Source organism: Diadema antillarum, unplaced genomic scaffold, assembly GCF_040938485.1.
Source record: "Diadema antillarum isolate AM-2024a unplaced genomic scaffold, OU_Dant_1.0 seq00000647_RagTag, whole genome shotgun sequence".
In the NCBI taxonomy this organism is placed as follows: domain Eukaryota; kingdom Metazoa; phylum Echinodermata; class Echinoidea; order Diadematoida; family Diadematidae; genus Diadema; species Diadema antillarum.
The window spans coordinates 67,975-212,153 of record NW_027271561.1 but is presented as its reverse complement, the minus strand read 5'-3'; the positions used below and the strand labels follow the sequence as shown (position 1 = coordinate 212,153).

Genomic DNA, 144,179 nt, shown 5'->3' with positions numbered 1-144,179 from the left:
CTTTAGTTTGTAATTTAACCCTTCCTGTGCTACTGAGTCAAATGTGTACAAATTTCACAGACAGACCAATGAACAGATAATCATTGTGGCACACAAACGGTTAAGACTTTGATAGTGAATGTGTATGTCGATATCTGATACGACTGAATGACTAAATGGTTGTATATAACTATAATCTGATCTTCAATCTTGCTTTTACATGACCGACACAGGTATTTTTGAAGTTGTTATGATTATCGCTATATATGTCAAATTATAAATATGCACGGAAACTGCCGAAAATATCTTATGCAACATACGTCACGTTTCACAAGTCTGAGGTATCAATATCACCAATTAGTTTTACTTCAAACAACAAACCTCTTGTGGGGTAACTTCAATAGTTCAATATCTTAAAACAAGAGTGCGGAATAGACACTTTATAGACAACGCTCGTCACCAAGATGAATCATAATGCACAAAAAATGATGTCCTATAGCTCAGAATCAGTTATTGACAGCGAGCACGTTACATTAAAGCTCCTGATTATTAGATATTTGGCTGTTTGCATTTGTACGAACGTTTAACATTCCATTTTTGAACGGTCACATCCACCACTGCATAGCGGTGAGCACCACAATGTTTTCCACGAACTGGACGAGCATGCCGCCGTTGTAGAGCTTATCGACCTCGATGCAAATTCCTCCACGTCGCGCCTTCGCTACGGATTCGAAGAACGACTTCAGCTTTGGGTCTTCGCCGAAGAGGACCCCTCTCCTCTCCAACTCGTGTTCGCGTCTCTTTGCGTCATGAGACTTGGCTTTCCTCCCGCGCTTTTCCCTCTTCTTCGACTTCCTACCGACGCCGGCGCCCGACGCGATCGGCGGTAAGACCGGTCGAATCGGTGGCACGCGGAAGGGCATATGAGTCGGCCTTGTCGGGTGGCGGAATACGACATCGTGTTCGTGCTCCTCCGCGGCGTGATCGTATATGCAGACGTTGACCTCGTAATCTGCGTGTTCGCTGTCAGCGTCTGCCAGGCGATTATCCGGCACAAATACCTGATATTTGAAGTCTGTGTGGCTTGACATGGGTCGTCTGCTTGGTGGTACTTGCGGCCCTCTGATTCCTTGCCTCCTGTGGCCTTTATTTGATGATGCATGGGGTTTACCTTTAGAAGTTCCAGGACTATGCTCCAAGTTTTTCGGATGCAGGAGATCAATGGATGGATGTTGGACTCTGTGAGAACCACCGTCCTTCGCTACTCCAGAAATTACGGTGGAAGGCATAACTCTGCAAAACACGGTTTTTCTCTGTCTGCCGTTCGAGAGGACATTGGTGGGTGTCGAGATCGCGATGTCGCCGCGCTGCGAATTCGAAGGATCTACGATCGGCGGTAGATGAGAACACGGCGATGACCTGCCGTCGGACTTCCCATGCTGAGACAGAGGGGACAAGACTCGCTGTTGATTGCAATCAGTCTGCGAGCATATATTGTTCTTGCTGTATCGATTCCCTCCCCCAGTGGCGCCCCTTCTCTCCTTGGTTTTTCCGGGCGATTCAACCTCATGCGATCGCGAAATTCCCTGATACACATTCCCGCGCCTGTACATAGTGTCATGCATAACAAAATGATTTTCTGTTGAACTTTCTTGTTGTTTTCTTTTTATTTATCCACCAAGATCTATTTTCAAAGAGATCATACAGAGACCGCAGCGGGCAGGCAACAAGGGGAAGTAATAGTAATATACAGATTAACCTTTCTGCACCAAGATGCGACGTGTCATGGTTTAGTTCGACGGTTTGACATGAACTTTACTTTCCGAAAGATTACACTTAAACAAAGAAGGTAATCAGCGGTGTATGCATCTCTCGTGCTGAATTCCTACAGCTCCTTCCGATTTCTATTGCTTTGCGCTCACAGGCAAGGCGAAGGTTGGCACATTGTATCGGGTATTGTGTGCTCGTACTTGCACAGACTCCATCTGCTCAAAATCGCAAGCCGCCAATCGCAGACGTAGCATCCACTGACGAGGATACGCGTGTGAGTTTGTTGGTGCGTGCGTCCGTGCGTTTGTGGTCAGATGGAAGTATCACTTTAAAATAACATTGAAGCCACATTTTATAACATTACCAACGTCTAAGTACCCCAGAAGTAAGTGTCACAAGAAATCGCTTCTTTAAAACGAACCGGAAATGACGGGTTATTTGAAAATTGTTATTGTGCGGCGGTAATAATTTCCCCTTGTCAAGTGACAAATCATTATGCCAATGGAAAGGGAGACATTATATCGTATTTCCCTTCAACGCTCAAAAACTCACACTGACTTGCCAATTAGCACAGCGGGAAAACAGCTCCAGCGAAAGACGTTTAGCGACTACAAATTATCAATATCAGCGGAATTCACGCAGAGTCGACAGAACATGACAGTGTGCCGCATGTGACTTTCCCCGCTCGCTGATGCTGTACTAGTATTTTACATTCACGTCTGGCCTAGAAGTATATCGGAAAGTATAATGCATGTACATGTACTAGAAATAGATCACGCACACTCCGTGCACGCCATGCAATCAAGCTCCAATCTAGTCCACCACCAGTGATCTCTAACAAATATGCTATTGTTCGGAGCCGTCGATGTTCGTAATTACTAGTATACAATGAATACCTGGTCGTGTGTTCGAGGAGTATCGAAGAATCCCAAGTGCTTTGTTTGCTTGCATAGTAATCATGGCATTACACCGCCACAGCAGATTCAAAAGGGGGAGAGAGAGCGAGAGACAAGTGTCAAGAAAGGAATATATTTTGTTCATTCATTTCATCACGGCCTGACTAGACATGGACATTCATCATTTCGTTAATTAATGCAATATGTCTCTGTCTATGTCAAAAGTGTCACAAGTGTCATAAAAAAACGCACAAGAGGACATAGTAAAAAGTTATAAATTTTTCGATCACATACCACTTCAAGAAGAAACTCATTTTTCATGCGTATCAGGAAACCTTGGAAAAATTTACCAAGAAATTTAATAGATGCACCCAGTGTCTTCAGTTTTGAAGTTGGTTTGGATAAATTCTGATGGGACAATGAACCCATCAAATTTAAGTTTGACACCACTCCACCTGGTTATGACCCAGCTCATCTCAAGGACCAAACCTGGATCTGAATATAGAGGCTCAGCCTGCGTTCAGAATCATCCATAGGTATCCATAGGTAAAAACATTTTAAACATATTTCCCTGATTTGATCTAATGATCTCCGCCGCCGGTAAGCCTGAGCAAACACAACGCAGCTTTGAAAACTATTTTAAACCAACCAATGCGCAGAAGACAATAACTGTCTTAAATCAAAGAAAATGCATGTGCAGATGTGGTATGTATCAATATATCACCGCTCAGATATTTACATAAGCGAAATGCAGATACTTTTAAAGAGGAAGCTTACTTATTTAGCTAATTGATTTTGATTTGTAATACCATTTTCCATCTTTTCCGCACACTTTCCAGAGTAAAAAGAGACAGTAATGGCAGCGGATTGTCTCACTTACCACTTGCTTTTACTATTAGGCAAGGTCGTATGTGTGAGCGATAGGGAGCGAGTCTGTAATTTCCAATCCAATGACACGAAATCAGTTATGCTAATCTGACGTTCGCTACTTCTCATCATTTGCATTTATCTAAAGACAGATGAAAGACGTTAGTCTGAAAAGGCGCATCAGCCAAATAAGACCGGAATTAGAGAAGCAGTTACTTTGTCTGTGATGATACATGACTATGCATCATCATTTTCATGACACCTGTATGTACTCGTAGAGATGCGCATACCTGTATCACTAAAAGCTGTGTTCAGACGAGGGCAGTTTTGGTCGGAGTAACTTCGGAAGAAAGGTCGGAGTAGTGCCCGTCTGAACAAGGCAGGGCTGCCAACTCTCACTCATTGAGAGTGAGACTCACTCATTTTGGTCCTTTCTCACTCTGAAACTTTATTTCATTTGCATGCATTTCTATTGATCTCACTCATTTTGACTCCTAAATTACAGCATTGGCCTATGGGAGTCTCACTCTCAACTAGTTTCCTATGTTGGCAGCCCTGACAAGGTCGTGGTAACTTCCTCCGGTCGGAGGAACTTGCCACAACCTCTTCCTCCGACCAAGATACTCCTGAGTTTTCTCAGGAGTATCTCGCTACCACGACTAGCCGGTCGGAGTAAATTGTCCATGTGGACAAGCCCTCGGAGTATCTATGAACTTACATACCTTACGACCTAGGTAAAACTTCCGGGGTCAAATCGCAATGTTGACATTTTGCGAGTACACGTGCGCGTGTAGTGCAATTCTAACCTAGTCGATCGCGACGAAGAAGTTAGCACTCAGAAATTTCCATCAACAAGAATGGAGAAGACAAATGCCGCTGGTAAAAAAAAACAAACAAATAAAAAAACAATCGCATGGTCGCCGTGCGCGACGCTACCACTTCCGGAAATTACACCGACCCTCCACGGTGATCCCCACGAAGGCCGTGGAAAATCAGTCGGAGTTTCTTCCCACGACAGTCGTGTGGACACAGGGTCGTGGTATAAGATAAGCATAAATTTGAATTCTAATTGCTGCGCCATAAAATTTTACTCCGACTAGAAATACGTCTGAACATGGCTAATAAGATGCAGTTTTGATTTTGTAGAGAAATTTATTAGGTCATTAGCAATATTCAGACGTATTTCTAGTCGGAGTAAAATTTTTTGGCGTGGCAATTAAAATTCAAATTTGTACTTATCTTACCACGACCCTGTGTCCACACGACGGTCGTTGGAAGAAACTCCGACCAATTTAATAGATTTACCACGGCCTTCGCGGGGATCACCGTGGAGGATCGGTGTAACTTCCGGAAGTGGTAGCGCCGCGCACGTCGACCATACAATTGTTTTATACTAGCGGCATTTGTCTTCTCCAAACTTGTTGATGAGAATTTCTGAGCGCTATGATATTCCATAGCTTCTTCGTTCCGATCGGCTAGGCACTGCACGCGCACATGTACTCGCAAAATGTCAACATTGCGATTTGACCCCGGAAGTTTTACCTAGTGTCGCATGGTATGTAAGTCCATAGATACTCCGAGGGCAGGAATTGTCCGCACGGGCAAGTTACTCCGACCGGCTAGTCGTGGTAGCGAGATACTCCTGAACAAACTCAGTAGTATCTTGGTCGGAGGAAGAGGTCGTGGTAAGTTCCCCCGACCGGAGGAAGTTACCACGACCTTGTTCAGACGGGCACTAACTACTCCAACCTTTCCTCCGAAGTTACTCCGACCAAGCTTCCTCCGACCCTTCCTCCGAAGTTCCGACCAAAACTGCCCTCGTCTGAACACAGCAATGCCGTCTCCATCGGGCGGGATACCATCTAGACAAGAAGTATATAAAAGAAACTTAGCTTAAATAGACTCAGTTATGCCGTGTTACATCATTGCGTTATGTACAGGCAAGCTTATCGGACCGCAGTCGCCATGTTCAGACGTATTTCTAATCGGAGTAAAATTTTATGGCGCAACAATTAAAATTCGAATTTATACTTATCTTACCACGACCCTGTGTCCACACGAAGGTCGTGGGAAGAAACTCCGACCAATTTACCATGGCCTTCGCGGGGATCACTGCGGAGGGTCCGGTCGGTGTAACTTCCGGAAGTGGTAGTGCCGCGCACGTCGATTATACGATTGTTTTAATTTTTTTTTTACCAGCGACATTAAACTTTGTCTTCTCCATTCTTGTTGATGGAAATTTCTGAGCGCTAGCTTCTTCGTCGCGATCGACTAGGTTAGAATTGCACTACACGCACACGTGTACTCGCAAAATGTCAACATTGCGATTTGACCCCGAATGTTTTACCTAGTAGGTCCTAAAATGATATGGTACCAAGTTCATAGATACTCCGAGGGCTCAACTGTCCGCACGGGCAATTTACTCCGACCAGCTAGTCGTGGTAGCGAGATACTCCTGAGAAAACTCAGGAGTATCTTGATCGGAACAAGAGGTCGTGGTAAGTTCCTCCGACCGGAGGAAGTTACTACGACCTTGTTCAGACGGGCACTGCTCCGACCTTTCCTCCGAAGTTACTCCGACAAGCTTCCTCCGACCCTTCCTCCGAAGTTACTCCGACCAAAACTGCCCCCGTCTGAACACAGCTACTGAGGCTAGGTTTTGCTAGGTTAATGAGATTCAGAGACATAGTTAGGATGGGCGCCTGGACAAGGCGAGTCTTAATATCGAAAATAGAAAGTTTGTTTTTGTGTGAATTTCTATTTCACACCTTTGTCTGGGTCTTATATTGACTTTGGCAGTGTTGAGCATAATAAGTATTGGCAGTGGGGAGCAAAAAGTTGAGAAACATTCTAACCAGCACGTCGTCTATAGGCTCCTACATCGATATCCATCGAAGCTCGATCGATACGCGTTCCATAACAGTCATCCATTACCCACGACGCTTCACTCGACGTCGGCGAGCAGGACTGTTTTGAAGGCCAAGGGAGCTGGGGCGACTGCCGGTATGGTGAACAACTAGCTAGGGCTAAGTCTGCCGACTATGGGGTCTACCAAACAACAAGCCGAGCAATCAGGGGTACGGCTACTGCCATGACTGCCAAGGCATTGGACGACGACGACACCCGCGCTGTGTCATCAGCTGCTCCTGAGGGGAACCCGAACCCGGAACTCGAACATCCGCGAAGCTAAAGTTATGAATGTTTATATTTTGTAAATGTTGTTTAATTAATTGTTTACATCATATTTCAAATCAACATTGTAAACAAAACCAAAACTTGATCATTTAATGTTTATTCAACTTTATTTGACCTGCCTCGATCTGAATGATTTTCTGAGTTAATGTTGCAGAGTAAATAACCCCCCCCCCCCCAAAAAAAAAGTAAATAATAAATAGATAAATAAATAGATAAAAATCGCTCATATATTTTGACAACAAGCCGGCATGGATTTCGGTCCGAAGTTCTCGTTGAAATAACTTGATTCCATTCCACAAGTACAGTAATCACGATTTGCAAAATTAGATAGACACTTTCTGCAGCGCAGACTCCATTATCATTTGCTTTGCGTGCTCTTTTGATAATATAATGACCAGTTGCAGTGCTTACCGCACGTTACTCGATGTATCGACAGGGCATTATTAATGAAATCTTATAGCGGCATTGCTTTCCATCAGGTACAGTACACAAACAAAAACACATAATGCAAAGTGCGCAACTCATGAGCTAGATATTATGACTTTAAAACATTAACTAATAGGCCTAGGAAAGTTGTATAAGGTGATGACATCCTTGTTTGCATGATGACTGTGGTTGTCATTATAACATATGCCAAGTCATGGCTGGCGTCCACTATATAGAGGGCCACTAAGATTAGGAACGGTTGCAAAGGAAGATTAAAATACAGCACCGTAATGTCATTCGGCATTCTCACCCCTCAGATGCGGGAAAAGTGTGCAAAATGATCATTTTTTGGGACATTACGACGAATCTCTGCGTATTGGCTGCTATTCATGGGAGAGTCAATAGGTCCGAATTCACTAAGGTGGTACAAATGAAACCATGGTTTAGGCTAAACCATGGACAAAAACCATGGAGCGCCAAGAGTCGCATGGAATATTTTTCGTTACGAAATTAGTCATTTTCGTCGACAAAACGACCGTTTCGTTAACGAAATTATCGTTTCGTTAACGAAATTATCGTTTCGTTAACGAAATTATCATTTCGTGGACGAAATATTCATTTAGTTACAAAATGTTGTCATTTTGTTGCAAAATAATCATTTCATCGACGAAATATTCCGTGCGACACTTGGCCCTCCATGGTTTTTGTCCATGGTTTCATTAATTTTGTACCACCTTCGTGAATTCCGGCCAAAGGGTTTAATCGGAAAGGTGGCGAAATGACTCGGAAAATATGCAAATAGTATACAACCTGACAGCACGGACACATATAGGATTTCACCAAAAGTGATAACATCGCGGACTAGGACAATTAGGATGGATTTGCAACGGCCACCTAGATAAACGGATATTATGAGAAGAGTACTCCTCTCCTATATATTCTGTTTGTTGTTGTTGTTCATGTCTAATTCATACACCTCCTCCTCCTCCTCCTCCTCCTCCTTCTGATCTCCTGGGCACTCTTGCTAATAGGCCTATTGGCGTTAGTCAATGTTAGTGGCGGGTCCAGGAGGGGGTGCACCGGGCAACCGCCCCCTTCGATTTTTTTCCCCCTTGAGATTAAAAGAAAAAGAATCTTGAAAGGGGTCGTGTGCGCCCCTCCCTTTAATCATTTTTGTTCTTTTTTTAAAAAAGAAACTATTGATCATTGTCAGTCGATTGCATTGCGATTAAAGCTTTTTTTATTTTTTCTTGTCAGCTGGTGAAACCAGGAAATGGTAAATAAACTAAATAATCTTACTGTGCTCCCTCATCCTTACGGAATTCCTGGACCCGCCCCTGGACTATAGCTTTTTGTCAAGGCCCTCGACACGTGGAGTCATGCACCTTTTCAAAAAATCGCGCTGAATACTAGTACCAGGGAGGTGGACCTCCCTGGTGGTACCTACACACCTGTGTAAGTGAGTTACCAGGGTGAGTTACCAAGGTGAGTTACCAAGGTGAGTTACCAGGGAGGTAGCGTTTCACCTCCCTGCATGCTAGTACCAATGCATAGGCGCCTGCCTCGCCTCCGGATCGGCTGGTTCCCACTTTACTGTCGCTTGCACATAATATGCACGTGGGCACGCACTCACTATTACGTATACACTACACACTCAATCACAGTCAAAGCTGGAGAGAAGAGTCAATGGCCTGGATTTGAAATGACACAGTCAATAGTTGTACAAGGTGAGTTTAATTTATGTTTCGGGTAGATTATGTGCCCAATATGATTGCCAAGGCTGGGGGGGGGGGGGGGGGCTAATTTTAGTAGACGATCTATTATACCTGGGACTGGACAAAAATTAGATCAACGCTACGTGTTGTTAGCTATGTTGGATTGTTGCGTGTCGTGTACCAAGCAAACGCCGCGCCGAGATCAACCGGCGTCTTGCTCCCGCGACTCGCTGGGCAGGCACCGTGCAGCGACTGCCTGGCTTGGTCTGCATGCATGGAGCTAATCCATGGTCTGTAACAACTATGTGCATGGAGCTACAATATTGTAGCTCCATGGCCTGTGCAGGGAGGTGGGAAGAGAAGAGAAGTCCTATTCAACCTCCCTGTACTATCGGGTCTGTAGGTCATGAAGGCCTACTAACGTTTGGTTTACGTGTGCTGCCTACATGTGATGTGGCCACAACCTAACCCCGGGACGCTCCGTATACACAGTTACACACTGTGGGAGCGTCCTGAGTCAATAGAGTGCTATATCGGTAAGCTTGAAAAACATACACAGTCTGTCACAGATTTTCGCACCTCCGTAAGTTTCGAATATCACGAGGAAAAAACGTACTTTTATAGTATACATAAGATTCTTATCTAATTAATACCCTTCGTTCACCTTGTTCTTGTTCACACTGGTCCAATGATCTTGAAAAAACGTTTTTTTCACGGCCATATACGGGTCCGTAGTCCTAGCTCCCCATCCCATTCACCATTTTCGAAATCAGTATGCAGTACACTGCGCACGTAAATATTCATGTGCCGGCGGAGTCGCAATGCGTTTAGCCTTCTGACAAGGCCTGCGCGCGCGCACCCACCCAGAAAGCAACTCAATATACAGCGAGAGGGTTTGCCAACAGTATGATAAAGCCTTGCCACAAAGCTACACGACTTGACGGCCAGCGCATGCGCACAAATCTCAAATCCATTGACCGTATAAGATGTAGTTCTCCCGAGTTCCTCTCGACCGAGTCGCATTTAACTCATCAAACCGAGCAGAAAGGGACTATTGCCAGAACCAAAAGTTGAACGCAGTCAGTCTTCAACATTACATCTTCACCTGTAAGTCTTCATATTGCAGAATTTTTGCGATTTCATATTGATTTTTAGGCGCTACACTTCGCCTGTCATGATCATGTCTGCTACAATGCGCAGCCCCAACACTGCGTGTTGGGGCTGGTCGCAGTTAGCCACAACCCAGCTACCACACAGCTGCCGCAGTAGGTGGGACTGAAGAAATTTCGGCGCTTATCGATCCCGGGGTCGAGTCTAGATCCCTACCGGTGCCATGTTTTTTGTTTTTGTTTTTCGCAAAGAAACGACCATAGACATGGCCCTTCAGTTGATTACCTTACTTGTCCAGTTAATTATAAAGCAAGATCATAAATTCAACTTTAAACTGTACATGGCAGAGCAGCTGATTCGTCTTCAACAAAGTTCAAACTCCAAAACTAAAAGATGTTTAACAGGATGTCAACTCTTTCACATTTCCCGTAGCAACAGCCAGTCAGGAAGCTGGATTCTTGTTGTTACTAATGACAATTGCCATTCCAGCAAGAGTTGTTGTCATATCAACTTTTTATGAAGTGGGGCCCAGCTAAATGCAGAGGCAGAAGTGTCTCCTTCATGTTAGCAGAACTGAGTAGTGAGGTGGAAACACCTTTTGAGGACTGCCAGGCTATTTTCAGACTTGCACTTAAAGGGGCATAGTCCTGGTAGTGTAGAGCTGTTGATGATACTGCCGATCACCGTCGGCATTGATACAAAGATTGCCGAAATTGAGCTGTCATCAAGAGTATTAGCGCGTAGGTGTTGCTAATAAGTAACGTTGCCTTCGTTGTCTTCTCTGCGCATCACACAGTCTGTAGTAATGCCAGGGTGTGTGCATATGTGCTTCTTATTATGACATCACAAAAGAAATTTGCTAAAGCTGTCATCCCCCTGAGCTGAATCATGAGCCGAACTGTGATCGGACCACTGACACAGTGGATCGGACTTCTTCAGACTCGGGAGAGTGGGCCAAAGCGGAAGCGCCCAAGAGAAGTCGATAGCATAGGTCTCTATAGGAAACTTGCGCCGTGCGCCCGCGTACGCATTTGACTAAAATACTGGGACCATGCACTTTTAAAAACTGTACCACTACCAGTACCAGTAATACTTAATAGATAGACTCTAAATCCATTCATCATACGTTGCTGCTATATTTTTTGACAAGTATCACTATCAATCACTATCAATCAAAAGTATCTTTTGATGGAATCCAAGCTAGAAAATCTTCAATTTCCTTCCTTCACTTGCTGACTGGGTATAAGAAGGAAGGACTGATAGGCCTACAATCAAATACAAATATTCTTTCCTCCTGAGGAAATGGCAGAATGGAATCTTCCACCATTGAATGTTTGAGATGGTTCTGGTTAACTGCTGGTCATGTGGCAAGGTTAGATGATGTGGATAATTCAACTTGCATTCAGGAGGGTCATTTTTTATACACTGCTAGTACTAGCCACCTTTTGCCTGCAACCAAATATCCCAGCTGTGGAGTCTTTGTTAGCAGTAGTTAGAAGAAGAAGAAGAAGAAGATCAGAGAAGGATTTTAAAACGTCCATATTGTACCTGTGGCTTTTCAACAGAGTAGATCTACAGCCAGAACAGTGCAATTGTTACATGCCTGGTCCCATGGTAAAATCATGAATGTTTTGACTAGACACTAGACAAAGGCCTACATAAGGCACATATACGTAGTGCCTGGCCCTCATTTTTTTATTTTTTTATTTTTTATTTTTTGAGGGGGGGATGTCTGAAAAGATGCACTTAAATTTAGATGTACTGTGAATGTAAATTCATATGAATGATATTGGAAAACATTCCTGTGATAACAAATGGTATGAGTACGAGTGGCCAGGAACATGCATGAAGGGCCAGCCTTATGAAACTCGAGTCAAGCTCAGGTTGAACTCATTTCTTATAGTTTTAACATTAATTAACAAGTTTGAATGCATACCGCCACCGTATTTTGACTCTTTGTTTTGAGACATCTGAAAAATGCAAAGTCAGATGAGTACCTGGCTGAATAATTCAGTACAGGTATTAAATGTGCATCAGATTACAAGATGCTTGTTTGTTCCTATTCAACAGGATTGTATTTTGTGGTTGGTACACCTGTAAGCATGACAACCGTTTGTGTGATGACCTTTTTTTTTTAACAGTGTGATGACCTTTTTTCTTTTTTTTTTTTTAACAGAGACTACAATGCAAAATGTTCTTGGCATGTTCATCTTGTATTTCTTTCCCATGTACAACTGCAGTGGCTGATTAAATTTGCATCAATTTTCATTAATTGCTGTGTACCACTGCGTTCCAAATATCGATAAATGTCTGATGACTGATTTTCTCATATTTTTCCTCTCACTTTCAGTTGGGCAGTGCGGTAACCAGGTAAGTTTTGAATGACCTAGAGGCCAAAGCTTGATTGCAATCCAGTGTTTGATGAATGATGTTATTCGTCTAGGCCTAGTGTTAAAAGTCATTTCTCCCCCGATCTTTGTTCATATTCATAATGTATAGCCACTGAGATTATTTCCATGGAGTCAGTATATGTTGTTTTTATTGTCTCTGTAAAGTGTATAGAGTGGTGAATGATTAGCATTATTCTATGTCAATACTTGGCTCCCCCAGCACAGTGTGCTGCTCTTTACTGGCAGCCTGGCATTTCAGTATTTCAGCAATGTGTTGATGCTAGTCTAGATTTCTATACACAGGCATCCTGTCCAGGTGAAGACAACACCCTTTTGTTTGTCAGTGGTATATTATGCGATAGCTTTAAAAGAGTTTTGAGAAGGGTGTATAAAACAGTAGTAGTAGGAAAATTTTGTCACTTGAAGCTGAGATCTTGGAGAGGCAGGACCGTTATTTTAGGGTCTTTAGCAGAGACTGCTAGGCCTGAATTCACGAAAGGTGGTGCAATTGAAACCATGGTTTAAACCATGGACACTTTGTATGGAGCGCCAAGTGTCGCATGGCCTATTTCGTTACAAAATCAGTCATTTCGTTACGAAATCAGTCATTTCGCCGGGACAAAATGACTGATTTCGTAACGAATAGGCCATGGGACACTTGGCGCTCCATACAAATTGTCCATGGTTTAAACCATGGTTTCAATTGGACCACCTTTTGTGAATTTGGGCCCTATGGTCTGCTGGTGATGGCGTGGGTCGACGAGATGAAGTCGGATGACTGCAGCTAAATATAGAGTTTCATACACTTTAATCTTTCTCATTGTATTTAACCATCGTGGTTCTCTTCTCATCAGATTGGCTGCCGATTCTGGGACCTGGCATTGAGGGAGCATGCCACCTACAACAAGAAGGGAGTCTTTGACGAGTCGCTCAGCAGTTTCTTCAGGAATGTGGATGCCAGGTATTTCAAACCGGGAAGACTTCCTCTTGTCCCCTCCCCACTAAATTTTTGCCACACCACACTCTACATTACTCTACCCTTGTTAGCTTAATACACACAGATGCACGCACACTTGCTTACTGGTGAACTGCCTTTGTTCCTGCCCAAACTATCTTTACTAAAGCAGCTTTTTTAGCATTTCACACTACCAGAGACTATCGTGAAAATAGAAAAGCGAATATTTTAGCATGTTATGTGTACCACAAGTTGCTAGCATTGTCTCTATTCCACTGAATTGAAAATAGGTGAAATTCATCTTACTCAGCAGAGCGAGAACAATTAATTGCATGAATATCTATATTTACAGTAGCTAATTATGCAGTTAAGGCTATCCACAGCTCACTCTAGATGACTTTTCTTGTTTTCTCATGTTCCAATTTTATCTTATTTTATGTTATTGTAGGTATAGCAATCCTCTTGACCTTGGTGTTGGGGATGGAAAGCAGAAAATCTCATCTTTGAAAGCCAGGGTGAGGGCATTCTTACATTGTAGTAAAATAATATTCGGTGAACAAACCATTGCAATTTGGAACAGATTTCAGACATTTTGAAGTCCAGGGGGGCATTTCATGAAGCATTTTTGTCCGACAACTTGTCGGACAAATTTGCTCTCAGCCAATCAGATGCAAGGATTTCCGTAGCTTTTAACATTTTGTCAGACGAAATATCTGACAAAATGCTTCATGAAATGCCCCCCAGGTGCACAACCTTTTCCAGAAAGTATCTGGCATATAAATGTTCAATGAAAACCATATTATTGAGTAAAGACTTCTTGTAAGGCATAGAAATGATCAATTTCAACACTTTCATTGTTAGAGAAGATACATGGATGCTTGTCCATTTTTATTCCACCATTCTTGTCAGTGTTATGGTGTATGACATGTCATTGAGAAAAGCAGGGATTGCACATGACTATATCAATCATAAATCATTTGTTAGCAGAACATTGTGCTGTTATTTGTCTGTTATTATTATTTTTTTTTTGTAAGGGGGGGGGGGTGTGATATGCAGCGTCGGAGCACGTTATTGCATTCATTTTGTATGAAATCACCTCATGTATTATGTTCTGTAAGCTCAAGTGTTGTCCTGCGGTCAACCTTGCCTGAGTCAAATCAAAAGGACAGGACAAAATCCTTTTACTTGCATAAATTTTTAACTTGCACAGTAAATATTAATGCTTGTATCTGATCTGGGGTAAACCTTTGCTTTTACCTGGCCAATGTTAAGCATAGGTGAGATCGAGTAGTTAATTGTCACATGTCGATTGACCGGAGAGAATCTTTTGAGTGAAGAGTCTTGATGCGGTGTCCTCTGACAATGACATCACTTTCAGGCCGTTCTGGTGGACATGGAGGAGGGTGTGGTCAATGAGCTGCTGAAAGGGTCACTGAGGGACGTCTTTGACTATCGCCAGCTACTGACCGACGTGTCTGGGTGTGGCAATAACTGGTAGGCCTTCACAGATTCTCTCTTTAGAAAACAGTATATGTCCCTGTATCTCCTTGGAACTTACTAAAAGTTATCTTAAACTTGCCAACCTTATTTAACAGCATTCAGCAATCCACCCAACTTGACCTGGGGGTTGTTTCATAAAGCTGTTCTTAAAGTTACGAACAACTTAGGAACGACTGGTGATTAGTTCTGATGTGCTGTACTTATCAGAATTTAAATAATTCAGCACAAGAACTGATCACCAGTCATTCTTCAGTCGTTCGTAACTTTAAGAACAGCTTTATTAAACACCCCAGGCATAGTTGTAAGCTGATTCAGGTTATTGTGGTTGAGTTTTGCAGGAAGGCCATGATTGTGACATAATATAAATTGGATGGATTTACATAATATATTACATGATCTCTATTAAATGACTGTTTCCAGACATTTGTGCCCATCGGCAAAGAAAGCACAGGAAGATTTAACTGCAATTAATTGTGAAGGACAAAACTTTGTACCTGGTATTCCTCTCTATATTATGTTAAGTACTAAAAAAACAAAAAAAAAACCAACAACAACTACAGGAAGGAAAATTGAGCTAAGATTGAAATACAGGTCCAGGGCTCTGGTGCATGAAAAAGTTGCAATCAAACATAAGTCAGAAAATCAGACATAAGTCAGGTATCAGCCAATCAGAATTGTAGGCCGTATCTCGCCAACGGAGACGTCTCCGCTGTCACAAGGGCGTTGCCCACGGAAAACTACCATGACTACAACACAGTGCACGATGACTCGTGAAATACTTTCAACTAAATCAGTTTAATGTGTAGTTTATCTTGTCAAACCAGGAAACAAGTCAAATGAAAAAAAAAGACAAAATGAACAAAAGAATTATTTCCACATACGGGATGCTTCTTACACTACTGCGACCCACACACACTACAAAAATCAGTAATTAATTAGTAAAATACTTCAACCCGCGCGCGGAACGTTCCTGTAGTATAGATGAGTAAAGAGCGCGATGACGGCTGTGTGTGAGCTTGGCGAGGTCGACGAGGTCGTCGCGGGCGCGGTGTGTCCGGCGAAATGCAGTAGTCTGCAGAGTGCCCCTGTGAGGGTACCAGTCCAACCACGGCGTCTACCGGAGTGCGTCTGCTGGCCTTGTAGGGAGCGGAGTCAGTGACGTCCGAGACGGTGACATGGCTTTCGGTGGTTGTATACCAGAGGAGACATGGGGCTGCCGGTCCGGCGGAGTCACCTTTCACGACAGATGCGCCCGGGTCTGGCGTCTCCTATGCGGCTGTACAAATACAATTAATTCCATCAAAAATCTATCCCACTATCATAATATTTATGTGTGCCAGGTCATTACTACTCACCACAGAGCTTCTGAAAAGCGGCGGTCATTTCATACTGCTCACTTTACACAATTTACTGTGAGACAGTCGTCTACATATAACAATTATAATTATATTTCCTTACTCCTCACCTCTTTATCCACCTATAAACACAAAACAGGATTATTTTATCCATTCGTGTACAATAACCAAACGCCTCAAATTCAGGAACAATCACACACACAAAAAAAAATCATTACTACAAAATCCAATGCGAGTATCTTACTCAACATACTTCCTTATTATCCTCAGACACGTCTTGGAAACGTCTCGGAGATGTCGCGGAGACTTCGCGGAGACTGGAAAAAGTCTCGCAAAAAATTGAACATGTTTAAATTTCTTGCGACTCCTCAGAGACTCTGTAATTTTCAGGAGACATCTCTGCAACTAGCAAAATCTGGAGTCGCGAACTAGTCGTGAACTAGTTTCAAGCCCGGTGAGATACCCTTTTTAGTAATCAGAGACTTAAATATGTTTGATTTTCTGACTTATGTTTGATCTCAGCTTTTATGCAACAGAGCCCACAGCTGCCAAGTCTTCCTGAGTCTGCAGGAGACTTCCAGAAAATGTCAGTGTCTCTTATGTCTGGAACCAGGGAACTATGAAAATATTTTCGAATTTGGAATAATCTATGCCCACCAACATGCAGGTAACACACAAGTATACCCTTATTGCATTGGTCAATGGAATATCCACAATTTGGCTCTTTGAATGTTGGCAGCCATGACAGGTCAATGGAAGACTTGTGATGTGATCATTGACATCATCATTTCCTCTAGTCAGTCTACAGTGTATGTGGTTATAATGACAAATAACCCTGTTAAGCTGAAATGTGTGAAACTTTTGACACCCTGAAAAGTTAACTTTTTGGCATGGGAGAGCATTGCTCTGACCATGTTTTCTAGAAATGAGAGTGTGAAGCTCTTAATGGGCAGAAATGATGACAACAAGAATGTTTTAGCAAAGTGCTAAATTGCTGTTTTTTATGCATGTTTGTGTATTCTGTGTAGGGCTGTGGGTCACAAGCTCTATGGTGCACAGTACCGGGACCAGCTGGAGGAATGCATCCGGACAGCGGCCGAGGCTTGTGACTGTCTCCAGTGCTTCTTTGTCATGCACTCCATGGGCGGAGGTAAAGAGAAACAGACAGATGTAAACCCGTTGAGGACGAGTCCCGAGTATACTTGAGCAGGTGTCTATGGGAAGTGCTTGTTGTAGCAGTCCTCAACAGGTTAAGGTTTCATGACATTTTCTCGTGCAGTAATTGCTCCCGTGAAATATGTGCATGCTATGGAAAGCCAAACATAGAACCTACCCACAAACATAACCCTAACCCTAATCACAATCCTCACAACAAACTAAACTTAAAACCCTATCACAACCCTAACCCTATACATCTTAGAAGAAAATATTAATGGATTATTATCCATTATGGATTAAAGCAAGAGTTAATGTCGTGTTGCCAATTTTAGAGACTCTGTTGCATGGGGAATCACGGGTGGTCTGTTCTTCATTTGCTACCTAATGGGGTATGTTAAAAAAACACAAATAACACCAGTTGGCAAATCCATTCTGACGTGTTCATCACAGTATGCACTCATTGTTAACAGTCGACTCCAGGCAAGATTCTACAGCCTTGTGTGAAACCTACATAGAGATTAGTGATAAAGCTGCACACAATTTGTCACAGGGCTTCTTGAATATATCATAAAATTTACATCACAGCAAATTTTATGTTTTTTTTTCTACAACTGCATTTCAATCATATCATTAAAAAAAAAGTTAAGATTGCTTAAAAAGCAATGTTTTTCAAAAGTACTCAGTATTTGCAGTAGCAGAATGATGTGGGACAGGATGATCTACCATAAAGAGGGTTGATTGTGTGTAGGCTGCCATTACAAACCATTTGGTGAGCAAACATGATATTTTTTTATGTATTTTTTTTTCTATAATGATGCAAAAAATATTTTGTGCGCTGCATGTCTGTGGGAATTTATACCATCTCTACTAATGTTTTGGCAAATTCAAACACATGCAATATTCTTCCTGCTCTACTTACGTAGCAGAACTCTTCATACTTATTATTAGAAGGAAGCCGTAGAATCAAGTCTATTGATAGGACTCCCCTGCTGTTTACTCCAAACAAGATTTTAAGAGCATTGCTCCAGAAAAATACAAGTTCACAGTTCATCAGGATGTTGAAGCCATCAACAAATCTCTTTGCTGTAACATGTTTGTGCGCTTTCATTGCAAACTTCCCTTAGGCTGCATGATTGGTCAAAAATTTTCCAATTGATTTTTTTTTTTTTCTTAGGGGCAAGACCACCAATCTTTACTCAAGGCTTCCCTTAGTATGGCTGAATTTGAGCAACCTTTTATAAAGGCTTTGGAACGACATCAGTACCTTGAAATTGTCATCAATTTTCATCAAAAACATGAAACTTGACGATTCCGGAATCTCATTCTTTGTCCAATTTTGCAGAAACTTTTACCGTTCTTGTTCATCTTCTTTAACTCTGCATGCCTGTGAATTTGGTAAGGCATTACACTTATAACTTTTGACCTATGACCATCACATAAGTTCTTGTATCCCTTCAAAGGAACTGGTTCTGGTGTAGGAACAGCCATACTGAGTCAGCTGCAAGATCTTTATCCAGATGTATATAGGTAAGTCGTAAAATTGTTGTTGTTGTTGTTTTTTGGCCAGTAATGATATTACTGTCTTGGCTGGCCACTTCCTTGACCATGAGGCTTCACTGAACTTGTAGGACTTCAGACAAACAATTGAAAGCCAAAGCAAAGTCAGATTTTTGTTTGTTGTTGCTTTTCCATATATAGTTCATCCATGCAGAGCTTCTGACAACACGAGAACTCAGAGGCCTAAATTCAGAAAGATAGATTAAATTTAACCCATGGATTATGCAAATTTTGTCCGCGTAAATGTGAGAGACAGATCACATTGTGTGCTAATCGAAATCCGATAATGATTGTACGCTCATGAACGCATGTGAATGGTATTCTGTTTCACACTTGATTCTAATATCTAAATAGTCCATAGACTTAACTTTAACGATGGATTTGATTTAAAGTACCTTTGTGAATTCGGGCCAGAATGACTACCAGAAAGTTTTTATATGGTTTAATTTTGCAATGACTGCACTAATGACAATATAAATTTGACAGAGCAGCATTGTATAAGGAAGAAGTTAACGAGAGTCAAGTGACTGGCTGCATTTACTTTTTACTTACAATTTGTGAGGAAGTCGTTTGTGAAGAAAGTATGTACCGGAACAAGTCGAGCATCTGTTGGGATTAATAGCTCTCATAGTAGATATGATCACAAGGGTCTGCTTTGACCACAAAGACAAGTGCAAAAGTTTGAAACTATCATTTTTATGCCAAAGGAATGATAATGATGATGATTGTGATAATGACACAAATCTGAAAGAATGCAGCCATTTTATCTTTTGATGCAAATAATAACCATGAGAATTGCTGTTTCCTCGGGAATCCATAAAAGATCAGTGGTCAAAGGTCGAGTTGAATATTTTGGTATTTCCCTGGAATATTGTTAACATGGTGACATTTGCTTATTGCTAGTGATATTTATTCATCTATTTCTATAACCCGCAAGAATGTCTTTACGATTTTCTATATTCATTTTGAACGGGTTGCATTGTGCACTTCGTCAGTGACGCCTTTGTGGTACTAGTGTGTGTGTGTATGTGCATGCGCCCCAGTGTATGTGATGGCATGTTTGTATGCAGTAGTTTTTTGTGCAGGCTGTACGTCTGAATGAATCAGGCAGCACATCAATTTTCATGCAGAAAAATATCCAATCAAATTCTGTCCTTGCTCTGAATTGGATGAAAACACTTGAGCGAGCAATTCAAATTTAAGAACCTGCAAATTATATGTTTTTGAGCCACTCACAAATTAATCATGTGAAAACATTTTATGTTTATAATCGTGGGTAACTTCTGAATCACTTTGGAAAATTCAGCCACACTGAATAAATTGGCATTTATATCCTGTTAATGCTGCTGATGACATCTGCTTCTTGATGGCTTAATCTTCAGTTTCAGAGGAAAGTGGAGAGTACTAGAGAAGTCCTCTATGCCGATGATTCAGCAGAGGAAAATGCCAAGTGGGTAGTTAAGGTACTTGAAGCCCCACTCATCAACATGGTGATACGGGAATTATTTAGAATGATTTGCTTCTGTTTTTCCATCATTAGGTGCATCAGTCCTGAGACAGGCTGATGAAAGATTCCAAACTTTCTCTGTGTTTTTATTCTTTACCTGCAATGAAAGATTTGTGACGGCCGTGTATCCGAGCAGTGACGATGATGTCGTTACCTCGCCGTACAACAGTGTCCTGGCTATGAGGCAGCTGACAGAATGTGCAGACTGTGTCATGCCCATAGAGAATCAGGTATGGCTGTGTGTGTGTGTGTGTGTGTATGTGTGGGTGTGGGTGTGTCTGTGTCTGTGTTTTTGTACAAGGTCTTGTTTTTTCGAACCATTCAAAACTTTTCTGTGATCAATGTGACTGTCACGACTGACGTCAAGATCTGATAAGATCTGATAAGATCACAATTACTCCGTGCTTAAGACCACAACTTCAAACTTGGCACAAACAAACATTTCATGATCGGCTAGTAATGACCAATTGTCGCATGCATAGCGGATTGCACAACAGCAGAAAACCAGCATATAGAATCAGTTATGGAGTCAAGGGGGTTTTGAAAAGTCTGCGCCCAAGTCAAATTTCCAGACAGCAAAGAGCTGGAATGGAAGAATTGTTTTGTTTTACTTTACGATCACTCTATGAAACACTGACAAGAGAAAATAGATGTATAATAAGATAAATACAGCGCCAACCATAAATGTGTGGTTTTGTGTACTTAGACTTGACCAACTTCTGTCATGCAGTCCCACACTTGTAGTTATATTTTATGCAAAGGGCATTCAATATTGTCATTGATAGGGTCTGTGGAACAATTACTAACATCAAACAAAGCGTTGACTTGGAATCTGTGGAAGTGTTTATGTCTAATGATTCTAAAGTCTGAATCTGTCATGACTTTTTCACTGGAAATTTGAATTTGAAATGCCTTCATGATTGAATGGGATTTGCACTTGCATTTTTATGTCTCTCCCAAATACAGAAGCAATTTAAATTATTCAAATTCTTGAAATTCTTCCGTCGAGGTGTTTTCATTGCAATCAGTCGCAATTTGAATAAATGTTCCAACAAATACTGTTCCACTGCTGTGTGCAGTATACAGAACATGTCATGTAGAAGCTGAGAGAATGCAAATATTCATTTTGTCAAAATGCTGCAATAGATTTTTAACCCTCAATCGATAACTTTTATTGTGGTAATTATGATTCATTCCAAAGTAATATGATCATGAAGAGCATAAACATAAAATGAAATGATAATTTAGTATGTGCTGTTGCCTCTTGTATACCAGCCTATCATCCTTTTTATTTTTATCATTATTGTTCAATGTTGTTTTTAATCATCATCTTTTGATGTTCTTTACCAGGCCCTTTATGACATTTGCCAGAAGGTCTACCAGGCCCAACCTCGGGAACAGCCTGGAAAACGAGTCTACCCTGCTTCATCCGGCCAGGTCAAAGGTCAGGGAAGTGTGGTCACGGGAGCAGGGGGCACCACCAAGCCCGGCCAGGAGAAGCCATTTGACCACATGAACAACGTCGTGGCCAACCTTCTTCTCAATCTGACAAGGTACACATCACTGATTTCTAAGGAGGTATCTAGATATCTCATAGTCTAGTCGCTATAGAAGCCACTGCGCCGCCATTTTACCACGCACATCGTCCATACACTTGTGCGGAGCTCACGACATCACATGATCTGGGTGACAGTCTTTGCTGGAATATGCATGCAAATCTCCATAGAGTGTGCCTGGTAAGATGGTGGTGCGGTGGTTTCACTTGTATGTAATGTACAGTGTGAATGGGCCAAAGAGATATCCAGATGTATAGAGATCAGTGGTACACACTTTCTGTTAGGTTCACCTACTACCCTTGACTCTCCTTCATTTAATTCCTGTAGTCCCATGCATATTTGAACTATTTAATCCTAAATGTGCTCAGGTACTTAGCTCAACTTGCCAGGCTTTTTTCACTGACATTGGTTGGGCTGTCCAAACTGGACATTGTTGGACATTGTTGTAAAGTTTGCAAGCCCACTCAGGTGTAGCAATGTGCCTCAATCTGACAGGAAGGCCGTGGTGACACACTAGGGATTAGGGGAGTAAGAAAGTGTCTACTACTGTATACGCCGAATATTTCGCGAGGTTTTTATTTTCGCGAATTTCACGAGTCAGCTGCTGTTCGCGAAATTAAAAACACGCGAAAATATTGACTCCAATCCTGATATGAATGTGACGTACGCGTACACATTTCCCCGTTCAGTACGGGGACTCCACGATCGCGAATTTAACCACTCGTGAAATCGTCGGGAAGTCTCGATTCGCGAAAACTTAGACTCATGAAATATATGGCGTATACAGTAATTGACAGCTACTCTGCAGATGTTTGCCTTTGTACCACAGTGCAATGAGGTTTACTATACTACATTCTCTGATATATATTCCTCCACATCCCGCAGTTCATCGCGTTTTGAGGGTTCCCTCAATGTTGACCTCAATGAAATCAGCACCAACTTGGTCCCCTTCCCCCGCCTCCACTACCTCGTCACCAGCCAGACCCCGCTCTACACCTCCAGCAGTCTCAGAATACCAGCAAGAAGGTAAAGGGCTGAGCTGCTGAGGACAAGGTGGTTCAGTGGTAGGATGCTCCTTTAAGACTCTGAAGGTCCTCGGTTCAAACCTCCCAGAAACTGCAGTTGATGCTCTCTGTTGAAGAATCAGTATTTTTTTAAAATTATTTTGTCATGGCTGATGAGTTGTTCGATGCAAGATTGCTTACTCTGTAAGGTGATAGATCTCATCAGCAAGCTCATTTAACCTTTTAATAAACTGTAAGAGCAGGTAGCTTTTAGTTTTGATTTAGTGTGTTTAAGCTTAAAAGTGAAAATCAGCAACATTCCTATGTCTTCAAACATTTCTGCACCTCTTATCATGTTCCCTTCAGACAGAAGATTAAGACTTGTTTCCATTTAACTTCAGGAAAGTATTTTACCCGTTATCCACTCTGCACTTCAATGCAATCTGCTTCTTTAACAGCTGTGTACCTCATTGGTAGTCATTTGACTTCCAGAAATTATTAGTGAGGTCAAGACAATATCTGCTACTGTAAAAGTGGTTATTTTTGAGCGAGTAACTTTTTGCACTTGGCTAGATAAGATAAATTTCGTGTCTTTTTTAATCATGGGGAATCAAGACATTTATAAGTGGAGCATATGATTTGCAAAAATATTTGCATGTTTTTATTTTCACAGTGGCTTCTGGGCCCTGTTTTATCAAAAGATAAAATCAATTTTAAATTTCCTTAAAACCCAGGCTGCCATAGACTTATCATAGAAATCGACTTTACAATCAATTTTAACTCTTCATAAAACAGGGCCCTGGTCTCGCGAAATATGCAAAACTTTCCACATTGCAAAATTTCCAGTTTAACACTATTGCTTTACTCCTGTGGACTTGTCTTGTAAACTTCTGCAAAACCTTTCTTTAATAATATCATATCATAATCCTTTGTGTAGATTGGATCAAATGTTCACCGATGCATTCTCGCGGGAGAACCAACTTTTGAAAGCTGATCCCAAGAACAGTTTGTACCTGGCCTGTGCCCTCATGTGCCGGGGAGACGTCCAAGTGTCTGACATTAGGCGAAACATAGACAGGTTCTGTTTTTGACTTTTGCATAGTGCACAACCATCTTAAAGTCAGGGACTCCAACTCTCCCGCTTTCGACGGGAGATCTCCCACCTAAAGCCCATTTTTGCAAAATCTCCCGTTCTCCTGCTTGAGATTTGATTTCTCCCGCCCTGGCTCTGTGTCTCTCGCTTGAAATGATTTCTTTCTTTGTGCCATCGTATATTGAAAAATAAGCCTTAGATAGCATGAGAGAGCATCTAGAACCCAAGAGCTTCCAGGGCCCTTGAGCGGACCCTGGACCCCGGCCTCAAGGAACTTCGCGGTCGTGCAAGTTGGAGTCTCCCGTTTGCTAGGGGTTTCTGGTGGGAGAATCTCCAGATCAGAAGGTGCTTGGGGTTGGAGTCTCTGTAAAGTGCATAAACTTGTCCGAATATCTTTTTTTTTTCTTCTGTCAAGTGTGTGGTTTGTGAGATTGCGTCAAGATACTCCCAAACAGTTTTCTTTTTCTTGTGGAATTTTAGATGTATCCAGAGAGTGTTAGATAAGGTCAATAAGAGTATTGAGGCGAGTTATATTGACTTTATGATGACACAATACTCCGGCAACAATTGCTCTGGTCTTATTTTCTCCAAGGACTGAGGGTTGGGGTGAAAATTGTGATAGGGTTTTAGGTTTAGTTTGATGTAAGGATTTGGATCAGAGTTAGGGTTATATTTGTACATTTGCATCATTTCTTTTTTCCTTTGTAATCTGGCAGTTCTAGTGCACAGTATTCAAAGATTGGCTGAAAGTGGTGAAGAGTGTTGCCAGAACTCTTTGATATACCTGAAACATGCATTGATCTCGCCTTATTATCTAAGTAATGTATATGAATTACATGTGTTGAATTTTCAATTTTTTGATGCAAAAATCAACAACAAACTAAAAAAAAATATCTCCAGTTCTCCAACCAACTGTATTGAGTCATCTCTCACACGAAGGGTCCGTTTCATGAAAGTCCTATGAGAGACTTTTCGCTTAAATTGGATTTACTTCTCTTTGAAAGTCTCTCATAGCTACAAATCAGCAACTTCGGCCATTCTGAGATTTATGTAAAGAGTTTTATATACTGACTTCATGAAATGGACCCCATATCACTGACTCTACATCTCGCTTTCTTTGTGAAACATTGCCTCTATTCCCTCGTAGGCTACGCCCATCTTTGCAGTTCATCCACTGGAACACGGACGGCTGGAAGACGGGGCTCTGTTCGGTCCCCCCTGTTGGCCATCCCTACTCCCTCCTCACCATGGCCAACAACACGTGTCTGAGAAGCAACTTCTCCGACCTGCGGGACCGGTTCACACGCCTGTACAAGAGGAAGGTCAGTAGGTCGCAGGGGTCACATCTCTGGATAGGTCATGGCTCTGTTGTTACGTAGCTGGATCCATGTTGTCTTATGTGGTCCAAGGTAGAGGAAACGAGTAATATTCAGCTTCTGTATGCACTTAATTGGGATGTTTACCCTTCTCATATAGTCACTGTCTACTGTTGGTATAGGATGTTTTTGTAATGTATTCAAACTCATGAAACATAATGACAAGCTATTCCATTAAACTGCTCTTCTGAAATGATATTCAATAGCTGGAATCCCGTTTGCGTAAATTATTAGTTGCTATGTCCAACAAGCCTCGGAGAAGCTTTTAGGTTGTCAAGAACAACCTCTGTTTAGAAGGTATGCATAAAATTTGAATATGTTACGAAAACCACCTATTACAGTTTGACGGGAGGTTTTTTTTAAAATTTTTATAACTGCCCAAGGATTGACCTTTCACCCTCTCTTTACCAAAGATACATGTACAGTGCATTCTATCCATAGCATCAAATAGCAATATTATTACACTAAAACTTTGCTCAGTTTAGTCACAGAAAATTATGCGTAATGAAAGTTGGAAGACTGTTGACCTTGACCCTGAACTTTCACCTTTGGGTAGCAACTAATTTTTCAGTAATTTTCAACCATTATTACCAGGTAATGTTACCACTGCATATTCCTAGCTTTTGTGATGTATGCGTTTCTAGTGATTTGAACAAGGGACCTTCAGTTTTAAGAGTTGGAACCTCCTCCTGTGTACCAAGTAGCTCCCCAGCACTGAAGCATAACTATGGTGTCCACAGACAAGTTGAGTAATGTACCTCTGACGTTCTTGCTTACCCCCTTCCAGGCCCACATACACCATTACACCACTGTGGAAGGGATGGATAGCAGTGAGTTTGCAGAGAGCCTGGAGTCGCTGTCGTCGCTCATCGAGGAGTACCGCAAGCTGGAGACGACCAAGGCTGACCCCGTGCCCAGACTGAGCGTCGCAACGTGAGGTTCGACAAAACCTACCGTCGGAATCGTCGTGAGACAGTGCATCTCCTTTGCCATGTGGACGTCTCCAGGGTAGCATCTTTTGACAGGTTTGGTCACTCGATTTACATGTTTAGAAGCAGTGGTCTACCGGCTAAGGATGTGCCACATGCCGTGCTGTAAACGCATGGTTCATGCTCGTCCATATGGACCTCGGAGTAAAAATGCTGTTTGAAGAATATATACTTAACGTTAAGTCCAAGGGACATACGTTGGAGTCCATGCTGTACAATCTATTGTTCATATCGTATGGATCATAGCGCTTAGATGTTTGCGTTCATGTGCGCTCAGCATCTATTTGAGATGCACAGAATTTCATCAAACGCTATGTATGTGTTCCTGTTCTCTATTTTCTTAATCCAGTACTCTAGAGTGTACTTCTGCTATGGGCTCCTAGTGCCTTGATTGGTTTGTTTTCAAAGAGAAATGAAGGGTATATGATAATAAAGCTTGTACATCGTAGGCCAGCCTCCATTTCATCTTGTATGTTTATGTACACCTTGACAGATGACAGATTTTATGCAACTTTCACTCTATGCATCGCCCAAATGTCAAGTGCTGTGTAACTTTTATGACGTGCCTTGATCAAACCAAGTCATTCCAGTCTTGTATTCACTCTATTGCAATAGTGTCAAGTGCAGAATTACACATGTATAGTGTGTGCCTTACATTTAGAGGCCCTTCTGTGTGTGTGCATGTGAATTCTATTTTGTGGAGAAAGAAATGTACAATTTACTTATTCAAAATTACTGGACACGTAGTAAAATACAACATAAAAAGACAAAGATCACATCTCATATCTCCCCTGTTTACAATATCTTATTTAATTTTCGGTCAAGACTTTGCTCGATGTGTAATCCAGAATTCCAACGTCTGTTGAGAGAATATAGATCTAATTTAGGAGTAAGATTGAGACTAGAACTCAAAGACTGACAACATAGTGTAGATTTAATAGAAACGTATACAAAGTAAGAGAAGGCCATGTAAGTTATGGAGTCTCCAAATTTAAATCGATTTAGGGTCTCTACTACAGAGATGTCAACTGTTACTTTTTGTGTGCAGTATTTAATACTTATTTTTTTGCCCAAAATGCTGCAGGTTTCATGGAAAAAATGTTTTTTTTCAAAAATTCTTAACAACAAATGTCTATTGCAGGAAAGGTGAAAATACTGTTTTCCACCAAAAATACACCTTTCCAGCAATCAGAATACTGCATTGCAGTTTATATGGTTGGCATCTCTGCTACTAGTTTAGTCTACTTTTACTTTCTAAGTGAAAGATTAGATAAAGTAGCTATTTTAAACCTCTCTCAGTCCCAAACCTTCATTTTAGTGCAACAATCTGAGACAGAGGTGTCTTCTAGTTCAGATGTTGATTAGATAGACGATACAGAATCTAGAATGTTCCCAATTTGCAACCCTTCTTGCACCTCCCACAGTGTAAAGCGATGCTTGAGAATTATACTTCTTTGATTGTTATTGCTGTACAGGCAATTGCAAGTATGGGCATTTGTGAGAAGTCCTTAAACGTGGTACATTTTCCCACAAGGTCATTGTTGATTTTTCTTAAAATTGATGTGCTTGAACGTGTTGATTATGTCTCCAAACATCCACTCTACACTGACCCTGACTGAGCTCATGGGTCTGTTGTAGATTTCCTGCTCAGTTGTCAAGATTGGCTCCTTTGAAGGGGTACTGTAAGTGAGCTCTTATAGGGTATGCAGGGTCCCCATAGATGCACAAGACATTGCTCTGTGGGTCATACATGTAGCTGTGAAGCTCAAGTTGAAGCAATTCCGATTCGCGAAGCATGTAACAGTCGAGCCCACTCCTCTAAGTTGGGCTGCATAAATTTGCAATCATGCCATTTGCTGCAGCGACTGATTGATGCTTCAGGGCGTGGCTTCTTTTATGCCCTTTGAACTTTACTCTGACTCTTGTTTCTGATTGGCTGAGCGATGGGCCGGACTGTTCCATCCACAAAGCCCCTACAATTTTGAGGGGTGACTCCTTGTGCATGAAATGCATGATTGCATACTTCTGCAGGCAGTCTGAGGAAAACCATTCCTGGTTCATAGTGTGAAGAAGGAGGCTACACTGGTCATACGTTAGCCCCATCGTGTGTAGATTTACGAGGCATACTTGTGGAACACTCCACCCAAACATGCTGATGAGATCTCAATACCTGCATGGATAGGCAAAGCGGGCCACTATAACACACAATGTATCCAGGCCAATGACTCTTGTCCCATTCTTGCAACGAATCTGCTCAGGAATGTGTAATACATGCTTCATGCGTCCTTTTTTAATCATATGTTTGAATTCCTTTTGGCATGATTTTCTGTGATGTATACATAAAACAAATTCTTGAGTTAGACATATTTATGCAATATTCGCATTTCGCAATCTCACCTTCTCTCAACCATTCCCTTTTTTGGGTACTCATCTTGATGTTCACATCGTGGGAACGATGCACTGCGATGTGTGTGCACATTTTTGACATGGTTCAAGGCGGAAGTGATCTTTGCTGCCATGGTCTCTCCCTCCCCATCGGGTGTGGACGATGCCCACCAATAGACGTGGTTCACTATCGTTTACTATCGACCATTTCCAAAGGTCTACAGCCTCACAGCCTTTCTGTTTTGAAATGGCGTCAAGTTTCTTCTTCATCCCTGGAAAATATGCATGGAGAAAAAGGGGGGGGGGGGAATTGAATTTTGCAAATGCAGCAAAAAGCAAAAATGTGCACAATGGTGGTTTGCGGTTCAATCTAAATGACGGTTTATTACTCTTATCTTTTTTATTGTTTATGCTAATTTATGCACAAAATAAGATTTTTGCTATGAATCAGTCATTGAAGCTTCAGAATGACTTGATTATACCCTTTCTTGAACAGATTGTGCATAAGCCACTTCATGTGTATGTCAAAAACAACATTTTACTTTGCGTTGAATAGGTCGCGGCTTTCGACAGTTGTATCTTGTGTGGCCCATAGTTCTTCTTCACACTCATCAAACAGAGCTCTATTAAAGGCTCAACTGTGTCACACTCAGTTGTGTTTTCATTTGTTCCAGTTCTGCTTTCAACTTACGCTTTGAACGTTGATTGAAGAATTGAATGATTTTTACTGTTTTCTTGGCCTCTGTTTACCTTATCCAATCAGATATTTCACATCTTTGGAGTCATCGTATGTTTCAACCAACATCATACTTTATTATGATGCCTTACTCACCTGATATCCATTATTTTTCATTTTGTTGTTATTTGTGAATGTACTTTGTATGTATGCAAGCATGTATGTTTTTATTTTAGTAGCATTTATGTTGTATATTATATCATTATTTATGTTTATCATACAATTGCAATAGGGTGCACCTTACCCAACAAGTGTTCGCTTCATATAGGTGTTACCCAAAAGAATTCTTGTAATACTTGTCGTGCCGATGGTTCTACCCTTGTAGGGGAGGAATCAGAACATTCATGGATTGGCTGAGTTACTTGAGGGAGTCAGAGGGGGCTTATCCATAAACTCTTGATGATAGGCCTTCCCCTGGTCGAGGGTAGAGTACCAGTGGTTGCCTCCCAAGGTGTCAAGTGTGTCTTGAATCCAGGGGATTGGTTGCCGGTCACTCATCGTCCTTTGGTTGAGCTGACGGTAGTCTACACACAACCGTAGTGTCCTGTCCTTCTTGCGCACACATACAATTGGGGATGAATATGCGGACTTGGACGTGGCGATCCAATCTCGGCTGATAAGGTCACGCAAGTATTCCCGCACTTCTTTCATCAGGGGTGGGGGCACAGCCATGTATGTCTTTTGTACTGGCGTCTGGTCATCAAGAGTAAGTCGTAACTGAAGGGTAGGGATACATCCTATATCTTGTTCATCCTTGACAAAAGCATCACTCTCCTCCATCAACATGGCCTCTGCTTTTTGTCGCTGTTCCTCATCTAAATGGGACAGGTCTACTGGCGGAGCCCTGGTCGGAGGATTCTGAATCTTGGCTGACACTTCTTCCACTGTGCCACTCTGTGTCCTGGTTGTACTTTCTAGTAGTAACTCCCCTGGTAACACTGAGCAGACTGTTGCTAATCTCCCGGGCATGTGTACAGTGGGAGGGACACAGGGTAGTTTTTGTCATTGATGACAGGGACAGCTACTTTTGCTCTGCTTTCCGTGGTTAGGTCTTCTTCTAAGAAGCTTTTGCAGTCAGGCCATTGGGAAGTCCATGTGGAGGGACAGGTTCCAGGAGTAGGGTGGTCTGTTCATTCAGGTGGAGGCGTACATTGCACATTATCTCTCTCAATGTTCCAGGGGGTATCATTACCGAATGCCCTCCTGTGCTAACTCGACATAGCTCATCCTCTTCGTGCTTTCGAAGGAGGGCATTCAAGGCATTCACTGTACCCCACCTTGACTGTGGCAGCATTTTGTGCAGGCATTTCTTTACTTGTTTTGGGGAGTCATTCTTCAGGAATTCCTCTATGACATTGAATCCATTGATTGGGTGCTCGTTATCTTTTGTGATGACAAGGACAGGGATGGCAATGGCTGGTGTCTGGTCAGGCTTACAAAACGCAGAGTTGGAGCTCCACCCACCTTTTGAAAGAGATGGAGGTTCCATTTGTTGCTGAAACTTTTCTGTTTCCTGTTTCCTATAAGAACTCTATAGTCTTCTCTTTCCCGTATAGCCGTCCGTAGATATTCTCCCCTCTTTCTTTTTGAATCGTTCATGTACAGAAAAAGATAATCAACTTCTTTTTAGATTGAAGTAAAATGGCATTTTTGAGATTCTAATTTCAATCATACAATCACACTGACTTACACACACACGCACACACATACACACACATAATTAAACTCGCACACATGGAGACACAGTCAAGCAACACCACTTTTTCATCCTTCCCCTGTCTTTTCGAATTGTACATGTACAGAAAACGACAATCAACTATTTTTTGAGATCGAAGTATATTCGCAATCTTGACATTTTAAATTCTTTTACACACAAACACTGACAAACAAACAAAGAGGAAAACAAACAAACAGTGTTTGTTTTCTTGGTCATGTCCAGAAAACTCACCTAGTCTGTTCCTTGCCTTGAAATGGCAATATTTTTGTAAAACTGCAAGCTATACAGTGTAGCATAAACAAACATCATGGAAACATTTTATCGTCAGCCTTCATCTAATCTGTATTAAAAAAAATATCGCAATTTATAAATTGAAAGCTAAAAAAGAAATCATGAACAAACATGTATTTCGGCGTAAAATATGTTACCCTAATTTAACTTTTCCTGCATTTGAATTATATCAATAATCTCATTGATTCTGTATAAAACATTAAATATAAGTATCACACTTCTCATAAAAAAAGCAAATGCCATGTAACATCTCTGTAAGATTAAACACTAGTCACAGATGTCCTCCATCTAAACTGACAATGAATAGGGATTACATAATCCTAATCCCCATTGTACCATTTTAATCTTTGAGTATATATGGAGGGCTGCATCATCTTTACTTCTATATGATGAGTCTGCAATAGGCACCACTGCTGTCACAGAAAGATAAACCCTTCCAAAGACATTGAAATAAGACTGAAATCATGTTCTGTTACAATATTGTATATACCACACTTCGAGGAATTTTTCTCTAATGATAGGAGTAATGTATAAAAATGTGTGAGAGTAAGGATATGTAACATATAATTGGCGCGTCAAATTATTTGTTCGTCATTGTCTAGGTATTGTGCATACGTTAACATCTATTCTCCCCTACTTTGGCAAAAGGAAGCAATACCATCCGAATTTGAGTTATTGATGTTTTCATGATTCATGTAATGAGCCCTTCTTCCAGGCTAATTTTCATGCAGAAACACTCATCCTACTAAGAGAGATGTTAGATAAGAAGTCATGATACTCCATTGACGTCAGTGTAAATGACAGACATATTTTGCGAGAAATTTGACAAGAAATGTCGCTTTTGTCACTTGCTTCCTTTTGCCAAAGTAGGGCAGTATATTCCTTTATCGTCCAATATCACTTTTCTCTCTCTCTCCTCCTGCAAATTGTCTTTCTTCTTTCTATTCAATTTGGTTGTCACAAGTTCTGCCATCCAGGCAGAGTTAGATATCTTTTGATAACAAGACATTCAATGAATAAATGAAACAGGAGAAGATCAACAAAACAGCTAAGTAATGAAAAAAAAACAGCGGTTTTACTTGACAACTTTCAGACTGAAGACTGTCTTATTGTCTCCTACAGTGCCATACTCGATGGTTGTTGGCAGTTCACATTTTGTTAAATCTAATGACCTGGCGACTTCTTCGGGAATACTGAGACATTCTCCCGATTCCAATATGATGTCGACAGGAAACCGTAAAAAAGATAGAAATGGGGGACCAACCAGAGTAGAGACGAGTGAAGAAATCCATTCATATAATACATAGATGTACTCGATACAACAACAATATACTTGCAGCTTTTTAAAGTGTAAGAAAGAAATAAATCATGTATTGATTGATTTGACTGAAAAAATATTAGTATCTAAAGGGAAGATGGATAAATTTGTAATGTTTAAATGATGTTGAATGCGTCCCTGAAAAGGGATGTTAATTAGTGTAAAAATGTCCCAAAACAGGACTAAAATGAATGAAATGAATAAAAAGAAAAATCAAAATTTGGAATAAATTCTTAAAAGTAGCATCTCTGCCATGTATTGCAATCACAAATGATTGAGCCAAAATCACCTAATTATCAAAGCATCACTTATATGACAGCAAAAACAATAACTTTTTTTTAATGTATAGAGCTCTATATGTTGTAACGAAAAACTAAAAACTAAAAACTAACATAAGACTGAACTATTAGGTCCCTGTAAGGGAGGAATGAAGAAAGAACTGTAAAAGCTGCAAAACCAGTCAAGATAAATATGACAACTTTGCACACTTTTCAAAAACCCGTTGAAAGCTAGACATTCGATATTTATGTTGAATACCAAGCCGAGGATTAATGCGTGTACTAAGTGCCACTAGGCCTTAGTAAGGGTGGACATGGTCATTTCTGAAGAGAACAGGACCAGAGTCAACCTTGCTCAATAAGTAAGCTTTACTGTCAAGAGCATCAAGGAGTTTACTTTGTTTGGCAAGGTGCTTGCAGAAGGACCCGTATGGAATAATGTTCAAGGCTTATTTCTTGGCCTTCTTGGAACGAGTGGTAACGGAGGGAGCCTTGCGTTTGGCTGCTTGCCGGACAGGTGCAGAAGAGCCTGTAGAGGTCCCAGCCTCTTTTTCCGAGCTGGAGGTGTCGTCCAAGAGATCTCCCGCACTGTGCTCTGCAGCATCGGATGCCAAACTCAACTGCATGGCGGTGGCATCAACTCCGAAAGAACTGCAAATTCCCTTTATTCGGGCAGTTGACTACCGTATTCGCCGGCGCAAAGGCCGCACCCCCGATTCACGCAACGCAAAAAAAAAAAAAAAAGGAAATCACAGAAAAATAATACGGAAAAAAAAATCACGGGAAAAAAAAATCAAGGAAAAAAAAATCACGGAAAAAAATGCACTGGAAAAAAAAAAGAAATTACACCATAACTAGACATTGAATTTACGTATGCTGATAACCTTTCTCTCATTGATTTTACAGGTTTAAAATATATCAGTCCATGAGTTTCGAAGCTCCGAGGTGGGATGGAAGGAAGACCAAACAGAATAAAAGCACGCAAATGTGCGTGCGGAAATTCCACATTGTGTGGACGTGTGAATGTACAATGCCGATGTCTGGAGCGTCAAAGAATGTTGTGACTCGAGTGTGATTGAATCTGAAAGATGATAAAGATATTAAAGTGACGCATTATACGTTTGAGAATTCCGATGTCACGAGCGTTTGGGTATCCCGGGAATTGAACTGAGAAAAGTGGAAACGAGAAATGAGAGAAATGAGAAAGAGAAATGTTACGTTGTGAAACGGATGTGAATGAGTTCCATTAAAATGCGTAATTTTCTGAAGCGTCGGGCAGGCGTTCTGATTTAGCACTGTAAGTTAATAAAATCTCAAACCGAAAACAATACTTTCGTTGTCGACCCTGAAATGAAACTGAATTGGTATGATATTGATGAAGAAGCGTAATATTAAATTTTACATCTCCAAAACCTGTGAAGGAAAGAAAAATAATTAAAAAAAAAGGATTTGTAACGATTCTTTTTTTTTTTGTGTGTTGTTATCTGACTGAAAATAAAAACGAAAATAAATGTAAAGTGTAATGCTTTCTTTTGACTCGCAAACTTATTCTTTCTTGAATATGTGTGGCCTATGTGTGGGGTGTGATGGGCTTTTAAAAGCCCTCAAACTCTTCGTCGCTGCTTTCTTCGAAGACACACCGTAGCTCTTCGTCATCGTGGTAGGCCAAGTCGTCGTCGCTGTCCCCGCTGTCGCCTGACTCCCCCATCTCATCCTCCCAGAGACGGTCGTCCTGAGAGCCGTCGAGGTCGTTGCTGATGCTGCATTTCATGAATGCTCGCTGGATGATTGACGGAGGCAACTCATCCCACACCTTCTTGATCCAGCCGCAGATTGTTGGCAGATCGACCTTCTTCACTCTGCCGCCCTTGGTGAAGAACTTCTCCCCTTCGATCATCCAGTCTGACCAGCATTTCCGTAGCCCATCTTTGAACGGCTTGTTCACGCCGACGTCGAGTGGTTGTAGAACGGACGTCATGCCTCCGGGGATCATCACCAGATCTGTGTTGCTGTCTCTCAGCAGTTCCTTCGTCGGGGCCGTGTGGTGACATCGAAAAGCGTCCAACACGAGCATGCTGCGTCTTCGAGCGCCTGGTCCATCCACCCTTTCTCCTGAGCCCTTACGATGACGCCTGGAGGGAACTGTAGCTTGGGGATCGTCTTTCTCTTGAAGATGACGTAGGGCGGCAACTTGCCCCCACCAGCGGTGCAGGCAAGCATCACCGTGAATCGGTCTTTCTCATGCCCTGTGGTTGTCATGCTGACGGACTTCGCACCCTTCGCCGAGATGGTTGTGTTGCTGGGTACATCAAACGTCAGCGGCGTTTGGTCAGCGTTGCCAATCCGGCTGAGAGGGTAGTTGTGCTGACGGCGCTTCTGAATGACGTATCGCTGGAACTTGGTGGTCTTCTCTTCAAGATCTTCGGGGAGACGTTGGGCGATGTGGGTGCGCCGCCGAAATGACAGGTCGTGGCGCCTCATGACGCGGTAGGCCCAGGAGGTACCCGCTTTGAAGTCTTCGATGCCGCTCTGATCTGCGATCTGCTACTCCGCTTCAGCGCCAAAAAAAGAAAAGAAAAACGTACGTTCGAATCCACACGACTATCCATTTCAACGGTGCGACGACGAATGTATGTCAGCTCATCAAACTATTCTAAAACGCATGAATAGATATGTACGTTGCTTCGCTAAGCACGAAGAAAGAAAGAAAGAAAGAAAGAAATATCAATCGTATAATTAGTGTGTCTTAAGCCTGCACGTAAGGTGCAGTGAGAAAAACAAAGAGAAAATGATTGTAAATGTTTATACAAATCGGGCTAATAAAATGTATCAGATTTCTTGCAGTACGCCACTTCCGCGAATAGAGAAAGGAAATCGCAAGAAAAAAAATGCGGAGTCGAGTTTTTGTTTGGCTCCCCAAACCAACAGGTGGATGCTTAAGAGGAGCCAAACAAGAGAAACTTGACCACGGGATCGAAAAGGGTGCGAATCTTCTGTCACCGGGTCTAAACGGCGCGCTTCGAAACAATAGCGGCATCCGCACATTGAACTCAAATGTTACAGAAATACAAAATCACTACTTAACTAACATCAAACTCAACTTAATTCACATGAATTTAGCAATTTTCTTTCTCCGTAAACCCCCCCCCCCAAAAAAAAAAGATTTTTTCCTCTTTCTGTTGTGTCTTTCTCGTCTGCCATACCCGTACGTAATGGGTTGGCAAGACCAGAATTTACCACAAAAATTTACAAATTGATGAAAACCGGCAGCAGTGAGCACCGGTATTCGTTCTAAACCAGAAAAAATAGTCCAAATGACTTGTTTGAAAGAAAACCATCCTTAAACTGTTTGAAAAACAAATAAAGAATGGCGGCAAATTTGAAATTCCTTAAATAGTCTAGCTAAAAGTCCGAAAAAGACATCCTCATCACCATTGTAAAATGGTGGCAAATTTGAAATTCCTTAAATAGTCTATCTAAAAGTCCGAAAGAGACATCCTCGTCGTCATTGTAGCGCTTATTTCCCTAGCTTAAGGTGCCGAGAATTATATGAAAGTAAACGCTATCAGAGTACTGTAGCGTTTTCCCTAGTTGAGGTGCCGAGGGTGTATAGGGAATAAACGCTATCAAAATATCTACCATTATTATGCCCTAATTAACGCTATAAATGAACACTAATAACAAACAGGCTCAGCCTCTGCTTACCTTTATGAGCAGCTGCTCCCGTTTACCAAGTGCAGGTAGTGAATATGGTCAGTGGTGGTTGCCGATGTAAAGCGTCCAAGGACCGGGACGGGGGACAGTCAAGGTACTGGAAATGTCCTTCAAGTCGTCTGTCCTGGGTCCGTCTGTCTCTCTGTCCCCAGGTTACCCTCCACGTGAACTTTCCGTGCGTGCGACCGGTGCGTGCACACACGTTTGTTGGGAGTTGTGCTGTCCGTCAGCCTGTGCTGGCACATACACCGTTTACCGGAGGGTGCGCGGCCGTATGGCCAAGCTCCATACCATAGTGTATGCGTGGCGACGGACGGTGCTACACACCGGTGAATCTAATTACTAGTATGTACCGCGGTACTCTGGTTCGTCAGCCTCTGGGAATGCGGGGGCCGGCAGGGGCGGCAGGCAGTCCGTCGGAGTGGGGGATGGAGTGGGGCTTCGAAATAATTCGACCAGCCCCATCTCCATGTCCAGGTCATCGCTGGCTAGGGTGGTCAGTTCATCATAAGTTGTACCCGCGTCATGTGGTTCCATCTGCAAAGAAAGAAATTCATGCATTATTGTTGTTACTTAATTACTGCTGCATCTTCTCACAGAATGGGCAATAGTATTTATCAATTACAGTGCCCTCTTCCGGAGTTATTCTAATGCAGCTCCCATGGAACCACTCGTCGCATCCATCACACTGAATCATGAAAGAGCCATCGTCTGGCCTCTTACAGAAGCAGTAGATGTCCTGTCCACTGGTTCTCTTCTCAGGGACCGGGCTATGATCGGTGCACAGCTTCAGGCGGTCGTGGTTTACGATGTGGGCCATGTTGCGGTACACCACCCGGTACAGGTAGGGGGAGAGTTTCTTGATTATGACAGCAGGTCCTTTCCATGGGGATTGTAATTTCTTACTTTTTCCCTTGGCGACCGCCGAGTCCAACAAGTAGACTTTATCCCCCTCGTGGAATTCCCGGAGATGAGTGTTCATGTCATAGTCCTGTTTCATCCGTTTCTGTGATGAATGAAGGGTCTGGCGTGCAGCTTCGTGAGCTTGCTGGAGTGTCTGCGCCAGAGTTATGACATACTCCTCCATTGATCCTGAGAATGCCTGGTCAGGTACTGGGTACATGAGGTCAGCTGGTTGATTGACCTCCCTCCCTAACATTAGCATGTTTGGGGTGAATCCCGTGCTTCGGTTCACGGTAGAGCGAATTGCCCCTGCGATTTGGGGTAGGAACTTATCCCACTGGTGTTGGGATTTGCCAATGTGGCACCGTATTGTGTCCATGAGCGTCCGGTTGAATCGCTCAACTTGCCCATTAGCTGACGGCCGGTACGGTGTTGTTTTGGCCTTGTGGATCTGCAATACTTTGCATAGGTCTGCAAACAGGCGACTTTCAAAGTTTCTACCCTGGTCCGTAAATATTTGCAACGGACATCCAAATCGGCTGAAGAATTCGCCCACGGCTGCATGGGCGGTTGCCTCCGCCGTTTGGGTTGGCAAGGGGACACATTCTACCCACTTCGTGAACTGGTCAGTACTCCCCAGTACATACCCTATTTACAACTACATGTACAACAAGTATGACAAAGTATACATGGTGCCTACTCAGGGTTTATGAGCAGCTGCTTTCGTTGTAAGTATACTCGTAGTCAAGTCGAGAAACTGGTGGACTTGGACAGTCAAGTTATCGGAGGGTCCTGATCTGTTGTCTGTCCTGTGTCCGTCTGTCTCTCTGTCTCAAAGTTACCTCCATGTGAACTTTCCGTGCGTGCGATCGGTGCGTGCATGCACGTTTGTTGGGAGTTGTGCTGTCCGTCAGCCTGTGCTGGCACATATGCCGTTTACCGGAGGGTGCGCGGCCGTATGGCCAAGCTCCATACTATAGTGTATGCGTGGCGACGGACGGTGCTACACACCGGTGAATCTATTATGTACCGCGGCACTGGTATTGGCTTGTATATTCCCAGTGGCAGATATATTATCGCTGACCGTACATACAACTGTAGCCTCTTTCAAGGCAGCTTTCCTGGAGAAATTCTTGTAACCTTCCACCTTGTTTATAATTATAATTACCAATGCTTCTCCATACAGACTGCCTGGATGGCGAACAGAGATTCCTTATGTCCGCTCTGGTGGCCTTCTCAACGATTTGCGTAATTTCCCTTTGGAATGCAGAGCTGTGTTTCTGGAGGATCCTACATGCGGGACCGTATTTGCTATCATGGACATAGTCTACTGCAATTTTTTTGTACGTCCTTTTCTGTAAATAAGATAAGTTACGTTAATGCATTTCTTTAATTAAGAAACGTGGAAAATAGAATGTTGTCATTATCATAACCCGTTGTCACTATCGTCTTCATCATAATGATTAAAGACAACCACTACTCATACTTAAACAAAGGTACATGATCTCATTTGAAAGTCATTGCAAATCTTCATCAAATTCTTATTGAGACGGCTTCTGATCTCAGAACAACACATGTGAAGTTTTATTTGCCATTATTTCACATACATGTACAATAATAGTAAGCAGAAATTTATCGTTGATTTTCTTTTGTTTTTCTTTATTCTGATTTTTGTGTTTCCCCATCTTGCACTTCAAAATCAATCAATTATCATGAATTATATTATTACACCAGCTTACACCTAGGCCTATCATTTCTCGCCATTTTACACCTGCGACAAGGAAAATTTGCTGTAAACCCTTCTGCAAAGCCGAATTAGGAGTGGATGCCCAGCATATCACCTACAACTTGGCCAAGCACTACAGTACTTTCACATTCTCTCTGAAAGCTTCAGTATGAATATCAAGTCCATCTGAATTTAGAGCATTGATATCCTGTACAAAGTGCCTGAATATTGGTTCATATCCATACATCTTTGCATCAGATGCACTGAAGAGCATTAGAAGAAATATATTCTTCAAGGCAGATCTGTGTTTTGGTGGAACATTAGCAACAGTGAAATACACAACCCCTAACTTGTGCGTTCAGGCTTTTGGGCCAATTGGGTTTGGAACTTCAAAATTATCAATGTAGACAATTAGCTTGATCACTGATGGGGTTGAAAGAAAGGCATCTTGCCTACAATATGCCCCATCATTCAAATCTCTCAAGAGACCATTGGTGCTGGGAATATATGGGGAAGGCACCTTCAGTAGATCAGTCTTTTCCAGAAGAACTTTCATCACAGACTTAATGGGGATGTACTTAAATGTTATCATTCTCGTCACTTGTTGTACATTGCCAGTGGACTATGGTTTTTTTTATTTAATACCCAACTCGCAATGGAAGCTCTTCTGCCTGCACAAATGCTTCACTACGCTGAAAGTATTTCTTTTGCCTGTAGTCAGTTTTCAGGTTCTTGAATGGATGAGAAACAGCTTCAATATCTTTCATGTGCTGGGATTCCTGCAGCACACTGCAAAAACAGTGGTGTTCGATTTAACACCATGGGTGTTAAAAGACAAGTTCACCTTCATAGACATGTGGGTTGAGTGAATGCAGCAATATTAGTAGAACACATCAGTGAGAGTTTGAGCAAAATCGGACAATCCGTTCAAAAGTTATGAATTTTTGAAGTTTCTGCTCAGTCATGGCTGGATGAAAAGACTACTATAGCTTGTGATGTCACATGAGTACAACGATATAAAGAAAGAATAAAGAAAATTCAACATATTTCCATTTTTCTCGCATAACAAAAGAACAATCGACTTCTCTCTTTCAGAAGGCAGGGGGAATAATATTACCCTTAACATACGTCAGTAGCAAGTCGAAGAAATGTGCACTTTATTCAAAAAGTAAAGTTTTGTGAAAATTCTCTTGTTATTTTCCTTATATAGTTGTACGCATGTGACTTCATACACTGTAGAAGTCTTCTCTTCCAGCAGTGACTGCGCAGATACTTAAAATATTCGTAACTTTTGAACGGATTGTCCAATTTTCCTCAAACTTTCACTGATGTGTTCTACTAATATTGCTGCATTCTCTCAATCCTTATGTATATGAAGGTGAATTTGTCCTTTAAATCTAACAACTGCCCAGCTTCAATAAAGGACCACACATTCTGGTGTTGAAGTTACACCGTCACTGGTGTTAAGATACCCAACACCTGTGGGTGTTAAAATGTGCCAACACCAGCCTCGATGTTTTTTCAACACTTTAGAGAGCGTTAAGAAGTTGACACCATGTGGTGTTCATTTGACACCCCAACACCAGTGATGGTGTAAGTTCAACACCCATTGTGTTAAAATATACCAACAACAGCTTTTGGTGTTGCTGAGATTATTGATAAGTTGACACCAGTTGGTGTTCTTTTGACACCCTTTAACACCAATGACGGTGTAAGTTCAACACTATTTGTTGTTAGATGATATCAAAGTACATTCTGTCTCTTCATTGTCAATGTTCAAATGGACAAATGGAAAACACACTTTCTCTAGGCACTGGGTACAGTCTGTGATATCTATAAATGTTATTCTCCATGACACATCAAAATATGTGTATTCCTCGAGAGGACTCTATTATCAATATTAGAATTCACCGATGAAATCATGCTATTCCTTTGCACCAGGCAGAGTTTGTCATATTCGCCAAATTTATGTCGATGGTGCAATCCTATAGAAATCTTCATTGTCAGTTTTAAAATCCATTGAAGGAAAAATGCTTTCTTTAACACCAGGCACGTACAGTCTGTCATATCCAGCAAAGTTAAATGGCACAGTTTAGAAAAATCTGCACATTCTTTGACTACCTTGTCAATGTTAAAATACAAAAATGGTAATCATGGTTTCCCTTCTCACCAGACAGAGTTTGTCATATCCACCAAAGTTGATTTTTTACAGAACTCTGTAAATCCATTGTCTTCATTGTCAATATCAAAATCCACAACTCTGTGTGACATGGAAGTAGGCATGGTGATGCTTCACTTTACATCTGGTGTGTAAGAGAAAGAAAGGGAACAGCCAATGACACTGTCATGTGGTCACTGTAGAATGTTGGCATGACATTCAGCATACTGTCTTGGACACATCAATTAGTGAACAGAAGATCCAGAACACCACCTCTACTATGGGTTGATTGATTCACCTGCTGACAGAAACCATAGTAGCTTGACAGTTTGATCAGATCTCTTTTGATCTTTCTTGAAGATGACATGTCAATACAAGCATGTGACATTCAGATCATTTGAATATTCAAATGACACACATTAGGCCTTCTTGGCCTAATATTTTATATTATTGGCTTGTATATTCCTGGTGGCAGATATGTTATAGCCGACCGTATATGATTGACTACTCCTGGTGGCAGATATATTATCGCCAACCTTATATATTATATACTTCAGGTAGCATATATAATCGCCATCCATACAACCAAACCGAGCGCCGAGCACGGAGTTCAACCTGTCTTACTACAGGGACATTCAATTGTTGAAGGATTGATTTCGTTTGCTCGAAATCGTGGGCTACACGATCCTTAACTTCATCTGAAGCAGACTCGGGAACATTACGGAGAATCACATACACATGCAGCACTCTCTGTGAGTCTGATCTTTACTTTCCTCCATGAATTTCTTGACCTTCTCTTCAACAAGAGCATCAATATCATCATCAACCTTCTAGCAACATGACATGAGTAGTGAGTGCGTCAATGTTGTGAACCAACTCATGTATAGTCTTTTGCATAGCCTCGTCTACACAGGGTACATTGTCCCCAACACTTCCCTTCTTCACATTCTGAGTTGTCTGAGACTGGCGCACTGATGCGCTGACCTTCTCTTGACAACTGTTACAAAACCGATCAAATTGGATGAACTGCGCTTCAACATACGATACTCTTGGGCCGAAATATTTGCACAACTCTGATGAATCCATCTATCACAACTCTGGCATAGACAGCTTTTATCATCATCAAATACCTCATTGTTACATTTCAAACAAATTCAGCTTCAGTAGCAGCAGCACTGTCTCTATCATTCTCATATTAAACTACTGCTACTTCCAGCTGCAGCTGGAACTATTACAACACCACTGGCAGCAGCACTGCCAGTGGAGTAGTGTACCTGTATGGAAGAGTTGCGACAACTGGAGATTTGACGCCATTTTGTTTCCATTCACTGTGCCACGCACTATTGCACCCGTGACTGTGTGTGTACTCGCTTAGCTCGCGTTAATAACCGTTATGTGTTTTATTTGAATTTTACATTTTAAGTTTTCTAGTCATCGTTCAAAAGTATAAAAAAAATGATTGCTTGTCAATGATAATGTTTTCGTTTTTTTTTTTTTACAATTTAGAGGACAGATTTGTGTATGAAGATAGGAGAAATGGAAAGGGGGAAGGGACACTATGTGTAGATGCCGACTTATTTGAGCAATGTGTTATGATTTGATTCAGCTTTCTGGTATAATTGTTTTGGCGACCATGCTTTTGCTTACTAATTCCCCGCCTATTTTGGTTTTTGCTAATTCCGCCTTCAGTTCAACATTCTTCTTCTTGCAGTAGAAGTGCAAGCGGGCATTGATGAACTTGCTCAACAGTTTTGATTTGATGTCATGACAGGCAGGCAGGTCGACATTTCTGTTGCAGAACTCTGCTTCCGCCACTAGTCGCGTCTTGACATTTGTGTTTTTTGTCAATGTGCTCTGTACACGGCCAAACATTAACTCAACATTTAGGAGCATGTCGTAAGCTTTAGCCGAGATGTGGAAGAGGCAGCCCGTCTTATATTCTTTCAGCCGACTGAGTTCTGATGCTTGATGAAGCTCCGCATCTGGTCCTCTTGTCACAGCATTCATACATATGTCACAAGTTTTTTCGTTGCGTTTGATGCTGTGCAAACAATATCCTGCCAGACTGTACAGGCTGTCTCTTTCAGCTTGTGGTAGATCATGTCTTGAAGTTGATTGCTGCTCTGAGAGGTGAATGACAGTCGGTGGCTCAGCAGGCACGTTCACGTGCTGGTCCTGAAAGTCTGCCAGGAACTCCCCCATCATCTTGCTGGTAGCTACCGGATCGTGGAAAAGTAATAAATTGTGCATTGCTTATGGGCTTCAATGCGTACTTGAACTCAAGTACTGTATAAGTGGTTTCTTTCGCGGTGGTTTTATTTTCGCGCTGTGAGGTTGAACCGCGAATTTAACATCACGCGAAAATGTTTTGAACTCGTGGCTTGTTACAACGCAATCATTACCGACCGCGAATTTAAACACACGCGAAAAAGTCGGCACCGATGGAAACCGCGAAAGTTTCTGTACATGAAAGAAACCACTTTCACAGTAGGGTTGGCACAGGCTTCCCGAGACAAAAGGTTTCCCTAACAACCAAAAGACCCATTTTATAATTTTATTTAGCACAGCCATTAACATTGGGGTTTTAAACTTTACATAAAGAAATCAACCAAATCAGGAGTAGGGTAATCAAATTGTTGGGTTTGCATGAAAACGGTCGGAGTAAAAATAACCTTAACTGCCTTAAATCACATCAAAATCTGAATTTCTGCTTTACCAACAGTTATTGTCGCTGATTTGTCAAAGTGAATTCTCTTCATGGGCAATTCCGCGGTTAGTAACGTTACATTTGAACAAATTCAGATATTTGTTTTTACTACTAAATTACCATTTATTCATTTCAAGTCAAAATTATGTCAAAAACATGTTCATCCTTCCCAGGTTTATGATACAGAAAAGAATGAATACAATCCATGAAATATTAGAATTGCTATGGCAGCTTAAAGGGCAGGTTAGTAACGTTACGAAAAAAGGACATGACAAAAAAATCAATGTCTTGTAACAAAAAGTGTGCAAAAAATTCAAGTTACTTCAAACAAAGTGTTGCATTAATTTTAATTATTGCATCATGACAAATGTTCACACAAAGTTTTTGAGCAGTTCGACCAATTATTTTTTAGCTAGACCCCCAAAAGCATGGTTAGTAACGTTACGGTTAGTAACGTTACATTTGTCCGGAGTAATTCCGCAGGTCATTTCACCCTTTTGTAATTGACAAAATGTCACATGACTTCTGGAGTATTTAAATGTATTCATCTTTTACCCATTAGCAAAACTTTGAGGAAAAAATTTCAAAGGAACCCACTGTAATTTGCATTTAAGTGAATTTCAGCATCCCCAGTCCCACATGTACATTTTAAATGATGGTTTTAGATCTCGCGAAATCAATAAATACGAAAAAATAAAATCTACTGAATTTGAAAGACCTTAATGATTGGTGAACATCCATGGCATTAGTTGGTACCTAAATTAAAGAGTAAGATAAAGAGGCACATTTCTTTTATCCATGTCATGTCCACCTAACTGCGGAATTGCCCTCATGGATGAATTAAAAGAATTAATTGCATGCCCATTTAGAAGGGGATCTTTATTGCCAAAATGCATCATGGAGCTGGCAAGATTTTTTTCTTTTCAAAATTAAATGTTAGAATGGAACAGTTATTGGGTAGTAAATCAACAAAACAATCAAACAAGCTGTTAGTAAGCTGAAATCGGGATTTTAATCTGAGTTTAAGCAGCTTTGGTTTAGATGATCAATGAGTGGCTTGCTTACTTTGAGTTGACTATAAAGTCACATTAAAATTCGAAACTATGGTAGAATTAACACATAAAAACTCTAAGAGACTATGTGCATGAAAATGTGTTACTCGTGCAGGTATAGTACCTACCCAGGTCGAAATTCCCATTAAAGAAACCAGTAGAGCTAAAACCAGTAGAATTGTACTGGTTTCTATGGGTTCAGTGGAGACCGATTTTCTACTGGTTTCAATATGGAAAGTGAAGTAAAACAAGTAGAAAACCAGTTGGAAATTTGTACTGGAACCAGTAGCAGACCAGTAAGAATTCTTATCGGAACCAGTAGAAACCACTAGGAATGCTTGATTGGAACCAGTAGAAACTAGTGAAGACCAATACAAATTCCCAATGAAACCAGTAGAAATTTTAACAAAACCAGTTGAAGACCAGTAGAAACCAACAAGATTTCTCACTGGAATCAGCAGAAACCTGCAGGATTTTTTTTACTGGAACCAGCAGGATTTCTTAATGGAACCAGTAGAAACCAGCAGGATTTCTTTCTGGAACCAGTAGAAATCAGCAGGATTTCTTACTGGAACCAGTAGAAACCAGCAGGATTTCTTTCTGGAACCAGTAGAAACCAGCAGGATTTCTTACTGGAACCAGTAGAAACCAGCAGGATTTCTTACTGGAACCAGAAGAAACCAGCAGGATTTCTTTCTGGAACCAGTAGAAACCAGCTGAATTTCTTACTGGAACCAGTAGAAACCAGTATGATTTCCTACTGGAACCAGTAGAAACCAGCAGGATTTCTGACTGGAACCAGTAGAAACCAGCAGGATTTCTTTCTGAAACCAGTAGAAACCAGCAGGATTTCTTTCTGGAACCAGTAGAAACCAGCAGGATTTCTTACTGGAACCAGTAGAAACCAGCAGGATTTCTTACTGGAACCAGAAGAAACCAGCAGGATTTCTTTCTGGAACCAGTAGAAACCAGCTGAATTTCTTACTGGAACCAGTAGAAACCAGCATGATTTCCTACTGGAACCAGTAGAAACCAGCAGGATTTCTGACTGGAACCAGTAGAAACCAGCAGGATTTCTTTCTGAAACCAGTAGAAACCAGCAGGATTTCTTTCTGGAACCAGTAGAAACCAGCAGGATTTCTTTCTGAAACCAGTAGAAACCAGCAGGATTTCTTTCTGGAACCAGTAGAAACCAGCAGGATTTCCAACTGGAACCAGTAGAAACCAGCAGGATTTCTTTCTGGAACCAGTAGAAACCAGCAGGATTTCCTACTGGAACCAGTAGAAACCCGCAGGATTTCCTACTGGAACCAGTAGAAACCAGCAGGATTTCCTACTGGAACCAGTAGAAACCAGCAGGATTTCCAACTGGAACCAGCAGAAACCAGCAGGACTTCTTACTGGAACCAGTAGAAACCCGCATGATTTCCTACTGGAACCAATAGAAACCAGCAGGAATTTCTACTGGAACCAGCAGAATACCAGTAGATGCCTTACTGAAACCAGAAGAAACCTACAGAATACCAGTAGATGTTGTACTGGCCCCACTAGAAACCAGAAGAAATTCCTACTGAACCAGTAACAGCATGTACCAATGCATTTGGAAGAAGAACTTGCACTTCAAGTGACTCCCATTATAACGACATCCTCAGGACCAACAGTTTTCTTTTTGTTACATTAAAATATTGTTACAGCTCAACAATGCAAGAAGGTACATTGTAAATGTAGTACAGTTGTAAATACAGATAATAATTTCAGGACCTGATTTTTTACTTTTTTGATACATTGCAAAAAGTTTCCTTAGAACCATGTCCATTATAATGGATGTGCGCTGGTAGTACAAATTCTTCTTCAAATCAGCAAAAAACAACAACAAACAAACAAACAAACAAACAAAAAACCTATTTGTAATGGTGCCACCAGACGATCAACTAATGTACAGTACTAACCAATTTTTGACTGAATGAGACATACCTGAATGTTCAAAATTAAGAATGCATACATGTACACAACACATGCCACACAAATTCATGCTGCATTTGTATGCATACATTGATCAAAACATGAGATTTCTATCACACACGTACACTGTAAGTCTGGAGTAAATACAGTCTTAAGTTGAGGAAATTTTAGTACAGGTCAACGGATGATAATCATATTACATGAGTACATTACATATCAAAGTGTTCATTATTCAGATTACTTTTTTTCGCCATGTTGTTTTGCCAAGCCAAGAATTTTTATTTCAGCTGACAAATTCGTTCAAATGATTGTGACAAGAATTTTTTTTTTGAAAGACAAATAAGGCCTCTACAGGTATTTGAAAAAAAGCCAAAAACATGTAAATTTGTATTAAATAAAAAATACAAGGTTTACATTCCTGTCATTGAGCACTTTCCATATGCCCCATTTGTTTGCTAAAGCAATAACATAAACATGATCATCCTAATCATAGAAAATGTTCATCTGAAAGGATGCAAAACTCATACGTACACAAACAAACTTAATAATAAAGATATTAAACTGACGGCATGACAAACAAAACTTCACTTGACAAAACAAAATACAGCATTGGTGGTTGGCAAAGAATAGATATTCATAATTATGTATGTAAAATAAACCATGCTGTCTTGCTGGCATCATCCAGGTACATACATCTACTGTACATACACAGATGACACTAACAGCATCAATCATAGATAGTGTTAAAAAAAAAAGCGGCACCAAAATGGGGTTGGATATTGTAGGTAAGAGGCAATGAGTAAAAAAAAAGGAAAAATAAACTAATAAACAAATTCATAGTCACATCTGAATGTAAGTTTACTGAATAGATTTCAATTTCCAAAATGCTCACGCATGCTTGGCAGCTCATTTTATGTTAGTTAATAACCTTTCAAAAACATAAGAGAACCTCATTATATCAAGGACCTAAATACCATGATTCACCTGTAATTACCTTGTTAGAGTGTATATCGCCTTTCTTACTACTAAGTATATTGTAATTAAACACAGCCCTGTCGCTGTGCTGCACGCAGCGTCTGGTTGGGCTAGTTTCTGTCTATAATAGGTCCTTGTTCTGTCAGCTGGAAAGTGGTATGCACAATCTGTGAGGTTTAATGTTTAATGCATCTCGTAGTAGTCATAGATTTTTCACAATTTGAGCACAAACAGCACAGCATGGATGCGGAAGGTTTTGCACTTCAGGCTCACACCCATATTAAAGTCTTTTTATCCGATAGCAAGTACAGCTATACTGTTATTGCTCAAGTTAGCCCTGACCTAATCCTTTGCCATCAGTACAGCACAGGAATCTTCCCCTCCTCTACCAGCACAGCAACTCTCTTGTGCAAAATCAAAATACTGCACATGAACTAAGTAATGCTGACTTTCTTGCAGTTTATACTTGTACCCATCATGAATGTAAAGATACACTGTAGCACAGAAGATCACCCAAGCCCAGTCATCTGGTTCTGACGTACATCTGTACATGTACTTGTACATTGTACATTACGGTACTGTACAAGTATTTCCTCATTTACGCTGTCACCAGTGATGGAATAACACAGGACATAGTGACACTCCTTTTCCTCCAGTCAATCTTTAAAGTACATTGTCGCTAACAAATCTCTGCACTGATGATGATGAGTCTGGCTGAATATGATGGTTCTCTCAGTTTTACATTTCTTTCGCTCACATAATTCTTTCACTAATGTGAAAATATCTTGAAATTTTCCTGAAGTGACAAGCTGACAACATACACTTTTTGTAACAGCAAATATTCGGCCAGGGCTCCCTGGTTGGGCCTGTCTGGTGCTTGTATGACGATTTCAAAATGCTGAAGGCCCAAACTCTCAGTGAGGTCATCATTCTCTGAAGAAGGCAAGGGAAGATATAGGGCCCACTTGTAGCAATCAAAATACCAGGTACGTGGCATAACGGACTACAGCTCTGCACGTCGACCTTAGCTGGCTTCTTCTAGTCTTCATTGTCTCCTAATACTTAAAGATAAAACAAACAGAAAGAGAACTTCGAGTAATCCATTAATTTTCAATGTTTGATGTTAAAGTTATACATTGTACTACTAAATCTTGCCAAATTGAGATTTTTTTTTTTTAAATCAGCACATTTTTCTTCTTCATTGGAGATCAACATTCAACAGTCGCATCATCATAGTCAACTAGTGTTTCAGTTTGAACTCTTTATACATATGTACAACGTATGCCACGTTTGCATGCCTGACTCTGTCAACGGCATGTTATAGTTAACTTCACATATTCTGCTCAATACACAAACCCGCCCAAACCGATCGATAAATCACTAGCACAGGGTAGACAGTGTTTCTGGCAATAATTATTCCATTTCTCACACTTACAATGTACCAGTATAGCCTGTATTTTACTTGGTGATTGACTAGCAAGCGGTGTTCCCTACTAACTGTTACTGGCTTTTCGTACGTATAAATAGTCACAGATTTGTCATACAATTTACACACACATGAAAGCAAAGCTTGGCATTTTTTCTACAACTTTGCTCACTGCATGTCCAAAATACGATTCAACATAAATCTATGAAAGTTGAATACATGTAGATGCGAAAAACTGAAAGTACATGTATTCTCAAATCATCAGTATGTACTATTTGTTGGTGTCCGCTGGGGAGCGGACGGCGGATTGCGCTACCTGCCAAAAGTAGCTCATTTGCATAACGGCTAGCTGCGCTATATGACGTCATGTTGCCATTTGAATCCCATGGATTTATTGATGAGCATAATGAGTTTAAAGACAATTAGGTTATAACAATTACATAAGTATAATTTTATTTTAAAATATATGGCCTATATTTTAAATTTTTTTCACAATTGTTAATATCCCCATATTAACAAAATTAACTAAATGTTCCGTGAAAGTTGTTCATTGTAACAACGTTCTGTTGTTTGACAACATCCACTCGGTTGGTTTCTACTGGTTTGACTTGTTAGAAGTATTGTGACATCCCATTTCAAACCAGTAGAATCTACTGATTTCTGTCAGTTTGTACTGGTATTACTTCACAATTTTACAACCCTCTTCAAACCAGTAAGCTCTACAGGTACTCGTTGGTTTCCCCTGGTTTGACTTGGTATTTTTACATCCCATTTCAAGCCAGTGGAATCTACTGTTTTCTGTTGGTTTCTAACGGTATAACTCCAAGTACACTTCTACAACTCTCTTCAAACCAGTAGTCCCTAGACTATCTACAGGTACATGTACCTGCGTTGGTTTCTACTGGTTTGGCTTATTTGTTTCTACATGTATAGGAGATTGACTGGTTTGTACTGGTTACCACTGTTTTGACTTGATATTTTGACACCCCATTTCAAGCCGGTGGAATCTACTGGTTTCTGTAGGTTTCTAGGGTTTCTAACCCTGACTTATTTGTTTCTACATGTATAGGAGATTGACTGGTTTGTACTGGCTACCACTGGTTTGACTTGATATTTGACAGCCCATTTTAAGCCAGTAGAATATTCTGGTTTCTAATCGGTTTATGCTGATATTACTTCATCACAATTGTATGACACTCTTTAATCCATTAGCCTCTACTGGTACCTGTTGGTTTCTACTGGTTTGACTTAATTCTTGTTTAAAAAATACATGCAGAAAAGTGACTGGTTTGTACTGGTTCATACTGGTTTTCCTTTCTTTTAAAGCCATCTTCAAACCAGTAGGCTGCATGGGTACCTGTTGGTTTTTACTGGTTCACAAGTTATGTCTTTTTACATGTTAAAAATGCTGGTTTGTATTGCTTTCTACTGGTCTGACTTGTCTTTTTTCAACCCAGTTTTGAAACCAGTCGACTCTTCTGGTTTGTACTGTTCTCTACAGGTTTCCCTCTCCACTTGAAACCATTAAACAGTACTAATTTCTTCTGGATTCTACTGGTCTAACTTTGAATTTAACACTCCTCTTGAAAACCAGTAGACTGTACTGGTCTTTATTGGCTTGTTCTGGTCTTTTGACCAGTTGAATCTAATGGTCTCTATGGGAATCCTACTGGAACCCTCTGGAAATTCCCATAGAAGCCACTCAAATCCTGAAAGCCATTAGAAACCAGGAGTAGGTCTCTACTAGTTTCTACTGGTTTCTATGGGAATTTCGACCTGGGTACCCACTGATAAAAAAGATCGTCATTGCCAGCCCCAAATTTGTTTAGTAGTGTGCGGTGCCTTATTGGCAATGACATGTGGCTACCTTCTTATTTTCACTAATAATCAATTAAGAATCAACCCTCAAAATGTCGAATAATCCAGTAAGAAATACGTTTCAATTTATAATAACTCGAATGCTTGCTTGCCATCACAGACACTTGACTTGAAGTCTGTCATTCACCCATACATAACATGAAAGCGCATACATGGGTCTAACCTGGCACAAAAACGATGAAGTCGGGTTTTCTTCCCACTCTCCAGACTTTTTTCTCCCACAGATTCCTTCTTTCACAATTAATGGGAAACCTGCGGAATTCCTTCTCTGACCTATTTGTGCACCCAAAGGCACAACAGCCCATCATTTTTTCACGTAGTTTGAATTGATGGATTACCTGTAATTGCTCTCTGCGGTGTACACAATGTCAGTACGAGAACCAGCCAATTATGATTAGGATACAAAATGGCACCTGTAGATCACGTGACCAAATTTTCTTGGACTCATCATGTCGCATGATCTCTTCAATACAGGGACACTAGTAGCACTAAGTCGTTTTTTGCTATGAAATTCTCGACTACGTCTTTGTTTCTATCAGTGTGACCACTGCCCCACAGAACATTATGGCTGTTGAAATCTCCGCAAAGGAATAATCTTTTCCGGGATTTGTCTACGAGACTCTGTAGCTTATTCTCCATCAAAATTGAGCAAGGATTGTAAAAATTTATTATCGAGAGTATGAATTTATCAATAAAGATATCTACTTGTTGACATTCTGCTTTCACATTACAGTTGACAACTTGGAAAGGAATTGACTCATGTAAAATATGTAGATAGCACAATCTCCTTGTGGGGTATCCCTGTTTCGGGGTAAGCAGTGGTAGTGAAGAATATGAACAATATTGAGATCATGAAACCAGGTTTCCTGTAAACATGTGACATGTACCGGCATATGTTTGGAATTTAACTTTGTTTAACATTGAATAAATTCAAAACCGTGAGCGTTAAAACTCTGTGAGTTCCACTGTAATATGGTGATTATGGGAAGTAGTCGGGCCGCCATCGTTTATACTTTCAAGTCTGACAGTCACAGATGGATATCTTCTGGTTTGATAGAGTCTATATCCAGGAACTCCATCACTGCATCAACCAAAAATTTGATACTGCCTGAGTGTGATTTGTGTGAATCTAGATTGTTCATGATAAAAACAAAGAATGACAGAAATTTAGTGCAATCAACATGGACGATAAAGTTGTTGTTCGGCTTTGTATTTCCCACCTTCTCTATTCTCAGTGATGTATGGTTTTTGTTTGCCTTTTCACAGAGAGTATCTACTATGGTAGGTTCCTGTGTAGCGGGCATTGCCGTCTCTTTAATCTTCTCTTCATTGTTCCGATTTTGTGTATGGGAGTTTGAGTCAATGGTTTCCTGGACATTGGCAGTGCGTCTTTCAGCCTGTTTTGCTACTTCCTCCGTATGTGTAGTTTGCTTGGTGCGATTATATAACTTCGCTGCGTCTATGTAAGAGACGCTTTCTTGGTACCTGATTTGTATTTCCTGCGCTTCTTTGTATTTTGGACACCCTTTATACGCGGCTGAATGATTCTGGCCACATCATACACATTTTGGGTTGTCTTTTGATCTGCATTCATTGAAGGAATGAGGGCCCCCGCAGCGGACACATACTTGCGTTTTTGAATTACAAGAGTAATCCCCAAACTCCTTCATCTCCTTTTATCTCCGGGACATCCCCACCACAGTTCCCTCGTTCTCTCAGGCAGCTCTGCTGTTGGCCGCTCAATAATAGCTATCATTTCCTATAATTGCCCATAGACCGAACTAAAATTTTGACACAAATGGCCTACCATACACCGCCTGTGTTCCCGGGTCGTACGCACGAAACCCATCACCCGCCATGACACTTCTTCCAGTTCTACGCACCAAGAGATACCCCTCAACCAGGACACGCAGATAGGTGGTCGTATGTACCTCGTAGATAAGGGGATCGCGCCTGATCCTTCTGATCTACTATCAGTACATCCGACCACCCATCAGTATGCGAGACCGACACAGACTTTATAGCGGGAGACTTGCCTGCAAAGGGCTGTGTATGAGCGAGACTGAGTTGCCAACAGCAGAGCTGTCTGAGAGAATGAGGGCACTGTGGCGGGGATGTCCCGGAGATAAAAGGAGATGAAGGAGTTCGGGGAAAGCCAGTAAGCTGCCGTCTGAATCTCCTCAATGGACACGCCGTTGAACAGAGCCCAAGATGAACTAATCCCCCTGGCATCGTGTGCATGGGGCGACACGCCAGGCGAGAGGGCATCCGGACCGGCCGCTCGGATGGCGGCAACGATCCACTTAGAGATGGTGTCTCTCGAAGCTGGCGAGAAATGCTCTTTTGTAATCACAAAGAGCTGATCACCAGAGCGACGGTCCTTAGTGCGCGCCCAATAGTACTTGAGTGCGCACACCAGACACCAAACCTTATCCTCCATCACTGATGAGTGGCCAGACAGCGGTTAGATATAAATCTCAACCGGCTGGGAGCTAGCTGTCTGGTTCTTCACTACATTGGAAGGGTTGAGAATGAGGCGCACCCCTGCGCGTTCCCAACGCACATGCCCCGGTGCCGCCGACAGTGCTTGCTGGGCACTGCGGCAATGACCCGAGGCAATCGCCAAGAGAAGACCGTTTTAATGTCACATCTCTTACGGGCCTCAGTGGCACCGAGGACCTGTGCCACTGCCTCCTGCCTCACCTGTGCCACCAGTGCCGCAACTTCCCCTGTGTAGGCAGGGGTGTTGATGGGCACCTCGCGGTCGGGGCTGAGATGGGGCGAATCAGTCTCAAGTAGGAGCCAATTCAAAGGGACGCCTGCCAGGGCCTTACGCTGATCAATAATAATATTCATCCATGGCGGTGCTCTCCGCCACGGTCACTTCTACGCAGCGGCTGTGGTACCACTCATCACATTTGTCGCACTGGATCATGAGACTCCCATCATTGGGTTTACGGCTTAGGCAGTAGACCTCTTCTTGTTTCGAAGTGACCGTTCCTTTCTGACACCACGCGGGACATCCTGATCCACACACGGCTTGAGATGATCGTGGTTCACAGAAAAGACTGCGTGACGACTCTGTACCCTACAGTGATACGGAGACAACTTCTCGAGGATAAGTGCAAGCCCTTTCCACGGAGAACTGAGCTTGTTGCACTTACCCTTTTTCTTGGCAAGGTAGAGCATGTACACTAGGTCACCCACCTTAGACTCTCGTTGGTAAGTCTTAAGGTCGTAATCTCGCTTGAGCACGTTTTTGGGTGGACGTAAAAGTGACACAAAAAAGTGATCAGATGATCTGGTTAAAAAAGTGATCAGATATTTTTGAGAGTGTAATGATTGGGATGTGGGTGCCATCCATGGCACCTGTATTTTGGGGAAAACCAAAGTGATCTTCAGAGCCATGCACAGTGTCTTCCAGTTGATTGCCAGACGGGAAGGACACATATCTGAGCATTAATAAGTTGACCTCAGTTTCATTCATGATCTTGCACGCAGTGCATCCAGCTACCCCAAATAAATGTCCCACTGTTCTGTATTTGCTGTTAGTCGGTAAGCCCCACGGGGTAATTCCGACATTTTTCTTTACAGAAACGTACGTCCGCCATCGTGTGTCCTTACTCTTTATAGCATCTGTCAGTTCAGTGCATATAAAGTCAAATGTTTTATTCACTCGAAAGTTGTCTCGAAAGTCCTGGACAGTAAATTTGCCGTTCACGATACGCTCCCAAAAATGACCTGAGCAATTTTTTATCCACAGAGTCCCGTCACCATGGATGTAACTGGTGTTTTGCTAAAAAACCTGAAAATGCAAAGCGGAGCGAATGAAGCGAGTGTAGGTCTCGCGCCCTATGGCTGGGGGTCCAGGGGCAATGCCCCGGTGAGGGTTGAGGGGGCTCCACTTCAAGTCATTATACAAATCATCTGCCAGATATTCTACATGATTGTTGAAGAAGCCACAAAACTTTTTCACTGCATTGTGAGTGTGGTGACAAATGTCACCATCTATGTTCAGAAGATGAGGGGCAACATCTCGCAACCTGGTTTCAAAGCCTGATTTTTTTCCCTCTTGTGTATGCAGCTGAATCCGATAATGAAGACACAATATTGTCCAATGGTATGTTGTCATTCTTTAATAGGTCAACAACAGTCTGAAACACTGTTTCAGCACTTACAACAGTTAGGGTCACCACTGCGTAATGTTGAACAACACATATGTTCAGTGTGTCAGAGAAGTATGACACTAATATGCTTAGAACCTTTTCATTGGCATTTGAGGTGCACTCATCCAGATTTATAGAAAATGCAGTGTTGTGCGGGGTGCTACAACGCTGCTGTGATTTTGCTATTACCATAGCTTCATGGTATTACCCTTGTGACGCCTCGCATAACATGATACTTGAATATACTTAAGTACTGGCAGCACTATTACCTTGTTAATACTGCAGTACACCGCTTGCAAGACAGATATGAAGTCGCCGCGCCGGTACTGGTGGCTAGCTGTGCGGTGCGCTGTCTGTCCTGGTTTCTCGGTGTATTCTGGTTACTCTTGGTTCTGGTCTCTCGTCTGTCTTTTTTTCTGCTGTGTCTACAGCCCCTTTTTATACTCTTCAGTAGGAGGATGGGTTGCCCATGCTGGGCTTGGGGGTTAAAAGGTGGCCGTATGCCTTGGGTGTGTGTGTGGGGGTGTGTGTGTACCGGGTGTGTGTCATGCGTCGGCGCCTGAGTCATTGTCCCGTGCAGCATAATTGCCGGTTTCGAGCCAGGCATATTATGCTGCACGGGTGAACATTTAAACATATATGTTTATATGTTGCCTTATAAATTAGCAGTATTCTGCGTATCCTGTATTATTCGCTTCCATGTGACTGAAGCAAGTCCTTCATTTAAGTTTATAAAGTGCAAGTTGTATGCTCCAGGTGTAGATCATCAAGCACCTTTTTGTCCTTTGTGAGCGCTTAAATTGCTAAGTCTGTTATCTTTGGCACAACAGTAAAAGTAAGGCCATTCTCCACTGCAAATGATGTGACCATAGCTCCAGCATTCGCTTAGCTGTCCTGAAAGCTAACATTTCGTTACCGTTCTAAGTTTTGCAATGTCTTTCCAGAACATTGGTCAAGGTTATTCACATTTGGTGAGGTACCGTACGGCAGAGATGTTGATGGCCTTTCAGTTTCGCCGCTCTCCATTGCCGTGATATTTTTGTGCATACATGGTAATGTCTGATTGGAATCTCTTACCTGTCTTCTCTTTTTATGCATTTGTGGATTTCCATGTTGCAACAAAGCCTTCTTTCCACTGGATGCGTACTTGATTTTATCGTCACAAATGATGCATTTCACAACTCCAGGTGAATCCAAGATCCTGATATAATCTGATAAAAAGTGTCCTGTATCGTCCTTCGATTCAAGCCGCTGGCATCTGAATCGTATTTTTACACCTGCGTCAATATCGTTAACGTAAGCATTTTGATCAACGTCCATTTTCAATCATGACACGAATTGTGAAGAAATGATTCCAAAAAAGTCTATTTTGCGAGTAATTTGACCACGAGATTTCCTTCGCGACTTCCTGCACAAGCTGAAGTTTAATCCAAAATCCAAGTGTAATCCACAAGCAAGTTTAATCCAAACAAGCGAGTACTTTGTAAAGATGCATGATAATGAAATAATGTGGCAGCGCTGCAGTGCAGTGTCGATCTATCCAGGATTCACTTTTGCAATCACAACGTGCCGTCGTGTCTCGGGCTCGCTCGTGACAACTCGACCACTAACACTCAGACAGCGAGCGTTCTGTGCATTCAATACTGTATCATGTACAAAGATGCATGGTAGAGCATTCCCTTTTCACCAGACAGAGTTTGTCATATCCACCATAGTTAATTTTTTACAGAACTCTGTAAATCCATTGTCAATATCAAAATCCACAACTCTGTGTGACATGGCAGTAAGCACAGTGATGCTTCACTTTACATCTGGTGTGTAAGAGAAAGAAAGGGAACAGCAAATGACATTATAAAATGGGTTCAAGAATGTATTGGAAGCGCTGAAATGAGTCACGTGGGCGTTGTTTAGTTTAGTCCTATTGCACTGCGTGTTATCCTATGGTAAATTGCAGATCATCTGTGCGCGCGGCTCCTTTGAATTGCATGCAATGCTTATATGCAAAGGTTGATATCGCGATATCGATTGCCATCGAAACGAACGAAAAAATGGCTGCCTCCAGCTTGGATCCGTTGCAGGCACAGTTTGAACTGTAGAATGATGAGGAATTGGATGAATTAATCAATGGAACTGATTCGGCAAGCACAAAGCGATCTCTGAAATTCAGATGGCAAAGATTTGAGGCCTTTGTGAAATTTACCAAGACTTCATTGACGGATATTTCCCGTGAAAATTTGCATCAGCTACTGCCAAAATTTTCGCTGGGGCAAGAAAGGAGAACGGTACAGCGTACAGCAAACATAGTATTCAGACAATCAGGTATGCAGTACAGCGTCACTATCTAAACGAACAAGGTTTTGACATTTGTGACAAAAGCACATTTCCAAAAAGCAATAGAGTTTACAAGGCAGTTCTTGTAAAGCTCAAGAGAGAGGGGAAGGCAGATGTTAAACACAAAGAAGCGATTTCACCTGGTGACATGAAAAAAAAATTCAGAATTGTGAGGACCTTAATTGTAATACACCTGCGTGGTTACAAAACAAGGTGTTCGTTGATTTAATGATGTACTTTTGCAACCACGGGCGAGAAAACATTCGTTTAATGAAGCCTTCAGATTTTTCCGTAAAAAACCAATGAGAATGGACGTCGTCACTTGAGAAAGAGAGACTGTTTAACCAAAAATCGTCATGAAAACGAGGATGAATCATCCACGGGATTGATGTTTGAGGTTCCGACAAGTGAAAAATGCCCTCTGAAGTCTTACCTGACTTATGTATTGAAACTTAACAACTGCCCTTTCCTATGGCAGAAATCAAAAAGTAAAGTGCCTGAACTTGAAGGAGAACCATGGTATTGTAACTGTCCTATTGGCGTTAATTCCATTGCCAACAAAATGTAACAAATTTCTGCATCAGCAGGCTGCAGTAAAATATACACAAACCATTGTGTAAGAGCAACATGCATCACCTCACTAGACAGCGCTGGGTTTGAGTCGCATGACATAATGGCCATCAGTGGTCATCGCAGTGCAAATTCTGTGAAGCATTACAGCAAAACTGGTGTAGAAAGGAAGAGAGAAATGAGCAGTCACTTGTCAAAAAAACTCTGTTGCACATTAGGAACACCAGCACAGTCCAAGAAGAGTGTAGAACTTCAAAGACATGATCTTTCTGATGTCAGTGTTAGAGCTACTGTTGCAGGTGAAGAACATAATCATCATGATCATGGAACAGAGTCAGAGGAAATGTCAATTTCTATTCAGAGTTCTCAGACTCGGAGTCAAACAGACAATCAGGTTCACGAGTATCACTATCGGAGTGTCTCCATAAGACAGAACTCGCCTCATGTTCGTATACACCTCACTTCCATTTCCACAACAATTTAGCCAATGACATATTAGAACTTGTACATGAGTTGGTGTTTAGTCTTCACTTCACTGTTCACCTTAAATTTGGTCGATGGTTAACTTCTGAGCTTTATAAAGGTAAGTGAAAAATAACTCATAGACCCATTTTATAAAACAAATGACGCACAGGATTATTTCTTGGCATTAGTGAAGGTGCGGCGCACTCTCGAGTATTGACAATGGCTCATCATTTGTATATTAACATTGATGAGAAAAGTGTTTTGCACATCTAAAATTTACCTTGTCACAATATAGGTGTCATATCTTAAGTTAATTGCTAGAAATTGAGAGAGTTCGATAGCTAAATCCACTTGTAGATTATATGATTTTCTTTACAAAATACCATTACCATGGCAACACACTATTTGACAATGACGAAAGATAAAATTTGCACATGTACATAATACAGTGGTCACATGTGCCAAATTTGCAGTCAAACGCTCAAAATTTGAGGGAGTTAGCTGAATCCACACATTTCAGGATGATTTATATAAATATGCTGTTGCCATGGAAACGGATTTATGACCCCCACAAAAAAAGTGTCTAGCATAATGACATATTATAGTGACCATATGTATCAAATTCCAACTTAAATGCTAAAAAGAACTATGATCCACACAATTTTGTATGATTTGTTTAAACACTGCCATTGCCATGGCAACAGATTTCTGGACACTCGAATTTCAACAGAATTGATGTAAAACTGAGTAGCTTGATCCACGTTCTGTAATTGTAATCTTTATGAAAATTTGATGTTACCATGGTAATGCATTACTCCACACTGATAAAAAGTAAGGTGTCTAGCACATGTAAAAGTTACGAGGTCGTTGTTCTATGTCCCCTGGACTAAAGGTAATCACCTCTTCATCAATACTGTCATCAACCAATAAAGCATACCGCTTCATCAACTCTATCATCAGTCTCTATCTCAGTTCCTCAATCACATTGCCGTCGAACTGGATTTGGAGTATCTTCACAATTTCATCGTCACAGTGATGATTCTTCAAATGTCTTCTAAAACCACTGAACGAATCAAATTATGTCCATGCACAGGCCCCCTGGCCACGATTTATTGTTTGTCCATCACTCAGTCCGTGTTTGTAAGGCAAACAGTAAAAAAAAAACCCAGAGTTTCAGTGGGAACTCCTACAAAGAATGCATCACTTCATAAATTGAAATAGTCTTTTTAATCGCTAAAAGGACAAACTTCGTTCCAATACAGGATTGTACAGTAAACTGCCAATAATCCAGCTGCTCATGTTTTGTGCAGTACAATACACCCATTCATCATACTAACCATTAGAACTACTTGTACTAACGTCAATTACCATATAGTAGCCACTTGTGTGTAATTCCTATATGCACTTCCCGGTTGGTGAACTAACGATAGGCACTGCATTAGTTCGCCGCCCATAGCCTGCCACACATTATTAGTGTGTGTGTTATACACACACTTCAGTGGAGGATGCATTGTCCGTCACCGCGTTTGAAAACCTCCCTTAATCTGCCACCTGAAATCCATTCTAATTCAAAAACATCTGCGCATAAAAAATGGTTTTGTCACCTTTTGCATATGGTAAAATATATTTTGATTACAATTATTTGTGTTTTTACGGAGGAAAAAGGTGAATTAAACAGTCAGTAACAAGTTAATTAGAATTTTATCAAAATCATATCTAAGCTACCTGCATGTTCAGAATGGTGAATAACATTGTACATATTTATTATATATAGGCCTAGAAATACGATGTTGATTTCATTAAATATTGACGCAGGTTCCTAGCAAAGGGGCCTACTGCTGAGCTCACAGAGATACACTGTCACGGACTCACGGTGTCAGTGTGAGCCTTGCTTCCTCAAGACAGCACCATGCCATTACTTGATTAGGCCTAGATTATATTTATAATTGGTACACACTGCTAATATTTTATTTTTTTTTGCAAAATTTCTTTCATTATTTTGATATCTTAAATAAGCATTTAGAATGTCATTGCATTGACACAAAATGTTCCAAAAGATACACTAAAGACTTCATCCAATCTGGAAATATAGCAGGAAAGCCATCAACTGACCAGCAAGTCAAACATGTCATCAAGCAATACTAGTATACTCGCGTAAACGTTTAACGGTGTAGAACAATTGTCTATGTTTATTGGAATACTCGTGAGATCTAGGCTCTAGGAAGGGGACGTAATTTTATTACCAATACCTTGAATATTAGGCCCAATTTCCGGCAGTTAGCGTCCGCTTGCATGATAGAAAGTCTCTTCGCAGGTTCAGACGAGGTGTAGAAAAAACTTGCAAACGCCATTCTAATTTATGATGATCAAAAACGATGTCGATAGACCAGGCGATTCTGTAAAGTTGTGAAAGAGCAAGCAAGTAGAATAGTTTCGGTAAAGCGCATGTGGCGGCGGTGGTGGTAAAAAGGTCGATCATCTGCGCGCCATGTATGTACGTACGTTACGAGCAAGGAGGAGAGGGGGTCCTGCGTGATTACAAAAAGCGCGCGCCACATGCTGCCGTTGGGGGCATTCTTCAATATCCCGTTGCTCGTTAGCATTGCAAATGAAAAATGGAAAAAGGAATATTGAACCAATATCCTATTTCCCATTTCTTATTTTTGCTAAATCTTGAGAAAATAGGATTTTGAGTCATTTTTCCACATTTCATGTTAATAAAACTCGGAAAATAGAATTTCAGACAAAATCTGTTATTCTATTTTCCGTTTTCAGTGGACATTGAGATATTGACCTCTGATTTGTTTTCCCGTTGAAATAGCCGACGGGCGACAGGATTTCCATGCAATATTCGATTTTCCGTCACCAGTTGTCGACCGGTCACTGAATGGTACTTTAGTACCCTGATTTTTTTTATTTGCAAGTTTAGATCTCAGTTCACGAACTTGGGGTGATTCCGAATGTCCTAAGGTTGAGGAGACGTTTTGCATACCGTAGACCAAACACATATTTAATGCACTTTGAACAATGTGTCGAAGGCACTCTGAATGATATCACCAGGGCAGGGTAGTGCCAAGTGGTCAACAATGAAGTAATATTGGTCTACAAAGTATGTTATCCTTCTGACGTCCTCTGTCAAGCAAGTAGAGCTGCATCTGCTTCTGCTTTCCCTCTTCAAGTACCAGTAGTGATCAAAGCTAGCATCAGGCTGAAAATGTGAGGAAACAATGAAATAGAAACACACCTATTGTATGAATTGTATGAATCTATTACAAATAAAAACTGGACAAATTTGACTGTGACCTTTAATCCGATTCCCAAATGCAAGTAGATCGACTCAGTCATACATAGGCTTACCACATTTTATTCACATAATATGATTACTAATATTTAGATAGTTTTCAAACTTTCACACTCACGGAGAGATGGATTACTCAAAACCATTAACAATTCCGGCACCACTTCTTGGTCCAGGATTATAAATGGCTCTTATCCCATTTTACTTAAAAATCACCATAATTTCACAACGAAAACTCACTCATACCTAATTTTTCTTAAAGAAGCTTTGAAATTGAACACTTTTCTCCAATTCGTGACTGATCAAAAAGCAGCTTCAAAATTTTAGCCTGCATATGAGGCCCACAATCTTTAAAGTTCAAGGATTGACTTTCTAAAACACTCGCGAGTAAAGTTCTTGTCGTCATCAGGACATCACCCTGACAAAAGCGAGTGCACAAAAATATTCACAGTGTCCAAAAAGGCCATCTGTGGAACATGTATTTAAAAAGCAAGTGACCCAAATATATTGCATAGTCTAAAAAAACAAACAAACAAAATTTCCCTCGACCCCTAATTTTTTTTCTATTACAAAAGCAGATATAGAAAGTAGAAAATGCAAATTCAGTTAAACTCTTAAAAATCAATTTCATTTTCAGAATACCAAAGTACTGTGAGTTCTAATTGCCCATACAAAAAGACTCATAAAGGCTTGTTCAGATATGATGAGACAAACTCCGGCAACATTTGTAGTGCACAAGTCAATGGGATATGAGATGGTAAAAAACAAACAAACAAAAGCAGAACACAACAAAACAAAACAAAAACACTGAGGCAAGAGGCATATGAAGAGTTTGTTTGCAAAAACCGATAAGTCCATTTTTGAAGATTTTGAAGAACGGTCTCTGTCATAAAGTACAAAATAATACCTTTTAAATGATATATTGGTCACTACATATAAATTTACATTTTTGAAGTTATGGTCAAAAGAAGCAAAATTTTTCTTATTATTCTCTTTATTTTTCTTGACCTTTAATCGCAAATATCTCAATTTGACAAATATGGACTTATCGGTTTTTGCAAACAAACTCTTCATATATTTTGCCACACAGTGGCAAGAAGTTATGGTGCAATCAAGCTCTTAAAAAAGTTAGTTAGTGCAAGATACGATGTCATGATTTTTTTTTTATTTCTTATCTTACATGCTGCCATATAGCACGGGCCAATTCTATTTTTATATAGGTAATTATCATTTAATGATTCACCACCTTGCCGTATTCTTATCTAAGCCTAGGATGCATTTGATTACGATTTAAGATGATCTCACGACTATCGTGTGGTTGAAAATTTTGACCAGCAACACACCTGCAAGGCCTCGTTGTGCTGCCTGTAATTCAATACCGCGAAAGTTTTCATGTCAAACACGAAAGTTTCCAAGTGAATTACGGTATGTAGAATTCATTTATCGAGGTTTCAAGCTTCGTTATCAATACCATAATGTCTCAGATACGATCAAAGTATGAGGTAGGCAAAAAGTGTAAACTTACCCGGTAAATGGAGGTGAATATCTCAATGCTGCTGATGTTTGGTTACGGGATTCTAGTGTGATAAGATCAAGGTGTAGCTGCACATGCATTGCAAACATGTTGCAGGTGCAATACATGATCACACAAGCTAAAAATAGCATATCAATGTGCCTGGTGCCAAATCACCGCCCGGGGGGAACCCCCAGCAGGCTGTGCAGCGCGGTCACAGATATCGGGCGCAAACAAAATAATGCGAAGGGCGCCACCGCCGATGGCAGTTGTGAATCTGCCTATAAATGTCAATCAATTTCAAACTAGTCTCCCTTCATTAATCATCATGGAAAACAACAGAATAACTTACAGCAGGGTTTAATAGTGCAATGGAAGTCCATATCTCAGAGGCTCCTTGCACTCGCTGATGTTGGCTCTGTGTTTCCAGCATTCATCAACCCTGCACTGAATGGCTTGTCCTTAGCCACATCTGGTACTTCATCATTCTGGTGATCTGCACCCTCTTGGTGTGACAGAGACTGTACAGCTATCAATATCTGTCTTTGTTCTCCAAATGATGACCCCTACACCGAGTTCCTTTAAATCACCATCACTCCCAAAGAACTGTCATGTCTACGTCTTTATCTGTAGTAAAGCATGAAAACTCAAGGTTCAGAAAGGGATTTAGACCTCATCTCCACAAGACAAAATGCAGTTCTGTTTTGTCCACAAAAATACTAAGTGTGCACCAGTATAAAAGCTAGTAATTAATTTTCAGTGACATCAGCATATTTAGAAAGACTCAAAGGTGATCTCTGCCAAATTTCAATACCTAACTAAGGTCACCTGTAACTTTCATAAAAAACTATCATGTTGAAGTAACAGTATTCCTTGTTGTCTGCTACAAGGGGGATCGATCTCCATGATGTGTGAGCGTACTGATCTTCTGCTAGAAGTGTGATGTCACAGTGGACTAACATTTAACAGTACATGCAACATACTTCTTACCTAGATGATCGCCACACATAACGTGGGAGTGCAATAGCAATATGGTATCCTCCAAGCTGTATGGATGCTAGAATGTGGCAAATAAGTCCCTTTTACTACATTTAATGAACAATAATTGTAAATCACCAAATTTCACCATTTTTTATTACCGTACCAATCGAGATCTGCAACTCAACTTTTGCTGTAGCTTGAGAGAAGTCATGGAGCAGGGCACTTCTCATTCCCCCGCAAGATACTCCACTATTCAACAGGTCAACAATATCCTCATAGTATTCAATGAGTTTCCCACCGTTGTGAAGGAGGATATGTAATTTATTTCCTCTGTAGCGCGGAAAGAAACCTCTTGGTGTGTTTCGATCATCCAAAAAGGGCAGTGAATCCCGTGGGATCCCCTTTCCTGTTCTTATAGCGGAGTTTATTCATTTGCAACATGATGTTGCCTGCCATACAGTCCTTGCCGTAAACTTTCCCCTTTGATTCTTCAAGCTTCTTTAGAGCAGATCGTACTGATGATGCTACAGAGTCAGTGGATGCAGATGTCAGTTCAGCTCGTTTAATGTTTTCCCCATTCTGTCTCAACAATTCATATGGCTGCATGATTGGCAGCACCCCTGTCACTCAAAGTATTTGAAATGTTATTGGTCATCTTCTGCCTTACATCTTGGTAGTCTGTTCCATTATTGAAATATGTGTATGTTTCACAAAGGTTGTCAATAGTTCCGCATATATGTGCTCGGCATAATCGTCAGCTGTGCCACCAGCTAATTCATCACTTCTGGAGGCAAAGTGAATGCAGTTAATGTGGGTATCTTCTTGGGTAGTGGCATCAAAACCAGGGGAGGGGGTGGGGAAGGGTCATAATTGGGCCTAAATTGTACCTTTTCATCTTCTTCTTGAGAATCCCATGACCGATTTTCACCAAACTTGGCAGGTAGTTTCCACAGGGGCATAGGATCTCAATTTGTTCAAATGGGCACCAAGTCCCACCTGGAGGGCCCCAAGGGGCCCAAACCTCCCAATATGAAAGAATCTTCTCTAGAATCAGAAGTGATAGAGCTAGAGAGAATGATAATAGGTCCTACTATGAGATAGTACATTAATTACTGTAGTTTCAAGTTTGTTCATAGCAGATCCAGGGGTGCCCCTCTTGCGGGTAGAGGGGAGGGGTGGGGAGGTCCAAATGGGGGCCCAAAATTGTACATTTTCATCTTCTTCTTGAAAACCTCATGATGGATTTTCACCAAACTTGGCAGGTATCATCCCTAGGGGGTTAGGATCTCAATTTATTAAAATGGGCACCATACCCCCACCCTGGGGGCCCCAGGGGGTCCCTCAATTCTCCCAAACTTAAGAATTTTAAGAAAAGGGGGGGGGGGACCGGGGCCTTATTGTACATTTTCATCTTCTACTTGAGAATGCCTGGTCAAATTGTGATAGAGCTGTAAATAATTAAGATTAGTGACTGCATGAAAGGTGAACTTGCGATACTCAGGTGAGCGCTAGACCAATGGGTTTCTTGTTTCTTTTCTTGTCTCTTCTTCATGAATTTTCCGTAATTTAGGGCTCCCTGAAAGGATGAGGTGGGCCTTGTCTAGTGCAGGGAACAAGCTCACAAACAAAGTCACACGCAAGCAACAAACACACGAGACAAAGACAATACAACAGAAGTCGACGTTAATAAAACGGATTGAAGTACAAAAACTTACACGGACGGCACAGTGAATTTAGGACTGCAAAGCTCCCTCAATGCTGCCAGATTAGCCTCTCACTAGGCCTGCTTTCACCTGGGCTTCGTCGCTATTCACTCCTCCCTTCGCGTATCGGTGCGGAATCGGAGCGCGACGCCTGTCGGCAAAAACCTCGTGGCAGCGGAGTCGGCAAGAACGGTGGAAAAATCCACGGAATGAACCTCCCAAAATCCAACGGGGAGCACAGAAATAAATAATTGTCCGTGATGCCAATGTTGTGGTGTTGTAATAGGCTTGTAGCGTTTCTTCCCTTACTAGAGGTGCCGAGATAAGGGAGTAAACGCTATCAGATAATTACTATATATTAATAGGCCCTAGTTAATGCTACAACAAAACATAAATAACAGATGTGCTCAGCGCCTACTTACCGTTTCTGAGCAGCTGCTCCAGTGGCCCAGTTGTACTTGTATAATAGTCAGTGGTCGCAGTTAGTGGACCGGGACGTGGTACAGTCGAGGTCTGGGAAGCGTCCTGATCCGTTGTCTGTCCTGTGTTCGTCTCTCTGTCTCAAAGTTACCCTCCACGTGAACTTTCCGTGCGTGCAACGGGTGTGTGCACGCACGTTTGTTGGGGGTTGTGCTGCCACATACGCCGTTTACTGGGGGGTGCACGGCCGTATGGCCAAGCTCAATACTATAGTGTATGCGTGGCGACAGACGGTGCTACACACCGGTGAATCTATTATGTACCGCGCCACCGGTATTGGCTCATATATTCCCGATGGCAGGTATATTATCGCCGACGGTATATGTCATATACTCCTGGTGGCAGATATATTATCGCCGACCGTAAATGACAGATACTCCTGGTGGCAGATATATTATCGCCGACCGTATATGATATGTACTCCTGGTGGCAGATATATTATCGCCGACCGTATATAATATATATTCCTGGTGGCTGATACTATCGCCAACCATATATATTATATATTTCAGGTGGCAGATATAATCGCTATCCATACAACCAAACCGAGTTATTTCCATCCAACAATGAAAGATAATGCAAAAACAATGTACCGGTACACTACAATGCATTATGATAAATAATATTGTAAATGAACAGAGTGATTTTTGTTTAAAAGTGCTGTATTTGTTGAGAGGGTAGTATAAAAACAGTTTAGATAATCCCTTTTATTAGGAACTTTAGACATGATAACGGTTCATTGTTCTAGATAAAGACTAAGCGCACCGTGTGACAGCTGTGGACATCATAACCCTTTGGATATTCCCTTCGCTGCCTTGAATAAAGGCTAAGCACACCGCGTTTACAACAGGGGGGCATTTCATGAAGTGTTTTGATTGGATATTTTTCTGACAAACTGTTACAAACTACTAAAATCCTTAGATCTGATTGGCTGTGAGCAAATTTGTCCAACAACTTTTTCGGACAAAATGCTTCATGAAATGCCCCCCAGAACACCTGTGGACATACAGAAGACAGTGCTCTTCTTTGTATAGCAGTTAGTTTCGATTCAGAAGTATAGGGATATAAAAACGTGACCAAATTGGTTAAAAATTCATTTAATGTGACTAAGCTATTCATTTGGAAATGCTATCATAGCTTTAAAGCATATCTATGCCCGACAAACAAAATGACATCAAAAAAGTTTTGCCACCTCGGGTGGTACCAATAACCCATTTTTGGGCCCATAGACTATTACCACTCCCCCTTCCCCAACTCGACTACAGAATGAGCCTCTCCTACGGTCCAATTCCCCTTCAATGAAATTATGGCATCTGTTGGATTCAGAACAAACAATCCCAAACGGGTTCCCCCTGAATGTAAAGAATGGGGTACTAGCACTGGTAAGTTAGGGTCAGGCTGTAACATGAATAAGTCTAAACCTTGACATTCAGATACACATTGTACTTGTGCAGCTGACCACGACGGAACTAGTGTGGTCCCATAGAGTCGAACAGGATAACACTGATAGTCACGTGCACAACCAAAGTTCGTTAGGATCTGTTCCCCTGACAGACTTAATTCAGAGGCAGAAACCACCATTTACATCATTGTTGTAGTAATGATGGTATCGGTAATACTTAACACTGTTACTTGTGAGTTGCAAACAGTCTGTAACTTGTTCAGTCAGTACACAGTATGCTTGTCACTTTTTCAGGATCCGGTTCACAACTGGCGGGCGCCAGAAGATGTTGCCCCTTTTATACGCTCTCCTTGGGTAGGGGGGTTAACCAGCAACCGCTAGGAGGCGCTACTACTACATCATGTACACTGTACATATATCAAAAAAATATGCAACACCTTCAATAAATGTGAAATTATTGAGAGTGCATAAAAACAAAATCAATTTAAATGAATAAAAACAACACAAAATGAAAAACACAAATCTACATGAGTAAACACAAAACAAAACAAAAAGCTAAAAAACACAGTTTCCTCTCCACGAATCATATCACCATTTTAAACACTTGGTGCATCATACAACTCATTCACTAAATGAAAAATTGTTACAATATATTAAAAAATGTATAACAACTGGTTAAAATCGTAACCAATCCTCAATTGTTAATTTCTAATAGTCAAAAGTGCAACAGTATCTTACTGCTTAAATGGCAAGCAACTTGTGATAAACCTAGTCATTGTTGAATTAGGAGAATGAATTAAAGGTTGCTGCCTATTTTCTTACGACTTCTCAGATCAGTATTTTCGTATCTGTTCAGACTTGTAAGGAGTTGTGAGATGATTACTAAATTGTTACTGTGCTGTTGGCTCCACCAATTTCGATTTCATTATCGAACAACAAATCCTCATAACTTGTATACAAGTCCTTCTAACTATTACCTTACTGCCAAGCAATGTGATTGCTAGTCCAGATCTAGAATGAAGTCAACTTGAAGACAAGATCAGCTGCAGCCAAAATGCCTTGGCAAGACAGTGCCCTGTGCTCTACGAATGCATATACCAGAAGCGAGTTCTATCTTTTTCCTCCAATAAGGGCGAAGGACTGTGACTGTTGATGTTCCGTGTTGACCACACTTTTACAGCCAAAACTGTGCCCTTGTTCCTTCCTAGATCAATATTTTCTTATCTGTAGAGACTTAGTAGGAGATGCGAGGTGATTCATAAATTGTTACAGTGCTGTTGGTTCCACCAATTTCAATATCGAACAACGAATGCTGCAGTTACAAATCCTCTTAGTTTGTATGCGAGTCCTTCTAGATATTACCTTTACTGCCAGGCAATGTGATTGCTAGTCAAGATCTAGAATGAAGATCAACTTGAAGACAAGATCAGCTGTAACCACAATGCCAGGACAAGACAGTGCCCTGTGCTCTATGACTGCATATACCAGAAGCGAGTTCTGTTTCCTCCAATAAGGGCGAAGGAATGTGACTGTCCATTCTCAGTGTTGACCTCACTTTAACAGTAAATGTCCACACCTGTCCTTTTCTGAAAACAAACAAGCATAGAATACAAATGTACAGTACATTTTCCTCCATGGAACCTTTTCTTTTCTTGAGAGGAGATCTACTGGTACAGCAATGCCTCATATTGTTTCATCCATGTTGCATTTGTTCTTATGCCTCCTCATGCTATAGAACCCCTGGCACAGTGGGCACACTTTGTGACCCCCGCCCCCAATGATAGATGGGATTTTCTTTCTGTACCTCTTCTTTATGAAATGCTGTTACTCTACTATCACAATACTCGTGCAATGCTTCAACTCCTGCCTTTTTTCCCCTTCGTCAGACCTTCCTCTACTCAGTCATTGTTTTTGTTTTGCTACAAAATACAAGAAACATGCCAAGTTGTAGTCACAGGTTTGGCATAGCTTTCTTACTGTCACAGATCTGTCTATAGATGATGAGGGTCCATTTTCTACAGTGGTCTCTTGAAGAATTCCCTCCATTTTCAATTTTTGGCTTATTTTTACCTCTCCCTGTGATAAATTGGATTTTCTTATTGCAACTTCTAGTGCCATAAGTTTCTCCTTGGAAAGTTCTGGATAACGCTTCAACACCTGCCTTTTTATTAGTTTGACTTCTTCAGAGCTTCTTCTACTCGGTCACTGTTCTTGCGTCTTTTCTGAATATGTCTTTGTAGCTGTAATTTCATTTTGTTGCAAAATACACAAAGCCTGCCAAGTTTCTTCTACTTGCAACTTGGACGTAGCTTTCTTACTCTCGCAGATCTGTCGTAGATGATGACAGGGATGTCAATGAGGTCCCTGTGAAATTGACATGTAGTCCTCTGCTTCACTGCGACCTTTGATTATTTAGCTGATCATCTTTTGTTCGTTTTGCACAGACCTTTGAGTTTATGACTGCTTGTTCTTTGTTTTGCAACACCCCGTAATGATTTGAGCCATAGTCCTATGAACATTTGACTTACCGTCCTTCGTTCGTCGGACACGTCGTCCTTTCTCTTCATTTGATTCATTGTCTGCTATGCCTCCTCCTGATACACAAATCTCTCACCTTCTAGTCCCTCCACAGATCCAAATCCAATGCAGGGTTTAATCATGACTAAAGGTAGAGGTCAAAGGTCATTCAAAATCAAGAGAGGTGGGGGGGGGGGGGGGGACAATGCCACAACCTTGCTTAAAAAGTTACTGTTGTGGTTGATCAAAAGGGATCTGGAAATCACTAATTCTACTGCAAAGGAAAAAAAAATATCCTGCTCTTTTTTTGCAAAGAAAAATTCATGCAGTTTCACACCTTTCGAGCTAAAGGCATTAGTATCTTGCTTCTTGGGCCAATTACGCCACTCCTACTTAGTACCAAATCTAGACTACTTGAATGATGCATTTGGGCTAGACACGTCATAGCCCAACCAGCTTCATGCAAAGTACTGCATCTGTCCAGCACATATTTATATTACCAGTGACTGTTCATGTGTAGATTTTTATTCATAACCACAGGCTAAATACACATTAATTAAGACTGTAAAGGCCCGGTCACACCACCTGAACTTTGTTGGAGCGTTCCTTGAACGGTAGGGAGAGGGGGCCGAATTTCGACAATGCTCGTCACCGCGCACGAAATGGAAAAAAAAATCGAACATACGGGCGTTGCCTTAGCGGTGCACCGCTAAAGCCGGCGTTGCTTTAGCATTGGTTTAACGGTAGCGAGTGGTAGCAAGCGTTGGTTTAGCGGTGACGCGAGCGTTGAAAGAGCGGCGTTCTGCGCATGTGGGCGTTGGCTCGGCGGGGGTTTTAAGTTGGTTTAGCGGCATACTGCTTTTGACTATGGAGCTGAACGGATCACTTTGATAGAAGTTCTGATAGATTTTTGATAGAAGTCGATAACAACAAGATTAAAGACCTTTATTGGAACTTATAACTTTAACAAAAACCCTTCAAGTATTAAATAAGACATGTTTTAAATATAAAGTGCTTTTATTAATGTAATATGACATTAAGAATGAATCGTATCACAAGTTTCTTTAATTATCTCTCATAACATTTCAAACAAACACAAGCACAATTTGTTCATTGCATTTCCAATACTGAGGCCCCATTAATGTTCGAGTTCCTTTAACAATGTCAAATAACATTTACAACAAAGTAATAAACATGAGTATATATAATATGTACAATGCACAAGTGTCTCCTCAGTGTTGTGCACAGTGTTCAGTTGATAGCCACCATTCTCTCCTGCCAGTCCATTGATCCTGCTGGGGAGTTGCACCAGTGCTTGAGTAGGTTTCACTGCCTCTTCCCATCACGTGAGGCTGTGTTGGGGCCTTGCACAACGGTAGTGTCCTCCAAGTTCCGTCCTTCTCTCCATGCCCCAGGCTGCAGGCTCCCTCTGGTTGTGCAGGGTCCACAAGTCTGTTCTGGAACACTGGGTAGCGGATGCGCATCAGGTTGTGGAGGATGCAGTAAGCTTCCATGATGGTTCTGACAGTTTCATGGTGATGTTGCATGGTGGTGAGCAGGATCTGGAACCTGTTGAGCAGGATGCCGAAGGCGTTCTCCACGACCCGTCTTGCCCTGGACAGCCGAAAGTTGAAGATCCTCTCTCCATGAGTGAGGTTTCTGGTGCTGTTTGGCTTCATGAGTTAGGTCCGCAGTGAGAAGGCGTCATCCCCGATGATGAACTAAGGCACATCCTGATTGTCATTGGGTAGGCGGTCTGGCTGAGGAAAGGCATGAATCCTGCTCTGGTCCAGCCCATGATGGAGATCACTTTCATTGTAGATCTGAGCATCTGAGGATGAGCCATTGCCTGAGACGTCAATGTAGGTAAACTTGTTGTCAGCATCCACCATGGCAAACAGGATCACGCTGTAAAAGCCTTTGTAGTTGTAGTATTCCGAGCCAGAGTTAAGAGGAGCTTTACAGGCCACATGCTTGCCATCAATGGCACCAACTGCGTGGGGAAAGTACCATTGGTACCTCTGGTACCATTGGTCAGCCAGGTCTCTCCATCCTTGTTCAGTTGTTGGGCAAAACAAGAGTTCATCTGTGTACTCCTCAATGATGGCCTTTACCACTCTTCTCACTACCACACTGATGGTGTTGTGGGGAACCCTCCAGGCGTATTGCATGTTTCTGTAGGTGTTACCAGAGGCCAGGTGCCGTAGGGTGATTGCCACTTTGAGACCAGGTTCCAGGCTTGCACGGTAATTGGTGTCTTGCTCGGTCAATCTGGGTGTCAGCCTCTGTACAACTTCATCAAACATGGCTGGTGGCATCCTCAATCTGAGGAGGTTCTGATCCTGCTGCTGGGCTAGTGCACTAATCATAGCAAGTCTCTCAGCATCCATGGTAGTACAGTTTTACTGTAAATTTGAGCAAATTCAATATAATGAGGTCTGCACTCAATGGCAGCTCAATTCCAAATGGGCTCCTGGTCCATTTCTCCCTGTATTTATAGCCAAAATCTGGTCCTGCTCCGACACCTCCATACCAACGCCAAACCAAAGTTCATCACGGCAATGGATCGCTGCTTCAACGCCCGACACCGTTCCAGCAATCCCGTGTCCACTCGTAAAACACTTACAACCGCTCCACCAAAGTTTGTGCAACATTTAATCACCGCCCGGGCAAAGCTGGCGAAGCAGCGGTGGTCCAGCGTTCAAGATTTCTGTGTTGGCCTAGCGGACCCAAGTGTCCACGAACTTGCATCTAGCGGTGCCAAACTTTGACTAGGCGTTGTTGGAGCGGTGGTGAACTTTGCCGGAGCAGAAAATTGCCCTCTCCTCACTGCTCGAAATACTTTGTGCAGCTCAAAACTTTTGGAGCGATAGGAGGGATCATCAGCGGTGGCCGAGCTTATAGGGGCGTTGCCTTAACGGGGGCCAACTTTGGTTAAACGGTGATGAACGGTTTAATACGAGCGGTGATGATTTTTTTTCACCGCTCCAGGAATGCTCCAGCAAAGTTCTGTCGGTGTGACCGGGCCTTAATATTCCTGCTTAATACAATAGGTGTATCTAGAGTAGACCTAGCTAAAGAAAAGACTTCAATCTATAACTCGTCAGTTTAATAGGCGATAAAGCATCATGAATACGTGGCATACTTGTCAGGTACTTTGAGGTCCTTCTAGGTGGCAATCTGCTAAACATGAATATCCCAACTTTGAAATCTGAGTTTTCTTCATAGGCAGGGCTCGACACTAACGGTGGCCCGGTGGCCCGGGGCCACCAAAAATGAAAGTCGGGCCACCAAATTTCAAAAAAGGGCAAATTTGGTGGCCCGCCTCGGGCCACCAAATTTCTTTGAAAAGTATGTCAATAAATTCGTAACTTTTTGCGCCGGAAATTAGCAGTTATATTTGTTCAAAGGATGGATGAAAAGGACTGAATGAATGCCTGAGAGTGAGTGTTGCAAGTTTGTTGAAGTTTATTTATGAGTAGATATGTCCAACTTCTAATTCTTACCATCATAAATCTGAAATATTTGACTCATTAAAAAAAAAAGGACTTTTAATGTTTTTTATTGTTTTTTTTTTGGGACACCAAATTTTTCTCTCGGGCCACCAAAAATTTGAAATTTAGGATTTTGGTGGCCCCATCGGGCCACCAAACAAAAAAGTTAGTGTCGAGCCATGTCATAGGTATCAACAATTGAAATATTTATGAAAGCTAAATAGGTCGATAAAGTTGAGAATCCATAGTGATCGTTACTAAAATTTGAGACTATTGTTCAAAATCTTTACACTGTATATTGTACCTTCTAGTATCTTTGAGAAAAAAAACCTCCTGACCATATGGATATATACTTTCTCAACAGACGTTTTTTGCCATTCTTATATATCGGAGTAACACATGCAATTTCAATTTATTTTGGAATACTTAAGAGTACTATGACTCATAGAAAGTATGAAAAAAAGGGTTAACAGTGTACCTATATGTGATTTATTACTTATTTCCAGTACCTGGAAGACTTATTATCAGCTCCAGGAGCTGTGTTATTATCAAAGAGCTTAACACACGTATTCAACACTGGGTAATAGGATAAAAGAACATACAATAGTGCTATCACAAGGTGTACAAAGTATGAGACCATGTTTGTGTGTTTGCAGTAGTTCACCGTCATAGGTGTACGACCCACATTTACAAAGAAAGTATTGAAACAATTTGCAATGATGATACATGTATCTTACAGAATCAGAGTTTCATGAATTCTAAGAAGAGAATTATCTATTCAAACAAATTACCTCTATATTTCAACTTTGCACCTTTATGTGTGACACAATTGCACCTTTACGGGTGTAACTTTGCACTTTTCAGATGGAGTGAGCACCTTAAATGGTGCAACTTTGCATGTTTCTGGTCTTGAGAGGCGCAAAATTGCACCTTAAAAGGTGCTGCAATGTGTCACACGAGCAAACTTTATCCTGGTTTTCTTGGAGTATACTGATTTGTTCAGATAATATATGATAAAGAAAATGCTGTGTTTGTGTTTGTGTAAATTTGTAACATTGCCGAAGGTTTTTTGTTTGTTTTTCTTTTTTGTTTGTTTGTTCTTTGGTAATAGCACTCAAATGTGATGTGTGATTACAATGTAGGAGTCCAGGATTTGGGTTGATGTGGCCATACTTTTAAAAAGAGTAACCTCCAGTAAGTTATCTGAGCTTTAATAGCATAAAGGGCAAAGCAACACCCAGGGCATGTCATCACACATGGGCCTACTTTCTATTGTCTAGGACTCTGTAGTGAATACTCGTCAAAACTAGGTTCAAATGAATGTTTATCATGCGATTAGACAGTTATTTTTGTGTTGTTGTTGTTGTTTTTTTTCCGGCAGACCATAAACAGATTTCATGCAATTGCATGTAAATGTGTTAGAAGCTTTCTTAAGTGTTCTCGAGTGTTGTTAGGTAATAAACATTAAATATGCATTGATACATTTCTGAAAGTATATTGATGTGGTGGGATAGGTTAAAATGATTTCTAACAGTTTGTTTACCAAGCAGCGAATGTGTACAATTAAGTGTAAAAAACTTTCTGAATAGATGTAAAATTCTGCCAAATCTCTAATCTATTTCATCCTTCTTTAATTGTCAAAGCGAGGCATACTACAATGGTTACCATGCAGTTTGACACTAATTTAATTCCTTCAGACCGAAAACAGAGTTCATGCAAATTTGGATCATTTGAGAAACTTCCTTGAAATATTTTGAATGTGGTATGCAACAAGCATTTAACATCAATACTGTACTTTAAGTACATACATCAATACATTTCAGAAAAAAGAAATTGATGTGTAATTTTACTGTCTTCACTGATGTTTCAGTTGCAATGTGAGATTGTCAGTTGCAATGTGAGATTGTCAGTTTGATGGGTCCAAGATTCAACATCAGTACACTGCAATAGAATATACCTCGATTATTTATTTTTGTTTCCTCATGTAAGAGTATTGATTTGTCAAACAGATTGATGTATAATTTTCATTTTTTTCACATATGTTCAAGTTGTATGTGTACATTGTCAATTTCAAGACTCAAAGTGCTGCAATATGAGATCATAAATGTATGATTACATACAGACATACCAGAGTTTGTGTGTTTATTTTCCTCTTTACATTGGGACTGCTGTGTATTAGTCATATAAGAGAAAGAATTATGTGTAAACCTACATTTGCGCAAGCTTAGAGTATATGGTTACTCCACTACGTCATATGTACATGCATGTGTGTAATATTACATATATAATAGTCTAGGTCCAAACATGTTGAGATTTCACGTATTGGCTCCACGAAGAAATGAAGAAACAAACTGGTTATGCATTTTTGGCCAATAAAGAATGAGTTTATTCGACTCAAATTTTCGGCGTCCTGCGCCTTCTTCAGGAGTCTTGATTTGAGTCGAATAAACTCATTCTGTATTGGCCAAAAATGCATTACCATTTTGTTTCTTCATTTCTTTGTGGAGCCAATATGTAAATTCTCAACTTATATATATATATATATATATATATATATATATATATATATATATGTATGTATATATATATATATATATATATATATATATATATATATACGTATATATATATGTATACATGTAATTATAAATGTGTGTGTGTGTTTGTCATAAAGAATATGTGATATTGAGTGCATGTTTATTCCACTCAGGCCTTATGTATGGGATTTCAGTTTTGTGAGGCATGTAATTATTTGACACATTGCGGTCGAATAATCCTCGTTCATTTATTATGTAGTGATGCAAAGAGCAAAGAATGTCACAAATGGTGCTCTGTTTTTATAAGCATAAATTTATTTAGACCAAAAACTTTAAAGGTACAGATGCTACAACTTGCATATATCAAACAGGCATGAAAGACATCAAAAATAACTTGATTGCACGAGATAAAAGTCAATATAATTCTCCAGTCAATTTCAAACATTCTTCAATATATTCAAATTGCACTTTACACGTTATTTCTTTACTTATGGGGACCGTTCAAAACTATTTTACACACCCATCTATTTCTTCATATTTGCTTTTTGCGACTTTTTTTGTCAATCAAATGAAAGTATAGTATTTTATGTACATCGTCACATCTTTACAAAACAATAATATAATCGTACAGTAACGTGAAATAGGAACAAGATCTCACGAGCACAGTAGAGCAATTAAATCTTCCTATCTTGTCCATCTCGTGGTAACTAAGACGCAAACAGATTGTACAATATATATTTTTTTTCAAGTTATTCATGATTTTGATTGAAGCGCATATTTTCTCTTGTTACAGCATTTGCTTCCAATGCAAAGTTAACGAGAGTAGATTCTTTCAGGGATATTTCTCATTACATGTATCCCAAAATGTTTGAATAAAAGATATCAATGATAATATTTAAAGCGAATAAAACTCAGAGAATGAGTATTCTCTGTGCCTGGAAACGAAATCCATCAAGAGTTTGTTTTATTAGGATCCTCGTAATATCTGATCTCTTTGTACCGAGATTCCATTGTACAATGTGTCCAATATAATATCATTACCGCGGTCATGAGATACAAGATAGATGTCAACTTCCGTTAAATGAACAATCCTATTATTTACTGCCCGTTGGGGGCAGTATTTGTGTGGCTGCCCCACTGCCGTATAATAGTGATATACAGCACTGGGCTGCGAAACATTTGTTGGAATGATAACCGTTCCTGCCTTGCCCCATATCCATTTTCATTGCACCAGTCTTAAACATTGTTAAACGGCAATATTGCAGATGATTACAAAGACAGGCATTATGATGCAGCCCCTAAAATGTAGTTCCATACAATGGAAGATTCAAAGCTGGAAACTTCTCTCTTGCTGATTAGAAAAAAAGAAGAAAAAAATCCTTGTATTCCAGCAGGTGTGTAAAGTGTCCTATCATGTACTTTGAAACTTGAATGCAGCAATGCCAATTTTTCCGCCATATCAAAAAAAAACAAAAAAACAAAACACGAGCACTGTTCATTTCTTTTTCGTTTTGCTTCTAGGACTATTTGTCTATAGATAATCATGCTCATGACATTCATTACCTGAAACAATATGTGACGTCATTAAATAGCATAATTATGTAGAGACACATCATGACGATCACACTCAAAAGAGTTCACAATGCTCCAGACATACTGATTTCAACATGCACAGTCTTACAATCAATAATGTTTGTTCTGACTTGTTGGTATACGAAATGTGTCCTTTTGGAAGAGCTATCACAATCAAAAGTTACATCCGGGTGATAACTTACGTAGAGACCTCATCCGTTCAAAAAGGCTGTAAATATAAGGCACTTTGTGCATGATACACCTCCTTAGAAGTTGCACAGTGAATAAGGGCGGTTCGGCGTTTATTACGTCATGAGCTCTTTCAGACGATGAACAATTCTCTTTCATCATCTTTACTAATCGTGACTGCAATTTTGTTTAAGGCACGAACCTTTCAGACACAAGAATATCATCTCGATTACAATCACGATCCTTTTCATGAAAATGAGATTGTAATCGCGATTCCAAGAGAGATACTTCTATCGTCTGAAAGGGATGTAATCATTGCTACAGATGAAGTTTATCGTATAAAGACACGTCCAAATCAACAATAATTTTGTCACTTAGTCCATCAAGAAATGCCCCCTGCGCAGTCTTGTTCAACGTTCGTCATTCATATCATTTACGCCACGTGTCTACACAACGCCACGTGTCTACGGAAAGAGAAGAAGAGATGCTTATTTACAGTGAACATCACACCAGAGCCAGAAGATACGCGCAGCTTTCATTGGCCAGGGAAATCACTTAACAAAACAACGAGCATTCCCGTCAAGCACTTTTACATATCAAGCGTAAATATATATGTCATTCAGGTTCTTTAAAGTCGAAATGAGGGCATTCAAATGTATTATTCTCCGTAAAAGGACTCACGTATTAAAGTGAAAAAAAAGTGAAGAGACAAAAACATAAAGTTTAAAAATTCTGGAAGCAAACCATCTTTGATTCTTGAGTGATAGAAACAAAGTGGCATAGATGATCTACTTATTTACAAGTCATCACTTGGATTGACTGAAACAAAAGATATCTCTTTCCTGAAAAGGATTTCCACCATAAATTTAAAGGCTATCTTTTGACTGTTTTATACATCACTTTGCCATGCTTATCCTATCTTTTTTCCTTGCTGCATTGTGATTAATTAAGGAGACTCTTCATACGTTGTCTTCTTCATGTAAATCGCTTCTAACGAATTCATAGATTGACTTATGGGGCAACTTTTATAATGCAGCATCGCTCTCACCAGCATCTTTCTCGATCACTCACATGAATATTCTTTTAAATATCAAATTCCACTGAATACGATACTATTCTGCGTAATGATAGTCCCGCAAAACGTGTAAGAATCTACCTGCGGATTGCCAAAAGCAGACCGAAATCCCACGTTACTTTGCATGATTCTTACCAAACATCAGAACCACATTTTAATCAGTGTTGTGTACATGTATCCGTTTCCGACTGTCACAATGCGTTGTAAGACGCTGCTCTTGTTTTAAGGCGACCGCAGGTGAGCATAATATAGTGAAAGACGTCGGCTCACCGAAAACTGTGAGAATATTTTACCTGCGTGCACACTGCAAGGGACAGCAACGCCCCGCCCCGCCTGTACTGCGAGGATTTGCTACCTTACTCTTCATGTGTGTGTATCTGTGTATATATTTTCTTGTTTGAATGTTGACATCAAATTCTTAGTGGCCGGCGTTGGGATCGACGCCCTTGGTGCTCCACACCTCGAAGAAGCAGGCTGTGGAATGGAAACGGAAGAGGATCTTGAGCGGCGCCGCAATGTGGACGATGACGTACCAGGCCGTGGCGCCGTAGTAGTTGTTCTCGAGCGCGAAGAGGTCGTAGCCTCCCTTCAGCTCGTAGGTGTTGACCAGCCACCAGGTGATGTTGCAGACCAGCATGAACATGATGATCTGCTTGGTGCGCGTCTGCTTGAAGTCTTCAGGAGGCTTGCGGTGCATGGCGTCGAGGATTAGGATCACCTGTACCAAGGGAGGGAGGCCAAGAAGGCGTACCAACGTAAGTGGAATGAATGTCATTAAAATACTTTGACAAACTCATTGACTCAACACTAAAATTGTAGCACTAGTTTTGTTTTTTTGACTGCGTTGATTTTATTGGTTGGCTAAAACGCTGTTATATTAGTTACGTTCTGACGGTGATCCTTAATTTCGAGGATAAGCTATCTTCGAGGATAAACTCTATGGGGCGCCAAGTGTCGTACTGTCAATTTCGTTACAAAATTAGTCATTTCGTAACGAAATCGATCTTGCGACACTTGGCGCCCCACAGAGCTTATCGAAGTGGGCTTATCGTCGAGGTTAAGGATTCACCGTCTGAACGTAACTTGTGTTAGCCAATGGCAGTGGAATGACACATGAATATTCTGGGGACAAGACATGTACAGAGTATGCTGCCACTGTACGACGTCACCGTGAAATGAGAAATAGTTGTAGTGGGATATTGCTAACAAAACCTTGCTTCCCGTTCATGATCATTAGCAAGTAAAGAATTAAAATCAAAATTAATTCAAATTAAATTCCAACGAGGAAAATGTTGACCTGCATATTTCAAAGACTTTCTTTCTTCAAAGAGTTAAGTAATAATCCAGTTTTCCAACTATTTGATGGTATTGGACCAAGTTGACGAATTGCGTGCGTACCTGCATTATCGTCTGAATTAAGTGCGTCGATTCGTCGACCCAGATGAGACCCGCGTGCTTGGACACGCCCAGGGATGCTGCGGAGGCGACGAAGGTGTATATCCCTTGGAGGAACACACCCGTCACACAGATCCAGAGTAGGGCGGCGTCCACTCTATGGGCGGGGCCCGCGTTGTGATCGGTCTGACGAGAGAGGGCGACAAAGAGTGTTCAGAACGTTGAATGATGCATAGTACGATGCCCCTGTTTCTTGCATTCATTTTGTTACATCCCAGTTGAGTATTATGTTAGTAAGAGACTCTGATAAGAGTTTATTGGAACATGATCTTTTTTTGTTCATTCCCAATCTTTTGTCGACCCCATCGATTTGTTTTAAACAATTTTAATATTGATTTGATATATCAAGGAGTGATACAGATATAATGGTATGATGCAATGTGGCTGAACTTCAAAATTTAACCTCATTTTTCACATTGCGATACATTTAAACTTTGAACCACTCGAACAGAACATTGACTTCCAGCTGAGAAGCAACCAAACGACTAATATCAAGCCTTTTCAACTGTAATATTTTTGAACACGCCCATCACTGGGCTATTGACTCACCTGCCATCCGCCTCTGTGTATACCAATGAAGGCTAACACGCATCCCAATATCGACACGAAATTGAGGAATATCCGGTAACCATGGATACTGACGAAGCTCTCCTCCGACTTCTCCGGGTCGCCGAGGTAGATGATGTTCAGAATGAGGATGATGACACCGCACATCGTACAGAGTACGCCTAGCAGCAGACCGCATTCGAAGCTACGCGAAATGAAAGGTTAAAGGTATGAAAAAAGTTGATAATAATGATGACGATGATAGAGATAACAACAACAACAACAACAGCAACAACAACAATAATAATAATAACAATGATAATAATGATAATACAACGATGATGAGATGATGATTATGATGATGATAGTAATAGTAATAATAACAATGATAATAATAATCTTTATCCACGTTATCCTGTTAAGTGTTGCCACTGCTCTTACAGAGGACCCTGCCATTATCATTACCCTAACGTTGCCAAGTACCCTTTTATACACCTGAGTTGAGAGGGACGCGGTAGGTAAAAACATCTTGTCCAAAGACGTAAGCACTAGGCGGGAATCGAATTCGGGTCCTACGATTGGGAGTTGGGAGTCTTATCCACTATGCAACATAATGCAGAGTCCCCAAAATGATGTTTAAACCTAGGCACATACTCTGATAACAATGACAGATTTGACGTCATTTTGTAGGCCACAGATTCCGAAGTCTACGTACAAACATGTATACCTGTGAACTCCAAAGTTCTTTGCCCTTTCCAAAACACAGTGGTATCTTCAACGCAGCAAACCGTCAAAATACTCTAAAAAAACGTTAGAGTGTTAAGAGTATGTGACACACAGTTACATATGGACGTTTACGTAGTGGTCTTAAATGGGAATGACTTCAAGAGTTCCAGACTGGTGCTCATTATGTATCAGTAGTTTCATATCTACCGCTGATAGCAGTCTGTAATCTTAAAGTTGTTCTTACATTTTCCAACGTATTTGTTATAAACTCATTCAGTATTCAATTTCCCCTTTCTGTCATTGTTATCTATTGATTGAGACCTATGGAAAATTTCTTAAGTTCGACTTTAATTGCACTTAATCTATGGATGGCCATCACTGACCATATCTAATTTGAAAAGTCCCTGAATGTAATTGGTACCATTCAACGCAGTCATTATTTGCATTTAGTTCACCAACTTGTCATTCCACTTTCCAGTTCGACTTTAATAGCACTTAATCTATGGATGGCCATCACTGCCCATATTGAATTGGAAAAAATCCCCTGAAATGTAAAATGACATAAACAGCCATCCATAAGCCAAGTCAGACTTAAGTCAACTTAATTTTTGTGAAACACCTCCTAGACGTGTGAATACCCACGTGACACTTTACCCCCGTATCCTCACCTAAAGCTCATATCTGTGCTCTCGTGTGGCTTGAAGCTGGTATGAACCTTCCGTCCGATGTTTCTCCACATGACGTAAGCCATAGCGCCCCCTATGATACTGTACTCGACGGTGAAGGAGTAGAGGAAAACGGAGGCCTTGTACGTAGCCAGACCAAGACCCTTGTCGTATTTCCCATCCAGACACTCCTCGATAGGGGGCGTGGTTGCATTGACGCCGTACGTTCCATTGTCTAAAGGGGGTGGGGGGAGAACAATCGTTTTTCGTTTTAATCATACAATAGTGGGTAAGATTCAAGTATGTTGACCAATCTATACAGATCTGTGTAGATTAAGGACGATCTCTCAGCTAAAACACGTTACAGATTTTGACTCACGCGTATAGCACATTCATTTCAAGGCTACTGTAACTGTTTTTGAGGATTATTCTTCCTTGTTATACTCTTTTACTGATGCTATCGCAAAGGAATATCCCCTAAGACGTTGTTGTCAAGGAATGTCTTTGATTTAAGTGTTGAATTTCCGTACCAAAGTTTTCATAGATTCGCAGGCATCAATGTTGGATGTAGAAGCACAGACTTGTCACACTGACGAAATTCATACATTATGACAATCTATCCAATCCAGCTGACACGACCTGGTATTTTCGTGGTGTGACTTACCATTGTTATGATATGAGATTACGTTACATTAAAAATCACAAGTTGTCATTAGCTTGATAACATAATAATAACTTTTCTTCAAAAGCAACTGTTTTGAGATCAACTAGCTTCTGCTTAGGGGTGGCAATTCACTAATTACTCAAATCAAATATTAAGTCTGTCATTTCATCAGTTCAAGGGGAAAAAATTCAGGTGCTTACAAAATCTATACCTTTTATTCATTATCACGATAAGTGTTTTTTTAAACGAAATTAATTATGATTTTGTCAAAATGACGTTTTCTGGAGATGAGTCAGATTACATGATTAATACGTAAAATAATGATTATGGGGATTTTTAATGAGTTAGGAGGGGAGGGAGAACAGAGTGGGTTATGATGGTGTTTTAAAGGGAGTTTTAAAGGGAAGGTTTATCAACAGACATTTTAGCGGCAATCATTTTGGGTAACTCTGGAAGGGAGAATGAGGCTTTGATCACAAAGTCACAAGCCATAAGGAGATGGGTAGAATTATTAAAGGTGTTATTTATTAAGTCATGAATGGTTTAGGGCAGGGATTCGTTTATTTAGATACTAGAGGTAAATCATGCGTAATGGTATCACAGAGGAGATGTTAAAGAATGGTTACATGCGTTTCTCGAGCCAGATCAAGAGAGGGAATTTATTTTGCAAGATTTTGATATGCCGTCAAATAATATTTGCAATTGCAATACTAATGGTGTGTTTACAAAAGTCTTGGGGTCTTTTATACTCATGCCTACATTAAACATATTTTTATTCTGTGTCAACTGGGTTACAAACTGTTCGCGCGTCTTTGATTGCGTTCTGAAACTTTAGACAATGCGCGCTATATTTTTGTGCCAGTATTACGTTCTGACATTTCTAACAACCAAATCTGTTTCAACCCCGGAATTAGCCATCCACAAGAACATTTATCCGCCTTGTGACGTCATATTTTAAAAGTGATGCCTTCGTCAAATATATTATTCAAACTTAGCATACTGAAATCACATTCTCATTTCATTCTCATTTCTTTTTAGCGAAACAAAGTACGAGAATCGATGACGATTACAGCCAGGAATATGCGTATAAAAAAGAAAGTACGGATTACTTATCAAACCAAACTTCTAACCAGTTTAGGAAAATGTTTCCCGTGACTTTGAGTCCATGTGCTTTTCAGTTTAATGAACAGGTTTTTGGCCTAATTTCTTGAGTGTATTTCTGTAACCAATTTGCCTTGGCTGTTGTCATTGTTTTCAAGGTATAGCACGCTCGAAGTAGAATTAGAGTGTTAATAGAAAGGTGGGGTGATTACGCACAGATGACTTCATGCGGTTCTTGCTCAGCACCTCCGTACGGGCCGTAGCCGTACACTGGGTCTCCATAGATCCCGTAGATCCACGTGGGCGTGGTGTAGCCGACGAGCTCCTGCAGAAGTTTCGCGCCCTTGTCACCGGCACCCTTGTCGTACCCTTTCCCGCCACCGCCTTTGCCGCCATAGCCGGTGCCCTTCATGTACTTGAGCAGAAAGTCCTCCCACGTCTCTTCAATCATGGTCCGAGCCCACACGGCGACGTTATTAGCACACAGATGCATCAGCGCCATCCTATGTTGGGGTTGAGACAAATTCGTGGTAATACGTTCGCTCTGACACCAAATATTTACTTATAAACCCGAGGTTATAATTATATTATTGTATCTGGCTCTTCGCTTCTTACGTAACAATCATTACCTGAATTATCTATGATGACGCCAGTAAATCAAATCATATAAATACCGTTCGTATTTCTTATTCTTCAAAAGAAGATGATAAAAATGTAGTCAAAACGAGTTACCGGAATTATCTATGATGACACCCAGTAAATCAATCCTGTAAATACCTTTAGTTTTTCTTAATTCTTCGAATGAAGCTGATAAAAGTATAGTCAAAACGAGTTGAACGCGTACCGTCTGACCTTCATACCTTTACATTTAATACTTTCAATTAAGGCGCCCAGTTTCCGTGCACAGTAAAGCAGTGAAATCGCACTTAAAGGCTACCCCCAGGAACGGACTGGGATCCCTGATGCGCCTTGGCCAAAGTTTTACTGTTACAAAGGCATGCAGAATATATCACATTGGCAAAGGACGATTTTAAGGCTTGAATAATAGCTATTGCATTTGAATCTAAAGTAGATTGTGAATTTATTCCACACAGCCGATATTGATGAAGCATGAAGAACTTGCAAGCGAACAACCGCGGGAAATTAATAAGGATAAAGAGCCTTGCTTAGGGGCACAACCGCTGCAACCAAGGAACCCTAAACAGGTACCTCGTGATTTACAGCCCCTGCTCGTATTCCACCGAGCCACAATACAGTGTGTATCTCTAATGGAACTTAGCGAGAAGAAACTTACTTGCCGATCCATCATAATCATAATTCTATCTTTATGTTATGTTCTGACGGTAGAGGGCGTGACGAAAATAACGATAATTACTTACAGTGATGACTTAGATTATACCATTGATATCCTCAAACACCCAAATATACTGCTTAACAGAAAATTGGCAGAACGTCACAATTTTCTATACACCTTTTTAGTATTATATCACCATTATTATCGGTATCATTATGATTTCTTCATAGTATATGTTTTTACTATATCTTTTTATATCAGTAATGTTACCAGAAAGGTTCTATGAATCGACATATTATTGAACAAGGGAAATTAGATAACAATAGTGGTTATTATACTCAGTAGGTGGGAGTTGGCTATATTGTGACCTGACGCAGATTTTCATACGAACGATAACGCTTGTCAACGTCATCGACCAGGGACTCACTTTGCGAGTGCCTGCCATCGTACGATGCAGTATCTCGAGAATCGCCAGAAGTAGTAGATCTGGAGCATGGTGAAGGCGACGCTGAGAATCGAGCCGAAGGCGAAGATCCCCCGGGGCCCGCAGGGGCCGCCGTTCTTCTCGATGTGCGACGCGGTCCGCATGATGGCCCACAGACAGCTGCCCGTCCCGAAGAACAGCAGACCGACTGTAGTAGCGGAAGGAAAGGAGGAGGGAGAAGCGGTGAAGATGAATCTCGATGTTACGACCACAAAGCATTACTCTGACATTCGTTGATCTCTTTTTCATTATCTTTTGTATCTATTGTATAAGGCGTATGCATTTTTGTCGTGTGTGTGTGTTTGTGTGTGTGTGTGTGTGTGTGTGTGTGTGTGTGTGTGTGAGTGTGCCCGCGCGCGCGCGGAAACGTGTGTGTGTAGGTCTAGTATACAATGAATTAATCCCGCATATATACGTCGACCAAGCACAATTCGGAAAAGTGGCTAAGACGAAAAAAACTCAACCCCGGATAGATATTCACATGTGCTCACTCTATCATGTAGGTCGGCATTCACGTAAGCCGAATAATTTTCTCCAGCCCTTTTAGAATTTAGATCCGACTTTTTAATAGGCTAGGTTGCCTGAATAATAATAACAATCTATCGTTTCGAAAGAACTATATAATGTTAGGGGAAAAAGCACAGGTTAAAAAAAGAGAGAACTATAGTCATAAACGGTCCATCATCATTTGTTAGATTTTCTCCTTGAGCGTCTTCGTAATCTATGCGATGGAAAGATATAAGCCGACATACAGGGTAACAAATTGAAACGACTGGTTCGTAAGTCTATCCATGGTTTCCACCACTGAGTTGGTCTGTCCTCTAGTCTGTCTAACAGGAGTTTGACGTATAGGATATGTCTGTCAGAGTCTCACTCCCCCTCTCCCTCTCCCTCTTCCCTTCTCTCTCTCTGTCTCTCTTCCTATCTCCATCTTTCTTTCCCTTTCTTTCCCTATCACACACACACACACACGCAACACACGTGCACACACATGCTCAAACACGCGTTGGCTCACATGTGTAGGCCTACCTGATCATGAACTTATTAACCTTTAGTTTTACTTGTTTTTGCAGTAAACCGAGCATATCATGTTCAATGTTTTCCTCTTCTTTTTTTTTTTCGAGGACTTTTATTGTTAATGATCCCCAAGATTTTCTCTCTTCTTTGAGGTTGGTTACATAACGCTAATCATTGTTGTTATCCAAACATACACCTTATTATGATGAGAGTAAATCACGGGTCTTTGATTTGCTATTTGAAATTATATGATTGCTGTTTCATTAATCCTTGTAATTATTTATCCCAATCATAGGATTAAGAAGAGTAACGTAAAGAATCGCAATCGCAGGTAACCATGCGCTTTGTATACTGTGGGGCAAGGGCGTGGTGAGTTCGAACAGCAGCTAGAGCACCACCCCTTTTCAGCGAAAACGCTGTAATTATATTTGTGACGGGTGCAAAAGGCTAACTCGACTACTGCTCGAAATGATATTAGACAGAAGCCGGAACCGTTAATTTGATTTCTCGATGCATCATCAGAGGTCATAGAAAGGGGGAAGAGCTCCCTATCCGAATTGTCCCCTGGTAATTCTCCCTTGTCATGTGCTTCCGTCGAAGGTGCGCGGCGAAGTGGGCAGCTATTATTAGAACATCGTATATCTCAGTCCCACGCGTGAGGTCTTGTGTAAGCTGATGTTTGGGATAAGACCGCCGTGCGCTATATTTAGGCCCCTGTCCCTCGGCCGCATGACTGGTTCGACCGCAGCTATTATTACGAGGTAGCGACGTGTTCGGGAGCAATCCGCTGATACGTCGAGATGACATTTCGACAGATATGGGCGTGTGTCACTCCATATGACCAGGTTTCAGGCTTAACAAAATCATCCATGCTAACCCAAGCCTGGGTCAGTTTCCATAGTTTCCTCATTGTGTTTAGATGACATAAGTAACACGTGTTCTCAAATTGCAGTCGATAAGTTGTTAAACCCGACACTATACTCTGCCCCATACATATCAATTGACGTATTGACCATGACCGCTCCATAGCAATAACCTCCCTTTAACAAAACTACACTGACTAAGCTTGATTAACGCGTACCTGCACTGTCTTCTGCTCTCCAAGATAATATACAGAGGAACATTCTCATTTCTGCTACGTCATTTTAAAAATTGGCAATTCTATATCGTCCTGGATACAAGACCACAACTATTAAACACAGACGGCACAGCAACAAGGACTTAAACGTATAGTCTGTCTCGCAAATACACAATACACTTGCAAATGTTATGAAGTAGTAGAATAAAATTTTCTATATTATGTTCTTGTGTCTCTGACAGTACTGCACGATCAAAGAAAACTTTTGTGTTTATTTCAATGAGATACGCGATTTATAAAATTCCCAGTGTAAGGCTAACTCGATTTTCAATGAGTCATCTAGCCCAGAAAATGCGTTTCCTTCTGTTTCCATGGCAACACGAGAAGAGAAATCCACTATGTCACATCACGAATACTTATCGTCACCTTTGACCCTATGCCTTCACTACAATCTCGGGTTTCTCACGATAAGAACGGAATATAAGAGCTGACTGTCTTTGTGCGTTAAGTAATGAATGTTCAGTGCTCGGACATACGTATGTACTTCATACGTAATTGCTATCATATCCTTCAATAAATGATTCCTGTTCGCTGATTGGTCTAAATAGCGTCATGTGACTAAACATAACATTGCTATGTTGAAGACAAATTCTGATTGAGGAAAATGTGCCTACAGTGACGTCAGAATGCATAAAGTGTATTATAATCGGTATGTTTCAATGATAGTGAACTGTGTACGGCATTATCAAGATGTTACGCTTGCTTTGTTCAAAATGTATTGTTTCTATTCTTAACCGTCCAATTCACACGGTATAGTAGATTTTGTACTACATTCTTACCATTTAAGTACCGACTGCCTGCCTGCGTGTCCACTCTCTCCTCGTCGTCGCTAGAGGGCAGTGGTCTCTTTAGTACTATGACGACGATCATCCAGGCAATGGAGACGAGATAGAGGAATATGAAGAAGCCTTCGACGTGGCTCAACAGTATGGGTCGGACGTCGGTGGAGTCCCGGAGAAAGATTTGAGCGGTGTCGAGGACTAGGACCATCGTGACGACGATCATGGCGTGCATCATGCTCATTAGCGTCCACACGTCTTCCCTGCAAAATGATAAGATAGACAGTGACTTTCGAATATAAGGCCAATAACAACGATGATGATGATGATGACGATGATGATAATGATGATGATGGTGATGGTGATGGTGATGGTGAGATGGTGATGGTGATGGTGATGGTGATGGTGATGGTGATGGTGATGGTGATGGTGATGGTGATGGTGATGGTGATGGTGATGGTGATGGTGATGGTGATGGTGATGGTGATGGTGATGGTGATGGTGATGGTGATGGTGATGGTGATGATGATGGTGATGGTGATGGTGATGATGATGGTGATGATGATGGTGATGGTGATGGCGATGGTGATGGTGATGGTGATGGTGGTGGTGGTGGTGATGATGATGATAATGAGGATGATGGTGGTGATGAGGATGATGGTGATGATGATGATGATGAGAATGCATGGACAACAATAACAACTACAACGACAAAAGCCATGATGATTATAGCTAGGAGTATTCGGAGACAAACCCCCGATATGGCCATAGGGTCGCTAACGCCGGAGAAGTGTGCGTGCATCCTTTCAAACACAAAGTGGGGCGTTGTGGCATAGTGGATAAGACTCCCGACTCCCAAACTGAGGAGCCGAGTTTGATTCCCGTCCAGTGCTTACGTCCTTCGACAAGATGTCTTTACCCACGATGTCCCTCTCAACCCAGGTGTATAAATGGGTACCTGGCAATGCTAGAGTAATAATAATAATGGCATGGCCCTTTGGTAAAGCAGTGGCAACACTGAAGATACTACCCTGGATAAAGAAGGCCCTCTTATTAATCCTCGGACCCCGATCATGATCCGGTTCATCACCGAAAACAATTCACCTGTTTGTTTTGATATCCTAACGATTTCATCAAAATCTGGTGTATAACTTTTCGAGTGTTATCGCAAAAATATAAGCAAATAAACAAACAAACGCCGACCAAAAACACAACCTCCCTGGCGGAAGTAATAGTTCACAATAATAAAACAATTATGATAAAACTGTTAATGATTCAGATGATAACGATGATGTTGAAGGCTGTAACAGATCACGTAGAGCAACCACAACTGTATCAGCACAGCGCTCCCAAAGGGCCCATCCATTATCATCACAACCCTATAGCATTGCCAGGCATCCAAAATTTATACAACTTTGTCAAAAGAGCAACAGCTAGTAAAACGTCTATTTGGGTGTTTGTGAAAGAAAAGTACATGGTTTCTGGTTAGGGAGAACACATTGTATTCACGGTGATGATATAAAAATTTGCTGTGGCCGAACTTTGCAAAAGTAACATAACATTTCCTCTGAAAATGTGCTCAATGTAAATATAATGTAGGTATCCCAAATTGATTTAATGTGTTGGACGCGATGAGAGGATTTATTTTGGTGATTCAATTGCGAATTCATGGAATTACAAAGGATTCTGCCATGTATTGTCATTATTGTGAGAATGGTATTATCAACATAGATGGTTTGATGGGCATATCACTTCATCTTACATCTTTAGTAAGTGACTGGAATCAAGTTTTCAAAGACACATGAATTGTACGAGAGTTGTTACTCAAACAGTAACTATCTCTAGCCAAAGCGATCTGACATGCAGGATGGGAGAATATCGAGCAAAACAATCAAAAGGAGACTATAGGTAAGACCTTCTTTTATTTTGTTGAACGTTAAACGCCTGTCAAGCGAATTGTGGAATTGCTAGTCTGGATATGGTGGTTAGCATTCATCCAGCTCGTTATACAGGACGAAGGGGTTTCTTTATAGGTGTGCTCCAAGAGTTATTTCATATCTGTAGGAGAAGAGCAAACCGCAATCAGCGTAACCGGATGGGGGAAAAAACAGTCCCTTAGAGTCATTAACTTACAACCTTCGAAAAGCATTATTTATTGCTAACGTGCACGTCTTATACGGGAAAAATGAGAATCTCGACGGGAATAGCTAATGAGTGCAGCGTGCAACCAAACGAGACACTGTGCACCACGCGCGCGCTCGTTCCACGCACCTATTGATGATAGCCATGTCGCTACTGCATTGCGAGAATGTTTAGTGATGGGTAAATTCTGTCCCCGTTAAAGGGGACCTCCGGATGATTTTCAGACTTTTACATTTGAACAACTACAAATTAGTTAAACTGAGTACAGAGTTTCCGAATTTATAGTGATTGGGATGAGGAATGAGAATGTTTTCAAAATTTATAACAAACTGCAATGAACAAGGATGATGACATGGCAGCCTCACCAGAAGAATGCATGTGTTGGGGCTCAAGGAAGCAGAACAAAAGAAGACGGCATGCATAGATTCTTCACAGGTGAACTTGTTGAGCAAGCGGTATTGTAATGGAATTACACTGCTGCATTTCTGAAATATGTGAGGCTCTGACGTCATCAACACTGTTCAGTGTAATTTGTATAAGAGTATCGTTTTATTGGTTTCTCTGATCAAGGACCACAATAAATTCTACGAATCTATACACGGAGCTGTCGATTTATGTACTACATGATGTGAAATTATGAAAATCGTCTGGAATGCCCCTTTCACTGCATCGTCTAAGATAAGCGCCATATTGGCCTCAGGCGTCTGTCAGGGGGACGTCGAGGTATATGTTTCGACAGGGCTACCCGGAGGTCGTCGGCAGCTTGCCCGTCATGTCAATCGAGGAAGATGATTTTCCTGGAACCTCGCAGAGAACTCTGCACTGTGCACGCCCAGATATTTATGGAACGATCTGTGACATATTACGACATGCCTTAGCCGCGGCGGTAATCACATCCCTCCCCAGTACACCTGTTTCATATTCTTTTTACCTACGCTTGAGCCAGACGAGGATGTTACTAATAAGTCACATTTAATCAGACATCAAGAGTTATGCAAAGGAACCTGTTACTCCCTTTGCCATGCAGTTATCATCATGCGACAGTTAGCTGTTCGGATATGTTTAGAAACTTTAAAGAATACTTGATGATTTAGCAGCGTTTCCTAGCAACAAGCTGAACGGTTTCCATGCCAGCATCTGTTGGTTGTCACCAAAATCTTTGAACCCGTTTTTGGTAACTCGGCTCATCTAATATTGCATTTGGAGCTTGCTATTTGTACCTTAATAGGACAGACTGGCCCGCTGTTTCACCATGTAATTTATAGTTAAATATTTGCATATTTGTAATTTGCATCCTTCAGAGTGATTTCTTCAGAACTGTCATTGTTCTCATCATCATGGTCGGAAGATACCTACTGTCGGTGGCGAATGGATTAGTGACCACTGAAATCGGATCAGTTTCACTTTAAAGAGTTCTTTCGAGGACACGCCCATCTATACAGGCAGCAATATGGAGCAGTAGAAAAGCACATGTCAGTCTTTACACTGAGTAAATCAATGTCCAGTAAATGACATGGGGTTTCACTTAATTTCACAGGAAAATATCAAGAGTATTTTGCTTTTATTTTCGTAAAGTCATTTAGCAGACCTCTACGTAATGTTTTCGAGTTCCCCATAAAAATTAAGGCGAAGATTTAGACATCATGTATAAGGGCGGTATTTGAACTATATGACTGCATATCAACCGGAGAGAGATTTAGTGTGAGTAGATTCAAAGCAAAACAAATCATGCTTTTCAAACTAAGAGGCGGTATAAACAATGATATAAAACAAGCAAGAAACAAATAGCACCTGACTTCTATACTCACTCTGGTTCGTGTTCATCGTGATCGTCCAGTGAATGGAAGCCGTTGCACTCCGGCTCCATACCGACGTGGACGCCGGTCGGGTATCGTAGGCTGAGCTCGAGGGTCCCCATGTTTTGCTGGTCGGATAGCGTCGAGGTTGGACGGTTGGGTGTGTTTACGAAGTTATACGCTGTGGAACAAAGAAAGGAGATGAGAAGGTGGATGAAAATGAGAAACTGGAGAAAACTCTTCGTTATCAATGTCTATAATAGGCCGAAAGAACAGTGCATTGCTTTAGTAAAACGTTATACATTACGCACTCTCTATTCGACGTTAATTTAGAACAGAACAACAAAACAAATCAGTAAGGTTCAAGTGTTGACGCAAAAACCAAGATATATAATCAAAAGAAGTCTTAAATCGGTTTCCTGCAGTATGTAACGTGACCAAAACCTGACCAATGACAATATTATGGCATTCTATCATGGCAACAAACTCTGTTTTAGGGACACTCCGCAACCAAACAACATTCTATTTGACAACAGTAGATGAACGCGTTAATAACGTTTCTTAGAACAGCACTTCATTGTTCGATACTTACTCAACAACATTCTTCATAGCAATGTTGTCATTTATACTTTATTTGTGTCTAAAATGCTCTCAATCTTTGCTATGTGATGAAATAACGTTACAGTTGCGCAAAGTGAATAAACGGAAAGTCAAAGAACATCTTTTTTCATATTCCATATCGAAGCCGAATTCCTTAAACTTTTGCATTTCTTAAACTTTTGCACAGCTACGCAAAACAGGATTGAGTTCTGCTTGACACTTTGCGGCAAGTGTTGAATTGGCTTGCAAATTGAGTTTAAAGCCTATCGCGCTCTCATTCACCAGATGAAAATGCTTAAAGAGAAACGTTTGTTTCTGCAAACTTGAAGGACGAACTCTTTCTTTTTAATTCAATTTGTGGTGTGTGTGATTTTTTTTCCCTCCCTCTCCAGCTTTCTGTCTCTCCCTTTCTCTGCTCTGTCACGTGACATTACAATAAATATTCCGTGAATCCATTCTTGATGCAAGGACACGATTTTATTTGGCTTGGAAAAACGGCAATCATGAAGGTGGTTATTCTTCTCGCACGCCCCATCTGTCCAAAGTGAAGCCATTGCTGCTGTCGAGTGCCAAAGCAAGAGTTATTCAAGATGGTTAAAGTCCATTCCAGAGAATGGGCAATGAAGACAGACGGCTGTCAGTCTCGGCCGAGGAAGCAACTGACAGAGTTGGACCGATCTCACTTGAAGAGAGAGTGAAAAAATATGGGTAAGCTAATGCCATTATTCACTCTTATAAGATGGAAATGTGTTCCTTTTCAATTGATGCGAGACATGTTGATAATTTGTGCCAATTCCTACGATCAGGTGCATGTATGAAATGAAAGGTCGATGGTTTCAGAGTATTTCGCTATATAAATCATAGGATGAAAAGGCAAAGCCCTCTGGGAGAACAGAGCTTATAATAAAGACGCTATCACGGGTAGACAAGATGTGATGTTAATTATGATAATGATGACTTGGTTATATATATATATATATATTATATAGTGATTGACATAATGCCTATCATTACTGTTATCATTATTGTTATCAATAATATAATTATTGCTACTACTACTAGTAGTAGTGGAGATGGTAAAGGTAGTAGTTGTAGCAGTAGTAATAGTATAGTAATGATATCATCATTCATCATTTTTGTTTTTATCAATTGTCATCGTGTAAGAAGTCAAGACATAATTACCGCTCACTTGCCGAAAACTTCTCACGAAACAAATGCATAGTTTAGAGCAAATACCCAAATATGCAGAGGTAATGAGGTAGGCCGGGGGGGGGGGGGTGGGGTGGATAAATACAGGAACCTCGTTAGGGTTCCAGCAATGTTCGGCTCTGTGCATTGGCAAAAGGATGATCCGTCTATTGCCATGATAGCTGGACGCGCGTTCTCCGAACGAACGCGACACGCCTTGGCGCAGCCCCGGCGGAAATGCGTCATCCAGATATAAATGTGTGTCCATATGTGTGTGTACGTGCGCGCGCGCGTGTCCTCTTGAACAGTTATCATACCTACACAGCTCTTTTAGCAAACTTCGCCCTTTCCTTTTCCGTATTCGACATCCTTCAATGACCCCGCATATTCTAAACCACACTGGCCTCAATTAAAAGTATGATAGCTTAAATATCTAACCACAATATTCCGAAATTCATATGACAGTTGGGATAGTAGTCTGTCAGATCCGCGGTCTTGTATGCAAAGATGTTGGATTGTATTCAGATGACTATTAATGTTGTCGATGATAATATTAGTCAGCAAGCTGCAATGAAGGTTCCTACATCAAGATAAGCGGTGTACAAAGCGAATAGCGATTTAATGTTTCAGTCATTATCTATCATGTGCTGTGGTTTCGACTTGCGATGACAATTTTTCGAAAATCGAGAACAACTTCAGTCATGTCTGTACACTTCCGAGACACTTCTCCAACGGTCTTACTCTGAACCCCCGATATTAAATCAAATCAAAACAAAACAGCAGCAGCAGCAACAACAACAACAACAACAACAACAATAATAACAATAACAACAACAACGAGACGACGACGACGACATTAGGGCTATTTTGTGTTATGTCGTTCATGTCTATTTTCCCTCTCTTCAGGAAATCACTGGTGCAGCATACCGACTTATCATGCTTATAGAATGAACTTTACTCGAAAGGAACGACGGCTCAATATTTGTTTATGTTTATGCACTGAGACAGTCGTGACAAAAAAAAAGTCATCCCCAAGTCTTTAGTAATGTCCTACGTCCGATATGAAACGACATAATATTATTCGATTTTAAAAAGATGTGAATAGCGGGAACACGTAGCGCATTGCAAGCTACTTTGAACATCACACTAACAGAGCGAATAAAAAATCATAAGAATGAAAAAATAAGAGCTGTGTGACATTGTATTAACATAAAATAAAATGTTATACCGTAAGGTATAAAGGCGGAAACGAAACGCTATCAAGGATGATTTACCTGGGCAAATATTAAAGGCGTGGTATCCAACGAATTGTGCGACAACAGTCCCTAGAGGCGAAAAAAAGTATGATTTAAATCCAGCTTTATACAAGAAGTGAAAAACTATCTGCAGTGAGTTGCTGTCTCGGAAGCGACCTCGACGCGGCTTGCCCGAGCTCCGTCAACGAGTCTCTTCGAGGCGGGGGGAATCAACCCTCGGAAACCAGACGACAGGACACAGCGCGCGAACCGCTGCTCCGGGATTTTTTGCTGGCCCCTAGTGACTAAGTGTGATATCATGCAGTTTGGCAAGAGAGCGGAAACTGATTCTTGTACCGCAGCCAAACGCACGGCCCCTATTATAATACAGCACTGCCCTAGCTTTACCCTGTCAAACACCAAATTTATACTTTTTTATAGAAAATCCAGAACGCCAGTCATCTCTGGATTTAACACAGTATTTGCAAGACGGTTTTAGTGAAAACAACAGAGCGCATTAAACGGACTACATGGTTTCAATCAGTAATCGTTTAGCGGTTGCCATGGTGTTTATACTATATATTTCCCTCATTCCGAATAGAATTCGTTGTAGATGCCAGATCAGCTTTAACAAAACAATTGATGATCAATGGCCTCCCATTTTTGGATTTTATGCCAGATTTGTCTGTGATAAGCACAGAAAATCCTTTGTGTGTCCCGCCACTCAACATGATGGAACATCGCATCTTTACACATACACTGATTTGACTTAACGGGCATGAATAGCACTGTCCTACCATTCAATTTCGTCCTTCATAACTTCAGAAGCTTCCCCTATGATAGGTTAAAGTTTGTTATTCCAAAGGTTAGTTGATCTGAAAACGAAATAAGGTTCGTTACTCCGAAGGTTCGTTATTCCGAAGGTTCGTCAATCAGAAAATGAAAAGAAAGTTTCGTAAATCCAAAGGTTTGTTAATTACGGTTCATGATTTAGATGGTTTGATCGTTATTACGAACCTTCTTTTTTATTTTCGGATTGACAAACCTTGTTTCATATTCGGATTAGCGACGCTTCGAATAACGTACACCATCCAAGCTCATAGCCTATGTGTCGAGGGTTCAAAGGTGACAAAAGTTGCCGGTTCAAGAACCCTAAACATATTCTATCCCTGATTTTTTTCTCACTTTCTGTCTGTCTCTTTCTATTTATTTATGGCGGGGCATATATCCACAACACAGAATTTCCCCGCAGGAAGCAACGGGGGCCCCGTAAGGACTCGATTAGTACAAGCGCATGTATCAAAAGCAAAGACTGTTCGGCAAAGAATATTTTCAACAGGAATAGAGTATCTAGATAGCGCGACGATAAAGGACATAAAGAGTCATAATTTCAGTGAAAAAAAAAGCTGTTGATACTGGGCAAGTATCATTAGTACTGCCGCTACCACTGTTACTTCAACCATCGATAATTCTGTGTATTAACAGTATAGTCATATTGATGATAATGGTGATTGACAAAATGATTACCACAGCAATAACACAACCGCTGCTGTTGATAATTGGTTTTTTTACAATTATTATTGACTTGGTGAGCTAAAACGAATGTCGTTCAGCTTAAAAGATGACGCGTCGTATTCAGTGACGAAACAGAAATGCCTCAAACATCACGAACATGTCAAAAGCGTAGAATATTTCCGATTTCAAGCATGATCACGACCCTTCAACACACTAACGCACAACGAATGCCTGGTCGATTTGGGGATCAAGGGGGGGGGGGGGAGGACAACCAAGATGAAATACTTCAACATCGTTAAAACAGTAAAATTCGCACGCAGAGGCACCAAACAATGATAACACGATACACAAGACCTACTACCACAGTCGATTTGGTGCCGTTGCATCTGTCTTACAAACTAATCAAATAACATTCAAACGCTGTTTCGTACAAAACACGGAAAATGAAAAAATGAGAAAACAAATCACCTTTCTTTTTCGGAAATGCCAGTGCTAAGCTATCCATGTTTCTTCAAAAATATTGGTCCCGGGACACACATTCCATGAAAACTTGGCTGATAAATCCTAAATAACCATTCGCGTTGCGGCATACAGTCTTGGGGGCAAACAGGGTGTTTCGTCAGTTCGCGTCCTACCCCAGCGCTACACAGAACAAGACTCAGCCAGCATTCCTGCAATAAGTCTAGATAGAATTACAATTTTGTGCGTGTCCAGTCGATTTTTTGTTATTTCACTTTCTTTCATCTTTTTGTAATAGAAGCTGGAACGAGTGAGGAGGAGAAGCGATAGTCACGGGGGACGAGAAATAGCGCCACTAACGTCACATCATTTTAGGGAAAGACGTCACTAGCAGTGACTATAGTGCGCTGTCGAAATTGAGCGGCAAAAGCTAGATCTCTATCCCCGATGAATTGCCCTGGTAAATATGAGACGGGCTGAGTTGTAAAGATGGCGGTCAACGGAAAATACAGCAAAACAAACTGGAAAAATATCCCGTCATAAATAAATAAACGTCTCGGCGAGTCGAGAGCGCCAACAGTATCCGATTTTCACAGGAACAAGGCGATATACTATTAACAATTATTTTGAACGCTTTGCATGGCCCTTGGCAATATTGATAGCCATGGCACTCCTTTCCCGAATAGTGCCCTCTATTTCTTTTCTTTCTTTTCTCTTGTTTGTTGTTGTTGTTATCTTTTTGTTTTCCTTTGGCTGTTTCTAGACGAAAAGACGGCATTGAAAGGAAGGTAAGGAATGAAAGGCTATCGAGGGTGATCAAAAGGTTGTGGTGACGATTGATGAGGGACACTGCCAGGTAGCCAACTTTGTATCATCATATTCATTGTGATGTTAAAACACTTAAATGAAATACTGTTGACAGTAATTGGAATTGAAAGTAACAAAAATATTTACAATTATTGTTATAATAAAAAGATACCGTTATTGCTTTCGTTATCAGCCGTATGAGCTAAATCCTTCGTAACTGTTGAATTTTCAAAGACAAATTTGTATACCACTGTATACAGTGTAATTATGAAGAGCTTGGGAGCAAAACGTGTTAAGCGCTATTTGTTAAAAATCTTAAAGTATTTAAAGTCCACCACCAGATAGAGCGAAATATAACATTTCAAGTGATACCTCACTTGAAACATGATGATTCTTTAAGTTTTGATTAAAAACATTCAGTATTTTTCTTATTATTTTCCATGTCTTTTAACAGCTGTAATCGCAACTATCTCAACTCGACACGAATAGAGTTAACTCGTTTTTGCAATCAAACTCTTCCAGAGTTTCTTTCCAGAAGATGTTAAATCAATTTTCCATCAAATTGGACTTTTTGACAAAAAAAGCATTCATTTTTAGTAGCGCCGTATAGCAGTGTGTAGTAAAACTCTTCAAAGTATTGAAATTCTTGCCATTGAAATGGAGAAATTAGGCAATGAAAATTAAGTTTTGTTCCAAGAAGAGCTAAATCCATTTTTTTTTTGTTCCAAAAGTGCTAAATCCTGAAGGATCTAATCAGAAGCCTGCGTGCATGCTTGACCGCATTTTGACCTCAGCGGAAGGCCAGGCTGGCTAGCTTTCCCGCCCGTGTAGCTTTCCAGATGATCCACGGAAAACTCACATAAACTGGTTAGTCGCCAAAACAATACTTACCTATTGTACATCGCCGTGCTTAAAGTTTTGTTCCAAAAGGTGCTAAATCCCACAAAATCAAATTTAATATAAATTCTTTACAAACCAGTGTAGACACATAGATTTTTCAGACGCATACTTTCTTAATCCCATTATGGGTTAATATCATGAAATAAAACCTCATTAAATGAAAACACTTAGAAGGGTGTAAAATAAATTTCTAGGGTTTTCCCCTTACCATTAAACGTAGATTTTGCACCTGTTGGAAAGAAACTCTTTATTTACGCATGATTACACTGCATGTTATGTCAATGGTATTTCAGAGCTGTAGTCTCGTAAGGGTTAAGGAGTCAGCGACGACTGGGCCTGCCCCCGGGGAAGCTCCTCAACGTCTGGAGGTGTGGATGACTAAACCTGCCCGCCTGTTAGGGTTAATTTCTGCTGATTGACGGTGACGAAAAGTCGAGACTTTGTGACCAACACTGAGTGACAGTTCGTCATTCGAGGACACGGTGTCAAAAACGTGTGCTCCGCTTGAAATGTTCAAAGAGGAAGGGCTATCTTCATGTATGTACGCGCACTGTCATGAATTCTATTATTATGTAAAGTAAGTATAACCTGTTCGTTGGTGGTGATCTGTTGGTTTCAGTGATGACACGTGTGACATGTTTTATAGTTGCCACCATCTTTTCCTCTCCTCCATAATACGCACGTATTCATTTACGTCGTATATCTTTGATTTTCTTGCTTACATTGAAAATGCCCGTCGTTCATTAGCATTACTTGGTTCCGTCATATTACTTCACACTCTTATTCGTTATAAAATGGACTTAAAGTTTTGGTTCCGTCAGTCATTACAATATAATAAATCCCTGCTTTGTATCTATTTTTGTATCTTTATTATTTTCTATGCTTTAAATTCTATTTTGATCATCTATTGTTTTGTCCAGTGATGTGCATTGTATTTTCATGTGAAATATGAGAAATATAGATTCAATTCAATTTCTTTATTATTGGTATCGAATGTTTATTACATTTCAATATGACACAATGTAAAACAATAATAATATCATAAAAAAAGTGGATAAAGGCAAAAAATTACCTTTTTTTAATAATCGGGATTATTTTTGTGTGATCAGAGTGATTTTAGAAGCAAACACGTACATCAAAGTACGGTGCCACGAATTAGTGAAAGAAAATGCATCAAAATAAATCACAAGGGGAGTTTTATGGCATGATTCCTTATCTTTTGTTTAATAGAATGCAAGGTGTGCATCATTTTGATATTGCTCTTTTGTCACTTTGTCAAGTCTTGTTGTTGCTGTTTTTTTTCCTAAAACCCTGAATCGTCGTCTCGGGTAGACAGTAAGTCAGCGCCACTACTCAAGCCAGCGGTTTGTGCTCGGCAACTTGTCATAAGACGAGTCATAGTCATACAAAAAATGGGGAAGGCGGGGGGGGGGGGGGGGTAACATGCCCATGTTTTCTAGAATGGGAAGAATTATTCTCAATCAATTGGCATGGTGATGAATTTACATGTCTTTCTGTCCATCAAACTTTTACATAATAATAATAATAACAATAATAATGATAATAATAATAATAACAATAATAATGATAATAATAATGATAATAATAATAATGAAAACAACAAAAATATTCTTAACAACGGATTGAGGGGAGGAAATTTTGCGCAAGGCTTGCTATATTTAGCACAGATGCACGGAAACTATAGAATTCAGATATTGGAACGCATTCAACAGTAACAGGTGAAGTGAACAGGGCGCTTCCCCGTCCAGGGGTTACGTGAGGTGGCTTTTCGCATAAATTGTGTTTGAAATTATTGTTAAAGGAGCCTATTCTCTTCCTAATACCCCAGGAAGTGGAATGGTAAGGTGAAAGGAGAAAGCGATGATGTCTCCTTAGGAAAAGCGACCTCGGGGCAGTTGCGGTCAAGACGCAGTGAAACGGGAAAGGGGATGGGGGAGGGGCTGGCTAGACCCTTCAAATGTAGACGAAGGAAGAGAGCAAAAGGGGGGGGGAGGTGAAGGGTAGTGCCTATTTCTGGCTGGCGTTGACCTCATGAAAATGGTTGGACTAATCAAACCGGATATGAGATTAGCAAGCCCTCTTCCAGAACCGCCAACCTTCCTGTCCTGTCCGCCCAATAAGAGCGTATACAATGATGGCGATGTCTTCTGACCTACATCGACGCTGATATTTGCTATGCATCACTGTAGAAAGTAACGAGTTCCAGCATGCAATACACATAGATTTAATCACCCTTTCTATGTTTTTCTATTTCAGCATTATGGCGTGATTAGTATAATTACTCTTTAGCCACCCTCCCCCCCCCCCCCCCCCATGGTTACCAGACTGGATGACGTCATAGATTCTTGTCTCTGATGGCAAGACAGCAGTCAATGTGTTGTTACTACTTTAGTACCATTGATTTTGCCTAATTCTCTCTGCTGTACTGGGATTCGTGTGCGTGTGTGTGTGTATGTGTGTGTGTGTGTGTGTGTGTCCTTTTTGCCCTGTTATTATGGGTCCGTCTGTTTGTGTACATCCATAAATCGTGAAACTCAAATCGCAATATACATTTCCAAGAAATCATTGTTTAAATCTTTAACGAATTCATTACGATTGAGATTGCAGAGCCTTTCAATTTGTAAACTTATATATATAATCCAAAACACACACACACAACAACATCACACAAACTCACAAACACACGCACGCACACAGACACACATGCAAAATAATGCCATGTCTCTAGTGATATGACACTGACAATTATTCCAAACTGATGCGCACCAAAGCAAATCTCGGCGCCAATATTTTCTGTTTTTAGACTCGTGGCGGTGGAAACCGATCCTTATTTCGAGGAGTATAGGGGATCGACATCGCAGCGCCGTGGACTATTTTCAGGGAACACTGCACCGGATATCAGCCCAACACCTGTGGATTAAACTCTTGGTGAACTGGCAGACATAACGTTCCCCCGTCTTTCCCTCTCTATATCTGGCTCGCTCTACCTATCTCTATCTATCTATTTATCTATATATTTATATATTTGTCTATCTATCTATCTATCTATCTATCTATCTATCTATTTGTCTATCTATCTATCTATTTGTCTATCTATCAACCTGTCTATCTGTCTATTTGTCTATCTATCTATCTATCTTCCTACCTATCTATCTATCTGTCTACCTATCTATCTGTCTACCTATCTATCTATTTATCTTCTATCTATCTATTTGTCTATCTATCTATCTATTTGTCTATCTATTTATACATTTATTTGTCTATCTATCTATCTATCTATTTATTTATTTTCCTATCTACCTATCTATCTGTCTATCTATCTATCTATCTATCTATTTGTCTATCTATCTATCTATCTATCTATTTGTCTATTTATTCATCTATCTATCTATCTGTCTATCCATCAATCTATCTATCTACCTACCTATCTATCTATCTATCTATCTAACTCCTTTCTCTTTCTTTCTCTTGTCATGTCACAATCATTTCGTTTTGTTATCTCATAGTCATATGACAATGCTGCAGTGTCATACATTAACCAATCTCAACATATTTTAACATTAACCCATATTTAGGCATGAGATATTTGCATGCAGTCATACGCCTATACCATGCCTACGTTGTTTTCCCTTTTTTGCGGCCCCCTGGTTGTTCAAAAATGACTCTCTAACATACAAGCATCAATCACATATAACTTGTCATCTGTCATCTCTGAGAAAAGATCTGAAGGTCGTCTTTTCTATCTGTTTTCTATTTCAGGTTTTATCGTGAGTCTCCATAGTGTCATTATCAAGTGATTAGGTGCTGCCTATGAACAATCCACTTTACACTCTGAATCCCAAGAACTGCTACACTCTAAAAAAACGTGAATTGGTAAATCAACATTTTAAAGGTTGTCCTTCCTCCAACCTTTTGTACATGTTACATTTAACACTCAAAATGTTGGATTTACCATAAATATTTCATCTCAGCTAAAAATAAAATGGTAAATCCAACATTTTGAGTGTTATATTTAGCATTCTGAGTGTTAGATTTAACAATAGGTTCGAATGACAGCATTTAAAATGTTGGATTTGTATACAATTTCATTGTTTTAGAGTAGATCATGGTATTACATGTATATAAACTATATATATACTCTTGCCAACTGCATGGTGCGTCAACGTCATAAAGATAGGCGGTAAACATGATGACGGCGATTCAATCAACCTGCAAAGTTGTAACCGTGTTTGAAATACTGATACTTTTAATTCTGGGTATAATGAAAATACGGTCATCAATGAATGTAAATAGTAGTACAGACAGAAAGATAAACATTATGATTGGAGATTAATGAACGCATTGACCGAAGGCTGATTTTAGTTATTTCTCTCCGTCAAACTCTTCTTTCATAAAGGATTTAGCATGATTATACACAGCTTCGTCGCAGGCCTTCCGGAAGAAACGTACTCAATTAATGAAGTAGCAGTTAACTTTGTAAAAGGCAATTTATTCTAACAGCTAGGATAGATGATCAAGAGAAAGCGATCGCTGGGATTGAATGTAAAGAAGGAAAAGGGAAATGAAAGGGGGAATAGAGGAGCCTGACTTGAAGAAGGACTGCATTGCAGGCTGAGCATGTTTGAAGTAAAATTGTAAGCACAATTTTTCAGTATATTGTAGCTATAGGTTCATCTATCCATATCACCGAGTTCATTGTCAAGGCAGCATTTTGAAAGCGTTTGAGTTGTATGTTTTTCTTTTCTTTTCCCTCAATGCCAATATAAAGAGGTGCCACCCGATCAACTCAGGCATAATAACAGATCATACTCTGAATGTGTTATTTCATGAAATTGAACATAGATATTAATTCACCATTCTGCAAATATTGTATGTAATATTTCTTATACACAACAGTTCAAAGAATTATGGTAAGAAAACGTGACATGAAAAGACATATAAGCAACCCAGAAAATACCTAGATTACTCTGATGACATGCAATTTCAATATACTTACAAATTGCATTTTAGCATATTCCAACTATTGCACTTAACACTTATAAAGTGTTAGACTTGCAACATTTCCCGAAATGGAAAATGATATACGTCTTGTCCTGTGCAGTATATCGATGTAATGCTATTGTTACTTCTATTTTGTTGTTACGTCTTTCAAGATTTTAGATACTTCAATAAAATGATGATGTACGACTTCATTCGATAAAGAATGCACAAAAGCAACACTTGGCTAAGTGTGGATTACATTTTTTGAATGTTACTTTAACATATTAAAATTATATTCCGAATTCCAAAAATGATATTTTCCTAATATTAAATTTAAAATTTTCTGAAGTGCTAAAATCAACATTTATTTGTAAGATTTTCTGAAATGTTAAATGAACATGTAAAAGGTTGTCACTCCTTCAGCCTTCGGCATATTCAGATTACACTTTTGAAATGGTGCTTTAACATATTGCAAATGATATTTCAACATTTTCTAAAATGCTAAATGTGAACTTTTAGAGAGTGTTACAGTTAGCATTTGAAGTGTAAAATTTTCTGAAATATTCAATTAACATATGTATATGAAAAACTATCATTCCTCTAACTTTTGGATAATCGCAAATCACAATTGAATGGTATTTTAGAATATCAATTACAAATGGTATTTCAACATTTCCAATGTTAAATTTAACACTTACTAAAGTGTTGAATTAACATTTAAAAGGGTGTCACCCCTCCAACCTTTGCTAAATATTAATTATAACATTTAAAATGTTGAATTTACCATTAAATTCTTTACAGTATTGCCAGCTGTTTGCGACATGATGTTGTGCTACTGAAAAAACAACTCAATCTTATCGTTAATATCAATTTTAAAAAAAATCGCAAAGCTATTACATGGATTATTCCGCAAGTATCCCAACATGGCAAAGGACATTTGCCCAGCTGTGAAAAGGGCAAGTGACCGGTAGTTCCAACAGGTAAGAACCCATTCATCTCACTCGTCCGGCAGTGGATTTTAGATACCCAAAGCACCCGGGCAAGTAGCCGTAGAGCACCCTGTGTCCTTTTCAGCTCATATAACACCAACTGCACTTTATCACAGATTACTCAATTCCATGTGAAAAATGAAATTGAATAGAAACGGAACAGTTATTCTTCCTGCTCTTTAGAGATAGGAAAATGATAGGCTTCTCGTCACCTGTGTACGTCAAAGACAACAATAACGGTTTAAATTGAAGCCCTGCATCTTTCATTGTCATTGATAACGTGACTATTGCATTGTGATGGTGTTTTTTTTTTCAGCCACACTTAAATTTACATGCTTGCAGTGGACGTGTCTGAGGAATTTGTTAAGGCCAGATTGGATATAGCTAAAAGATGATAATATTATAATGTTTTATCTTAGTTGATCATACGGGCACAGACCTTAGATATATTAGTGTCTGATGGGGAGGGGGGGGGGGGGGGCAATGTTTCCAAGTCTACAAGCATCAGACAGAAAGAGATGACATAAAGATACGAAACGGAATTGCGGCATAATGGTTCAGGCTGAAACCATACCCAAGGTATACGGGTATAGGATGATCATGCTAGACTTTGTAGCCCCTAGTGACGACGTACCGAGGACAGGAGTAAAAGAGGAGGAGGAGGAGAAGAAGGAGGAGGAGGGGAGGGATAGGAGGAGGAGGAGGAGGAGGAGGTGAAGGAGGAGGGGGATGGGGTTGGAAAGTGATGGAGAATGTAAGTAAGTAAATGCTGAATCGTCAAGGTTCAATATGTCTGTTCCTTATCACACTCTGTCTATGGATAGCAAATTGATATGTCATAAGTCATAATTCGTTAGCTTGTCATCAGGACGACGCTCTCTGTAGACCCAAGAATTTAAAAGATGATACCATAATAGACATCGTGAAAAGTTTGCATTTTAATGCAAAACCGAGGGGTAATTTGACAACAACAACGACAAAAATGTATATAAATAAAAACTAATTCTACAATACGAAACGTGTTATCTTCAGGTGCCATAATGTCTCAAGCGAATGATACTTTGGAAGAAGCTGCAGGCGTCAAAAATTACGCACGAATGGTGCTTTTGGGGACGGAAGGGGGGGGGGGGGAGGCTTTGCGCGCGCGAAGCGGAAGAGATCTACCACATTCTCCGTGTTCTCAGAGACGGAAAGTTTCATGTTCGCAACGGGATTTGAAGCAGATACAGACCGAGGTTTCGAGCAGAGGCAAATCGGAATAGAGGTGTAATGAAGAAGACTAATAAGAGAGTGACAACTAATGTTAGCCTGATTGGACTCCCTAGCACCCGAATGGGGGATTTCCTTCCCGTGGCGCTACGTCATGATCCGATCATATGGGAGGGATTTACCTGACGCACACCGACACTCGTCAATTAAAGTTTAGGAACCCTACAAGTCAGAGAAAACACGGCAGCATCAAGACAGGCAACGTAACAGACACATACAAACACACACAAAACACACACACACACCAAATACAATTATGGACATCCATTACCCATACACATCACATTCAGGAGAACACACACACACACACACACACACGTACACACAGATATACTTCATGTGATATAATTATAATCCTATGATGGATTAAGGTCGCTGTTTTAAAACAAAGAGAGTACATAATAATATATTTTTTTTTGCATTTTCCCCTTTAACTGTGCACGAGGTGATATAAGGCATTAATCCAGCCTTTGCCGCGAAATCTAGGTCACATAAATAACCACATAAGCACCCACGCAGACACACACAATCATCATCATATTAAAATTTATCATCACACACACACACACACACACACACACACACATACACACAATTATGTTTCTAGTATGCTGGGCGATAGAATATATTATGTACATATAACGTATGCATATATACATAGATATTTAATCTCTGCCTTTTCTGTGCCATAACCATCTCTTCATGATGGATACTGGCGCATTATGATTTAGTGTTCATATATCAATGACATTATTATCATACACATATTACATACAGTACGTACGTGCTTACACACATAAACATACGAACACACATACAGCAAATAACAGGCATTATGCATGCATGTATACACTAAAGATACATAACGTTGATGTGATACATGCATGCATAGATACCCTCAAACATATCGTATTATAAAAGGATGTGAACACTGTGTTACACCTATCATGCACACTCACGCCATGGCTTAGAACTTAAAAGAAAGACATGTGATCACAAGTGTAACGTCAGTATACAACGTTGTAAACAACATCTCGTGAAAGTGCCATGAAGCTTTCTTGCAAAAATCAGATATAGTTTTGTAATCTTCTTTGCCATGTTTGCTACAGACGTAGCGCTGTTTTGTACCGTCTCGGTAAAATTCAACCGGGACGGTTTGCCTGTATATCGCGAAGCGAAATATTGCTGAAAGTCGCAAACAAAATAATGTGACCGAAGCGTAACCAAACACACGACGTCGAGATAGATTTTCTGGGATTGTGCACCGACCAAACATTTTCATGGGGGCAAATCCCTATGTCATTGAACATGGGAGTAATAAAATGCATGTGATTGGTGCTCTGGGGCACTCAGTGGTGAAGAGATAAGGAAGATGGGCAAATAACGAAGTAAAGGAAATTCTATGGGGTCTGCTCATGTCACTCTTTGTCATGAGCGTACCTTATTAGTGTGAGACTATGATATAACCATAGAAACAATATGAAAATAAAATGAAATTGAATGAAAAAAAAATGAATGAATTATACGAGAGCTCGGGTTGCCCGCGACAATGCACCCATGTTGTCTGGTTGTTGCTAACCATGGCAGTGTCATGTAAGTTTCGCCTGAAGTAAAAGAAGAAAAAAAAAATACAAGGAAGCAGAAAATAATATGTCCCTTTTTCTGTTGTTAGTAATATACACGTAGACGTAATAAAAACGGCTTTTGAGTTTATCTATACTTTACAACATAGTCGTCAGGACCTACTCAGTATACGCAGTATAATAAGAGGGTTTGACGGAAGCGCACAAAACACGGGCTATAGAGACGTAAATATATCCTGCTTTCTCCAACACGTGACAGCAAATCAGAGTGGAAAGTTTTCCTATACATGTATTCAACATTAGAACATGCCAAATCTCTTACAAACTTTGAATTCAAGCGTTACTGATTTCAACACGGTTGAAAAATTGGATATTAAAGTTCCGTGCTTTCTGCATAATGTGACATGGCATAAGTCCCCCGGAAGGGTACGCTGTACACTCCGCTCTCAACACCGTATAGTACTATACTCACGAGTCATTCTCGTACTATCAAAAAGCGGACACACCCGAAAACGACTATCTCACCTAATCTAGGTTCGTGCCTTGGTCACACCTTGTGATAGTCTATCATAGAGGGTATTCTGACAAGGAAAACAAATGATATATTATTCGGAGGGGACAACTTTACCTCATGCATGTGCGTATTTTTCTCTGGCGAAACACCAAGAGGCAACCATCCACAGCTAGTACACTGATAGTGTTCCACAATGGCGATCGTGAATTCCCCGATAAATCAGCCTTCTTTCTCGTATAGGTGACTCCCGAACTCCTGGTTTTCTCCGATAACGTCTCGAACGAGTCAATTCCCCACAAACTTTTGTTGTTCTTTTATTCTTATTACGATCCTTCACAAAGAAAAAGGGGGCAACATGGAGCTTTTTAGGAAGGCCTCAAGCCACCTCAACTCCTCGAGAAGGGGGGAAATTATCCAACCTTCAGCGATCTAAAATAAAACCTCCCCTCTTCTGATCGTCGAATCAGCTAGTGCACACATCCTTTGTGTGAGATAGGGTGAGAGAGAGTGAAAGAGAAAGAAAGAGAGAGAGGGAGAGAGGAATATATTCTTCGATGACGATAACGTTAATAGTTGTCACGCACACGCACACACAATGTGCTATGGATGGAAGGGAAGAGAGAGAGAGAGGGAGAGAGAGAAAGGGCTCTAAATGTAGTTCTCCCCTTACCCCACGGGAAGTTTGGGAAGGGGTTTACCACTAGTGACGGGAGCTTCCTCTTTGAGGATTTACTAGTCTAAAAAAGCAGACCTTTGACTTTACAATATTTTCTAATTGGCAGGTTACATAATCTACAATATTTTTATCTTAAAGGGATAACATAGTATTGGTTGAGGTGAGGATTCAGCTTTCAACTTTTTGTGAGATACTTAGAAGCCACTTTATGAAATGTTAAAGAAGATTCTAAGAGGAATTCAAAGTTTATTTGATGAAAATTGGTTATGAAATGGTTGAGGTATCCAAAACAAAGCGATCCTAATAAAAGGTGGGACCCACCTTTTATTTTATAGGATTGTTTTGTTTTTCTTTGTTTTTGGATATCTCAGCCATTTTAAAAACCGATTTTCATCAATCAAACTTTGAATTCCTCTTAGAATTACATGCTCTTTCACATTTTACAGCAGGTTTCTCATTATATCACAGAACAATCATCATAAAACATTGGAAACCTTAAGCCCCATCTAAACCAAAACTGTACCATCCCTTTAAAAAGGTCACCTAGGAAGAAAAACTTAATAACCTTTACAAAGCGAAGTAGCAAAGTTTACAGTGGTGAGGTTCGGGTGCGCATCGATATCTTGTAAAAGTTTCGTCCTTCCATCGCGGCAGCACTGATAACGTAAATTGTATGATAAGTCAAAATACCGGGAAAATTGAAAACTTATAAGGAACTTTCTCTATTGACTTTCTCTATTTTTGAAATAAAAAAGGAAGATACATATCTTTCTTGTTTTACTGGAATTTCCCCCATACTGACTAAAGTAACATAAAGAAGGAGAAACTAACTCAAAATATATAGTTTTTTAAACATAATGTGTCTAATTTTTTTTTAATACGATTGAAAGTTATGTCATCAATGATTCTTCCAAGTTAAACTTCAATCTATCACTACACCAAGGAATTTGGTTGATCATCTTCTGGTGAGGGGAATGTCATCTTATAACGGTATCATCATGAGCAAAAGTGGGTGAACAGGAACTCTTAAAATGTATGAAATTAGTCTTGCTTATATTCAGTGAAAGCTTATTGCATTTAAACAATGGGATATTATTCATTGCATCGCTGATATGTTCCGTTGTACATTGTAAAAGCAATGAAGAGACTGTATTGATATATATCGTATATTGTAAAGGCAATGAAGAAACGTACTTTGTTAACAACTAATGTTTATGTATGGCACCAACAATGTATACTATGTTTATGTGTCTGCATGTGCAATGATATAATGCAGGAACCAATAAATCAAATCAAATCCAAATTAACTAATTGTGTATTAGTGATTTCCATGAGCTCATTTCAATTATCGTGGGAACAAAGTACGTAAGCACAATTTTGCATATAATGCGATGATAATGACGCAGAATAGATGATATATTTATAGATAATGTAAATCAGTAAGAGGATCGGACCCAAGATTAAGCCTAGGTGAACGCCAGATTCTACGGATGTTTGGGAATTAGTGCCAATATTGAATAAACTGGTATCAATTACGAATATAAATTTCAAACAGGGATATTTGAGTAATTCTCCTATCTGCCTATAAAACAATACCTTAGCTTCGTGAATAGGAATCGAATGATCGATGGTGTCATATTCTGAGAGGTCGATACAAATTCAGAGAGTGATTTAATTATCTTATGAATTAATTCAAGGATTGCATATTCAGCTGAGAGTGTTTTCAGAAGCCATATTGGTTTCGAGTAAATATTATGCGTTATCAAAAGGAAGTAATCTTTTGCAACCAATTTTGCCAGTATTTTATGCACTCATTGACAATAAAAATAGGACAATACTTACAAATAACAAAAGATTGATCATTTTCTTATATTTATTTTTTTTCTTCAATTTTTACCAAATTAGGAGATATGCTTTAAGACAGAGATAAATGAGTGATGAGTGATGGATGATGATACGTAATGAAGAATTTGCTTAAGGGGTGAACACTAATTTAATCATTTACACTTTATTTAGCATTGCTTGAAGACTGAACAATTTTCTAAAATCTCATAAACATTAGTTGGATCAAAAGACCCGTTGTTGTTATAGGGACTATTCATAAAGTACTTTAATGCAGGGAAACAAACTCTATGTACAGAACATGATCAGCGTTCACGTATTTCATTTCATACCAGATAATTTTTCTTGTGTTCCAAATTTTACGTGTCAAATTTCAGTCCCATTCTAAACCAGACAGCGAACGGTCGAAAATAGCATACAGACAGGACTGCGAAGGCCAAGACTTCTCCTGCCTTGTCATGTTGACTTTTGCATGAGAAATGAACCCAGAGTCGTGATTATCCTCACGTTGACGTTTTGATGAACAGAAGCTGTGCAGAATCCATGGATTGCCAGGCGCTAAATTTGCATACTCATTGCTGAACTTCCATATCCGCCAAATTAGTGTGAGAAATAAAAGAAAACGAAAATGCTACAAATTTCTTAAAAACAGCAGATTTCCTACAAACAAACCGTGTCCACTTATTGCTGCACTCCTCCCACCCATACAACGTTAATCCACAGCTTGTTGATTTATAGTATTTAATATATTCAAAGTTCAAAGTTCAAATTTATTTTTCATTTTCATCACATAAAAAGGGAAATCATATAAAATGAAATACAATGTATACAATATTTCATATTCCAAAGTATGGATAGAAAAAAAATCTAGACCAATTTATTTTGTTACATTGAGTAGATGTCCCCATCTTTTTAAGCACACACATACTTACACGTACACACACACACACACACACACACACACACACACACACACGTACACAAACACAGGAAGAAAAATAAATCAGCTGTCATTTTCTTCCCAGATAATCTTGTACGACAACAAGGTATTGTTTTCATATTGCTGGCATGAGAAACCGAGTTACTGCCAACTATATGACTATTACGTGCTTTAAGCAGAAGACAATTATTATGGCAACCATGGCGACGGCAAATTATCTGAGAAAATTCACGCGGGTCGTTATGGTCCATAATGAGAGCCAGTGTGGTTGTACTGTTACTATTATGACAGTGTGTGTTGGCCATGTTGGCGTAGCGTATTGCAATGCCATAGCAATCCACGAATACTTGGGTTTTTTTTCATTCACATAAACCTGACTACGATTAAACTTACAGGAGTATAGCCTGCATACGTTGCAAACTCTTTCCGGCAACAAGCCAGAATGCAAAATATGTCTTTTTATTCCTTGTTTATCTGTCAAAATCTTCTTTTTTTCAGCATTTCTAGCTCTTGGGCCACACAATGTTTTGGACATTTTTCAGAAATATTACATTTCTACTGTTTAAGCCATGTTATATACCATTTCGAAGAGGATAGATTAAGTATTTTTACCAACAAAATTTCCTTTTGCAAAATTTCATATATCAGCATCATATTTTATGTAAAACGCAAATTCTTATATTGAAAACTATCGTCTTAAATAGATACGAGAAATTGCAATATTTTTCAAATTTTAGATGATGGTTTTCCAAATTTTCTACCTAATTTTGTATATTAGAATCGTAGGACCCCAATAAAGAAATTAAAGGTATTGTTTACCATTGGCAGAAGTGATTTAAAAAAAAGGTTCGTGTTATCATGTTTGATACATATGTGTAGGTTAGTTGCATCACAAAAACATCCTAACATATACATATTTCGTAACAAAATCCTAGAATATTAGGAGATATCACTATTTCTCTCACTCAACCATACCTATAGACGGTTTAGTCAGTAGAGACAATTTTATTATCACTATAGTTCACATTTTGTATATTTAAGAATCCTTAACATTGATACATGATTGAAATTTTTACATCGGTTGTTTCTATCCCTAACTAATATTTTGGAACTATTATGAAGCACTAAAGCTGGGTTTTCGTTTCATCTGCAAATGGTAAATAATGTCTTTATAATTCAGGTAGTTATCTCTTTTCACTATTAAGATATTTACATAATTCTGAATCATGCTTGAATCGTGCTTGCCATGGCATGGAAATATTATTCATGGCCTGATATAAGCAGACACAATTGAAAATAAGGGAGCAGTAATAATGATTATGATGACAACAATAAAAAAGAATGATAACAGTGATTGCAATGATAATGATAACATGAGTAATAATTTCAATAATTGTTACACAAATAAAGATTATTACAGAGCATTACACAATGCTCTGACTCTGCGTATTATGTGCCATACTCTAATGAACCAAAGAAACCCAGGACTTTGTGGAGGGGGGGGGGGGGGTCGTTCTTTTTTTTTCAACAATAAAGTCTTCACAAGAACCTTGAACTCATCAACTGCTCATCTGTCCCACATTTAAGCACGTGTGGCTGCAGTCTCACACGCTCTATCTGATAAAATCTATAGCCGTTATCTTTAGGGACAGCAAGGAGGTACTCCGGACAGGGTAACAAAGGAACAGGGTAAACATCGATCCTTAGGAGATACTCAATCAAGTTTTTTCCGCGGCCTGAACAGCGAACTAGTCTTAAAACAAGAAGATATTTTGTACATATTACTCTGTGTGCCTGCATGTTGTTATTTCCACTTTTGTTTCACTATCATTTTACTTATCCCCACAACCATCAGTGTTATCAGTTTTGTTTCACTATCATTTTACTGGCTTCATTGGAAAATGATTTAAAATTATGTGGAGACCTATTCCTGATGTGTGACAAAGAGCAATGTGTACCAGATTTTCCCAACAGATGGCTAGTAACCGATCAGTGGGAATCAGTGGGAATGCTGAGGGATGATTGTTCCAATACTTGTGGGATTCATTTAAGAGTACATTATATATCTACTGTTGTGTGAAAATTATTTGCTTCAGAACAGTCTCATATTCAAGTAATGTGCAGATTAATGCCCCGTCACTGACCAGGCACGCTAACCTGGAAATATTAAACTGCACATTACTTGAATATGAGACCATTCTGAAGCAAATAATTTTCACACAACAATAGATATATAATGTACTCTTAAATGAATCCCACAAGGATTCGAACAATCATCCTCCAGCATTCCCACTGATTCCTACTGATCAGTTACTAGCCATCCTCTTTAAATCCTACAGTTACCCAGATATGAAATCATGCGTTTTGGTGGTTGAAAAAAAAAAAAAAAAAACGTCTTTAATCATTGTTGTCAAACATATTAACAAAAACGATATAAACATGATATATAGCTTGAAAATCAAAATATCAACATTATTTTACTCAAAGAAATAAGCTTCCCAAGCATGCATTGTCAAAAGGCAATCCTGATTTTGAATACGATGCTCATTTCTGTGTGTTTGTATAGGCCTATGTATCTCATTGTGGATTTATGGTGTGTTTAAAACGCTACCCATGAATACAAGTACTGAGTTTTGATTTACTAAATAGATTACTATAAATCACATAGAAATGGCTGAAATTTCGTGAAGATTTGACGTAGAACAGTGAGGAAATTATGGGGCTTCAAATTTTCATATATTTTGCCTAATATAATGTACAGTATTGGTCACACCTCGTATGCAACATATTATCAAATTCTCAGATAAATTTTGGATATACATGCATGTTATTGGCATATTGTTTTTTGAGAGATCCATGTATTACAAACTGCACTTTTCAGTAGATCACTCTTTTCCATTGCTATATTTACTTTTGTCGTCATTGCAAAGCATGTATTGTTTCTCTCATTATTTACTATACTCATTCGTACATATATTTTGTATTCTACTTTATGAATTGTACTTCCTACAAACTGTTTTACGACTATATGATTTGTTAAATGTTTATTTTACATGGCGTATTACCTTTCGTTTGATGGAAATAAAGTACATCCAATTGAGTTTGATTTAACTGAACATGAGGCACACAAAATTTTATTAAAAAGAAAGAGAAAGAGAATAAACAGATTTGCGTGCACGTTAGCTGGAGATGAAAGAGGCCATGACAATATCACTTCATGTAATTTGCATACATGGTTATGACTAATATCATTGTTTTGTGAAAACATACGAAGCTTTAAAGTTTCACATCTTTCTTTTGAGGAAACATTGATGGTTCAGGTTTGCTAGTTTTTTTTTATTTATTCATTCGTTTCTTTATTTATTTGTTTGCTTTTTTGTCTTTATCAGTTGTATAGTTCTGTAAGGCAACTTGAACGTGTAACTTGAATTTTACTGATTAAAATAAATGGGATTTAGATAAAACTTCTTGTCTTTTTTATTGGATGTTTGTTTTGTTTGTTTGTTTTTATTTTGCAATGTAGGTATTGTACGAATGCCAACTTGAGCAGGGCGTGGAATTGTATTTTAACTCTTTCATCACCACTTGCAGCAATTCTGCACAAGCGGTCAATGGCAGTTTCGAGATGAGTTCCTACGAGGGTTAATGCTAGAAAGCAGTAAGTGCGCCGTGTCGTATGAGGGGCGGGGACATGTTATAGGTACTTATGGACTTAACTTGACAGACACTTCCCCTACGTCAAGCCTAGAAGGACCGAAACGGACATACCCGGAAAAGCGGAGCGAGCGGATTGGCTAGCAGAATGTAGACTGGCCCGCCAGTCGCTTTCTTTATCCATTCCTATTACTTTGAATTTATCTAAATTGATTTGTTTTGCATGACCGCTATAAATAGGGAGTACTGAATGCACATAAGCAAGTAACCACGGGACTTCAACGGCTCCCTAAGTGCCCTCCTAAGGAGTAGGCAATCAGGCTAAATTATTAATTGCTTAAAGTTAGTGCTTAGGGGCACAAACGCTGCTGTATGTCCGGGAATGTCAGGAAATGTCAGGGAAATTAAAGAATGAGCATCGTGATTGATTGTCGTTGGTCTTATTGCATAATAATGAAAATGATGACACATACTATGTAGATATTTAACATAGTTATATAATTATACATAATCGGCAGAATATTAGAATTATGCATGAAACTATAAATACAGCATTTTCATTGATTTAAAAACTAAGTTGGAGATAGCTGTCAAGAATTGAAATGATAACCAGCAATGGTAGTGAGATGACACTTGTTCCGTATCAACAGTCACGCGAGTTGCATTCATTTGTTCTCCTTAAGCACCGACAAACGTATTATGAAGAGCATTGTAAATATAGCTGGAATTGCTTTCATTTTCATGACAATCATCATCGTCTTAATCATCTGTATAAGCAACATTATCACTATTTCATTAGTATTGTTGTCATTATTGTTATGATGATGATGATGATGATGATTATCAACGTATTCATCAGTAATCGACTCTTTTCTCCGTTCACCACCCTCCTCTCAATTCCTGGAAGAAGATTAAAAGCATTTTGCATCCTTTTTAAACTTAATATCCATCTCACGTAACTTGGCAACCGCGGAAATATGACTGAAAGGTTTAGAACATTGCGTATAAGTCATCATTACAGTTGTTGTAGTTGCTGTTTGAGAAGCGAGACGATAACGCGCCATAGAGAGGGGTGCAGTGGAACGTATACAATAAACACAGCAGACACGGATATTTAAACAGATATAGCCAAATTAACAGACAGGGATAAACTCCTATAAGAGCTCGCTATTTTAAAAATGGCTGTTCCCTCTGCGATCGCAAACTGCGCATTTCCCGTCATGCGTTTCCGCGGAACGGGGTCGGTATCCCAGGATTCCACGCGGGGTCGAGACGCGGGCTCTATTTTCAAGTTGCATTGTATTTCACCTGATTTTTTTTTCTCTACCCACTCTCAGATCTACAGCAATTCCCAAACAGTCCACGCATTCAACCTATCTCTCCATATGCCTCCCTCTTGAACGTCATGCGAGAACAAAGGAAACATTACTTCATCAACCCCCTCTTTTTTTCTCATTTTCATGAGCTTCTGTAGATTTACATGGATGTGTACGTTCACCTTTCGAACGTTAAGTCTTGAGGCCGCGGTATATTGTAATCTTGAGCGACGATTAAAGCAATCGGAATTTGGGTGATATTTAAAAAGCCGACAACACTTGGCGCGGGACGGGTGGACGCGCTAAATTTGTGCCATCCAAATTGAACGAGCCTGCGAGAGAAATTGGCAGCAGACTCTGAAAACCCAAATTGAATCAAGACTCTGTTATATTTAGCGCAGCTCCGGAGGAATTGTGTCATGTTCAATCTGCGAAGTATTAGAGGTTCAACAGCTCAACAGTTCGTTTTGTATTCAACAGCACTGTAAGCAAAGAGGCGGATCAGTATAATGGATAGCAAACATTATATTAGAATTACAGATGATATCGTTTCATCTTTATTCTGATGTTCTCCTGTATCTGCCTTTTGCTCCTCCTCAATTTTCTCTCTCTGATTCCCTCTTCTTCTCTTCCTCTTCCTCCAACTCCCTCCCTAATGCTTCATCCAACCTCTCCTTTATCATGTTTTCCACTACCACTCCATCAATAGCTTTGTCTCCTCCTCCTCTTCTTCCTCCTCCAGCCCCTTCTCCAATAATCATCATCATCATCTCCTCCTCCTCCTCCTCCCTCCTCCAGCCCCTTTTCTCATCTCCTCCTCCTCCTCCTCCTCCTCCAGCCCCTTCTCTCATCATCATCTCCTCCTCCTCCTCCTCCTCCTCCTCCTCCTCCTCCTCCTCTTTCTTCATTCCTCCCCTACTCTGTCTCCCATCTCCCCTCTTCTTCCGCCTTCTCCTCTCCTACTTTTATTCTTCGTCATCTCCCGCAATCTCAAACAACATAACATGGATGTATAAGTCACTGGTAATAATGCATGAAACAATGCTCGTGCTCTTCTGGCACAATACACATTGTCCTTACCATCACAGATAATGACTCATTCTTACGAGTGCTACCTCATGGAGGCGCCCTGTAAATCATCACAATTGATAAAACAGCTTCGTCATTCCAGTGCAATCGCTACGATGCAGTATCACGAGATACAATTATCATTGCCTGCACAGTTTCATGATTAATGTTCTCTATGCTACCTCATGCTGTTTCAGAGCTCAAAATCTTCCAGGTTTCCCCCTGGCCATCCAGGTTAAAACATGACACACTAGATCTAGCTTGTTCTCCGGGGACGACGGAAGGAGGTGGATGGAATGGAGGGGGGGGGGGGGGGCGTTGGGATGGGGGCAGAAGGGGAAAAGACAATAACTATTTTTTAAAAGTGTTCCCTTTTTTTCACTTTATTCCCATTATCTGCACTGTGTTATTCGCGACTGCTGTGTCCTTCGGGGCGCCGTGATATTTTCGGCCCGTGACTCACGGGCGCGTCACACCTCGGGATGTCTGTTGTGGGTTGGCAGGGAGAGGTGACAGAAAAGTAGCATAAATCTGACCATATCATTCTTTCTCGTCAACCTTGGTACGATCCGAGAGAGATTCATATCTCACAATGATGCATATGATTGGATCCATCTCCAAGAAGTATGTCACCATCAAGGTACACATGACAAGCATTGTCTCCCATTCTATTCGAAACGACCGCAAAACTGGTTTTTGTGGTTACTGAGTGCAGTTTTATAAGTTCGTGAATTTTCACCACTAGATTTAAGATAAGTCACATCAGAGATAATGTACGAATAGAATCAGCAACACTATCTTGATTGACTTTCCCGTCAGTTCTGTGGCAAATAGAGAAGATGAAGAAGAAAGAGGAGAAGAAAAAGAAGAAAGAGAGGGACAAGAAGAAGACAGAGAAAGGAAAAGAAAGAGGAACGGAAGAGAAGATAGTCGATGCCGTGCCTGTTCTTGTAGTTGCCGCAATGTTGCTACTACTAATATCGATGCCACTGAATAGAAGGAACACTCGACAATACTGGTAGAGATGGCGCAGAATTACATTGTAAGATCATGTCCTGGATAACTATAAGCAATACTGGGGTATCGAATCAATTTGGCGATTGAAAAAAAAAAACCTTTCATTTGTTAAAATGACATCCTAATGGTGAGAAAAATATAAATCATTGTAGATGAGCACATACACCCTGTACTTTTCTACACGAAGAAGTCTTCTTGGGAGACACAACCTTACGAAAGCTTTAAAATAAGAAACGTTGTCCGGTTATAAACGCGGTTCGGACAGGCCGCGCGCAACAGTCATGTTGATCGCGAGCATTACAGGGGGCGCTATACCCCTAAGTCAGTAGGGGACGATCATGCACAGTTGATACTGACATTATTGCGTGAGCATTGCCCTCATGTCACTAGCCAGCAACTTATGATCAAATCTTGTGAAAACCTGCTCCTAATTTTGTTGTAAAATAATTCGCTGCAGTGGTTTGAATATGGCTTGGGAACCGTGGGATGGGCATGGTGACTAGACTAATCATTGTTCAGAATATTTTTGTGGGTTTATTGGCTACGACTAAGCTTTCACAAACAATGCAATACACGCTACCACAAAGAATCTAGAACAGACAACACATTCTGACATGCCATTTACGATACGTGCTGAATTGATGTGTCTTAATCCTGTTCCTACTTCTTATTTGAATATCTAACACCACAAAAAGAAGAAGAAAGAAATCACTGCGCGCTGATGATTATTCACCGCTTCCTTACGATGAATAATATTGATCTTACAAACGGATAGCTTCGAGATAAGTTGAGCAATATTGTGACGTGACTTTTATCTCTCTATTCCCACAAAATAAAGAGGAAATCTGCAATAATCTCCCGCAGAGAATGACAGACAATCTGTGGTAAATCAGTCTTACGTTACGTTGATAATTTGATATTAAATTAAGCAACGGCATTTTGCCGTAACAGCTTAAACCATTGTCTCTTTGTCACATGCAGGGAGACACTGGGAGAAGGGCCAATATAGAAACTAAAAAGCTAAATTGAACAGAATGTTGCATTCGCGGATGTCATATGGGGTACACCTATCATATGGATTTGTAGTTGTGCCTTTTTCCAAGAACTGGCCAACCTCGTGGTTTTCACGTGGTATTAAACAGTACAACCGTACCATGCACACGGTTGACAGATTATACGGAACTAGTTTAAGGATTATAAGTCATCGCATCAAAAGCTTGTGTGACATGACGTGTTTTAGATACCAAATAGTATTACTTCAAAGAAAAAGAAGCACACTGCACCCTTTTCATCTTTATTCTTTATCTCCCAAGAGATATTTACATTAAGGGTTGTTGAATGCTCTTCAATCTGTGTTGTTATACTGAAAGGTTTGACAATAATATACCGAAAAGTTTGGTAATAATATGCTTAATTTTCTAAATGTGCGCGTCGGTGCACAATATTCACATCAGAATTAAATTCATTGCTCACAGAAAGATGCAATAAGTCTGTAGAAGTTTCAAAATCACGATGGTCGTAGCAATCCTATTTCCCTCTACTTGCTAAAATGCTACAGTAATATTAAGATGCAAACTCTGTTCCCCTTAGTCCCACTCGTTGCCACGAATGACAGGTGAGAAAGACGCAGTGAGTTCATTGTGGAACCGAGGGGCCAAGGGGTTTTGACCTTGCTATTCGCAGCTATCGGTGCCAATAATTTATCTTCCATAAAACCGAACCTTTGATAGTTAAGCACTAAATAGTTGACCATTAACATCAACTGAGCCATTATCATTCGTATGATTAACTCTTTGCAAAACACGATGTATCCGAAGGGGACTGCCTTTTCTATGAAAAATTAATATACTGGCCGGAATTACTGCTGCACCCTGTTATATTTGCGTAACGTATTTTAATTTTCCTTTTGATACCTGTGTATATAAATGACTGCGTATCTCGCGATCAGTGCATTTTCTGTCAATCAATGTCAATTAGCTGTCTCTATTTGTGAGTTAATAACGCATCACTAAAAGAACAGGAAAAACAACCGTTACAATTCCGTGGACGTATAGGCCGGCAGCCGGGGTGACGCGTGCTTTGACATCAATCACGTGACCCTTATATCAGCCCATCCTACCCCCTTTTTTTTTCTTTTTCAAGCCCACTCTCTTTTCATCGTGCCGTTGCCGACATTAGCTCCCTTACTTTATGTTATTGTTCTTGACATCTAAAACGCTCATGACACATTCAATACATGATACTCACAGAGCTGTGTGGTTGGCACAGACTGGAAATGCGATCCGTCGCGGCTTTTTCTTTTCTCTTTTTTCGAGTGAAAAGTGCAATCTATTTTTAGGCGAAATTATATCTCTTTGGAACATCCCCCATAAATGTAGCAAATGACTTCACAATCTGACTAAATACACGTTAATTTCCTACTCGTTAAGGTCTCACCCTGATGACTTATGCAAAGCAAAGGGTGAATTGAAAAAAAAATAGAAAGATGTATGATGTGTGGTATGACAGAGAGTGTAGGACTTCCACGGATATATTAGTATGTCCCCCCCCCCCCAAAAAAAAAAAAAAAAAAAAAAAAAAAAACACCTCACACTCACACACAACGGGACCATCCGCAACGATAACTTTAAAAATCGTGAAGCAATCCAAATACGATTTCATTGTATGAAACTATTTAACTTATTACCCACAACCTATACAGAAAACCCCATCCGATTTGCTTCAGTGGTCAAAGAAAAATAAGGATTTTTGTAGAGCATGTCAGGAATCCCTTCCGTCCAAGTTCTGTCCATTGTGTTCACACGTTAATATGCAGTGAGTCCCAAGAGCAACCAAGTGCTAAACTTGGAAGAAACAGACCCATGACATGCTTTACAACAATCCACATTTCTCCGTGACCACTTAACCAAATTGAATGGGGTTACTGCAAAATATATGTAAGATGTCATATTTTTATTTGAAATTATAAATGCGAAAATCTGATTGTATATTTGGAGACATATTGTATATCTATACGCACATTGGAAGGTTACAAATCAAAGAGTATAGAATGACAGGACACCTGAGCAAGACGCAAAGTATAATGTAGAGTGTTAAAGATGGTAACATTTTGTATTGTCATTATCATCATGAGAGTTTTGAGACTTTTTGTCGCATATTTCAGTGGGTTCGCAGCCAAGCAGTAATTTTCTCTATTTTTTTGCCAGTTCTGTCTTTTGATCCCCCATATGGACATTAGCATATTACTGAACCTGTCATCGATATGCTTCGAACACATCTGATCAGAACATCTTATTTCAAAACAGTAACAAAACTATCTAACAACATCATATTCTACTTCAATTCTTGCAAGAAAAATAATGATGAAAACGTATCTACAGAGAAGGACATTTTGCAACAGGTGTGTTATCTCTCAATCTTCGCCAATATTACAGTAAACTGCATTTATGTATAACACCGATCCCAGATAATAAAGCTTATACGAATGTATACGTGGATGAATATCCAGTACAGTTGCATTACATTATGTATACAATCATAACGCGTATTATCCATGGTTTTCTTTTTGTCAAGTAACCTCTTCGGTGTTACCCAAGCTCTACCGCTCTGCCAGAGGGCCCTGCATTGTCAGTATCATCCTAGGTATACCAATTGATACGCACCTGTATCGAGAAGGATATCAAATATTGAATAAACGCATCTTACCCAAGGACGTATTGGCTCTTGACAAGATTCGAACTCGAGACCTCCGAAGAGTCGTATCCCCTATGCCACGGTGCCTCCAACATTCAAGGGTTCATTCAAAGACCTTTATTCATTTCCACCATTTCTGAAAATATTACCCAGGGATGTCTTGAGGCTCACTGAAGATGCGATGGGCTTACAATTTATGTCTGAAAAAAAATGACCTCGAAAGGCAGTGACCTTGACAGACGTGGATGATGTCATCCTGGCGCTCGTCGTCATAGTGATGACTCATGCAAACGACATGACTGTGCCGGATGACATCAGGCAAAGAGGGGGCACCAAGATGCCTCCCTCGAGCAAACACATAGCAACCTCTTTACACCCCTCCAAAACCCTTCCCCTTTCATGCCCTGCATGACCTGGGAAAATAAAGGGGCGCAGATAAGGGCTATAAACATGCAATCGTTACGAGAAACAATGGCATTGCCCCCCGTCTACTTTGTCGAGCACACGTGTTGAGTTTTCGCTTGATTCAAACGGCTTCGAGCAAGTCCTTCTGCCGGTATACATTCATATAATTTCTTCTTTGGTTGTTTCCATCTTCTACTCCTTCTATCTTGAAATATCCGCTTAAGTTTCGTCTTTTATAGCAAAAGAATTTGAGAAACACAACAACCCTAATCAATCAGGGAAAATTACATGTTATACGATGTTTACACAATATACGTAAATATTACATAATAAGTATGGTGATAGGAAATCTGGATATGATATGAAATCACTACTTTTTAATAGTAAACGAGAAATAAATTTCGCACTTCAAACATATTCTCCAATCTGTCTTATTCTCATTTCTCAACAGAGTGTGTTTGGTTTTTTTTTTTGTCTGTTTACATATTGTTGTCTGTTTGTTTGTCTGTGTGTATGTATGTTCGTCTGTTTATCCGTCTCATCCAAGGATAAGAATTCGACATTTTGAAGTCCCTGGGACAAAAATCATTGTTAGTCGCGGCCTTGTCAACCAACATCACAGTACGTTTCCGCTTCGGTGCAGACGGTATAGCCGCGGCAACGGTAATGGCGCCAAAATTGTTCGATATTATCATCACACGTAGTCGCCTCAACACCTTTGCGACTGTCTTACAAAGGAATACTAAGTTTATAACATTGTAATTAGCTTTATTGATTTTTTTTTGTAACAAACGGCTACACATCTCTGCTGCTATATGTAAGTCATTGTAAGTACTGCAATGAATGCTTTCTACTTGGTGATTGTAAGTGCATAATGCAGAACGAGAAAGGCTTGATGATTAGTTGGAGATAATGTATCGGCAGTGTAGTAGCAGTACTGTAGTTTTTTGTTTCTCTTTGTCGTGCAGCATGTATAGAAATGGTCGGATATTGCATTTCCCACCACTGCCCATGGTGAATCCAAAGCTTGTACAAAAGAAAGTCGCGTGTACAAATAGAATCTCGACAAATTTCTCCAATGCCTCAAGATTCATTGATATTCAATATCCAATATCAATAATGAGGATATTAAGGCAAATATAAATTTATATGAAACTTTAGAAACAAGGAAACCCAAGAGACTTCTGGGAGCAATTGAGGTTGGATGTAAATGAAGTAATGCCTCTCAAAGTAAGAGTACATCGCTTGTACAAATAGACTCTTTACGAATTTCGCCACTGCCTTAGATTCATTGATATTCAATATTCAATATGCAATATCAAATGAGGATATTAAAGCAACTACGAATGCATCTGAAGTTTCAAAAAGGAGGAAATCCAGGGGACTTCCGCGAGCAATTAAAATTGGATGGAAATGAAGTAATGCCTCTTAAAGTAGGGGTACATCGTAACTTACTGGAAAGGGTAAAAAAATGAAACCTGACCTCGATGTAATGGTGTTAATACACATCGGAAGTGCTAAGGCCAACACGCGCACTTGTAAGCCAAGATAACGTCAACTCATAGTGCCTGCATGTAACAAGCGCCAAGTACACCGACAATAATTGACTCGCTAGGCTCGTTCAGATTTTTCTTTTTTTTTATCGGTTCTGCGAGAACTTTATAAAATGCAAGCAGTTCCTTTTTTAATATAAGAAATAGAGTTGTTTCCAAAAATTATATATATGTTTATTATATATAAGGCCTATATAATATATATGTATAAATACATACATTTGGTACCCCAGTTTCATATCAAAGGTCATTACACATGTTACGTAATAGGGGTGATTGTTTTATGTGTTCACATTAATTTACAATTCGTTCCCTCCTCTTTCTTTAGCAGCACTTTGTGTGCACTTTTGCCATTCTTTACAGATGCACTTTTGTCAAAATTGTGAATTTCCGTGGCTTACACTAATTTCATTCGCTTGAATTGAATTGAACGAGAAATTGGCAACTTTTGATCTCATTTGATAGTGGCAGCTATTATAGTCGGGATTCTATTTCGGACAGCGCTAGCAAGACCAGTCAATACACGAACATAAGTTGATCATAGTATAGCTCCATGTGCAAGTGCGAAACAAAAGACCGCCTCGAATTTCTTTTATGCTAACATGTTGTTGTTGCTGTCGTATAGATGACCCCCCAGCGAGGAGTTGTGACCCAAATTGCATTTGGCATTGTGTGCAAGTTGGGTCGCCAGCGTTGTAGTGACAATGTTTAAAGAATTGTTCATCCATCGATTCTTTCGTTTGTTCATTCATTCATTCATTCATTCATTCATTCATTCATTCATTCATTCATTCATTCATTCATTCATTCATACATTCATTCATTCATTCACATGAATGAATGAATGGATGATTTTTCCAAAAATTATATTTGTGACATGTATCTCCAGATCAAAAAACAAATTAAAGATAGCAACGAAAATCCCATGTTCACAGAATAAACTTTCCATAAAAATCAAAGTTACAGGATACACTTATATATCCTACTATTTTACGACTTAAAAGAGTCTATACAGTCTACAAATAGAACGACTGCAGCAAGAGGACTTGTGATATGTTGAATGTAGTCATGGAATAACGAAAGTAGTCTTTAACATAACAAAATTACAACTATAACAATGACAATGATAGATGATAGCAAGTATAGTAGTAGTAGTAGTAGTAGTAGTAGTAGTAGTAGTAGTAGTAGTAGTAGTAGTAGGAGTAGTAGTAGTAGTAGTAGTATAGTAGTACATTGTACTAGTAGTAGTAGTAGTAGTAGTAGTAGTAGTAGTAGTAGTACATTGTAGTAGTAGTAGTAGGAGTAGGAGTAGAAGTAGTAGTATAGTAGTACATTGTACTAGCAGTAGTGGTAGTAGTAGTAGTAGTGTAGCAGTCATTACAACGACAATTATGTAAATGAAGATAACCAACATTAATCATGAAAATCTTCCTAGTCCTTGAATTAATTGATCACTTGAATTGAATTCTTGAAAAGACGAGTTGCCTGTGCACGTTATTACGTAATAACGGGACACGCCCTGCTTCAATAATGTATGGCTGCGTAGGGGCTGAAATCATGACAAAAAACTTAGATCAGTTGTAGATAATGAGACACGGATAACGTTTGGAAAATGGAAGACTCATCCTAGTCATGATTTGATAAACTTGGGACAAATATTGGCAGTAATATTTAATCGTTTTGCATCCTGGTCCTCTAGGCTGATTGATGTTATTCCTTATGACCACGCCCACTTGAATGTCAAACATTAAAGGGACTATGCAATGCAAACGCATGATGACTTGTGTTGATTTATTGTATACCTTGACTATCACTTATGTGGCGAAAGGATAGCTGAATATATGCCATATATTTTATAATATTTTTTCTACTCTTTTTCTACGGACTAAAAAGAGAAAAACAAATCCAAAGCAAGATTCTGCCAGTGAATGTTACTGAGTAATCACTGCCAAAGCACTAATATGATTAGCAACAGACATTTATCTAGATTCATTTATTGGACCACATAAAGTCATGTTGAGGGGTGTCATGCATCAACACAAGTCAACATAAATTTGCGTTCTATAGCCCCTTTAATGCCATGAGCATAATCCATTTCGTTTGAATTGCACATAGTGAGTGACGCAATGGGCAAAGGCAAAACCTACTCAATCATTTTTCGACTAGCACGAAGTCACTTTCACTCATCATCAAACTTTCATACTCCAATTTCCATGCCAGCTTTTAGATAAAATGAGATTATCGCAGGAACAACTGCCTAAAGTCTGATTTTATAGCAACACTTGATGGGACTAAACACAATAGGTGGGAGCGAACACAATGATGCGTACCAAAACTCCATACAATGAAAGTTTTATTAGTTTCAGGGTCCTCTTAATTCAAATCCACTTCCTCATTATCAATGACTATGCCGAGTGATTCGGGAACTACACTGTATAATGATAGTGTACAAAAAGGCAGTGAAGACAATGGACATGTTTGGTTCCATATTACCCAGTATTCAAAATATGTTTTGTTTGTTTTTTTCTGATTGGATGTTTTGGACTGAGTGTATTTGAGTATGTGTGGTGGTGGTGGTGGTGGTGGTTGTGGTGTGTGTGCTTGCGTATGTGTGTGTGTGTGTGTGTGTGCGTATGTGTGTGCATGTGCATACATTCGTGCGCTTCACTGTGTTTGAATGTGAAGTTTAAGGTATATACCACTGTGTGTGAGAAGAGAAGGCATGATACCGGTACCCCTATGACATCTGGAGGGTTTCCAAAAGATGCATTGTTTAGTGGCCTTCGTATTAATCGTAATGTCAAACATTATTAGCTCATTTTCTGTACAGGTGTTCTACTCTGTCGCTGAGTCATATTCCGATACTACCGATCATTGGCAGCATTGCTATCGTATTCAAATCAAAAGGCCTATCACAAGTCGTCAGTCTGATTAATAGATGATCATAAATATCACTACCGCAAATCATAAAAAGTTCAATTTCAATTCGATTTCCTTCAAATTCATTTCATTTTTTCGACAAAAATCAAGTTCACAATAATCAAGAAGTAAAATGTTGAAGGCAGAATCTTACACCTTCGGGAAAAGACTCCCTCCCCATACGCCTCCCTCTTCCCCATTCCTAAATTTGTGATTAATGTATTTATTTAGATTGGATTTAGGGGATATCATGTGCAACATTTAGGTTATTAAGAATGGGCTTGGTCAAGAGCAATTCGAATCCACTAACTACCAAACTGAAATGCGAGTTTTGTGTACTTCAGAATCATACGGTATCTGATATGATATCATGATAATAGTCCCATGTACCCGTATCCATGCTATATTTCGTAGTTTTGTTTATTCGATGCTGCATGGCCTATAAAAGGTAAATACACATCACAAAAGCTCGAGACTTATTCACCGTGGATAATGATTTCGAACAAATGTAATGGAAAACTCATATGCAACAAAACGGACAAAAAATAAACAAAAGGAAATTTGAAAACAAATCGTGAAATTAATTTCAGGTCAGGACGGAAGATTTCGCTGCTCTTTGTGCGAGCGGCAATCTAGGCTTGTAGAATGGGTGTAAATTTGTATCAGATGGTCAGCGAAAATATGAAGAGTGAAGACGTGAGAACGATGTTGACTTACAAGCACTGCAATCCCTCCCTTGGCAGATGCTGTTACACCAACCTCGACTCGCCAGACGATCGGCGATAGCTTTAGCCGCCTTCAGATCTTCCCGCGCTCGCTTGTTGTACACATATCGTTCCGCCATGATGATACAGGCCACTGTCCATTTCACAACATTACGCAAAGTGCTATTACAGCATGTGCTTTGTTGCAGCGCAGGGAAGAAATAATACAAAGCAAATCAAGTCCCCTCTTCGCGTGTTTTGTAGGTTGTTTGCAAGGCGTTGGTTTACTCATGACCCTACGCTAGAGATAGGACACTTTCCACTCCCAGTCAATCTGTCACTAGTACAGATCATGCCTACTTCCGGTTGTCTGCTCCTGAAAAACTTTTTTTTTTCTGAAAACTTTTTTTTTTCTGAAATTCTTGGGTCTCCACTTGGGCGCGGGAATAGTTGAGTCGACGGGATCGGGAAGTCGGGGCAACTAAAAGAGAGAAAGTGTACGGATCAATCAATGTCGAGAAGGAACTTCAGGGAATGGGGGAACGATTTCCATGGTTAAGACAGGCAACCAGGCTGTTCGGAGGGACACCCGTGAAAGAAAGAGGTGGCAGTGTACCCCTCAAACTTCGCTGATAGTTTGATTGGATTCTGTTAGCTCGAAAAGTGGCCTCTCTCTAAGGCTGTTTTACATGTGACTTGTGCTCCGGAGTTTGTTGGCCAGTTTCAGACATCTTTTTCTCCCTCTCTCTCCCCAAGGCTCAGTGTTAAAGCGATCCGGACGTATATGTAACTCGCTTTGGTCCCAAACCAGCTCTTGGCTGACATTAAACGGAAGAGATGAAGAATTATGTGACTTTGCCTTCCTCATCCATTCCAGATAGTCACTGAACAGTCTTCCCTGCAGCTTTAAATCGCTCTTGAGCGTCCCTTACTTCGGGTCCTAACGAATGCCGGCTTTTTGAAACATAAAAAAAGTTGACGCGGACAGTATCAAGAGTGCTAGAAACATGAATCCCCTCATTAAACACACGGTAAATCTCTCCGTGACTGCAGGGTTGTGCTCCGCGACCGACCTCGCTGCAAATGAATTACCGCATATCTGTCGCAATGACAAATTCGGAGAGAAACAGAAAAAAAAAAGGGAATCGAACAAAGTAAAAAGGGAGGAAGATCGCAAAGGACGAGCTGAGCTAGGTATCCAGAACGTGCTTGCCAAACTTTTCTTAATCTCTTTAGGCCAAGAGCCTCTCTAAAAACCAAATCTGTGCGACCTTTTTGCTTTCTGAACTGCAAGACGCATATCACGATGTGTATCTGTTATTCAATTGTACCGAAGCGCCATTCACAATGGACCAGCAATTTGGATCGCGATGTTCACTTGGCACAGAATTCGGGTGACCCCGACAGTAGCGCCTCGGTGTCATGGAGATCGTAACCAATGGCAACAGTGCAATGAAAAAACAAAACCAAAAACAAAACAAATCAAAAACTCACAACCGAAAGTATGAAGAGTCAAATAAGCAACAACGACTGTACACATTTGCCTTCGCCCACACAATACCGTATGAAACCACTATGTAATTCTCGGTCAGTCGGACAATAATGCTGAAGATTAACGTTTATACAATTTAATCGAGGGACTTGATTTTCCTGTGTGCAATTAGACACGTAATCACTGGCAGTATAGCGGAAGCAGTTGCCATGGCGAATCAATAACCTGAATTTCATCGACTTTCCTTCTTCTTTAATTTACGCATGACATTGGATATGAAACAAACAAAAGTTGTCTATCATTATCTTCATCTTCCCGAAAGCTCTTGCCTGGACACTGATGCTCCCAACAGTGACAACATATTATACACTGTAAAAACATCGGTGTTAGTTCAACACCATAGGTGTTAAATCAACACCGATCAAGCTTCAATAGAGGACCACACCCACAGGTGTACAAAATGTATTGTGACGGTGTTAAAAAGTGTTCACCTGGTACTTCGTGGTGTTAATTTGACACTGTGGCTGGTGATATTTTTGACACTACGCTAGAGTTAATTCAATAATGACACCGCATGGTGTTGATTTGATATTGGTTGTGTTAATTTCAATGGTATAGCACCCGTCAAGCTTCAGTAGGAGACCACACCAACTGGTGTTACTGTGGTGTAAATGTGTTAAGAAATTTTTTCACAAATCAAGTACTCTATCGGAAAATTCTCTATCGTCTTGTTGAAGTTCAAAATTAACAAGAAGTGCAGTAACTAAGAAACTATTCAAAAAACAATTTTATATTTTGAATGACACCCGGAGGTGTTAATCTAACACCATGAATGAGCACCGGAAATTTAACACCAGCTCGGTGTTTCATATTTAACACCGGACTTTTTGCAGTGTATCTATTAAAATGATCAGCGGAAGAATCAGATTCAAGCACTTTGCAAGCGTTGTTTTAGTGTGACTTCTTTGATTTATGTATGGGAATTTCACTTCGTAGATATCTATCCGACTACTTTGTCGTAAACTATCGTCATGTCGACAACTACAGTTTCTTTGCCAGACGAAGTTACACTCACTGACAAATGAAAATGTTGCAGTGGCGGATCCAGGGGGAGCGCACCGGGCGCCACCCCCTTTATTCTTCGTTGAAACAAAAGAAATAAAAAGAAAAAATAGGGGGTGCGTGCGTCCCCATTAATTTTGTAAAGGTGCACCCTCTCTATACGGAATTCCTGGATCCGCCCCTGTGTTGGATATGCACGCACTGCGGGAACAACGTGCTATATTGTATGATCAGCAGTAGATGACAGTGGTAGTAGATGAAGCAGTATATACTGCTTCATGTCGGAAAAAAGGAACCAGCGCGAATCGAACCTGTCATCCATATAGATGACAGGTTCGATTCGCGCTGGTTCCTTTTTTCCGACATGTTTGTTAAAAAAAATGTGGATCATCAGAGGTTGTGATCAGACAAATTTCTTGGTACAAGAGGGCAGACAGGCTGAGGAAAAGTCATACCTCATTATCTTCACCCCTCTGTTTAAAACTCTCTTACTTTCATTTAACAACCTATTGTGTCGTCATAAAAGTCGTGCGTGTCACCTTTACCCTTTCCTCTTCAACTGCATGAGTGCGTATACATTGCATTATATGAGATTTGCCTTTTAAGAATGTTGTCGTTTCCCACGTATATGGACCCCACATATCATGTGACGATGGGCATGGCATAATAATTTAATCCATATAGTGTCATGACAAAAGGCTTTATTATTTCTCTTTGTAGATTGGAAAAGGGTGAATTAAAACAGAAAAGTATTACGCCACAATTGCTCAGGACTTTGCACAATTTCCACGGCTTAGAGGTAGATGCGTTAATGTATTGTGTGTCATGAATTTCTTAAAAATTCTTAAAAGAATAGTAGAAGTAGAACCAAAAGATTAATGTTTTGTCACATCATCATGTATCTTATTAGTATCAAGATTACTACCATGACCACTGTAATCACTGTCATCATAATAACTGATACTGCTACTCCTACTGCAGTGCACTCCCGTTTCCTACGAACACGGTTATGACGAAATTCCGATTACAACGAAGTCGTGTAAGATTCAGACCCCAACATTATCTGCTCCATGTTTTATATTTATTGTTTATTTGTTTGGTTATAAGGAAATTTCAATATAACGAAAGAAAACTGCCGGTTCCGAGGACCTCGTTCTAACGGGAGTCGACTGTATTACTGCTGACGACTACTACTAGTACTACTACTATTACTACTACTTACACTTTAATATACTATTCCTACTACTTCTTCCATTAGAATTGCCATCACCAGCATCATTGACCATTACCCTGTATTTTATAGTGTTGGGTACTTGCGATTCATCTTCAAGTGTCAAAAGTTCCCATCAAACAACCGATTGCCACGCGGAAATTACACGCCACCGATTTGATGAGAACTCGAGGTACAATTCCACATTATCTTAAAGTGTTAAAAGCTACCATTCAACAGCCAATTAGACCTCGGGAATCACACACCGCTGACAAACTGATTTGATGAGCAGTCAAGGTGCAATTCTATCATGTTCACGTTGGCTACTTCTCATCAGAATAACAGCTGTTCAACTGATGAATGGTTATCATTTCATTATCATCATCATTGTCGTGATAGTTACGATTAATATTTTTATGACGACCTGAACAACAACAACAAAAAACAGTTTATACCGACGCGTGAATTTACGATATAAAATCCATTTTTCATTTCATTTTATTTCATTTCCGACAAATGTATACAATGCAATATGACATTTGCATATACAATAAAAATCTATAAATGAATCTGGACACTTGGTAAAAAAAAAAGAAGATAGCAATCTTGTTTGGCAATCAGTCAATCAGATTACAGAGATTCCGAGACCCATGTTATAAATAGATATAACAGAAGAGATAAATGATAAGATATTGACACAGTTGAAAAAAATTAAATGTATGCCTTAAAGGAAAATTCCGGACCACACGAAAAAAGTAAGTGCAAAAAGAAAGATTTACTTTTTATCAGCACAGCAATGAAACTTTGATCAAGAAGGTTATGATATTTCAAAGATTTGCCATTTTTTTTTTGTATATTTGCGAAAAGGCTCTAGAACAGTTAAAATGAATATGCATATGAGTAAGGTGAGATTTCATTACCTAAAAATTTTCCATTGATCGCGGACAAAAAGAAAATTCCTATTTTCTGCTCTTAAAGTGTCACACATACTTTATTCCTGGCTGAATTATTTGAAATTCATGATCAGTCAGATATATTAGGATTTGAGACGGGGGCATTAAGAAATGGGAATTTCAAGATTATTAAAGTACAAACTATGTGGCAAATTGTGGGAAGATGACATCATCAACTCACTATTTGTATATTCATATTCTCTGTTCACGATGGGTTACTGTTCAGTATTGAAAATAAGCAAAATATTGCAATTTCATAATCTCAGCAATTTTAATCTGATCTTGATCAAATTTTTACTCCTGTGCTACTATAATTTTACTCCTTTTACTCCTTTTGCTACTTTTTTTCAGACTAACTTTTAGCTGATCCGGAATTTCTTTTTAAAAGTGTATAGAACCAACCTTTTTTCTTTTCTCTCTCTCTCTCTCTCTCTCTCTCTCTCTCTCTGGCAGCGTGCAATTGAACATTGTCCCTTGTTCAGCTTAGGACTGATCGCCTGTATACAACAGTTGATGACATGCATGTAACACCAGGCGTGCTAGTATGACACGGGGGTACTTACAAGGCTTCCTACATTAGGTATGACTAACTCTTAAAATGGCATTGGTTCCACATAACGCATAACACATTTGACTTTGAAGGTCATCACACACAATTGATTCACAATTATCTTCCTTCGATGCTATGGGGCTCGTGTATAGGTTTCCTGTTTATAGACCTGATGCATTCATCATACAGAGCATAATGTGACACATCTATGACAGAACACAGAACAACACAGAAAAAGGGGAAAGCTTCTTTTTTTTTCATTTCAACAATGTTCAAAATACAAAGAATGATGCACAGATTTATGTATACGTAGATACCCTGTATACTATCATGCATATATATATATATATATATATATATACATATAAATAAGATACATCATATACGTGTGTCTGTGTGCGTGTGTCTGTGTCTATACGAGTCCACGTATGATTTTAAATATGTCATTCCAGAAAATCGGTTTCAGGCAACTTCACTCTTTCAATAAAACAAAACAACATAAAGTACCACATAACACTACACAGATACAAACTTCGGTGTAATACTCCTCGAGTGTTTGTTTTGTTACTGTTTTTGAGGGCTAACAAATTAACCTAAGATAATTGTCAAGCTGAGCAAGAGCGAACCAAATGCAACATCGCGGGTAACGCGAAGCGCGATTACCATCACTTAAGTATACGTGAACAAGGTGAAAGAAATAAGAGAAAAGTGAGATCTGATAAGGTTAGTAAGTGAGATAACCCACCCCCACCTGTTTGGGGGCCCTTTCAGGAAGTCCATACCCGGGGACTTTCTGGACGCTCTTCAAGTCGCCATCACATCCGTCTGAACATTTTATGCTCAAGTAAAATGACAAAAACCCTACTGACAAGACTATATAGACCTTAAAGGTATTGTTTACCATTGGGAGCAGTGATTTTTTTAAAAAGGTTCGAGTTATCACATTTGATGCCTATGTGCAGGTTAGTTGTATCACAAAACATCCTACAATATAATAATTTCGCAATAAAGCAGAAAAATAAGGAAATATTACTATTCAACTGCTGGGTAAACCATAACTGTAGACGGTTTAGTCTTGAAACAATGTTATTATTGTTCACATTTTGTATATTCAAAAATACTTAACATTGATTATACTGATTAACATTTCTACATTGGTTGTTTCGATCCCTAACTCACAATTCGAAACTATTTTGAAGTGGCACTAAAGCTGGGTTTTTGTTTCATCTGCAAATGGTATAAATGCCATTAATGTGGAAGAAGTTATAAACCCTAGACGAACTCCCAATCACGTTGCCTCGCACGCACATGCCCAGTCCATGACGAATCAAGAATCATGTGGTGGAGGAGTGAGGGGGAGGGGGTAAGATCAGAACAGGTGGTTTTGATTCAGCTGGGGGAACTAATGGCCACGTAATGGATCGAAAGGAACATATGGCCCCCTAATGATTATTTTAGTTAAAGTAATGCGTTTGATGTATTAAAGTCTGTTGTAATGATTTTCGATGTGGTTCTTATTTTTTCCATAGACGAAAAAAAAAAAAACCACCCAGAATAGTCAAAGCTCTTCTAGCGTCGAGATAGAACTATTACATATTATACGATATATTTCAGTTCCATATGTTTTCACGAAACACTTACATCGCTTACATTATATACGTCTTACAAATCTTTGCCCAGTTCCTTTTTGGAGTGAATGTTAAAAAACAAGAAACATTTACATAGTACACATAAACATTTATATAGGCCTAGTTGATGTGTCTTCATAAAGACAATAAGGAATTATTTGGTTGCTAGGTTACTGACAAAATCGAAGTCTAGTCATTTTTACACAAATCAATGGGGAGAGGGTGTAATGAAATTATATACGTCATAATAGGAATAATAATAATGATAATAATAATAATGATAATGATAATAATAATAATAATAATAATAATAATAATAATAGAATTAATAATGATAATAACAATAACAATAATAAAATCATTAATAATAATAATAATAATAATAACAATAACAATAATAAAATATTTAATAATTATAATAACAACAATAATAATAATAAAAATATTAATAATGATAATAATAAAAATGAAAATAATAATAATATCTTGCTCTATAGAGGACAAACATTCCCATGACAAGGAATCAAACCGAAAACCTTTTTTTTTTTCCTTTTGTCAAAGCGAAACTGACCACACCATTACGCCCTTCAATAGACGATCGAATTCATGGTGAGATTATTGAAATATACATTGACCTATATTGAGCGTAGTTCAGTCAGCGAGCCCATGACTAATATATACTCATATCCATCAATGATCCGTACTTATAATCACTGTGGCACTACCACGGACGAGCTACACTTTTCTCTTCTGGTTACGTAAGCAGGGATTGTCATTGCTACAAAAAACAAAAACAACAAAGAGTTTCATAACAGTTTCGCCTAAAATAGGATGTGGCTACTTCCAACTCTGCAGACCGCCAATTATTTTGTTTACCCCACCCCACTATACAACCCGAAGTATTAATGAGATATATATCCAAGGAACAAATGATATTCAATGAAAAAAAAAAAAGAATATCTACTTCACAAGAAGACCGCAACATTGAAAGCAATACAACTTTCTTTGGCAAACTATTTCTTCTTTTTCAAACTCTACTTTCTTGCTGTCGCCCGATATAGACTCGTTCACTCTTTTTTTTTTCAATTATTTCTGTTCCAATCAAGAAATGGGCAACTTCCTCTTCAAGGAATCCATAATGGTTTCCATCAAGAGAATCATGGACCTACACCAAGACCCACCGTGTAGACCGATTCCCACGCAGTTTTACCGAAACGTCAGTAAGCCAAAGTTAAAGGGGTGATATAGTATTGGTTAAGATGAGGATTCAGCTTTTAACGTTTTGCGAGATACTTAGAAACCACTCTATGAAAGTGATAAAGACCATGTAATTCTAAGAGGAATTCAAAATATTATTTCATGAAAATGGGGATTGAAATATCTGAGATATCCAAAAACAAAATAAACAAATCCATCCTAATAAAAGATGGGTCCCACCTTTTATTAGGGTTGCTTTTTTTAAAAAATATCTCAACCATTTCAAAATCAATTTTCATGAAATATACGTTAAAGAGCTTTTGGAATGCACATGCTCTTTCATTTTTCACAAGAGGTTTCTCATTATCAAAATTTCACCCAAAAATGTTAGAAACCTGAAGTTCGGTCTCAACCAAAACTATACGATCCCTTTAAAAGACATCACGACGCACAGCCATGTCAATGAGTTGAAAGAGCAGCTGCAAAAAAAAAAAAGGGGGGGGGGGATCTGAGGCTTTCTCTTATACAGCAGCATTTCAGATGTATACATTATAAAGCCTCCTATTACTCATACAAGAAAAGTAATACATCTTGCTTTGTGGTGAATTCTCGTTTTCATATTTTTTCCATATTGCGAAAGAAAAACAAATAAGCCAGTATTCATATCGTTAAGGTCGGTAAACCTAACGAACAACACATTTCCTTATCGGATTCCTTCCACATTTCATTTGTATTAATTTTTCGTCGACCACAATAAAGAAACAAACAAACAAAAAGTCTGTAGCTTTGAACTTTAACCCAAATCGTGCTGTTTATGGCAACGCCTGTAGAAATGGCTTCTGTTGTAATTGGATTGTCGATCTACAGACGACCACAACCTTTAATGTCATTCATGACATAAGGACTTAAGAGACGCAAAGATACAAACTATGTTCTTCCGCAGACATCCATAGGATATTCCATCCGTCAACGAAGGTAATGCCACATCATGTTACACAATCGGTCGTTTCTTCATAGAATCTTTTAAAAAAGTTTGAAAGTGCAAGACTACATCAGCCAAGTGGGTGAGGGAGGGGTAAATCTCGGACTAGGGAGGGGGAACACTTGTCAAGGGGCGCCAGAGATGAGTAATGGCAGCTAGGCTTCCTGTATCCAAAAATGAAATCTTTTTGTAGCCTCTTTGCAAGACTAAATTATGGTATCTACTTTCGTTGTCACATATTACGCATACTGTACACATAAGTTAGCTCCCTTTAATCCGTAATTCAATGGCAGCATCATATTACATCTTCCAGAGCGAAATCTTAGATTAGAGTGCAAGCAACCAACAGTTCAAGCAATTTTGAGTTAGACAATGGAAGTAAATGAATGTGTGTATGTGTGTGTGTGTGTGTGTTTACATAACTGATTCTATATTAAAAATTATACGTGTTCACCTTTTTTTTTTATTATACGCTATAGCCTTGTCACGATAATTCAGCATCGTACCATTATGTTAATATTTCCACTTATCTTTTTTAACGTAAGTAGTCGATTTGTGAGTTGAAGAAAAAATCCACAATTGTTTGATTCGATTTGTTCACACACACACACACAGTGATTATGCAGATTTTATTCGCGTTATTCGCAAGCTTGGCTTTTCAGCACGTCTCCTCCATTTCCTGCAACTTCAATCTTAATTAAATTTCATATGCTTATGTGATGCGTAGTATTGTTAATCACACATATTTTTCTTTGTTACTACATTGTATTGATACTCTGGTAGTTTTTTTCGTTTGTAAATGTTTTGCATTGTTGGAAATGAAATAAATGAAATGAAATGAAAATGAAATTATATGTAATTAGCCACAAAAGAAAGTTAGGGGGCGATCATGCGTGTGTGTATGCTGTGTGTGTGATGAAGAGGGTGAGTTACTGTTACACTGCATAATTATCCTTATATTCTTTAGTTTCCTAACTGTGAATTAGGTTCAGTAGTGTGTTTTCAACAAAAAAAATCAATTAAAATGCAGACCAAAAAGGGTGAAATTAAACGATCTATCATGTCTGTGCTGTTATATCTTTGAGTGGAAGTATAGACAACAGTCAGAAAGAAGGGAAAATCATTCCATTTTATAAGAAACTAATTCTGCTCTTTTCGAAGGCAACATTTAAATCCATTTTATACTGAGGTAGAATTGCCGTACATCTTAATTCATCTATAGTGTGTCAGTTTGCCGTTATTAGTATAGCAGAGAGTGACACAGTGCAGGGTTGATATGGACTAATAATGACTTCCAGCAATTTAACTTCAGTAGGATGAAAACAACAGTAGATTTAGACAGACAAAAAGACATACGGATGTCCAAAGAGACACACACACACACATAAAGAAAAGTAACAGAAATCGGATAAAAAGTTTACATAAAAAAGAAAAAAAAACATAATAACTATTAAAAAAAGTCTAAACCTTTTGACAGCACACTTTATAAGTTTCAAAGGTCTATTTACGAAAAGAAATGAGATCGGACTCTCTGAAGTTGGACAGCCACACTTCACACTACACAATATATAACTGACATACAGTTTAGCGAGTGGCAACACACGTGACTTTAGGAAAGTGCGAATGTGAAGATACAAAGACAGAAGGAAAAGGTTACTCTGTTCCTAACATTTTATGTCATGTACTGGGAAGGTTAGAAACGTGTAGGTGAACGACTTTCTGATTTTAGTAGCCAAAAACCTGCTCCATCTTTCACCGACAGCGTGAAAGTTAAATATAGTCTTCGCCCCCTTTGCGTCACAGCTATGCCTCCAGCTATAAAGTACACTCCTCGCGCGGTACACTTTGTTTCCGAGTTCTGTTGTTGTTGTTGTTGAACTACATGCATGCATACATACATACATACATAATACAAACATACACACATTAATAGGCACATACTTATATACATACATACAAACAGACACACATGTAATAAGTTCATTGATTCCAAATGCCAAAAGGCGCCTATTCTGCTCTGATTAAATCTGAAAATAAAAAGACCTTTCTCTTTACATACCTATGCCCATAGGTACTTTGAATTTTGATGATGTTAGGGTTTTTTTCTTCCCCCTTTCTAATTTGCTTTTATCATTATATTCTTTTTGCTAACATCATTTATTGATATAAGTCTGTTAAAAATAGCAACTTTATGTTAATGGAAAAGTGAGTTATCAAATTTGAAATGAAGCGCCTCATACACATCATAAAAAAAAGATTTGCCAATGTAAAATATCATCATGAATACACATGTGATTGAAAGTGTAAACATAGAATGCAGCCAATAATCTTGACCACTACGAATACATATATAAATATAATTTCAAAAACATGTTGTTGTTGAGTTTTTTTTTTAAATGTTGGTGATGCCTTTTAATGCTCTGCTTTTCAGATCTCCGGATATAGGGGCGGTATCAAGCATTAGCTCTAAATTAAATGTCAATAATGTCAGTCACTTCCGACATCGTAAGTCTGTGTTGCAAAACGATTTACATCTGTCATTCTTTTTTTTTTTTTAACATTTGATCGTTCAATATTGCACAAGTTTCTTTGTAATGACCTGTAAGTTGTACATTTTTTTATATTTTGCCAAAATAAATGAGTGAATGGATGAAAGTTGCTGCATGCAATAAGCTTCGATCTCAGTAAGTCTAAGCTTTTGCCGTTTACACCACAATGGCGTAGGTAAATATGAATAAACAAGTCAGCGTTTCAACGGTATCGAAGCTCACAATTCTTGTTTTAGGATATGTATAATGCGCACTATACAATGCAAAAAGTGTAAAAAGAAAAGGAAAAGAGATCTACAAGAGACAAAAATCAAAGTTTTCTCCAGTAGCAGATGAATTAGAGTACTGCCAACAGTCAGGACCGCGTGACCCCCTATGAAGCCATATCGGAAAAGGGATGTGGCCCACCTCCCTGATTGAAACAACGCTTGACATGTCGATGCGGAAATTCCTCCAACGGATTTTCATGTTGCTAGGCGATCGTCAAAATAATACTCACGTAGGACATAATGAATTATTATCATTAAATTCTACATCGTGAGCGTTTCCCCTCACTTTCTTTTTATCCCTGTTCTTTGTATTGATACAATTCTTCATTTATCAAATTTGATTATATTTCGTGACTTCCTCTCACAGTCATATTGTCGTAGTCAATTTCTGTTGATGTCTTAAACGCGCCTTCTATCTAAGAATCTTTCCGTAATCGTAATAATAATAATAATGATGAAAGATCACGACTTACCCATCGTCTTGTACTTTTCCCACATATCCATGGTGACAGATTTACCAACTTGTGGTCTTTCGGAACTCGGAGCAACAAAGATGCAGGGTCAAACGAAAAACCCAATGCCGGCACAAAAATGGTCCCTCTTCTCGGCTCTATACTAGTCCTCCAATATAATATCGCCACAGAGTTTCCTTTTAATCCATTCGCTGGTTTAGACAGTGCTATATCGTATCGTGCGGGGTACTTTTGTTGCGTGTCACTGATAGCCAATGGCGAGCATCGGTAACCCCGCGTTTTTTTATCCCTCTACTAAAAGGCTTTTGGCTCGCTGTCAAATGTTCTGCATCCGTCGCTAAAATATGGCGCGTGAAAGTCGCTGGTGCATCAAATGTCACGGACAGGGTCTGAGTTGATTTTAGCCAATTAATAACAAGGGGAACGGGCCGTTCATATTTCATAAACGACTCACAGACTGAAGGTTATACGCGAACGTCCCAAGACGAGCTTCTATACGTCGCCCCGTGTCTTCATATTGTGTGTGTGTTTGTGTGTGTGCGTGCGTGTGTGTGTTGGCTAATATTGACCGCTGTGTGCAATGCGCATACGTGGTTCTCCTTTAGCTCAAGTTTAACTAGTATTGGATATTAAAGAGTGAAAGTGCTTGAAGAGAGACTAATGCGGTTTCCCGCCATCAGGTCTGGCGTTTGTACGCGGGCTATCTGGCATGCACGGCTTCCTGTCCATTCCTCAGTGACCATCTTGGACCACCCCGTTCCCATGTCACCAAGACGCGGCAACAGCACCCCTCAGTTCATGCCAGTTTACTCTATGGCAATTCGTTCGTTTCTTTCTCTCATCTTTTCTCTCTTTCTGTCTTTCTATCTATCTATCTATCCGTCCATCTATCTATCTATCTACCTATAGCATCTCTCTCTCTCTATCTGTATATCTATCTATCTAATTATCTGTCTATCTATCTGTCTATCTATCTATCTATCTGTCTATCTATCTGTCTATCTATCTATCTATCTATCTATTCATCTATCTATCTATCTGTCTATCTATCTATCTATCTATCTATCTATCTATTTATCTATCTATCTATCAATCTATCTATCTACATCTATTATGCTTAACTGTTTAATGCGATATCAAAGCTAAAACATAGAACTCGTAATTGTTCAAAATTAATCTTTCGCCAATTCAAATTTGCTGTCAGTATATATCGGAAAGCTCTCAAAAAAAGTTTTCTGGCTGAGACGCGATCTTGCGGGAAAAAAAAAGTTATTTTAAGTAGTATCTTAGTTTAAAGGTGTGAAATGATAAAAGTCGGTATACCGACTTTTATTCTGGAAGCACCCTCCCCGTTAGGTAGCGGGTATGTAAAACGCTGCTAAGGACAGTGATGATCGAATCGTGTATACAAGTAGTATCGAATCGCATGCAGAATAAGCTGCATGCACTTTGCGCGATAGATATCGCTATGGCACGATATGCTGTAATCGATGACATCGAATGTGTAGCTTCTCCAACGTAAATAAGCTACAGGGAGGTTGATTCGAACGCACTCCTTCAATAAACAAACAGTCACAACAATAAGTGCAGTTCCAATCCGTTTAATCGTCGTTGAACGTAAACGTTGATCATCGTATGAAACATGGAATATACACGTGCTTGTTGGATGTCATACATGGAATGAAGCGTGGAGTGTAATGGAGTGTAATGTATTGGCGTGGAGTGGTTCGCTGAAATGCAATAAAGAAGTTAAACATAATTCATGCAAGTTCAGCGTGTAATATACACTATTTACAACATCTTGTACTAACATAACTTGATGTTTACAATCGCTTAATATGTAACGTACATATTAACCATGAAGTTACTAATTACAACTAATAAATGAAATAGTATCACAGCATTGATACATGTCTGAGGTATATAACACTAATATATACAATGTTACTTACAATTAACTATGCACCTTGCAATCAAGTGCTTAATCCTAAACTTAACACGCACCTAAAAACGAGACTAACTTTAATCCCGATTAAGCTACTGTGCGAACAACCCTCACTGCGGAGGAGAACTGTTCCTATGGCAACAGTATCTTTCTTGGACTTTCTACCACAACGCAGTGCACCGAACAACGAACCCCTGTGTGTACTCCTTCCTGAATACATGTACCTAATTTCACTACGCATACATATACACTGACATACACAGTTAGGTTCATAGAAAGCTACAGACAAACTTTGAAA

The 144,179-nt window shown here is 39.9% G+C and overlaps 3 protein-coding genes and 2 pseudogenes across 3 annotated transcripts; 2 read left to right on the top strand and 3 right to left on the bottom strand.

Annotated features, from left to right (window-relative positions):
* The first annotated feature begins 8,805 nt into the window (after positions 1-8,805).
* On the top strand, positions 8,806-26,346 carry LOC139736440 (tubulin epsilon chain-like). The gene is made up of 13 exons (XM_071647190.1): positions 8,806-8,860; positions 12,309-12,328; positions 13,203-13,309; positions 13,752-13,818; positions 14,682-14,797; positions 17,187-17,308; positions 18,777-18,843; positions 20,490-20,610; positions 21,731-21,933; positions 22,822-22,962; positions 23,878-24,018; positions 25,181-25,355; positions 26,197-26,346. The coding sequence occupies exons 1-13, from the start codon at positions 8,836-8,838 to the stop codon at positions 26,344-26,346; spliced, it is 1,455 nt and encodes a 484-aa protein (XP_071503291.1). The 5' UTR covers positions 8,806-8,835.
* Positions 26,347-57,716: 31,370 nt separating this feature from the next.
* Positions 57,717-59,175, top strand: LOC139736433 (uncharacterized; annotated as a pseudogene).
* Positions 59,176-64,353: 5,178 nt separating this feature from the next.
* On the bottom strand, positions 64,354-65,788 carry LOC139736432 (uncharacterized; annotated as a pseudogene).
* A 6,983-nt stretch (positions 65,789-72,771) lies between these two features.
* LOC139736431 (putative nuclease HARBI1) lies at positions 72,772-73,440 on the bottom strand. Its single transcript, XM_071647183.1, has one exon. It carries the CDS (start codon positions 73,438-73,440, stop codon positions 72,772-72,774), a length of 669 nt encoding a protein of 222 aa, XP_071503284.1.
* Positions 73,441-80,335: 6,895 nt separating this feature from the next.
* On the bottom strand, positions 80,336-129,711 carry LOC139736439 (proton channel OtopLc-like). Its single transcript, XM_071647189.1, has 9 exons — positions 129,585-129,711; positions 93,737-93,905; positions 89,787-90,049; positions 86,796-87,000; positions 85,291-85,577; positions 83,313-83,544; positions 81,922-82,123; positions 81,316-81,498; positions 80,336-80,635 (listed from the first exon to the last, which is right to left on the bottom strand). The coding sequence occupies exons 1-9, from the start codon at positions 129,709-129,711 to the stop codon at positions 80,336-80,338; spliced, it is 1,968 nt and encodes a 655-aa protein (XP_071503290.1).
* Positions 129,712-144,179: the final 14,468 nt, after the last annotated feature.

Excerpts from the sequence above, each read along its gene's own strand:
- LOC139736440 (XM_071647190.1), top strand. The coding sequence starts at position 8,836 with ATGACACAGTCAATAGTTGTACAAG. Across the intron at positions 14,798-17,186 it reads TCTGGGTGTGGCAATAACTG|GGCTGTGGGTCACAAGCTCT; the intron begins GTAGGCCTTCAC and ends TATTCTGTGTAG. Across the intron at positions 17,309-18,776 it reads CATGCACTCCATGGGCGGAG|GAACTGGTTCTGGTGTAGGA; the intron begins GTAAAGAGAAAC and ends ATCCCTTCAAAG.
- LOC139736431 (XM_071647183.1), bottom strand. The coding sequence starts at position 73,440 with ATGGATGCTGAGAGACTTGCTATGATTAGTGCACTAGCCCAGCAGCAG.
- LOC139736439 (XM_071647189.1), bottom strand. The coding sequence starts at position 129,711 with ATGGCGGAACGATATGTGTACAACAAGCGAGCGCGGGAAGATCTGAAG. Across the intron at positions 93,906-129,584 it reads AGGGAGGGATTGCAGTGCTT|CGTATAACTTCGTAAACACA; the intron begins GTAAGTCAACAT and ends TTTGTTCCACAG. Across the intron at positions 80,636-81,315 it reads TAATTCAGACGATAATGCAG|GTGATCCTAATCCTCGACGC; the intron begins GTACGCACGCAA and ends CCCTTGGTACAG.